The 144179-nt window shown below is 42.5% G+C and overlaps 1 protein-coding gene across 1 annotated transcript; it reads right to left on the reverse strand.

Annotated features, from left to right (window-relative positions):
• Positions 1-6130: 6130 nt before the first annotated feature.
• Positions 6131-67313, reverse strand: LOC139691039 (uncharacterized). The gene is made up of 6 exons (XM_071588759.1): positions 67203-67313; positions 61042-61113; positions 58253-59274; positions 37869-38614; positions 13999-14246; positions 6131-6764 (listed from the first exon to the last, which is right to left on the reverse strand). The coding sequence occupies exons 1-6, from the start codon at positions 67311-67313 to the stop codon at positions 6444-6446; spliced, it is 2520 nt and encodes an 839-aa protein (XP_071444860.1). The 3' UTR covers positions 6131-6443.
• Positions 67314-144179: the final 76866 nt, after the last annotated feature.

The raw sequence follows: 144179 nt of genomic DNA on the forward strand, positions 1-144179 counted from the left end.
TTCACTTGGGAGTGATTGTTGAGACTATTACTCGCTTTGTAAATCATAGTTAATAGGACTGAAGGGAACGTTATGCTCACATCATCATGCCGGACCATTTCGTCGTCTGGAGCCCACCCAGCGTTGATGCTGGCCAATTGAGATTTGCGGGAGCCGTTAAATATTCGGGTTTTAAATTTCCGAGTCCGTTACAGGATGCATCATTAAGGATTCACTCCAATGAATACTTCACAGCCCATCAACCAAAAGTCAAAATGAGTTTTACACAAGTATATTAATTGTAATAACTGATAACTGCTTCAATGTCATCCATGAAGAATGAATTTGAGTCATCTTATTAAAAAGTGCATTAATTTCTCAGCTCAAAATATTATTTACATATTTGTTATTCCCGAAGAAGTGCTAGGTATGATGGTGGGGGAGGAGAGAGGGCTGCAGGAAGAAATCGGAAATAAGCAGGATATATGGATGAAGGGCGTATTGATCGGCAGTGGGATGTTGAAGACGGTTATTTTGAGGGGAGAATGTTAGGCAAGCGAGAATGGGGGTTGGAATATGATCGGGATGCTGGTCGGAATCAAGGAAGGAAGAAAGTATACGGAAATTAAGAGGGACTTATTTTAATGTTGGATGTCAGATCGTGTTTTTTTAGGAGGGGTAATGGAATTGTTGCAGTCCCGCTTCGTATATTGCATCCATCCAAAACCTACATTAATCGGTAGAACACCAGTAAAAAAATGTTATTCTAACTCCACGAAGGATACCGATACCAAGATGGAGGAAAATGAACGTATCCATGAACGTTCCATTTTAGCTTCGCACCCTTATCTACCCGGTAAGTAATTCTATCTTGCGCTTCTCATATCCCGTGACTCCCTTATCGTTGTGGAAGAGTGCTGTGACTCCTGGAAATGAGCGTCATTCACCCTTCTATCATCAAAGAGACCCATTACATCCCCTATGTATCCCTCCCAACCAAATCTCCTGACACCCCTTTACCCCCTTACCACTTCCGTTTCCCGTCCAACACGCTGCTAACACTTTGTCAGTCCTTCAAATTATCGTCTCCAACCTTCTCCTGGCGCAAGCAATCCACGCTTCCAACGTACGCACGGTTACACGACCTCTCGGGTGATTGTTCTTGTCTGCCACTATTTACGACCCAAGTATGCATCGAATTTTACAATCACTTTTTCCTGTATCACCTTCCCATTCTATCTTCATTATTTTTTCATAATAATTAATTAAAAAGCATCAATCAATGCCTTTCAACAATTCCTGATTGCATGGTTTCATCAGAATTCTTGAAAATTTCACTCTTCAATTTCGTAATATTTATCTTCACCTCATACTCTTCATTTATCTCATCGTTGTCCTTAGGTCTTTGTTTTTTAAAGTAATCAGTCGAACGCCCTTTACTAGGCAACGCAACTTAAACCTGGTGTAAAATAATAAGTAAAGATATGATCATTTTCACCTTTTTACCCTCTAATTAACAACGAGGGTTTCAATGCCTACTTACAGGAGACATCATTTGCGCGCAATAACCTCACATTGCATGATAGACGTTATTATAAAATACGACTTCGGTTTCCACGGTTCAAAAAAATCTAATCCGAAGAACAAATAATGAATATTTCCGAATCAGTCTTGCACTCTTTCCATTGGATCTAGAATATATTACAGTGCGACACTTTCGGGAATATATCCCAATGTTTTTTTTCTTCCCAAGTTCAATTCATATCTAATGCCTGCTATGTCTTTGACAAATACCTTTGTGAATAATTATTGTTAAAAATAATTAGAAATGCGATAGTTGACGTCGGAATCCTTCAAGACGCGAAGCTGGAACCGATACCTTAACAAACTCCAGACAGAATTTTGCCTAATAATACGAGGCACACGAAAATGAAACCATTCCCTGCCTCTTATCCTTAGCACCTAATCAACCTGTGGGTATGCCGCAATTTAATTAATTTCCTTCTTGTTTCTTTCCGTAAGTGAAAATTGAAAAAAATTCATTCCGCATTCATTTGAAATAATTATGAGGTAATCTTGAAAAAAGAAAGGTCAACTCTATCATAAAAAATATTAAATACTCAAGTTTCACAGATTTTATAAATGAGGAATATTGAGTAATCCAAGAAACTCATTGTTGTAATTTCTCATACTTAAGAGAAGACATTTTAGAAATATAAAATACTTTAGTTCCAAAAGAAAATAAAAGATTTTATGTAGTTTTAACAATCAATGCGCAAGGAAGAATCAATTAATTTAGCGTTTCAACAGGATAGAATGACAAAAACCATTCTGATTCTTCCTTGTCCATTATAATGGAGTTAACTATCTCTCAAATTAATACTTGATGACAGCGTCAGTAATTAATTAATTTAGTCTTTGCAAACTCTTTCAATCGGTATCTTAAGTCCAAAATTGTTAAAATCATGAATATCTTACATTAGAACCTTCATGAAAAGATTTGTAGGAAGATTTACATCTTCCCACAAATTAGTAATCTGCCGTGGACCACATTTTTCATCTTTTCAATAATACATTATGTATCTTCATTGACCAAAATATTAAACATCAGTTCAGAAGGAGTGCTGACAAGGATTGAGGAATAGTATTGAGCTCATCACGCTGCTTTTTATAGATTTTCAGTGGCCTTTAAGTGAACTGGGAATGAATCTCAGCAACAAATCACTTCTGAACATAGTGATAATATTGAAGCTCAATGCGATTTCTAACTGTTGTCACCAACTAAGCTTGAACATTCTGTGAACACATGGAACACACCTTTTTGATCGTATCTTCGGTCCTTATCACTTCTTAAATCTTGTGTAACATCATTATCAAATCAATTAAATAAAGTTCATAATGAAATTAACATAATTAGAAATTGGCGTGGAATGGGTGAGAAAGATAGGTGAGCATTTGTGGTTATCCGGGGAGACGCTCTACAGCTGAGGCTATTCACACAATTCGTAAATACGTGGTGGTTATACGGTAGGGATATGATGTTCAGGGAATGGAGAAAGAGTGAAGAGAAACCCAGCTTCGGCATTATTAGCCTACTCTCCAATAATATGAGCATTTCTCCCATCACCAAAGACATTTTAAAAGACGATGATCACCGTGTCCTTCATGAATGATTTCTATTGAAGTACCACTAAACATAAAAATATACGCGTAGTCGCCTTAAACTCTATTCAATAAAACGATGATGTTTTGATGAATGTAGTGCAGAAATCAATTATCCCATTTACTTCTCTGTCGTTGGCCAATGTTGAAGGATTGCCATCATGAGCAGCTCTGTATCTTATTACTACGCCCTTCACTACTCATTTGCAACGTGTACTGACGGCATGCCTATCGTGTTCGTCCCATGTCTTCGCTTCCTCCTCCCGCTCTCACTCTTTGTTGACGAGTAGAGCACACAAGGCAAGTGGTAGGGCCAGTTCTAAGAGATAAGAGTGAGTCCAGCCTGATTATAGGACAAACAGCTTTTTTACGGCATGATTTTCTGTCTTTACATGCACGCGATACACCGTCAGGTTTACATCGAACGATAATACTAGAATTCCATCGATCTCCGGCAAGAAAAATAATATTATAACAAATAAAAAGAGGACAATACAATTTTCTTATATTGCCAAAAAGATTGTTGGAGCCTTGCCTTATTTAAAATACTGGAAAACAATCGACCATTGTGATGCTGAATTAATGCAGTGAGAGTTTATACTCGTTTCTTGTGTTGGATTAGTAATGAGGGGAGGCGATCGACAGCTAAGGTCATTAAGGGTAGATGGGTTACTTGGTATGGGTAGGATGTTCAGGGAATGGGGAAAGGGTAGAGAAAAACTCAGCTTCGGTGTTATTAGCCTACTATAATCGAAAAGCGCCAAGAGGTCTACTGTTTAATATTCCAACCACTCTTATCCCACTTGAGGTGCTCTCTCTCTTCATAGCACCACAAGTAGGGATCAGAATACCTCTGAAAAAAATCTGTCACTTCCAGGGCTTGAACCCATACTCAACACTCACCGGGACGGTTTATACTTGCCCGCTTGGGCAGTCAATTAACTTTTGTTTTTGGATTAGGGAAAAACGTCAGTTCAATCAGCAGGTCTCGATCCCACCGTCTTTTTCCCGCATGGCTAGCGATACCGAAAAACATTGCTGAATAGGTATTCAAGGGGCTAATTATAGTAGTAGAAAAGTATGTCTCACCTGTTTGCCCTGAATAACCCTCAATTCTTCTCCTTTACAAATGAAGGTAATGCCAGCTGTCTTTAAGCCTCATTGCATTTTTCGGTGACGGTCCGGTGTAATTTAGATGAATTTATTTACCATGTAGTTTAAGGTAATGAAATTGCTACCCGATATTTATTAAAGACGGTAGTAGGCAGTAAGAATTCACGCGTACTGGAATCCTTAATTATGATATTTATCTTCCAACATGAAAGATTAAATTGTTTGCATGCCAAATTTGCCATAATGACAGTGCGAACGCCCGCAGCTTAAAGGCTTAATGGCGTGTCTTGTGACCCCCCACCCCTCCCGTTACACGCCCTTGAGGTGGCTTGGGGGAAGTCATGTAGATATTATTGAATTTAGAATTACTTTGGAGGATATCGGATTGCCAGTCCGCGCAAGGTCTTGAAAACAATATTGGTACGATTTGTAAATATTCTACTCACCAAACGACCGAAGACTGCCTCCGTTACATAAATCCGCCAACGGTACCCCATTATTGTTTCTTGTTACCATCGAAAAACTTGAAGATCAATATATCTTTATTTTAATTATTCATCTTCTTCTGTCATTCCTCTACTTATCAAGGAATACATTAGAGCAACTAATGGATTCATGTGATGCGCTCAACTGGTAAACACCTAAGGTATAAAAAAAATGACGCTGATAAATACAGTGGAAATATATTTATACCATTTATTTTTAATACAAAAATAATAATCTGTGAACACTCGTGAATTAATTCCAAAGTGGTGCTTGTGTTGTGAAATTTTTTTTCAGCCCAGCCAGCTCAATGCATGGCGGGACTGTTCAGAACCAAGTAGTTATAAAATTATGCTAGTTCAGGAAATGTAAGCTGTAAGAGAACATTCAATGTTCAGTCCGGTATTGAAATAGGGATAATTGTTCATTTTTAAATTGAAAATTACGCAGTAAATACAAAGCGATACATCCCATCACTCTGGAATAACTTGGTAGACCTGCGGAAAATCCTGACTCTTTGTTGTCATTCTGGTCAATTACTACTAACTTATCCAATTGTGAACCTTCTGAAATATTGATTACAAGCCAAATGGTGGACTACATATGCTAGATGATGATATCACGCATATATCGCAGAAAATTCGAGCTTATATCCGTGAGAATCAAACATCGAAGTGTCAATTCTCGTCCTGAGGTGACATCGCACCGTGAAGGGAGGATCTGACACGTAACGACACAACTTTCAAATTTCAGGAAAGAATCTGAGTGAGTCCTTCTGACTGAAAGGCAATGTCGTATTATTTATCTAAACGTTCCTCCTCATGGGGTAAAATGGATTGAAACTTAAAATATGCCATAATTACTAAGAAATACACATATGGAGACGAATGTAGAACTCCTTAGGACTATCCATTTCATTCCTTTCCCAGATTACTCAGAGGATTAATATGCCAGGATTCAGCCTTCACTTCCAACAAATTCTGGATTCTCTCCAGAGGTGCCCGTTCACATCCAGTCAGGATAATGAGTGGAATTGGTGACCAATGAGACAAACGACAATACCTTCAGCAATTATTGACCAGCGCGATACCAAATAGCTGCCTCCATTTTGTTTCTCAAGGGGATTGATGAAAAGGGCTACGAAATGTATGAACCAATGAATCAATCACCGTCAAAGCCACGTAACGGAAAAAGAAAGCGGCGATCCTTGTCAGTTATTTCCAGCCATTGAAAATGGGCATTTGAGGTCACAGGCGGCCAGGCGGACGAAGCGATCAATGCGATGGGAAACCTTCTGGACCAACATCTCATCGCCAGCCTGCCAAGCAGGGAAGTGAGCGCGCGGCAAAGGAAACTCTCATTTTTTTGGCAAATGTTTTAATAAAAACACCGTCGTTATGGAACACATTATAATTACATGCGATGAGCATGTTGACACAACCTGTATACACTTCAAAGAGTCATTGCACCGCTGTCATCCCGCGCGACTCCGCCGATACATTGGGGTCCGTCACATGAACCGACTCCCCCCACACCGTGGGGGAGCGATCGGGAGAGCCGCGCCACTCGAAGGCGCCGGAGAGCCGCTTTTACGAAGAGATCTCGTGATGGCACCCCCTTCCCCATTACTCGGCGCCCCACCACTGCCCCATGGCGCCGCCGGCCGCAGGGTGGCCGAGGACGGGGGCCCCCGGCTGTGGCGAGGGTCAAGGGCAGTCCCCGGTCGACAGGAAGCGCTGCTGCCGCTGGTGCTCCTCGAGGTCGGGGCCGCCCGGGGCCAAGAGGGCGGAGGGGTCGGGGGGGGAGACGGAGGGTGGTGGCTGGAGGGGTCGGCCGCCCTGGGCGAATTGAGGCGGGGACGGTGGGGCGGAGTGCGGGTGTGGGTGCATGGAGGAGGGCGGGGCGAGGAGGAGGCCGGCGGAAGAGGGCCCCTTGTCCGAAGAGGCCTCGTGCGGCGAACACTTGGACGAGGCGTCCTGCTTGAGCATCATCCGCCGCCACTTGGCCCTCGCGTTCTGGAACCACACCTGAGGGGAGCGGGGGGGGAGGGATATCAGTAAGGGTCCTCGCATTCGTACTCAAACAAGCACAAAGACACACACAGACACAAGAAGCAAGCAGCGATCCCCAGAGAGCAGGCAGGCAGATCATGCAGCTAAGAAGCCCACTACTAATCCGGAAGTACCCGAAACGAGTGCCCCGACACACCGGGGGGGGGGGGGAAGAATCTTGCCACCTTACCCTATGGAGCAGACAACATGCAACAGAGAAATGTAGGCGAGAACCATCGATCGTGGATCTCTCATGCAGCGGAAACTCACGCCAAATGCGGACATAACTCTTAAACCATCATCGCATTGTAACATTTTGCAATCGAATACCTATAAGCGAATACCAATTAGGTCCCACTTATCTCCTTCCTTCAATAAGTTTAATTTTTCTCTAAACTGAAAGTTTTTGTAAGCGCATCAGCCAATGGTGAGAAAAATCTCCCTTGACCATTGAGCGAAAAGCGAATCCAATGATTGTGTTAGGCCTTGGGACATAGGTACACGTACGTACAGTGGATGAATCAGTCCATATTTAGCGACAATACACTTGTTCATCACTGGATCAACAAAATCTCTTAAGGAGGAGGGTTAAATAGTCCGTGCACATTTAGCTTTTCTTTCGTTGAAAATTATTTGCTTTGGATGTTACTCAGCACTCAGGTCTCATAAAATCCATGTATTTGAAACTGTCAAACATTCCGTCACCACAATAAGATTGAACATAATTTGTATATTATAAAGTGTTTTTACGTAATGAGTATGCCAGAGAACGCCCAACTATCCGGTCGTCCATTTTCTAGCTATTGCGATGAATGCTATAAAGTATGATTGTAACACATCGCATGCCATAATCATATAGTCGCACTTCATAAAGGTTGATTTTTTCACGAAATGAAATAATTATTATTAGGACAAAACACCTTCGAAATAAGCTGTTATCTGATTGGGAAAATATTCATTTCCCGTTTTATTATGATAGCTTGATGTTATCTTTGGTGACTCTGCTAATTGACTCCTAAAATATCATATAAAAACAAAAGTTTTACTCCGGCAGCAGAATTTTTTTCGGCGCATTTTAACGTGGACTTAGATATAGGAGCTTTAAAAAGAGAACAAATTCGTTTCGTAAAATGTATTTATGAAACCTTTTGGCAGCGTTGCAAACCATTAGATGCACAAAGAAAAGCAGCCAGAGTGGTGTACTCATGATTAAGAGTACTTACTGTACGCAACCGAATTTTACAGAAGAGAAACCTTATCTCAAACTGAGCACTCCATTCCGCTGTTCTTGATTTTTCGCGTGTATGCCTCGTATTAAAGCGGGAGAAAAATTATTGGTTGGCCGGCTGTCATATTTCTTTCACACGAACAAAGTTATTTGAGGGGCTAAATAGTACGGGTGAAGCACAGATTTATTGCATGAGTTATCCAATATTAATTTCCAACCATTCGATGGAGAGGAAAAAGACTTCTAAGGTCGTGTAGAAATATGAGGACAGGTTATCGGAGGAGTCTGACACAGCACAGGGGTCCTTCCACCTTTGAGGGCGGAGAGGTAACCGCCAAGGGGAAGCCTGCCTCCCTTCGGCGCTGTAAATAACCCTCCTTCCTACCCACACAGCGACCCCTCCCATCTCCCTAACCTCCCCGCCCCCCCTTCGGCGCCCCTCGTGCCAAATTCAATTATATCCCGCGTGCGCGCACGACGCGACCCGAGGCGTGTCGTCGCCACCTCCGTGCACACCCCTCCTCCTCCCTCGACCCACCCTCTCTCCCGCCCCTCACGCCGACGTTAAATAAATGAGCGTCGCGAGGCGTGAAGCAAGGCACTTCCCGCCCACGGCCCCCCCCCCTGACCCCTTTCCACCCCCCCCCCGCCCTCCTCCGTCTCTTCCGGCTCCACGACGAACCGATTAAGCACTGCCTCTACTTTTTTCCAACAGTTGCCCTCTCTTCCCCCCTCCCCCACCTCAGCCCGCGCCCACATTCGAAAAACGGACCGATATTTGGAGGTTGGAGTTCGCGGTGCGTGGCGCGCGATAAGAAAATGCCTCGCACCATTGTAATATGAGACCGTACACCTACCGTACCTACTCTATAGAGTGCCGGTGCAAATTATCTGACCGCTCGCAGCCTTCTTTATGCACGCTGATTAATTCTTGGCAATTTCAAGGTTATTATTTTCTGACGTGCATACAAAGGTTGACGAGAGACTTCCCAGTGCTAATTATTCTTTCCATTTATGCTTTACTGATCACTTTTTTCACTGTGGTGGTGATCCTCTTTTCAATTAGATTGAAAAAATTAAAAACGTATTCATTTTCCGAGCTGGTTTCCAAAAGCCACTTTGGCGTTTCTTCAAAGGTTACTTAATCTCGTGAATCGCAGTTTCACGGAACACAGATACCCTATTATAAGTAAAATGCAATTGAAGCCCAAGTACTTACTTTATTATTACGCTCATTTTTTATGGACCTATATTTTTACACGCCGATGAGAAACTGTGTAATACGGAATGTAAGTCAATATAATCTGGACATTAGTAAATATTGAGCAGCCGATGCATTAACTCGTACGTATTTTCTTGTTTGCTATAAGAGACTATTTAAATGCAAAATTGGCTGAGTAATCTCCGCGTTTTAGGGGAAGGAACGTCATGGAGAATTTAAAACAATTGCTGAACTTAACAATAGGACAATTCAATCGTTTGCCCTTAATTAACTAGAGTGCACCAGTCTAGAGAGACACAATGGAAAAATGATTCACTGCCTAGGTAATTACAAGACGATGACTTGAGGAGAAGATTGGGCGGATAGAAGTAAGTATTTTCGAGCGAGCGAAAGTGAAACATGCTTCGGAAGAGAATAGTGCTCATAAGGAATTAGGAGAGGTAAACCACATTATTAATAGTTAACAGTGAGAAAAATGTCAATAGCATAACTTCTCATATATGGCAAAGACAAGGTCATCAGAGAAAATGAACCCATGCACAGGTACTCTAAACAGGAAGTTGATAAATTTTATTATCATGCGGTTAACTCTTTTATCTTCAAAACTGAGAGTAATCAGAGTTCATCTACGATATTTTTTAGTCTTGTGAAGAATATTTACTGGATTAGTCGTTAATCACGGTATTTTTTTCCAAAATGTATGAAATAAATATTTACACGTATTTAAAACATTATGTCATTTTACTTATTTACTTCCTTTGTCATTTCCATCTTAAACACTCTAGGGGCAACACCGAGAACAGGCACGGCCTTGAACAACTCGAATATGAAGAAGTTTGGTGCTCTCATACGAATATCTACCTCTCTCTCCGTAGGCACTCGATATTTGATCAAATTCTGCTGGTTCACTCGGATTCCCACTTTCCTACCGTACTCTCTCCCCTGGGCGTGAGCACAGGTCCAGTGCCTCGAGACCTACGGCTCACCATTTCAACAACCGCCACATCATTGAAAAGAGGGGAACGCCCCAAAAGAAAGGGAAAGTGGCGGCGGAGTTGCGCCACTGTAAACGGCGCTTTAGTAAGTTAATAACAAAACAGGAATGTCGAATGCAAAACAATTGCATGAAAGTATTACTGGGAAGAAGATAACCGCACTTATTGTGGCAGTAAAATGCGGGATATCTTCAAAAGACATATTTTCTGGCAACGTACAATTAAAAAAAAAAGTATCGGTAACAATTTTTTCCTGTCGTGTACGTCAAGTGCTGAATTCCGACCGTCGATTAAGAGTGCGCATGATCGCAGATCGTATTGGTATTGATACGATGACAGTGCAGAGACCATTATCACTTAAAATTTGGTGATGCGATACATCAAAAACTCCGCTGAATTCGCTCCGAAGGTCTTGACGAATGACCAAGAGCAGAGTCGAGTGTCTGCTTGTGAAGACCTTCTGCAACGGCATCGCGATGATTCCCCGACCCCCTTACAGTCCCAACTTGGCATCAGCAGACTATTTCCTTTTCCCAAAAGTGAAACCACCCCTCAAAGGACCGTGCCTTGGGACCCTAAGCGCCGTCAAAGAACCTGGCACTCCTCTAAGGAACTACCACGCGCTCCTCTAAGGAACTTCCTGAATACGCCTGCCAGGGGGCCTTAGAGTCGTGAAAACGCCGCTAAAAAAGTGTATCGACGCTAAAGGAATGTACTTTGAAGACTTTTGAGGCATTGTAGCAACATCTGAAATAAATCTTTTTTTCCGAGACTTGTCCCGATACTTTTTATATAAACCATGTAAACGTCCACAAGGAGTACTACGAAAAAAAAAGGGCCGGATTGTCACCAATATCCCATTAAGTGGGAGCAGCTACTTAGAAGGACGATATTGATAATTGATGGAAACGTAGACTTAAGTCGTAAAACGAGTGAAATGAAGTAATTGTATGATACAAGTATTCATTATAACTTCAGTCCGACCGCATTTGAATAGGGCACTCGAGAGAAGGAGCAATTCAACTGAAGCCACGTGTCGTGCGAACTATTATGCGCAGGGAGATAGGTCTAGCGAGATATGCGGGGGAAGAGCAAAGCGATGGTTAAGTTGCAAATGCAAGACTTTTCGGGCACGGGAAACAGATTTGAGGCTCCAGGAGACATGCATTCAGCAATCGATACCATTTTAAAGAAGCCAACACATTTGAAGAATGAATGATACGGCGATTTTATTATTATTAGTTAATTACATACTACGTGCGCCTAAAAAATATTGGAACAAAATATTGAATGCCGTATTACGTGAAATACACATATACATTAAACGAACGTGAAATAGCAACCATCCATCACCCTGTAGACTGAAAGCAGATATAAGGCAAAGAAAGGAGACGACCTTGCAGCCACGTAGAAAACAGATGCAAATCAGTGAAAAATCCAAGCAACCAGCGTGCAATGACACATCAAATGTGATGGTAATTAAAGAATATATCAGAGGACAGAGTAAATATAGCCAAGCGCCCATGCAACTACAATTTTGGCATCCTAAATACATTTTTAGACGACCAGGATAGTATATAAAAGCTTATTTAAAATTAAGATGTTAAGCCTTTCTTAGGTGTATAACATGAACCTAAAAAGACAATGAATATTATAAATATTACGCACTAATTATCCACATGCATGCATTAACACAAGGATCATTAATGGTAGGAATGTTTCCAATATACTATTTAACTTAATTTTAATTGAAAGTTAATATTATACAATGTTTCCATATTTACAATCAATTATGGCACTCTAAAGCAACACAATTACTCATAAGGGAAACGTAATAATACTATTAGGCAATCTATCGTTTACGGTAGGTTTTAGATGGATACAAACGTAAAACCCCTGCATTACCTTTCCTCGCCTGACAAGACACGACCTGACACTTCGTACTACAATCAGCCCGTCTTCAATTCCGCGAATAATCTATCTCCATTCATTCTGCCCAACTTGCCAATCATATTACTTCCCCTTCCTCGCTCACTTTACATCATCCCCTCTTTATTTACAGTTTTCAGCATCACCACGACAATCAAAGTACTCTGCATCCATTTTTCTCGTCTCCTCATGATTTCTCCCAGAAATACACTCTCCTCCCCCACCACTCACAGCACTTCCTCGTTTGTTTTTCTTTCTGTCCACTTAACCTTTTCCATCCTTTTCCCCACCCACATTTCAAAAGCCTTCAACCTATGCCCATTATCCTGCTCCAATGACCATGTTTCCGCGCTATGCATTATTAAGCTCCATATAAAAATTTTGAAGAGCCCTTTCGTAAAACCCTCACTAAACGTCCCTGTCATCCATTCTCTCCTCCTTCAGAGAGCTTCTTCGCCCAACGCAATTCTTCTCCTTATATCCCTGGTACTTCGACCATCTAGGTCTTGTACACTTTCAATACAGTTAAACTCTTCCACCTGCTCTAGGTTTCACTTTCCAAATTTTACGTAGTTTAACTTAATATTCCTTCTTCTCAAACATCTAGCAATATATTTTTTTTACATTCTCCTCATTTATACCGATAGCACTGATCTCCTAATATGATCTTGTGATGCGCACTTAATATGACTTTGAACGATTTGGATTTATTAGTCAGATAATAAAACGTTTGAATAACAAATTATCATTAGTTTTATGCGGCAAGTAAGATCTCTAACACGGAAACCCTACCGTCCTGATATCTGGTCTTAATTCATACTCTGAAAAGTGACTTCTGCCACAGTGGCAGAGAAATTGTTCAATTATATCAATTAAAACTTAATGCAAATGCGTATGATCATTTAAAAAGTGCTTGATGAAATTATTTCCTAACATTCCGCCCCAAAACGCTTGCAGACCGTTTCTCTTTAGGAATGGCATGCTCCCGGATCGGCGGGCGACGCCTGATGAGTATGCAGCACGAACTTCAGGTTGCTCCTGCACGTCAAGCAACACTCACGGACTCTCCACGGAGAAGTGGCACTGCTGGGCGGCGGGAAGAGGAATACGTGACTCAATCGTGAAGCAAGCATCCGCATCACCCGGGGAATCTATAATCACCTACCACCAACGGAATCCGTGAGAACGTTCTTCCCTAAAACCCTTTTAACAATCCTGTATTTTTTAACTAATCCTCCGTCCTATCAGCTTAGTTTTTGCTATGGTTCTGGCTTTATTCGCCAAATATTCTTATGCCCCACTTCTCTCCGTTTTCTCACCATTCAGTATTCTCAATTATTTTACTTGTCAAACACTAATAATAGGCACGGGCCCTGCAGGTGTGCAAATATTTTGCGACAATGTTTTTATATCGCACTTAGGAATTCAGTCATTTGATAGAACTTTCGCTTAATCTCTTCAAATATGCATTTGAAATGTACTGTCGTTATGCAGAGAACAAATTCAGCATACCCATGTTGTCACTAATTAGGCTTCATATGCTTTAACTCCCACTATTCTAACTTTGCTGCCCTAAAAATATCGCCTGAAATAAGCAAAGAGAACAAACTGTGTCCTTAGCTTAATATACTGCCATTCAAACTAAACACTATCGGTTGAGTCACCTATTGATTTAACCCTCAAAATTGATCCCGCTGCAGATTCATTTATGATTTCTTCGCATTCCATCCGCAACGCGAACAACCAGAGTGACTTTCAAGCATCTCAAATAATTACCGGAGAAGTTCCGGAGCATATTGATTTTCAAACCCTTGAGTCAATCTGTGATGGACCCACCTGAAGGACGCGCTTGGGGAGACCCGTCTTCTGCGAGAGCTGCTTCAAGTCCTTGGCATCTGGGTTGTGGTTGATGGCGAAGTAGGACTTCATGGTCCTCAGCTGGTGGTGCTTGAACGACGTCCTCATCCGCTTCGTACGCTGCTGCTGAGGCCCTCCCACGTGCTGCCCCATCACGGGACCCGGGCTCAACGCCTCCGGGCCCCGACCCACGTAGCCCACGTCGAGGTACGGGTCCGTGTTGAGATCTGGTGGGGGAGGAGGAGAGAAAATATAGGTAAATGACGGCCAATGCCAAATTTTTCTTCGTTGAAATTTTTATAGTCTAGCTAAGGAATATGGTACAAATACGAGACCAAGAAAAATACAGTTCAGGTAAAATCAAGAAAATATTGACAAATACGAGACCAAGAAAAATACCCTTCAGGTAAAATCAAGAAAATATTAACTGTCATACACGCGATAAAAGAGAAAAATCACGAGTGCATTTTGAAAATTGTAAATGCAGTGGCAAGTGTGGTATAAAATTGAAAAAAAATATCTTTGAGGTTCGATGAATAATTCATTTTATTGTCGGCAGTAGTTATCGATTCGAATATGTTTATTACAGCTCTCCAATTCGTTCTCGTATCTCTCATATACCCTTATCTCTTTTCTGAAGTCCTATACAGATTCTACATCTACTTAATACCCCGCAAGCCGCCGCAAGGGCGTGTGGCGGGGGGTGCGTATTCGTATTGTCCGTATGATATTCGATACATAATTACCCTCTTGTGGTTAATTCCACCTAGTATTGTCTATAAAAGACCGCCATACCTTATAAAAATCGCCTGTAACCTACAATCCGTGGAAAATACCCGTCCCAATAAAGGATTTCACTCAATCCGAGTGCTAAACGAACTCCCCTAGGCATTATGATGCATCACGTGGCCAAATTTCTAATCGTGATAGATTAACCAGAAACGTTGGTGGCACACCAACACATCAAAACTGAAGTGGAGGCCGAGATATACTAGTAAAAGAATACCGCCACGTTAAGAACATGTTCAAGAAAATATTTATTCTTCCTCGTAGAGAATGTAACACTCGTATCTTTCCCCAACCTGATCGGGATTGTCACTAGGTATTTGTCCCATGTAATTATTATTTCGTGACAACACATCTACATCAATACCTTTGTTCTCTTCTATGTGCCTGCCATTGTTCATGCCTCAGCATCAATTACAACTATACAGCCACAGATATGTTGCTGGCTGTTCTATACTCGTCTTTTCTCTGATAAAATGCCATCAATAACTTGGCTATTATGCTCATTACGTGTTTACATCAAGCTTTCTCAACTCTGATGATCCCTTTCTTAAGTGGAAAAACTCTTACACTAAATTATTTGCACTACTACAAAGCCATAATAGTCCAATTTGTGCGTGGGATTCCATTTTCTTTGCCAAAGCTGTTCTATTGATTTCATAACATTTGAAAGACGTCCTAGACAATTTTGTAGTAGCAGAATTAGTAGTCATTTAATTTTTAAGTACATCACCAACTGAGGTCACCTAATATCGTTTATTATCCACAATTGCTTATAACATGAGTAAATGTCCATACTTAAGAGTCAACTTCTTTTATGTTGAAGTTGACCTGCCAGCAAACACTATATATTATACATTTTAACGTTTGGCGTACGCCTGCGATTACATATATTTATTGTTCGAATATACAACACTGTAGACCACCAGGGATTGGTTTCGATAGGCGAGGGTAATAGAGGTAATCTCACTAAAACTAAACCCTTTGGCGTATTACTTTGAGACGGAGGTGTCATCAATGCCATCACCCCTTTGATGTGAAACCGGGACGTTGTCCTGTCGAGTCCTACCATGCTACCTCGACAGTAACCAGTGCGGGCAAAAAGTTATTTACAGTCCACAATTCCACTCGGTGCTTTTACAATGAAGACAGAAAGACATTAATTTTGTATTGAGGAATGGGAATGATCAATGAGAAATAAGACAGAAATATGTGGAGACTGCAACGCGCGATATGAAGGTACACAAACTTAAAAGCGATATTTCAACGCAAAAATTTGAGCTGCGGCCTACAGTTTAGGTATTATATTTTCAATGCTTTCATGATTTTACTTTTCAATCCTATTATTTTTAATACTTAGCAACCATAGAAAACCATGCATTAGACATCTATCAAATATTGACATGGGACATGTGAAAATTATGAAAAGTGTGAACAGGGAATACTTCTTTCACACAAAATATCATGTGCGACAGTGCATCATTAATAATGCATCAAATTACAATATACGTGTCGTAAAAATTCTATCCGGGCCAATCATCGAACCAAACTACATAATTCTTGAGGTATGAGTCAAGTCTATTTACGTGTATATTAAAAGCAGGACGATCATTTCCTAAACGCAGCACAACGCGTGTCGAAAAATACATACGCATGCGTAGCCGAGGAGGGTGAGCCACGCTACTGGACATAAAAAAGAAAAGCAAATAATTTGTTTTTTTTTTATTTCTCGCGACGACTGACTGCTCCCGACGGAAAAACTTAGCTCTCCATTGAAGAGGGCGGACAGCGGAACATTTTGGCACAATTCCGGGATTTCCGCAGCGAGTGTGCACGAGCGAGAGAAAGAGAGAGAGAGAGGGCACGTGCACGCCACTTGTCCACCCTCCTTCCATAGAGAGACCTTTTTATAAGTCTCCTCTCCACCACGATCCCACGTCTCGTCAGCATAAAAGTCTCTCCGGCGCACACAAATGCGGAGAGAGAGGGAGAGAGGTGGGGCGGAGGCGGGGAAGGGCACACGCCCCCCGCCATTCATCGCTTTCAATCGGAGAGACGAGAGGGGGGGGCACGGCAGGGGCCCCGAGCATATGCCGATGAAGAGCTCACCCGCAAATCCACTCTCCCACGTGACGAATCAATCCACGCACGGCCCCCGAGGGGACTGGCTCCCGGGGGGGCGGGTGGCGGAGGCGGATTTGAAAGGAGGGGGGACCGAGGGGCTAGAGTGAGCGTTCACCCTTTAAACCCCCTCCCCACAAAAACCACCCGCAACGACGCCGCTCCCTCCTTTCGACTTCACCCCCCCTTCCTTGGTTCTCCGCACGCCCTCGTCTCCGGGCACACACCCGTGGGAATAGTGGTGAAGGGGGGAGAGGGATGGATTGCCGGTGTTTCCTCCCATTCAGGGGGTCCACGGGGGGGGACTCCTCGATCGCACAAGAGAGCGGCTGCGTGAGGTCGATTCAATCGCGAGATATATCCGCCCCCTCCCCCAATCAGATACGGTCACTTGATCCCTGTAGCGGGGCGACAGCAACCGGATCTTCTACCGAACCCCTCCCCCCCTCAATCCCTTTCAGATCTTCCCCGAAGTCACATGCACGTGACCCCTCTGCCCCTCACATCATGCGAGAGAATCCCAACCCCCCTTCCGTACCCAGGCGACACCCCGGTGGGTCTGCGGGGCACGACTCCTCGTCCGCCCCGGCGAACGACTGCGACGCTGAGCAGGGCTTACACCCTCCGTCCGCCCCCTTCCCCACCTCACCTCCACCGAATAACGGCCATAAAAGAGGGCCCTCCCCTCGGACAAAAGAGCCGGCCATCGCCCACTCCCCTCCGCCCCTGCACACCCACCACTCCCCCTCCTTCCGCAAATGAACCTCAAAAACACTTCCGCCCCCTTACTCCTCTCTCTCCCCCTCCAAGATACTCCCCCAACCTCACTCCGCATCAATGGCCCTCCAACAGCACTCCTACGCCTCGTTCGCAATTCCAATCTCCCCTCTTCAGGATGGGAAGAAATCTGGTACTAACCTTTACGCCTGCTCGCAGTCCGCTACTCTCTCTCTCTCTCTCCCGTCTCTAATCCCAAATGGCAATCCCCGCACGTGACATACGATGCGTTGGTTACCAAATTATCTAAGCACACATTAACCTATGCAGACAGCAGCATAAATCACGGCGGAAATGCCGAATGACCGTAATAAATTACAATTAAGTTATTTGTTTTTGTTACCCTGCTCGTCAAGTCATCGGGAATAAAGTTGTTTTCGTAGCGTATTTCATTTCCGTATGATCTGGCGAGGTAAAAGACCTGTTTTCTCGTTTGATAAATTTATTCTGTAAGTTATCTAAATCAGGCGTATGAAAATATCCCTCGTTGCCCAGAAAGTGGCTTGATAAGCCCGCGTAAAAATGAAAATTAGATAAATTTGCTGGCCCCGGTGGCGGCGGGGTAACGTCCTCGTTCGCCAACTCAAAGGTTACGGGTTCGATTCCTGGCTGGGTGGGTCTACCTCCACCTAGGGCTTGGGCGTGCGTAAATATGTACATAGTTATCTATAATATTGTTGATATCCCGATGTAAAAACCAAAAAGTGCTGTTTTCGGATTAATACTACAATATAAGTACTTAAATTTTCGGGATAAACCATTTTTAAATATTTTTCAATGTCGTCTCCTTTTGGGAGACCCAGCACAGTCTCCTTTTCCCGCCTTTCTTCCTAGTGTTTTGGTCAATTCAGGAGCAAAATCTGCAGAATAGGGAGTATGCAAAAGGAGTTGGAATCGAAACTCCAGTTTTTAGGCCAAAACTGCAGAGAAGTGAGCTGTTCTATCGGCATGAGGAAAATAGACTTTCTTTTGTGGGCTAATATCAAATAATTTTCTTGCAGTTTGGTTTTGACATAATCCAATAATGAAATAAAATGAAGTACACTCTTAAAAGTGTAACCCTTTTCCAAAGAGTTATTCCTTACGAATCCCGAAACAAGTCACCTAGCTCTCCCAATTTGAATCAACATTCTTCATCTTTTTCAGTGCAGACTCCTCAACTGAAGCCCATTGCTTGGACTGGTCCTTGGTTTCAGGTGTGTAGTGGTGTATCTACTGTAGTAATGGAACAATGCCAAAAGTCCTACAGAGTTCACTGAATCGGGGGCAAACTGGCCTTGGAACATATGATTTTATTTTGTTATTGGTCCATGGTGATCAATGGCAGTACCCATCTTACAAAAGCTTTTTCGTACCCAAGTTTTGATTTGAGATATTACCCACTGACTCTTCTATGACCCCATCAACGTGTCGTGTATTTTATCAGTGATTAATGGAGTACTGACCTCCATCGACATTTTTTCTCTAAAGGCCACCACACCGAAAATGTTGAATTCGGATTGAATGTTGACACCATTCATGATTAGTAGTATTTGGAGAGGTGACCGACAATTAAAATCAATTTGGCTAAAAGGGGTTGACTGGAATATCATACCTGATAATAAGTGGGTAATTCTTAAGTCTCCTGAAGCAATTTGATTCTCGTAAAATAATGTTCGATTGAAGGAAAATTTCTCTGTTGTACACTTTGTGGAAAGCGCTGGACTCACTTTATTCAACCGAATGCTAAACACAGAACAAAAGACCATTCCGGATGAAACGTTCACTTTGTGTTTTCCATGACACACGTCTAGTAACAGTGAACAACTTTGACGCGCATTTGTGGTGTCATCTATCTAAATTTTGTTGGATTTTTCCAACTACTATTGTATTTGATATGAAATGAAATTATTGATTTTGTAATTCCACACACTTCATTTAAAAAAACAATCCAGGTTTCGACGTGGAACGTCATCATCAGACCACCTGATGATGACGTTCAACGCCGAAACTTCGGTCGTGTTTTAAAATAAAGTATGTGGAATTACAAAGTCAATAATTTAATTTTATACCAATATGTCATGCAAATTCCATAAAGATACGCCGCGGACAAATTCTAAAATTACATTTTCCAGATACTTGTAAGAAAAACCAAAAATGCGGCCAGGTTTCTCCATTATGCGCGTGGTATATCGCTATGAAATTGGTGAGTGAAAACGCAACCAAAATCCTTATCCTTATAATATAATCCAAATTACTTATCCCTCCCAAGAATTCCACATAGAGCAGCGTTTCCTGGCGCAACTTCGTATCACCGGAGATGGGTCACGAGTTCCGAAATCGTATTAACTCTACTGCAAAAAAATGTCGCGTTAAGGGTACCGATAGTAAATTTTGCGCAAAAATCAATTATTTGTTCCATAGAGTTTTAGCTTTAGCGTAGCTGCAAACGTTATAACAGCATTTCGACAAAGGAATTCATGCTAATGAAATTACCCACTTGAGATGCCCAATTTTGGAGGTCATTTACCGCATGAGTGCAATTGCTGGGAAGCTGATGCAAACGGATAATATTTGGTGGCATGTGATAAATAGTAAAATGGTAGTCCTATTCAAATAGGCTTCATTCCAGCATCACTCCAGGAAGAGAATAAATTAATTAAAAATTCATGATTATTTATTACAACGGAGCAGCTGGGTTATTAATGATAAGATTATTTCACGGTGATAATTAGAGTTTATGGTTTTCACGCTTGATTGATTTTTTGAAAACATTTCATTAAATAGTTGTTATTTTGCGTTAGATGAGAAGTAGTGCTTGTTCGAGGGAACAGGAATGCAAAGATCCTTTTGCCGCAAACATTAGGCAGTGAATTTCTGATTTATATAATATGGAAGGATGATAGGAAATTGGGGAACCGCTTTAGTCTACTCATAAAGAAATCCAAGGAGTTAGATGCTTCATAGTTCCATCCGAGGGACGAAGCACTTCAATTCCCGCGCTCTCCTTACACGGCACTACATCAAGCAGGGAACGGGATGAAATTGAGAAATAGGTAACATTGGGAATTGAATCCAGGCCGCCGGTAAAAGGAGCTTAACGCTACCTACTCCACTACATTGATTCGCCCAGACATTTTGAATGTAAATAGATATATATATATATATATATATATATATATATATGAGATATGGGCAAATAGATAAGCCATTAAAGAACAGGATTTCCAAACGAACTACAGTTTACTCGCGTCGTTGTAAAAGAAACAAAAAATACAATTTCGGCGTGCTGATGACTCGTTTATTCAAAAGAGACTTGAAAAGAATGGCGAATTCAGATTCAATCAAAAATATTTTAAAATAATGAGGCTCTCTCAGGAGAGAAAATACGATGGTGAATTAACCCAGGAAGTGTTTTAATAATTAGTTTCCAGCATTTGCTTTAACTATCGCAAACGAAAAGAAAGAAAAAAATTACACGCCAAGAGTAGTCAATAGCCTAAACTTGTTTTTATAAACAATTATGTATGAACACTCAATTTCAGCCATCAAGCACGGGGAGAATACGTGTATCTACTAAAAAAAATGGTTGGAAAAAGTCTTTCATTATCTCAACTTGACTTTCTTTGATAAAATAAAGCCACCCATCGAGGTAGCCTTCTCGAGCTTAGCCTTTAGAACTTAGTTCATTTGGAATACTTGTGAGTTTTTAATAGATAAAATCATTGCTAACCACACTCTAAAGTCTTTTTTCACGCCGATGTGCAGAGGCAAACGAGTTCCAATCCGGCCGTCCACACTGATAATAATGCAACGGAAAATTAGTTGCTGGAAAAGGCGACGCAGGGCTAAGTGCTCAAGAGAACATCGGGAGTCCTTTGTCCACCCGCAAACAACTTAGTGCGTTCGCCTCGCAGGACTGCGAGAACCACTCGCCAGAGTCTGTTCGTAGATTAGCAATAATATTATCAAATCACTTGCAACGCGCTCTCCAAGGAGTTTTGCCCGTCCTGACCGAGTGCCAATTTGTGCGTGACAATGACGCAGCGCGTAACAAGGGGGGAGAGAGGAGGGGGGCGAGGAGGGGGGAGCGGAGGGGGGGGAGGCAACGGACGGATCAATCAGCGGAGGCGGAACGGGAAAAGGCCAAAAGCCCCCTCCGCCGCCCTCTGCCCTCCATGAACGAGCGGGGGCGTTTGCGTTCTCGCACCCGCCAGACCCTCCCTCCCAACCCCACCCTCCGCCTCATCCCCCTTCACCTGCCTGCCGACACTCACCCGCGCGTCAATCACCGACGATTGTTCCCCTCCACCGCCACCGATGGATTCTCTCGGGCGGGGCGGGGGATGTAAGCGGAAGGTTGCAGGCGGGAGAAGGGGGGAATTGGGAAGTCGGTTGACTTGGATCGGCACAGCGGATTCCCAGGGATAGGAGAGATCTCCTCCGTCGACGACGGCGCCTTGTTAGCGGCCCGCATCACAATCCCCCTGCCACCCCGACCCCCGTCAGCACCCCTCTACCCCCGGGGGAAAATGAGCGTCTCTCCCACGAACCCACACTCTCCTCTCTCCCCCTGTCTCCGTGCTTTGGCCGCGCGTGTGAAATTTCAGCGGTAGAGCTAATATACTCCCTCTCAACTTCCTCATCTTTCAATATGCTGACTTGATTCTTTCGAGTCAAATGATATGGTTCGTACAGGAATCGTTAACTACCTAGAGAACCAATATATACTTGTACACAGTATTCTAAGTACCGATACCGAGGAATTATGGTCTGCGCACTTCTACCGACGTATCCCTTATGTTTTAGTACCTATGTAATTACAAACAGGATTCCTATCTCAGGTACTATAGAACCTAAGTTTGTAATCAGCGTTAACTTGGGAACCAATTTTTGAAAAGCCTAATATTTATCAGGATTATAGCCTTAAAATACTATTATTTTTGTCGAAACACTTACTTTAAAAGAGTTTTCGTAAGACCGACGGCAGCCAGCGGCGTATTCTAACAAAACGCTTCAACAGCAAGAAACTAAGCTCTTTACAGTGGACTCTTTATTTATCTATGAAGTAGTATTAAGGGTAGTAGTGAAGGATATTAAGTAGTAGTCACGAAGGAAGTCCCTGGGAAGCGATAGGACACGAAATGGATTACACCGGGCACAATTCTTAGAGGATAACTCAACATCTCTGAAACTAAACACGATTTATTTCAGAACAATTGCGGTGGAAATTTCTGAGCCAATATGTGAAGAACAACCCTTTCTAATGCATTACGTTTGCTACCACAAACGTTACAGGTTTGATTTAATCTGTTGTGTGACAGGTTATCGCCACTTTATGCCATATTATTCTAATGTATCTTTTAAGTTTAAATTTGGCCTTTGGGCATAAAACATTTTGATTTTTTTTAATGCTGCCATTAGGAAATTAAAAATTGACAATTAAATAAAAAAGAATGAGAATTAATTCATAGCGCTCTAAATTCATATATTTTTGTTCAAATTTCATAACTCATGTCCATTCAAACAATGGAATACTACTGCACCGAGTGATATAAATTCACTGAAGATAAACATTTATGGCGTTAGCGAAAATTAAATACAATGGACTCTCTCAAGTACCAAAATAGTCTTTAGAGTTATTTGCATGGTTTTAAATATTCCAAACTACAAAGTAATTCCCTCTAAACTAGCATAATAGAGACAACAAATTCATGCTTATGAAATGATGGTGGCGCATTCAAAGAAGATTGAAGACAGCAACCATATACCCTTTCCATTAGGAGAGTTTTTAAGAAATGTGAAGAAAATGGGTCTAGTGAGTGAAACGTTATGTCATTATTATCATGCCATATAAGTTGAATGGCTATTTATTTTTTATGAATAAGAAAAATATTGCAAACTATGAAACTGAATTTTTAAATTTAATTGTTACGTAAGGCGTTGTGGGGTTGAAGGAAATCGACCTCCGTGTCTCCTAGGACCACCATCTCCCTCCGCGTTCGTCTAATACGTAAATCCGCTCAGGAAATAAAATATTATTGCCAGTATTTCTATCTGGAGATTGGCCTACCGCTAGCGACCATTCTTTCTACTTACTACTTACCTTCTACGCATTATTGCCTTAATAAATCTATTATTTGTCCAATAAGTTTGATTTTATTTTATTTTCCGTATTCCAAGTTGCATTTTACACCTCTACTATGCTTCGACATTCATTTCATCTGTCCATTTAATTATCCTCGGCATCCGTCTTCAAACCAAGCTTCGAGGGCTGCTCTGATCCGAAGGGTAGCACACCCTTCAGGATTGCTTTTACAGAGTGCTTTCTTGAGAGAAAAGTTAACTTTTGTGACCAAGGTATCTGTCTCCACGTTTTAATTGCCATCTTACTTGAGCTATTCCCCGCTTGATATCCCAAACGTAGTCCGCTGACAACAGTGGGGGGCCACATTTTCTACCTGGGACTGGGACAGGGGTGGGGACCAAAATTTGCATTGCCATGGATTAATAGTACTTCCCCCTTCTTGCTTTCCAGTTCTGCAAGACCTGTCTTGGTATGGTGGAGGTCAATTGTATTAGTGGTTGCGGTTCATTTTTATTTCAGCCTATATCGTACACCAAAGAGTTTTAATAGAGGGTAAAATTTATACTCGTTTGGAACTACGTTTCGCCAGCATGCATATGGATTAGCACTCCTTTTCGGGGTTGTTTGAACGAATGTTTGTTTTCGTTATCCTAACCATTTAAACACCCTTCTTCCTTTCCCTTAGTCCCATCACCCATCCCGTCTGGGACTTGAACCCCCTGCCACACACATTTTAGGTGGCTCCTGCCATCCTTTGCTTTACCAATGAACTTCAACTTCGGTGAAAGGTTTCACCTCTTCTTATTCTTTGCCTCTGATCGCAGCATCTACCTGTTTCCTTTCACTTACAAAGAATAGGATATGAGTTGTATATATTTTTCCTCTGTTAAGTAATCTTAGATATACACAATTTACAAAAAAAATAAGGAAAACATAAATCTTGAATTCCTCATCCTTGTTCTGAGGGTCACTTTCGTCACAAACCGCGTCGCCAAGCTCAACTGTCAAAACGCTGAAATGCAACCGCGATTGATGCATCGGATAAGGGAATGGTCCCGGCAGCGACACGAGGGCCAGACGGGTCACCGACGCTTCGCCACGACAACACTCACCCACGGCCCTCCCCTCCCCCCGGCGTGCCGAGGGCGTCGTCACGCCTATGTCGGGGGTCCGTGCGTCCCATTATTGAATAATTCAATCACAGCACCCGCACATCACTTGTTCTTTTTACTTATTCACGGATTAGGTGCTCCACACACAAAAAAATCGTCCATCCGCCGCGGGATGGACCATAATCGATGGTCCACGCGAGGAGGCGTGCGGGCCGTTTCGAGACGGGAGCAGACCCTCCGTGGTGGGGCGCCCCACCGCGTCAACGGAAACATATGCAGCAATACTATCGGTGGGAAAAAAACTAGGAAGGGTGAATGATGTTTGTTTTCGTATCCCTTTCGAAGAGCTTGTCACTAATAGCGAAGGCGCCCAAAATTCTCCGTGACGAGGACTCCCTGTTAAGTTGAGACGAACCTTGTGGACCATTTCACGGAAAATATCATTTAAGATTCCCGTGTACGCACACACGTGTGTTGAAGCGAGTGCTTCTATGGGACCTTTATTGAATTGTCAATTACACCACAGGCGGAAGGACTGCCTACCCTACGTCAATATTTCCTCTGATTGTTTCATTCTATATTTCAACTCACAGGTGTGGCGCAGACTGAAAAACATACGAACTCATTAAAAAAAGGACGCTAATTTTTTAAATATTTTGGTGGCTCAGACCTTTTCAATAAAAGAGAGTGGTCACCTCCTTTCCCAATTTTTGTCCCCTTGCTGCAGAAATATCGTAAAAATAAGTGGTTTTTACCTTTACTGGGCGGGTGCTACAGTGTTTCACACCTTTGAAGGAAATATTTCATATATCATGTTTGTGTGCATAATTTAAAATGCGATAGGATTAGTTGTTAGTGGTTTTTAGTTCACGTTTGTTTTTCTATAAATTGTTTTGATGATATTCGATGGCGATAAGAAAAACAATCGATCTTGAAATTGATTTTCAATCAAAATTTGGTTCACACCACACTCCTTTAAAAATCACCGTTGGATCATTCTGATACTTTCCATTTTTCACGAAACATTTCGAGAGGAATTTCCAACCAAGTCCGGAGCACACGTCGATCGACCCCCTGAAGAGGGCCCTTCCTCCGAGGCGATACCATCGCGATGCGTGCTCTATCGGTCACAAAGGCGTGAGAGGGAGGGAATGGAAAGAATGATTGGGAGGGGGGGGGTCCAACCTCTCCTCCGGATGGGGGTTGCGTGGAGAGGACCAATAATCAAACAGACTCCAGCCAAAGAGAGGGTCAGAGGGAGGGGGCAGAGGGAGCATCCCTCTCCTCGCACTCTGCCACGTATCATTCACATCTCTCCCCTCACACAACCCTCCCCCTCGCAAAACTCTCTCCCTCACACAACCCTCCGAGGGAGCTCCTCTTTTTAACAACTTGAGTGTCTCTTTCCAGGAAAGGCGGGTGGGCGGGGGCACCTTGCAGCGCGCGGAATAAGAGCGCCGGGGCACTTATCTCCGCAGCCCATCTCCCCCCTTCTTCTTCCACTCTCGCTCCCCCCTTTCGCAGCAGCCCTTAAAGGGCTCACCTTCAGAGAAGGGAGGGGGGTGGGGGGGTTGAGTTGAGGGAGTGGGGGAGGGGGCGGGGTTGGCTGCCCGGCTCGGGGGAGATGTTATCTCCAGCTTGCAGCTCCTCTCCCTCCCCGCCACTCGACTCCGGTGTACCCACTCGCCACGAAACGGGGGACAATAAACGAAGCGGGCAGTGTTCTAAGGGGGGGCCATGGGTAGGTACACCCCATACACCGGTCGTCGCAATATAACTCCCCCATCCCTCGTACCCTCATTCACACCCTCTTCTCCCCCACCAGCCTACGGTCCCTCTCCGAGACAGTGCGGAGGAACCGGCCCGCGGATTATTGCATGCGGCCGTAGAGCTCTGAGATGCGCCCCGCGCGCACTAGACAGCGAAAACCCCGATTGCTAAAAGCGGCACAGGTAACCGTGCTCGCTCCAGGCTTCATGCGATCCGTCTTTATTCCTTCGTATTCGAATGATGCTATGCATCGCCGGCTGCTTTCCATGTAGCCGCTCGCAAGCAGATGTCTGCCTTCAAACCTTCATACAGATACCACTTGATATGAATGGATAGTGCAGTTCCAAATAGGCAGTGAGCTATTCGTTTGTTGTTTTAATTCTTTGAGTGCAAAAATATTATTCATTCCTACAGTTTTCTACTCAGACTTGAAAATATTTTTCTAGATAACATTTCCATTTCTAAAATTTAATACATGCAGAAAATATAAGCAAAGTGTTGGTTCATTTCCCTTCTTACAAGGAGTTGATGTTGAACCAAGCTAAAGTGATGAAGAGACAAAAGGCATTTTTTTCAAACTTAATTCCGCGTCGAAATCATTGATTGGCTTTCTCAGTTCATGAAGTCTTGCAAACAATGCAAACTGTATTAATCCGGAATGGAATATCTATTAACAGGAAGAGCTCTAAAAAAAATAATAATTTCAATTGCAATGTTGTTTCGACAGGATTCAATTTCGAAAAAAGTTGGTATTCGTTAGAATAAAGGAATAAAGTACTTTAACACCATAACAACTCAAAAACCTATTAACAAGTACATTAGTTATTCCAAATGAATGCTTTCCTGTTTTAAGCTGATATCATGACGTGAAATGAATTTCAATGAGGGTACTGCAGGGAAATTGCATCAAAAAGCGACGGGTTAAATTAATATAGGATTTGCGCAGGCCGATTCAGGAGCAAGCCTGAGGGCATCTTGTCCTTCCCGTATAATTACCACACCACCCTCTCTCTCCTCCCTTCGCGGGGATGCCTCTACAGCAGTTATTTTCACGCCGGACCTTTGCAATCCTGGCGTTTTTCCCACATCCTAAAATTGTTTGTAACGGTACATTCTTCCATTGTTACACCACTTCATGCTTATTTTTTCTGCTTTCTAGTTTTTTCATATCAATATTTTTGAATGGTACATATGCGAGTTTTTTAAATGAGTCGAGCGTATACATAATTAGCTCAATCTCATAATAAACCTGGCTGTTATTCGCCTGCCTTTAACACACAATCTCTACGCCCACATGCCTGACTCATTCTCTGCCGACCCCCTCCACTTCCCCTGCCCTTTCAATGCTCCTTGGCGTATTCGGCCAATTTTCACAGTCTGAAGGTTATTTCATGCAATTAAGGTTAGCATTTGTGGTGGCTACGCAAATGCGAAAGTGAAGTGAGTGAAAAACAAGTAAGGTAATTTTGATATTGACCGCCAGGATGTTTTCTTTAGAATGCCGCCAGGAGTATCAAAACAAACAAACCGGATGAAAGAGTTGATCCTGTCTAATCTACATCATTCAATCTATATCTCTGTCATATCCTGGGCGTCGACGTGGAGACGTGTCGCATGAGTGTTTGGGCACAGGCTTCCATTATGTTGCCAATGGGTTCTCTGCAGGGATGGCATATCGCAGCTAGATATTTTGATCTCAATTGTTTGGGTTACACGTTACACGTTGGGACTCTTTCCTCCCCCGCCGGGGGAGGAAAGAGTCCCAACTCTCTCCTTGATAGGGTGCATTTATATTATTTTCCCCGGATGTTCTGACTTGCCGACGTAGTTTTGGGCACTAATTATTCCCTCGAAGTCATGAGTGAGCTCAAGTGTTGCATACGTTTGAGTAATTCCCTCTATCACGCCTACTGCATCTAAACTACCGATAAAGAAAATGAATACTCGATTCAATACTTAAAAGGGTTGCCTTTACGAATTCTCCCGGGTGAAAAATATATTCGGGGAATATGTGGATTAACAATTATGCCGTATTACTATATATTGGAAGAGTATCGGGGAAATGTGATGAGAAGGTTGAAGAGTAATGTTATACCTGTAGTTCGCTATTTAGGCCTCATTTACAGGGTTCGTCCGGAAAATAAGTGCACTGACTCCTGGGCTGGGCGCGCCGCTCCAGGCGCGCCCAGCACCGCTCTGACGGGCTGCGATTGGAGGGGGGGTATGTTGGCAAGCGACGCTGAAAAAGGCAGTTGGCTCTGAGCTGTGGTGTAGTGAGGAGCTCTGTTAACGCGAACCTCCACGCTCGACCCACGTCACGGAACGCGATGCCGAAGTTTTTGGAGCAGCGTTATTCCATCAAATTTGCGGTAAAGCTTGGGAAATCGTCTACCGAAACTGTCGGTATGATTAACCAGGCTTACGGGGAGTCAGCCATGTCCAGAAACATGATCTTAAGGTGGCACAAGATGTTCGTGGAGGGCAGAGAAGAGGTCGACGACGAGTCTTCGAGAGGTTCCCGATGATGCCTTCGCGGGAGCGTTCCAGGAATGGGAACGCCGCTGGAACAAGTGTATCGACTCACAAGGGTCCTATTTTGAGGAATATTAGCTTAAGATATGTAAAAGTGCAATAAATTTTTTTTCCTGAGCTCAGTACACTTATTTTCCGGACGAACCCTGTAAAATATGTTGCTAGTACATAGAGGGGATCCTCAGGAAGTTTAATTGATTGCCTAATTAGATACAGTGCAGCATAAAGGAGATAGATTTGTAACTTTCTGATGCATTTTTAGGTTGATGTCCAATATATATGCGGTAATAATTTCATTGCTTTGGCAGCAGTATTGCGTCAGCAGCTGTTGTCAGTTGAAACGTGTTTAGTTCGCCAGCGACAATGATGGTAAAAAACCGTGGCATTGCAATGAAACTTTGCCCTCGCGTAAATAGATCGTCATTCAAAGCATATATGAATAAAAAAAGTAGTCAAAAAAACCAATTAGGGCATGGTTTATATAGGCATACATACTTTCAAGCGATTTTTGAACTTGAGCAAATATATAAAAATATGCAGGCAATAACTCATTGTTTTACATTTATGGCAGACGTCATAACCCCTCCCGCCACACACCCTTTAGATAACTGGCGAGGTATTTAGAAAATGCGGATAAAACATGAACACTGCTTCAGCCTAAATGAAAGAGTATTCTATAATAGCATTAAAAACATTTTCCAAAAATTATGAATTTCATTCGTTGCCACTCAAGTTAATAATTGACACAATTGCTCAATAGACATGTTGGTACCCACTGGGTTCGGAGGTCACTCACCCCAAAAGAGTAGATACATTCGCAAGCAGGATTGTTCGCAGAAGCTGATGTTACAGGAAAAATGGGAATTTCTTTCGACTGCAGACGAAACTTCGCTACATCATTCTGATCCTGAGAGAAAACAGTAAAACTCTACGCAAATCTTCGGCATCACCAACGCCAAAAGAAAAGCCGAAGTAGTGGCTTCTCCTGAGAAATTTATGGTTTTATAATGTTTCAATAATGAGGGGATGGTGTGCCAGAATGTGGCACCAGCACACACTTAATAATAATGGAGCATACCACAGGGATACATTGAAAATTCTCAAAACTCTGAAGCATCATTCTCAAATAGTAACATGGCCAACAGGCTGGATGCTGTACCTGCTGGATAATACGCGGCTGCTAATCGCAAATGATTTTGATGATATCTTGCGGAGATAAATGCAAATAGAGTTCCTCATCCTCCCTGTAGTTCATGCCTGTGTATATCCTCCCCATGCGTCATTTCCTTCCATTCCTAAAAGGGGAGAAACACCGCGGTAAGGGTTTTTTACCATCAGGAGCAGTGGAAACGGTGGCTGAGGGCATATTAAAATGTGATTTCCAGCATGTTTTCAAAGACTGGAGAAAGGTTGGACCAGTATACCGCACCAATTGGGAATAACCCTGAGAAGGGCAAACAATTGGAGGATGTGCACAGATATGTTTTAAAAAAAAATATGAGCATACAATTTTAAACAGTCCTTGCACGTGAATGGCTTGCTCCGAGTTACCTAATTCATTAAAATTGTACATTAATTAGGTCATGTCCATTTTACGTATATATAGATTGGCGTTTTGATCCATTAGCTTTCTTTTGCTTTCATAACCATTGCATTACTGTAAAATCGTAAACATTTATTTTTAACTCCCATTTCTTATGTCAACCCGCGATATTTTCTAAACTCGGTGACAGAAACGCTGGAACATTATATACTTCCGATAATTGAGCTACATCTTGTAAAATATGATTGTATCTTTGAATACATTCTAAATTTCTACATTTAATTAACATGCTCCAAGAAAGACAAACACTGAAAAATTAGGCAAAATCACACGAGGTAAAATATTTTTAACGTACAATGTCATGCACGTTTCCTCCAAGAATAAGTGCTCATTCAGCTTCATCAACATCGCTGTTTTAACTGCATTCTATCAGCCATCGATTTGTGAAAGTATGTATAAAAGAATTGACAGAATATGGTAAAAACGTCTAATGCACATAACCGTGCAGAAAACAAGTGACCTTGGTCATTTTAGATTTCAAGCGAAATTCAGATCCTCGGTGAGCACGATACCAGCCCTAGGTTTGTTTACTGGACTTCAGGAGGTAACGCTCGTGGTTCAAAAATTATCTCAAAGCGAGGCGGATCCATTAAAGGAAATTCCAAGTTCGGACTCATTTTCACGCACGAGGTTTAAAGTTCAAATTAACGGCAGCTGTGTATTCAATAACCCCAAGATCTTCAGTAACTTCATTCGGATGCCATAGCGCCTCTGGCCTGAATGCCAGAACCAAAATGTCAAAACCCGATTGGAAACATTAAGCACAATCAGAGAATCAGCATTGATATTTGGCGCATTACCAAGTTTGCTTCTCCATAATTGAAGACTTCAGTGATGGAGAACAAGACTTAGTGATTGAAACGATCTCGGCCAACAGGAGCTCAAAAACATCCTACTTCGCAGCCATACACCGTGGATTTTACAATGATTACGTTATTGCAATGTCTTTCAGCGACGCAACGACAACTATGCCGCGAAATCAGTACTCCTGTACCCTTCCCTCTCAAATGCCCCCTCTCATTTCCTTCCTTGATGTATTTAACCCTAATTATTTGAATTTCTTTATTCCAGCGACAGAAGACTTAGTGAGTAGTACTGATACCACATCGAATCTTGAAAAACCTGAATAACATATCGCCTCATCTATCTATCAAAATAATGCATCGATTCTCTAAGCCTCCAAGATTCGGGGCGACATCCCTTAGAATATTCAGGAAACACAATGGAATTATAAGCGGCAACGCGTTGCACAGACTTTAATGAATCCCTTAAATACCTCCAAATTACAAAAATCTCGAACAAAATAGGTTTTTACTCAAATTCGGTTAGCTTTTGAGATTGTCAGTCTGCAGAACACTCGCCTGTGCCAAAGAGTGTGCCGTTGAAGTTTTATTTATCGTTTGGCCGAACGAAGACAAGATATTGAAAAATATAAGGAGATACGTTCATTTCTTATAGTTTGAAGAAAACAATGTCACAATAATTGATAAAAGAGGCATATCTTAAAAATGCCCTAAAATATAGACCTTTCAATCCCAGTATATTATTATATCGTTGCGGGTAGATATTTCCAGGTACTTTTCCACACATGGCATGGAATTCGCACAATAAGGACAGGGCAATCAGCTACCCCCGTGGCTAGGCAAGCACACTTCTTGGGCTTGGCTGGTGTTTAACGGGGGCATCACCCAAAATTTGAACCTTGGAATCTCCAACCAGAAGCCGAATGCTCCATATATCTCTTGACTACCAAGCCGAAGCTTTCGAGTTGCCATTTTAGGTCAGTAATTATTCACATGGATAGCAATGTTATGCACCTTGAAAGACGTTACTTTCACCAAAAAACATCATTGTGCTCATAGGCATCATTTATGCGTATTAATCGTTCAATACACGCACCATTTTGCACTCTTGCCTTGTGCTCTTGCCCTCCTTACGCTTTTCCACGAAACGAATGAATTGTCTCGTAGCACTTTTGAAAAAAATTAAAGAGACTCTTTTAAATGTCCCTCCAGGCTATCACATAACGTATTGTTTAACGATAATACACAACGCTATTTGGTCACGCGGCTTTTGCGCCTGAATCCAATGGATATATCAACTTGCAGAATGGATTGACTTGAGGTGACCCTCAAAGATCGTCAACGCCGCAGCCCAAACCAGGATGAGAAGCTTTTTACGTGGATATTATAACTTTCGGCTTACAATCGCATTTGATGATGGGACATCCTTTCATATTACATAAATAGTACAGAATGAATTCAGAAATCTGCTCTATAAAAAGATCTCTGTGTCTCCGGGACAACAAGAAAAGAAAAGGAGCATCAGGCGTGAGAACACGATGAAATAGGAGTGAAATCTTAAGACAGCGATTAGTCTTCGATACAAGCAGAGATTTTAAATGAGAAAACCCAGATATATGACTACATCTAATTTCACACTTTATCTCACCACTTTCAAGTTTTTATCGTAAAAATTCAGAAATGCCCTACCTTTGAAGCAATTCACAAAGAGTGGAAGAACAGGAAATTGCCTTAGAGTACAATAATTTTCTTTTCTCGTTTGAATACGAGGGAAAATAGTTTCACAAGTGAATCATGCACTGTAACCTTGTCAAAAAAATTAAAATATTCCGTTCCTCTCCTGAAATAGTTTAATAAGTGCATTCAAACACCAAGTTTGAGTCAATTTTATCAAGTCATTACGTATGGTCACAATGAAATGTGATTACTTAAGTGTTTTTCAGCGATTTCGTGACATCAATATCCTTAGCGTTTTTCTATTACTCTTTTAGTGACTGGCAGTTTATCCAAGTCAAGAGAATCCTGGTAGAGATCATAAGATGGCAATTGGGTGGCGCTTTACGACTAACCTTGCCGGTATTGTCATATTCTGCCATATATGTTTGAAATCGTAGGCATAAAGCCACCAATAAAATCCAGGTAAGTGTTGGCTCTAAAAGTTTTGAGCAAACAGAGAGAGTCGAAAACCCTCCAACAGCATTTAGCGGACGCATCTGCAATATAAAGTTGGTTTAACGTCCTTTGGGAGAGAGAGAGAGCGCGTCGCCGCGGTGAGGATCCAGCCGTAACATCCCGATCTCCTATCCCATTGCCGCCACTATAGAGCGGCATAAAATGGCCAACTGCCCACCTACACGCCACCCGCCGCCAACCACCACCCAACCCCCTCCTCACCGCCCCGGCCCCTTCATCCCGCACCTCCCATCTCACCCTCCGCCGAGGAACACCCCCTACTGGAGGAGTGACGGGGGTGAGGGGGAAGCGGATTGAAGGGGCAAGAGGAGAGAGAGGGTGGAACGGCCTCCCTTGCCGCAAAGCGGGCGATGATTCGAGAGTGAGATTGGGCTTTCCTTTGTCGCCACCCGCTCATTACTCCCTCCCCCCATCCACCCTCTCCGGTCTTCCGACCCCCGCCTTCTTCCCACCAGTGCCCCCTCTAGCCGCCGCCCTCTCTCCACTACCTTTGGACATCCCATGACGATGCCGCCGTGAGCCGAACGCTAAGTCGCCGAGTGAATGCGAACAATGGGGAGTGTTAGCCACCGCCGCGACAGGGAGAGGGGGGTGGGCGGGCTGGGGCAGCCTACCCCCCTGGCGTCCGAGAGGGGAAGCGATTTATCCCCCGGCCCTCCTCTTCACCCATTTCGATAACTACCGTACAGATACTGGACAGCCCGAAATGTGCAGATTCAATTCCAGAACGCCGAAGGCCTTCTGGTCGAAGACTGTGACTTGGACTTCCCAAGCCCTCAAGTTCCACACACCATCCTTTAATATCTCGTGGTGTGCCCCCCCCCCCTTTACTAAAAACATATGGCAGGATCAACAGTCTAGTTTTATGGGGAAGTGATGTTAGAACGCCATACGGTGCATGAAATTCGGGCACCGAACAGCAAGAGGGGGCTGGTGCCTTTCTCATGTGCGGTGGCCAAGAAAGGCTTAGCACGGAGAAATCAAACACCTTGGGTGAAGCAATAACCGGAAATCAAACCGGCGACTAATGTTGCACCAACTGTGCAGCCACAGTCCGTGTGATACTAAGAATATGTAAAAACATTTGACACCTATTTTGGAGAGCCTATCCCTATTTCTTCGGTAAAAACCAAACTGGACTTCAGTAAATCATCAATATTCCGGGAATTCACATGTTAATCATACAAAGTTGACGAAAAAATTTCGCTGGGCACGTTTGAAAAAATGTCAACATGGAGGAATTTTTTACGGAGAATTAGTTTCCATCATGCGTGGCATAATTGATGAGTCCGTCAAGGAGCGAATTAGGGAGACGAGTGCGCCTATTACTCTGCCCAAGACATGCTCAGTGAACTCCACTATGGCCTCGAACAATTACCGACCGAACTACCAATCGTGAATCAATCATTACCCCCCTCCTTTCCTCCTCTCAAGAAGATAAAATCCTAATTATCCATTATTTGTCTTGTTGACGGAAGTAAGTACTTCGGAGGTCTAAACTCTGTGTGTGCGTGTATATATGCATATATAATTATATATATATATATATATATATATATATATATATATATATATATATATATAATATGTATACATATATATGTATATATATATATATATGTGTTTATATATGTGTAAAAAAATATGCATATATATATATATACACACAAACATCGATAAAGATTTTTAAAACACAGAAACACACATATATATGTACACACACACACACACACACACACACACACACACATATATATATATATATATATCGAGGTTTTTGTAGGGATTCATAGTTCAAAGGGATGAACAATTAAGTCGTACTATTTATCTTCTCCTCTCCACTGAGCTCTCCCCTCCCCACCTACAGGTTCCAGCCACCGCCGTCCCGCACTCAGCCCTCGATGACTCGTTGCTTTCGTGTGACGACAAAATGATGAGGCGACCGTGAGGGCCACTGCAGGCAGAGAGGTACACCGCGTAAATCCCTCTCCCCTCCCTCTCTACTACACCCACCCATTCCTCCCGTCCTCGATCACGAAGCGGAGAAGGAGTTTGCCGACGAGGATGAGGGAACGCTGCCGCTACCCCCTCAGGGGGGGACAACATACAAGGGCGGTGACCAGCCTCTTCAACCATAATCGACAATAATAGTTGTTGATTGATGTTTCTTAGGCTTATTTATGATAACTGGATTGGAAAGTGAATCAGTGGTGCGGTTCAGAGAGCTCGTCTTTGATATCGCTATGAATTGCAGCCTTTAAGGATGTGGCCATGGAAAACAATGGATTAGATTTTGTTAGGATTTGAAGATTAATATGTAAATGGGGTCGTAGATCGTGCTTGGGTCCACAAATATTAAATAGCTAGAGAGATTGGGAGCTAAGGTAAATGAAGTCGACCTAGGAAGTAGGAATCGCTAAAATCCCTTCAAAATTAAAAAAATAATAACGGAAAAAATGGTAGGGAAGAATGTCTAAAAAATATATGCAGTATTAAAAAAGGAAATGCGGGAAAGAAGGTATTTCCTTTCAACCAATTTCCCTTGGTAATTGTCACGCTTAAGTAGAAGTTTTCTTGTAAAGCATCTAAAGCAACCATAATGGACTCGTTTCTAAACGCTTCCACTATACTATATTACCTTTGAGCTGCGTTTTTCTCTACTGAGTTTTCACTATGCGCAACATCTGAAAAGGTCAAAACATACTGAGTCCTGTTTTGAGGTGGTTCTTCAAATTTCCAGGAATGAACCAGCCGGTGCCGGAATATTTCCCCAAACAAAACTTCCAACGTCTTCAAGGAACTTTCTTGACAAGTTTCAGAGTTTACGTGAATATTCCGATGTCAAACATATTTATTTTTAACAACTTCACACTTTCCCTCCTGGCACTTTGTAGTTTCTCTCCACTCTCTCACCATTTCCTTATGCCCTATCTTGGTAAAACCACGCAAAAAATGGCGAAAGGAAGCCCGGAAGTCCTCGGACCTCTCCAAAGGATTCTACGAAGTGAATGAAACCGAAACACAGTCATCCAGGTTTGGTGCTTGGATCATTTTTTCAAGTTTTACACAGCAAAGTGGTGACACAACCATCACAGAACAGGGTCGTACCCCGAGGAATCGTATTTAACGAAGTGAACAAAATATTATGGAAATCCGTGGAACTTCCATTGAAATAATTCTTATTTGATCGTTTAATCCCGCTACAAAAATAAACTTGGCGTTCTCAGCGCACGATTACATGCCGCTATGTTTTTGCGCTTGAGAGAAAATCCATGAATTCAGGCCCTTGGAGTCCTTCACGTGGCATCAAGTAGGCCGGAGTTCAATTTTGTTCAGCAAATTTTCTTTTGCTTTAATGTCAAACATTTTACTTAAGGGAATATTTCAAAGTATAAAAGTTCACATAAATATATTGAGTAAAACAAATAATTAAATGAACAAATTACTAGACACCAACGTTCAATTAGTTCAGAACAAAATATTGAATCGTTTTAACCACCAGGCCAGCAATCCTAGTCATTATTTCCTAAACCAACCTTGACATGAGCATGGGGCTATGGACATTAGTCGCTAGCCGTTGATAATTTAACTTTGAGTAATGGGAATGTTCGTCAAAAAACAAGAAGGCGTCACCATAAAGTTTTTCTATCGTAGTAGCAGGGGGAAACAGTTTATTTCTCTTATTCAATATGAACAGTCTAATTCGAGCGGGTCCCCACGTTGCCAGGCACTGTTAGCCATATATTTCCCTGCAAGTGTTGATCTGGCAGCAATTATCGTCCTCCAACTCCTGGAAGCCTTTGGAGATCCCCAATTTCGTTTCTCATTTATTCTTAGATTCGAGTAAATGAATGAATGCCACTAATGAATGACAACCATTTTTACTTGACTCAAAAAAATGTTTCCTTTTTCCCAGGTGGCCCGGATGAACCCAACGGTCTAGTTTATTCAAATGCGCAGTCGTACTTCTTTTCTTCTCCGAACAATACACTACGACACCTTCCAGCGCGGAACTTACCCGGATTCTGACCTTACCGGTTGGGCAGGAGGGCGTGCAACTCAGAAGGAAGGAGCGCAGTACTCACCCAAGTTGGCCGTCATCGACTCCAGATCAGTCTTGGGCTTCCGCTTCCTCGGCCGGCCCTTCTGCCTGCTGACCGCACCCCCGTTGAACAGCTGCACCTCCGTGGGCGGCGGCGGTGGGACCCCTGAATCCCCCGGGTGGTGGTGCGGGTGCATGGGCGGAGGGGGACCGGGCGGGGGGATAACGGCGGGGACCATCGGGGGGGGCGGGGTGGACCCCCGGAACCGGAGGCGCCCATCCGGGCAGGGCCGGCCGGCGGCGGCGAAGTCCGCGGACTCCGGGGGCGTGGGGGAGGGATGGTGGTGATGGAGGTGCGGGGCGGCGTGGTGGTGGTGGTGGTGGGCGGGGGCGGCGGCCGCCGCGACGCCCCCGGTGGGACTGCTACCCCCGGGGGGCAGGATGGAGGGGGCGGAAGATGGCGGAGGGGGGGGAGGCGGGGGCGGCGGACCCTCCGACGGAGCGGGCCCCCCGTCGTCCGGCGAACCGTCCCCCCCGGGAGGCCGCCTGTTCGCCCCGGCGTGGTGCAGCAGGAGGTGGTGGTGCTCGTGCGGCGCGGTGGAGGCGAAGTGAAGCCGGCAGAAGACGGAGGAGTGGCGCATGGCGAAGTGGTCGCCCTTGGAGAGCGCCGTGCCGCAGGCGAAGCACGTGAAGCAGCGCAGGTGGAAGACTAGGTCGCGGGCGCGCATTACCAGCTCGGACGCCGTGATGGTGTCGTGGCAGCGCGCGCACCGCTTCACTCCGAACAACCTGCAGAAAGCACCAACAAGTACCACGTTGAAATCGCACCAAAATAGACGAGGAAGTCAATTTGATATATTTGAAAAATTCCAGTGAGACAAAAGCAGAGGCTACGTACAAATAATTGAATGCCTACGTTCTTGCAATGACTGAATGGGCTTTTAAAGTATTTTTTTGCATGAAAAAATGTGGGAAATATTTTTAGTCCACAGAAATAAGTATTCAAAGTAATCGAGCCAATTTGGTAAACATATAACTTATGATATACAAACATATTTAATATAGTATTCAATAATATTTTAACTTGCGGCTGAAGATATGGTATAATGTAATTTTTTTACGTTTAATGTTCCAAGCAATCAAACCTACTAAATTTTAGTGCAAAAATATCTACAATTTAAGGGGTGGAAGAACAATGAATGCTAACCATGTGGCATGTGGCGAGTAAGAATATTCATGGATTTTTACCAAAGGTATCATTGTATAAATATGAGCTTTGCCTTCGTGCGGCCCTAGCTAAATCGGAGCTCATATTCTGCCAGAAATCTGTCCTCGGACCTTCCAGAGAATTCGGATGCTCTCTAGAAAAACAATTTCACTCCTCTCTGTGGCATTCGAAATTTGAATACCCTAGGGATCGGTATGAGATTATCTATGACTAATTTCACTATTCGGGAAAATTATTACTCCACTTGACTAAACGCTTGTTTTGGTTGCTCGTTGATATCTACTGTTGAAATATAAGGCGTACTTGAGATTGATTCTGCTCTGGTATATGAGTCATCTGGACACCACGTACGGCTGCTTCTTACGCTAAAGAAATTTGTGAAAAAAAGCAGAGACGAAACTTGCAAATATTGCCATCTTGAGACCCACAACCTGTAATATCATGCATTTATATAACAATTGGCTTCATTTAGGTATTCAGTAATGCATTCATAAGTACGGTATAGCTATCGTATCTTTCAGGTGGATAAAGAGTAACATTATCATCTAAACTATAGAAAACAATTGATTATAAAAAGAACTTTCACTATGAAAGAGAATACAAAATACGTGTAGCAAGGATACATTATAAGAGGCAAAAAATTATATGCATACTTCAGCGCTCTAGGAACTGTGGTAAATATTAATGGAATAGAAAACATAAAATGGCTGCTCAAAACCAACAATTTGCTTATTTTTGACTAATAATTATTATTGAACTTAAAATTAAACCACTTGGCTCTTCCACATAGATAAAAATTTTATTTAAGACCTAGGTTTCGTTATGGTATAACATCATCAGGGGGATCGAGATGGTGCGGGGGCTAACGTACTGGCTTCCCACCCAGAAGGCCCGGGTTCAAATCCCGGCGATGTTGAATCCTCAGAAAAGTAAACTCCTTCATCCCTTTCCTTATGTCTATGCTGGTGCTATTTGCCATCAGGAGCCACTTCTTTTGACAGAAAGTCTTCGCCATTCCCATTCTGTTTACTATACTCGCTTCTCCCATCACCGGTAATTCTGACAAAATGGCAGCAATCTACATCTTAAGCATCTAAACGATTTTAACATCACTCATCCCCTTATCCATTAAGATAAGCTGCAAGCATATGACTATGATCAGTGAATATAGTATAGCAAAATATAGTTACCACTATAAATGTTGCCAGAATTAAATTCGGAAAATTACTGTGTAAATTCAAATTGCTACGTGTTTCCGTACTGTTAATGTATATTACAATGCAATACTATTTTATTAAACTTGTAAAATTGTTTGTCATTTGTCAATTAAGATCAATTTTCAACCAACATGCTATGAATAATATGTATTTGCAGTACCACTTCCAACAAACGATGCCTAGCAACTACCTCATGACATGGTTTGCGCGACTCACATGGCCGGGCTTAAATTAATTGAAACGCTTTAAATGCCAGCATTGCGATCATTTAGTGTATCAAGACCACAATGAGGGCAAAAAAGTAACATCGACAAGGCAAACAGGAGGCAAAATTTGAATGTCGGTAGGGGGTAGAATTATAGACAAACTATAATATCCAAAAAAATCGGTATAAGTCGAGGTATTCATTCATCCTTATATGGGTGAATGAGAGCATAGATCATTTGGAGGGCCTTGACAAGAAGGATAGAGGAATAATCGTTTACATTCGAAGGGAAGTTAACGTTTAAAATGAGATTGTAACATATGGTGAGAATAAAAACTGAAGAAAGCCAACGACATTGCTTATTAGCAGATGAAGCTAATTAAATTGAAGAATATTGTACATGCATTAGCTGGAAAAACTAAGTGTAGGACAAGGAACTGGATGAAGTGCGCCTGGAAGGGCGAAACGTCGCACACCAAACTGGAGTTGCGAATTTGCAAAGTGATATAAGTATGCTCATTACAAGGCCACTCATTCTGTCAATGTGGAATTGAACTCTGGGCCGGGTTGGGCTGGGGATGACCCGTAAATGCGAAAAACACTATTGAAATGACACGTCAGGGCGATTGCTTGAATCAAACATTTACAAAGTGGAAGGTTTCTTTTGTAAAAGAAACAAAAGTTATTGAAGAGGAATTAAAAATATATAATTCAGTGTAAAATACTATGCTTAGTTAAATTATTGATTTGAAACGCTAAGCACTGCCTCAGTCGCCACATCACCACAATTTAATGTACACCAAGAATTCAAGGCAGGCATTATTAGCTTGTTTATGGTGACCTCATGAGATGATAATAGAGAGGGAGCATCTCTTTTTCCTCAAAATATATACAAGGGTATTCATATATGCATATATAAATGAATATAACCATAAACACAGTAATCAACCCGAAGGTCGGTTTGGTAGGAGATGGTAGAGTTCACCCAGTACTAGGCCCGACGGCGTGTGAAATTCACACATCAGGGTAGGGGGGGGGCAGTTCCTTTCCCTGTGCCGGTTATGGTTTCCCAGGAAGATCTGGTACCCGAAAAATCACATAGCTTGGGTGGAGCTGCAGGGGCCCAGAGTGCCCGGGAATCGAACCCGGGACCCTCCGGACAGCAGTCCAACGCTCTACGCCCTGGACTACCGCGACCCACACACACACACACACACACATATATATATATATATATATATATATATATATATATATATATATATATATATATATATATATATATAATATTTGGACGGCAGAATATAGAACACAAATAAAACAGTAACACTTAAAAGGACACTCATATTGTAAATTGTTTAAGCTTTCGGCCTTCTCCGAGGCTTCCTTCAAGTAAGACTCTTAAGACTGAAAAAGGCCTCGGAGAAGGCCGAAAGCTTAAACAATTTACGATATGTGTTCTTTTAAGTGTTACTATTTTATTTGTGTTCTATTGTGCCATCCAAATATTATACTGCTTGTGTGAATGTTTCTATATCATGGATATGTGTGTGTGTATATATGTGTGTGTATATATATATATATATATATATATATATATATATATATATATATATATATATATATATATATATATATATATATATATATGTGTGTGTGTGTGTGTGTGTGTGTGTGTGTGTGTATGCACACACGTATTCAATGCATATACAATACACCGTGCTAGTCAAAGGATCCAAGGGTCGAGTGTGTCGCGAGGCCGCGGAGGCGTGGGCGTCAAACCGGCCGGCCGTCGCCCCACAGCTGCAAAGCGGGCGACGGGCGGGAGGGGGGCGGGAAGTGGTTGCAGAGGAGAGGGCGCTTCATTCTACCGGTTTGAGACTGCGTGGCTGGGGCTGGATGGGGCTAACTGGGGTCTGGATTTATATGCGTGTGCGTGAATGGAGGTAGGTGTCTTGCTGGGGCGATATAGTATGTTGGCTCCAGGGGGGAAGGCGGTGTGGTGGGGTGGGGGAGGTCCCCAGAGCCAGCAGCAACAGCCATTCTCACTCGTCCCCGACGAGACACGACAAGCATCTCGGCGGAAACCGTCAGCGGCGCACGCGGCGATAACATGCAAACTACAACAAAAGAAAGCGCAAATGGAAAGGAGCCCTGCGCGGACCGGTGGAGGCGGTTGGTTGTCCGGTAGCCGACTTCGCGGGTGACTCAATGGCTCGTCGCACGCGGTGGGATTTCTTTTGATGGGACGACCACCGAATGCCGGGCATACTCCGCCCGGCTCGCAATAAATACCCACCGATGGAAACGAAAAAGGGGAAAAACGAAAGGAAAAAACAAAAATCCAGCCACGAGCAGCGGCAAATTAATGAAGCAAGTCTTTTAGGTCCATAATTTAAGTTCAAATATTAATGACCACGTTTTTGAGTAACACATTTAAAATAGTATGGCGGTATGCAAGGCTTTTTGAAAGGGTACTTCTACACAAAGTGTATTCATCTTCCGGATGCTTTCATAAACGCTACACTCGGCCTAGAAATATATAGCAAAAGGGACACTGTCGTGCCTGCACTGGGACTGCAATTCCAGAAAAGTCAAGCGGACCCCAAGAGTGATCACGAACAACGAAAATGCAATAGTGATTCACTCTATGGATACTCTCTGAATACCCTAAGAGTGCCCTAAATAATGTTTACTTAAGCTGGACCTCTAAATTTTCAATTTAAAATACGTGTATACGTGCTGTGAGCTAGCAGAATGTAAAATTCTCCGAAATAAAAACGGGCCATTTTCAAAGCTACCGTTAAATTAGAATTAATATTAAACACCGACTGACTTGAACATTAACTTTTTAAATTAAAACGTCTTTATTTTATAAAATTGTCTCTCTAACGCTGCATGAGTTAGATGCGTATTGATTCAAAGATAAATGAAGATTAAAGCATTACTTATCTCTTACAACGGCCCCCCTGCCGTAAGTATTCCTACCGGAAAGCCTACCTTTCTCATGATGGCATCAGAGTAGGGAAATGATTACGCCTGATCGGAATTTCCTCTTAATTTTATAAAACAGTTTGTTGCCCTTAGTTGCTCTGATCGATCTACTTTTTAGCTTAGAGATCCATACTTTTTTGCAATAGCAATATTTTGTTTTATATGTAAACATTCGTATGCCTTTTTTCAACGAATATTTCCTGGAAAATTTCGTCGGTGAAAGTTATTGTACATTATTAATTTTTTAAATGAATATACCCAAATTGAAATTGCTGATACATTTCCTAACTTTCTTTTACACAAAATTTAACTATAAATATTTTTATTCAATTAATGTTTAGGGAAACAGCCAATGGTAGCATAGGTGCTTATTTTTATTTGAAATTGATTGAAATATTATCGGAATGGATCACTAACTTGAAATAGATTTTTTCGTTAATGAATTCCGTTCATTTTCATCTATTCATTCGTACTTCTATGGACAAATAAGGGAGCACGCCGTGCGGCATAATATAAGTATGTATGAGTGTTTGCATGAACACCAGTGTGCGACTTTGCTGAAGTAGCAGTAATGGGATTCCAGCATATTCTTTTAATTATAAAAAATGGTTTTCAAATAAAATTCAGTTATAAATAGCCAGATAGATTAATTTAATGGTTTCAGGTTCAACTTCATGAAAGTTTACGGTCACTAAATTAGCAAACTCTGTACATTTCCTAAACTTTATTAAAACACTACTGGTTTCATTGCATAGGCAATGTCATTAGGCATCATGACGATGTCACCAGTGCGTTGAAATCGGTAGTTTAGCGTAATAAATTATAGCGCGAAAAAATGAAAAGTTTACTTATTCAGTGAACCACATTTACCCCTAAAATTATGTCTTGCTTCTTTTGTTAATCACGCCCTGAAAATAACGGATAATGTTAATGAACAGAAGTTTTATTTTGCCTTCCAATAATATAAAGTCAATATTTCCATATTAAAATTAATTAATGATTGATTGCGATTATCAATGTAGCCATATTTAGCTTGCGACGAGATCAATGTTTGAAATTCAGATATGAATCGCTTCCGACCTAATCCCGACGGTGCTCTCAGTTGCTCACCGGGGTCATCCCACGCGTAACAGAAGTCATTCCTAGAAAATATTTGCTCCAGAAAGAAAGTGACACTGTTAGATTAAAAATTTAGTGAAATAATTGTTCTATACTGACTCCCAAATACTCTTCTGCCGGCCGCGAATCAGCAAATTAAGTGATCTTCACATTTTCTGAAACATTATAATTATATTCATTTAAAAACCCATTCAAATACATCGTAAATGGCCTTGACGTTGGTTTTAGAACAAATATGCAACAGAAAAATTTAAGGTGTGAGAAAGTTTAGTATGGATCTTTGAACAATTGTAATCATAGGAAAAACAATGCACATAATGAAGAATTAATATCAGAGCTAAATATAACAATCGCTTTCGGCCTTCATTCAATTTCCAGTGTGCCGATGAATACCTATATACTTGTGTAAATGATAGTGCATACTCCCCCGTTAGGAGGGTGGGATGCGACCACCCCCCCCCCCCCCCAACCGACCGGCACGCTCACTAACGTCGGTCGGCCGGCCCTTGTGGAGGTTAGGAGGTGGGCTGGCGGAGGGGGGGGGTTCAGGTGAAGGCGGGGAGAAACGGCGGGAGGGTTGAGATGCGGAGATGACTGGTGCGGAGGCAGGGGCCGGTCGCCGCGGTATTTTTTTCCAGTCCCGAGCACCGCCCGGCGAGTGGCGCTCTCCCGACCGTGGGAGGGGGATACAGGGAAGAGGCATCCCCCCTCCCAACTGCCCTCCGCTGCGGAAAGAGGCCGTATATTTCCCATCCCCTCCCCCGGACCCCATCCCCCCTTTGCTCGCGGGGCGGCGGAAGGAAGGGCAGACGGACAGGGGGTGGATTTACGGCGTGGCCCCGCGAGAGAGGACCTCGCTCCGTCCCCCACCAACTCTCCCCGTCCGCGACCCCGCCTCCCCGGCTTCCCCCGTCTCTCTCCGGAGATTAGCTTTTCGCGGCGTTTAATTAAACGCTTATATCTTGCGCCTTGACAGCGGACCGTAAATGATTTTTCCCTATGGTGTGCCAAGGGGGAGAGGAAGGAATTTCGTGTGCGCATCGCGCCTTCCCCCCCTCCCCGCTCCTCGGTCCCCCGGGGGTCCCCACGATGCCCACGTGGAGGGAGGGCGTGGAAGAGGGTAGTGGGGGGGCGCGCGACAGGTGAGCGGAAGGCGAGAGGCGGCGGGAGAAGGGTTCGAGGGTTTTGGCGGACGAGAGGGTGGATGGTTGCACGGAAGAGGGGGGCCTTCCCACGGGAAGATGAGGAACGGGGCGGGTGGTGTGCCGAATTCCGCCTTGTCCGTCCCTCTGATCGAGATCGCCGACCTCGAAAGGTAGCTTCCACTTTGCCGTGTTCGCTGCATAGGTTGCGGTGAATGAGGGCTCATGCGACGCCGCTAAATACGCACTAAGGAGCGTGTGAATGCCCCGGCGTATGCGAATGCCCCATGAGGCAAATTAAATCCTCTGTCCAGAAAAGTGTACTCTAGTGGAAATTCCTAATAGTGTTTGCTTATGTACATAAAAATCAAACATAAATTGCCAGCACTAAAACAATTATTGCCTTGAAACTTTTACGATCTTCCACTTGACGGAAAATGAGTGAACTTGTTTCTTAATTCCATTCGCACTAACTACCATCATTAGTTTGATTAGATTTCAGTTTGAAATGCAAATCTATTGCATTAACCGAGTTATTTCATTTTAACCAGCAGAGCGGGAGCTACTATTCTAAAACCATATTGCAAGGAGAATATAAATTTGAATTATCTCTTTATCATATGAGTGTACTTCAAGAAGCCTGAATAAATCTACATAAAATCGGTCATATATAAAGACATAAGGTTTAGGTAAAATGTTGACAAATTCATGGCGAAAAAAAGAGAAAATTTTAGGATTAGCGACATGAAAAAGATGGGAAAAAATCATAAAAATGAAGAGGATGAGTCTTTATGAACATTCATTCATTTGGGCCTGCTCAAGTTCCTGTCCACCATTGTCCAAATAAATTGAAAAGCTGCTATTTACAATCAACACCCTATTGCCTTAGAAATAATACTTATGTCCATAATATGAAAAATTACGTGTTTTATATTCCGTTTGCCCATGCATGCGATTAAAGTTTCTTTCATACGCTATTATGCAGCATCATTTCAGTTCATACTTTCATTAAGTCCTTTCTTAAAAGAAGCCATGATCTCATACAACGCCGGTTAGTAGTAGACTATCACAGTAAAAATTAATGAATTACTCTTCATGCAGATTGCAAGGTAATGCAATTCAATGTATATAAAAGCTGCATACCTGCACTTTGACATCACTCATCAAGTGGCTGGGGCAGAAAATGACCAGTAGATAGAAAATTCCGTTCTATCAACGCGCGAGCCTACATAAAGGTTCGAGTTTTCGTCTCATAGCTAAGAATGTTAAGCTGGAAATAGCCAGCCCAGTGTCTTGCCGAAGGTGGGCCCTCAAGAAAATAAAACCGAACGGGCTGTAAGTCACGAGTGGTTCCAAGAAAGATGGTGAGAAATATAACTAAGCACTTTGAAAGTTAAAATTACCATAAATAAACATAGGGGAGTTAAATTATCCACCGTGCTAGAGAAGTAATGGCCTTGTAACAATCAAAATAAGAAAAGTGGTCCGAATGAAAATGAATAGTTACGTGAATAAATTTAACTCGAGGCTTCATGAAAGTTTCACTGCGGAACACTTTCCCAGAACAGCGGTATCACCGCCAAAGTATTATGGTTCAGAAAAAATTGGCCTGGATTTAGTATAAGAGGGAAATGTCTATTACAACTAAATAAAAACACCTGTCATTATTACAAATTTTCTATTCATAATATTCACTCGGATTAAAAATTCATTCCTTGTTTTACCTAACAACCTGTCGGGACTTCAAATGAGAAATTCATGAATTCTTCCGTAGAATAGTCTTTTTGAATGGACTCTTGTCAGGATTCATGTAAGTTATTTTTGATTAAAAGTCATGTGTAAGTCAAAGATTCTCGCGAATTAAAGAAACTAGAATGCATTGACGGCGTCGAGGCGTTGGTTTGGCAAGTAGAATGAACGACACAGAGAGAAGATCTCGGACTTCTACGCAATGGTGATTTCCACGGACAAAGACGTCAACAGCTTCCGGGCGAACTCATTGAAAACGATACGGTGGCTCTCTCCTGAGTTTCGCTGCGCACGCGCGGCTCTACACACCTCTCGCGTGCCAACAGCCGTGTCTTTCTAAATAGGGAGAAGTGAAGAAGGAGGGAGGGTAGGGAAGCTGGACGAATGCAGCAGCAATAGCAACTGCTTTTAATGTATCAAGAGGTCAAAGAAAGGAAAAAAGCTATAATGGTTCAGAGAGGGCACTAAGAGTGCAAATCAAGCGGAATGAAGAGGAGGGGAGGGTCGTGCGAGGGCACATCGCCTACCGATTCGCCCATCCTCGCCTTTGGCCTTCTGGAGGCGGACACTCCCTCGTTTGCATGTGCCACCCCTGCGCCCAACGACCCCTTGTTGACTACGCGTTCGCCGCGGATAGTTCTGCTTGGGGCTGTAAATGAATATCCTCCCCCGGGAGATGAACCTCAAATAACTTCTTATCCTGAAGAATAGAAACCACAACCGCCGTTTGGGAACGCCGCCCGCGATGAATGACATTCCTCCTCTTCAGTCGCCGTGATCCGTAATAACAACACCCACACTCGAGCACGCACTTACATCGCGTTCCCAAGGGAAATCAATCATTGGGGAAAATCCCTCCTCCCTTCCCATAATCCACTCCGTCTGCTGCTTCCACCCCCCACCCACCCACGCTCCAGGGAGCCCACGGAGCTACGTATGAAAAAAAAGGAGGTGAGACCGAAAAACCGCCTTTTCCCACCCCATCCCCCTTTTACTCACCCTTTCCCGGGCACATTTCACTCCGTCCCACCCCTTCCCCTCCCGCAGAGGGGCACCGACGGAAACTAAGCCGTCCGCCAGTAAGTGCGTGCGTGAGTGTGTTTTTTCGTGGTTCGAAATTAAATCACAACCGAGCAAATAATATCCGATTAGTTCAAAGGCTCGCCACTGGTGGCGTTTCCCACGGGAATGTTATTAGCGGAAGCTTGAGCGAATGTAATCCGCTATCCGCCGCCTCTCGTCCCAGGGGCGGGCGGTCCCTCGGGCGGCATGCGGCGGGGTAGGGGCAGAGGACCGCCGATGTGAACGACACCCTTACGCCACCCCCCAATCGGCCTGCCCCCCCACCATCCGACGCTCAATAGCCCTCCGCTCCTTGTGACCCTCGCCCGCGGACCTGATAATATTCGAGCACGCCTGAATCAAGGGTACTCCAGTGGGGCTCACGTCGTGGTGGGAAGTACACAGTCGAGAGACCCCAGAGGATCCATCCCCCTCTCAATGCTCATCTTGATGGCATTCTACGCAGGCACCGCCTCGTCACTGGCACACAATACGACTTCGGATGAAGCACCGATTTTGTCGCTGCCCGGTTGGATTTCGCAGCGTAGTCAAGTAAAATGACTTTTATTCGAACGTATCTGCCCCTGGTCAGTTCATTTACGCTAATGATGTACAAGTAAACAATGTAAACATCCAACTATTGAGACCTATACGTCCCTTCCTACAATTATAAACGACTAATTATGTATAATACGCTCCTGCATCGCGTTCCCAAGTGAAATCAATCATTGGTGTCATTGGAGCAAAACCTCCAAATACGATGGTGATTGTCGCCGCGCCACCTTGAGCATAATCAATAACTCTTAATTATGAAATTTAAACCGTAGAAGTGCTGAATTCTAAAGAAACTATCGCGTAGAAAAGTAAATTAAGCGTTCTCTTTCTTTTGACCCAAAGAAATTTTATGGGCGTCCACAGGTGATCGCCCAGATTTTAACGTTCTGCGAAATTTACATTTGGCTAGAACCATGATGATTAAGAAGATTTAGTTGACTTAACCTCTTTAAAATAAGTTATTATTTCCTTCTTGACACCATTTGTTTCGGTTTAATTCCTCCTAAGTTCTTACTAGTGTTCTTATCATCACTATCACGCTGCTGTAATGGTGCATGGCAGAGGGATACGATCCATGAAAACAAGAAGAATAATATTAATGGGTGGTTTGTACATAATTTTAGTAAATCCATATGTTTGTATTCGATCATGCATTGTTTAGGGAAAAAATCTACGAAACATCATTCCGATTGAATATCTTACTAATGTGTAAATATAATCACCATTCCAGTTAAATCACGTTGGCAATAGGTTTGATCTAGCTCCGAGTCTTCGCATTTCCAGAGACTCATGCAGTTAGTAATTGAGGGACGCCTCGTTCCTCTTCCCCGTTTATCATGGACTCAGTAACTTACCTCTGCATTTCGATGAAAACTTGAATTATATTTTTTTCAGATTTTCCTCAGTGCCCGAATCATATCCATTCAATTTACATATATTCTGATAAAAGTGTTGATAACCTGTTTCCGTAGCTTTGTGTTTTCATTTCACAAAATAATTTCCATCAGAGTATTAGTTCTACCAGTTGAGGTAGCCAGTGTGGGTCTTTAAAGCCTTAAAATTTAGATATTAAAACTTAAATTCCACCAGCATTGACTATTTTGACTATACATGAAAAGAAAGTCTCCACCAACTGTTCCTTCCGCCATGCATTTTCTTAAACGCTTTCGTTTTGGAAGAAACGCTACACATCATGATGTGAGGACGTACTGAAGTTACCTGAGCTCACGTGTGTCAAGAATACTAACGATGCATGGAGGGAATAGAAAAAAAGAAGGCGCAGTCGGTACGGATGTAGTTGGCGCAGGAATTTGGGCAGAGCCATATGTAATAAAACTCAGTAGCAATTATTTATTATCGTAATTTATGTGCATTCCTAAATTGACTATGCAAACAACGGTTCAACGTGTCGGTGTAACATGCGATGAGCGAACACATTACCCCTAGGCACGCGATCCACTTGTTTCGTGGAGGAAAAGAGGAAGTCTGTAGTTACGAAATGCTTAACAAGTGTTAATGCCTAGCGAAGAATAATTGCAAATCACTCACAGATAATACGAGAGGCATGGAAAGAAAGGAAGAATTAACCAGTGAACTTTAATGTACTGATTACCCTAAAATTCAAAGAGAATAATTTTCATTTACGTGACAACACAAATAAAACCATCCTTTTCAATATCGTCAACCTCGAAGCACATCAAAGAAAATGCTAAATGCTCTTTTCTACTTTGAAAGTATTGATTGGAATATCATCATTTTCCATTCTAATTTCAAAAATTTGAAAGAGAGAATCCAACTCCCATTTAAAATCATTCTTACTTAAATCGGTACTACTTTGCCACGCATATAAACTTTCATCAAAGAAGTTTTCGTTCATAACATAGAAGCAGAGAAACTGCTGAGAACGAATAGGTAATGGTTATGAAGGCAGTTTTATTTCGGTGGAAAAAATTATATTTGAGTATTGATCATGATACACTTAATTAAATGAAATGCTCCTCGGATTGGATTAGATCGAACCCAAACACCTACTTCTCACGCAGCAGAAATCTTTACATAGAATAGTCATGCCCCGAGAAAAATCTTTGATCTCTCATGCCTTGGATGATTTAAGTCAATATTAGATTCAAATCACTCGTAAAGGAGAAGACAAGGAGAGTGGGTACCCTACGCAGCCACCAACGCTAAGCTCGAAGATTAGACCGCTACATATATCGAAGGAAAAACCTTGGATAAGCAAGGTGGAGGATGAAATAGAGTAGGCTTCCTAGGCAGCATGAATGCAGGCAGAAGTTACGAAGAAATGAAGACGGAAGCAATATAAGTCAGTAAGAAAATGTTTTCGTGATACGTAGACGAAAATACTCATTAGGTACTGCCCAAAATCTATCTTTAGAAGAATAACTAGAAGATCAATCAATCTTCTAATCTATTAGAAGAATACCTTGAATTGAATTCCATCCGTATCGACAGAAAAAGGTGTTTATAGGCTGCAGAATCTTAAATAAGAGGTACGATGCCAAAATGAGACAAGATTTTTCGAGATTGAAGAGATCGTTTATATTCTCAAACAATTTGAAATAATTAGGGGCTAACAATTAGCGAACTTAATCAAAGACGAATTTCCTCCGTCATTAGATGTTATTCCGCTGCGATGATGAAAGTATAGGGCAGAGACAGAATTTCCAAATACCATAAAGGATATCCAAGACATGGACAGGCAAAATGAAATGGCGAGTTTTCAGTTGGCTACTATCTGACATACACCATCCTCAATATGGCGATATATTTCTTTACTCCTAACATTTTATAATATTCTAGATGGACTATAGGTATGTTTGTGCCATGGCTCTTAAGAACATTTTTTGACTCTGTGGATCAATACAACACATACCGACTGTACTTATGCCTGGAATGTGTTATAAAGATGGAAAAACTCTTCATAGTGAAAATGCAATCAATATCCTGCTAGTTGGATTACGTCCTTTTCAATCCAATTGATCGCCATCCCCGAAGATAAAAGAGTGCATAATATTCCGTTCCCTCTGCGTTGTGAATGCGAATTCTTTTGCCGGGATACCTCACGAATCCATATCTTTCCAAAGATATTCCGTTGTGATTTTGTAAAAAATTCACTCTTGCAACTGATTCCCGAGCAATTATATCCACACTACTAATATGCAAGAAGTTTCAGAAAACTATTCTGGTTAATTTATAAACTAAATAATGAAAAGAACACTCATGTACTTTTCATGTAAATCTGGTATTCATTGGTTCATCAAATTCAATCACATGGGATAATGACAAATGGTCAGACTTAGCCGTTAACGGTTCGAGTAGTTCAGTAATTCACTTATAATTTTAACCTTCCATATCCACATTAGTTCTTTTTCAATGATAATCGAATAGGTACGGTGAGGTTTACCAAATAATGGGGTCATCAAGTATACTCAAGGAAATATTTCGAATCGGGTTATTTCACATTTGATAGAAGAGATGTGAAGGGCGTTTTCAGTAAGCACAGCATGACTCGCGCAAAAAGCCGCTGATAAGATGCAATAATCCATAATCTTACATATGGGATAACATCGGAGAAATGGAAAAGTAATTGTTATTCTAAAATGGCGTAATACTGAGAAATGACGTAATAATTTTCTACATACACAAGAGGGTTTACTATTAACTATTGTAATTTGAAAGTGGGGATACACGTTTAATTCCATTCCTTAAATTCCCAACTATTTCTGGCAAAATGTCTTTGTTTATTGGACTGGAAGTCATTGAAGTGAACAAGTCCACTCCCAATGTAAAATTCAAGCCGATTTCCGGGCGCCATCTTCCACCAGAGCCATTCAGAATACGAACGAAAGAATAGTGCACTCGCTCTTTCTCCCAGACGCTCGCGAACCCTGAGTTCTGCTCTGATCGGTGGACTAAACCCACCTCCCATTAGCCACTTTCCCTTGGATGCAAATTTTAGAAAACTCTAAGAACAGATCACAGATACGGATGATCCGGCCGGTTTGATTCCTGGAGACTTCAACGCTCGTGGAATAGTATCCTGCCTCGCGAACGTCGTGCAGCGCGAATGAAAATGTGAACGAGGCGGGATACAGCGCCAACCTTAGAAGCCCTCGTGCATCGCTATCCACATAGCATAGTTAACAATCTTTAATGTTGCCTTAGAACTGGAAATTTATAGCGACAAGATTTCGAAGTGCTAGTACTTTTCATGTTAATTCAATGCAAGAACACGAATCCATTCATCAATTTGAATGCAGGCAGAGGAAGTTACTTCTGCATTTTTACTATAACTCAGAAGTCGGGAAATTGTAAATGCCCAATTGAGGAATAAAGGCGGATCGTGCCAGAGAATTTGAAATAAATGATTATGCATGCATAGACTTCCAAGCAGAAAGCTTCCCCCGATACAATCGCGTCTCAGCGAGCGACAGCATCACGACGGCGCCGTAATTACGACAAAAAAACAAGTGAAGGAAGAGACCCGCCGCTGAATAGCGCTAGCTTTCCATCTCGTCCTCTCTCTCTCTCTCAGTCAGAGTGAGGAAGATGGGAGGGAGGAGGGCGGAGAAAGGCGGCGACCTGAGCTGAGCAAACAAAAGGCGCACGCGGGGCGACTTCCCATATTCCGCCCCGACTTGAGTCGAGGTGAAGGGGAGGAGACTCCAAGCAACAACAACAATCTCTCTAAGACGGGAGAAATTTCCAAAGTCCCATAATCGCACGGCGGAGAACGGAATGCGGCAATCAAAAGGCGCCGACAGAGTTCGAATGGGGCTCTCTCTCTAATAAAAATGAAGGGGTAGAACGGCCGAGTCACCGTCCTTTCAAGAAACCGAACGAGCAAAGATGCTCAGCGCGCCCATATTGTGAAGTCACGGCGCAATTAATCACTCTCCATCACGTACCCCGACCCTCCCCCACACCCTCGCGCCCACCCCACCCCGCTCCCCTCGTCCCTATCCATCCTCTGCACTACTCCATTCCCAATAAGCCACCAGAGGGAGAGTCAGAGAGTCAAACCGATATATATTCCAGTCGCACTCGCTTTGATGCCTATTATAAACAAGATCCCAGCATCTCAAAGAGTTCCTTATTGATCCAAGGAGTAAACTGCGCTGAAAATTAGAAGAGTGAAAAGAAATGACCGAATAAATAGAATGGATCATCGTTCAGGTGCTAAAAATATTTCAAACAGCAGGATATAATATTATATACATTAAAATATCAGGAAATTATTTCTTTATAACAAACAAAAAGCTGATAGTCTCACAGAATCTTCATACATTAAGAAAATGCAATTGAAATAAAACCAGAAGGCTTAAAACAAGAAAATATTGCGATGTTACGCGCTTTACTATCTTGCTTCCCAAGTAAAGAAATAGAGTAACTTTCTTGAAATAACCATAATCTAAGGGAATAGTGAATGCTTCTCAATCAATCAATAACCAACCTGGTTTTATACGAAGACTGTCTACAAAAATGTAGCCACCCGAAAATATTAATTGAGGAAGTATTCACATTGACACCTGTTTTCGAATATAAATAAGAAAAATACTAAAAGAGACTAATGAATTAATTTAGAAATATAAATGCATCTGTTTAATTAATCATGGAATTGTAACTTAATTTGATTTGGAAACCGTTTGAAGACTCAGCAAGAAAATACGTACGAAATCGTTAGTGACAATTCAAAGTGTAGTCCTCAAACCCTATTGAATCAACAAACTCCACGAGTTTTACGGCCACAGCCTAGCCAAGAGAAAATAAATCAAGGATTTTAATTTTCAAGTTTTTATACTTGATAACGACAATCAATTTGAATGTCTACTTTCAATCCAAATTTTTACAATTCATCTGCCGTACCAATTGTATTATACTAGAGATGACAAATCGAGTCTCGAATGCGATTAAAACAAATTGTTTCTAATTCCGCAAACTTCCTACGCGACATTCCTCTTACCATATTTGCCATTGAACTACGTAAGTGTAGCCTTTGCTCGTAATATCACCATCAGATATTTGTGCGTACTTGGATATGTAGAGAATCTTTCAACTTATTATGCACAGAAGCAAATCTACTTTCAACACGTGAAAAATGGCTACAATTTCATGGAGAGCGGATTCCTAAACTTCGAGGAGATAACTTCTTGAGCGTTCTTACGAGTTAATGCTAAAAAAATTTTTTTCGACCCAAAATCGTGATGAGAACTCGTACATGATGGAATGTCATAGTGAATTCACTTGATAATCCGCTTAAATATTTGTCTCTAATGCCAGAATGTGCACTACCGTCGCTGTAAAAGCATATTCCTACAATGTATATCCAGTTAACTCACCATGCATGCCGGTTGGGCAGTTTGCACCATGACCGTGGGTTCCCATTTGAACATAAGTGATATGCTACTAAGCTATACATTTTTGGAATAAATCTTGATTTAATATGACTTGAGCCGGAAATAACCTACAAAACACATTAAATACGCGGTTTAAATGCAAAACTACGATTGAAGAATGATGTAGATGTAATAAGTCATCATATTCATTCTCATTAATGCGGCAGTTATTTCTTTGGGTTTTGCTTCAAATTTTTGGCAAAAGTTAGGAAAATTTTACTGCAGAACAGAAATAATCACACGATATTTCTTAACCTGATGGACAGGTAAGGTAAAACATTGGAGCCTCTGGAAAAGGTTTTAATATTTTTGAGAAATATGACAAGCTTTACAATAATAACTAGTCAAAAAGCATTTTACATTAATCACGTGCGTAATCGAAGGAAAAAATGAGCGAGTGGGCGCCTTAGATCAGCCGAACGTATAACGAATGTCTCTCAAATCTATTGCCCTATGTTAATATTCTAAGAGACAATTTGGAAATCAACTTCGCGGGAAACAACCATCAAACACATTATTCCTGTCAGTTTTACGTGATTGAATTACACTGTCTGCCACTTATCTAGCCACAGTCGTAAAACTGGCGAAGTGCAGTAAGAAAAAAAAGACCTGGAGATCACAATTCGTCAACAGTCTCGTGAAAATACCTCGATGCACCTTAAATTTTCCAAGGCAACTGTCGTCGCAGTTTCATTAGCCTTAGACGATATTGAAAGGTCGTAAACATACCAATCCCCAAACAGTGTAATTAGCGTGGAGGTTGAACTTTATAGTCAAGAGTAGAGGTCTCTTCGAACTTGGCATTAAGGCGAGGAGAATTCTGGGTGGGAGGGGAATGCTCCACTCCCTGTGCTTAAATTTGATTTTTAAATAAGTTCTGGTGCCAATAATACCGCAGCGCTCAATTTATTATAAGGATATCCAAATTCATCACCCTGTATTCGAGTTCGGGACCCACCAGTCCATACATATCTACTCTAGCCGAACACACCGTCTAATAGGCTACCTAACAGACTAGGCTACGCAATTTTTCCAGAAACATAAAAACAGAAAACATTTCTTAATAATTAGTGCGACAATTATGTTCACAAGATGCCGGTAAACAGTTAAACTGGAGAGGAAAATATACCATTCATCACTGAAATCAGGTAAAATAATAGAGGTAAAAAATAATTGACACTTGCAGCACTTTCAAGGTGCATTAATTTACATTGATAATTATGGCAGAGGTAGCATATTTGTCTTTTGAAGTCACAACTCAACATCACAATGTTTGGATTGAGTTGGGTGTGCTCGGAGGGGTTTGTCTTGATTTCTAAAACTGGGGCCACGGCCAGCACTCTATCTATTCCTACTAACAAACACGCTGCCGCATATATATTATTCTAGGAACTTACCCCCAAAACAAACCATGTGCCAATCAATCGATTGGCTATTTCGTTTTCCCATTGTTTCACGGCCGTAGGTACGTTTGTTTTACGTTCACAATCTAACTTAATTCTTCTCTCAATTACTAAACATAATAATTTGATCTCCTTGTAAAAATTTTCAAATGTAAGACCTTTTTTTGCTTAAAATTTAAATTAAACTTAACAGTTTCAGGCGCTAAACATTCCAATTATTCAAACATAACAGCACTACAGTTTTTAGAAAATCCCTGATCCTTAACAACCATAAACAAAAAATACATTTTAAACTAGTAGATCTCTGCTTGAGGTAAGAATAATTACGTTAATTGCAAATATCTCCCAAATTTTGTAAGTGGCTCTCAGTAAAGATGTTTTATAATATTCATGAAATCAGATACGAAAAATTCGAGAGTTAGTTAGAGTGGAGGCCGGGAGCCTGGAAAACTGAGTGACCTCGCCCTCTCCTTTGACTTTGGTGCGATCTCTAACAATCACTGCGACGATTAAAAAGGCCGGCGATTCCGGAATGATAAGTACATTGAGGCTTCAGTCATGTTTAAGTGTCGTTTTGTGTTATTAATCATTAATCATCAGCAGTTTGAATAACATTGTTTTTAAATTTTAAATAATTTGTTTCGAAAAAAACCGTCGAGATTTCCCTTATTCTTAGTTGAGGGGGTTTATGTATTTCCAGTCACACTAAAAACGACATTCAACCTACCCTTCCTTTAATTACATTCGAAAAATTGGGAAAATATTAGTTTTGGTAAGCAGCTTTGCTCATTTAAATAGTACACTAACTCTAGAGTATTTGACATTAAATTAATTAACTAAGATCTAATACTCGTAAATGAAAAGTCACCATTTAGTGCATATACCTCGAGCGCAGTAAACACCTATTTATTTAGACACCTCTGTAAGATACAATGTCTTATTATGTTCAGAACGTTTTACCCGAATACCCTGCTCGTGGTTACAATTATATTACATAAAAACACTAATTTTTGTGTTTCAATCCAATGCGAATACGTTTTACGCACGCCTGAGGCAACGCAGTTTGGGAAACAGCTGCACGACTAAAGTGCTCCTTTAGCGCATGAGGTCATTCAATCAGGTCTACACTGAATGTCCTACCACGACAGGGTGATGGCCCACCTCTTCTCTAGCTACGCGAAGTTTCGACGGCTGACTGTCTTTGAAGCCGGGAGGGAAGCCGGGAAGAGCGCTTTCGAAGACTTCACCCACAGTTTGCACGAGAGCGCAGTGACTGCAAAGGCCTTGGGTGAGGAAGAGGGGGTGGGCAGGTGGAAGGGTCGTGGGTGCCCACTCACATGTAGTAGTCCCTCTTGCAGTAGATCCGCCCGTCCTTGGAGTAGCACGTCACGTCCCCGTCCAAGTTCCTCCAGCAGAGGCTGCACTGGAGGCACGAGGCATGCCACCGCCTCTCCACAGCCATCAGGTAGAACCGATCCAGAATCCGGCGACCGCACCCCGCGCACGCTCCCGCGTCCTCCTCCGCTTTCGCCCCGCGCCACTCCCGGCCCCCCCGGGGGCTCGGGCCCTCCTGCTTCACGCACGGTTGCGCGTGCCCCCCGCCCCCGCGGGCCCCGTCCTCGGGTGTCCCCTGGGGGGGCGAGCACGTGGGAGGGGCTGCAGAGGCGTTCCTCGCGAGGGGTTGTGCGGCGGGCGGTAGGGCCCCGCACGGGGACCCCATGGGACCCCCGCCAGCACCCCGGGCCCCGTAATGCTGCTGATGTCCAGGGGAAGCACCGCCCTGGCGGTGCTGCTTCGCCCCGTGGATGGCGTCGGGGGAGTGGAGAGTTGCGTTGGAGGGTAGGAGAGGGGCCGAGTCCGCTGGGGGGCAGGGGTCGTAGGGCCCCTGGTGGTGCGCGGTGATGCCGTGGGGGTGGTGATGATGGTGGTGCCTAGGGTGGTGGTGGTGGTGATGGTGTTGGTGCATGGGCGAGGGGGAGGATTGGTGCTGGATGGATGGGGAGGGGTTCCGGGAGGCGAATCGAGAGAAGGGATTGGCGGCGTGGGGCGCGACACTCTGGGTTTGGTGCTGGAGGTGGTGGTGGTGGTCGTGCTGTCCGAAGGCTACGATGTTGCCGCCGTCGTCCTGGTCAGATGGTGGGGTGCTCGGGGGGTCGCTGGTTCCACCCCCAAAGTCTCCCGCCCCTCCGCCCCCAAGGTCCGAGTCGCCCATGGAGGACGAGGCGGGGGAGAGGGGGGGCAGGGAGGGCGATAGGGGGCGGTGGGAGGGATGGAACGAGGGGGGCGGCGGCCCCAGGTGGCACTCTTCGTCCTCCTCCTCCTGCTGCCCAGGGTTCCTGTTGCCACGATGATGGTGCTGCTGCAAATCAAAAAGAGGACGGAGATATAGGTATACATGTATATTTATCATATATTACTCGTATATATTAATAGATGCAACGGACTCTGCAGAGATGAAACCAGGCACTTCAGCGAAAACACTTCTGAATCTCAATAATAGTAATATATACTGCGCACAGGGCTGACTTACAATTATAGGTGAATGTAATTTTCATGACAGAAATATTACCATAAAGATATCTAGAATCTGAGCGGGAAGAAGTTGGACAGAGGACAAGCTTAGAAAGCCCCAATCTACCGTCCTCTTATGCGCAAATCACCCCAAGCATTGAAGGCGTTCGTTAACTCATTCAGATTCTGTAAGTATGGAATAAGAGTTCTTCTAAAACTGATACATATGCATAAAAAGCAATGTGTGCGTGTGTTATCCTTGGACTGTTACGAATACTTTGAAAATACAAGTTAAGCGATATTTTCAAATCATTAAAAAAACTTGGCTGAAGGCAACGAAGTACCATCGGTTCTTTGGAAACCAGATTATTGAAGACGCTAGGCCAATATGAAAATATTTCACCAGCTTTGTTCAATTTACATTGCTTAGAAGCAAAGCAATCAAGAAATGGATATCTAAAGGATTTAGATGAAATTGGGAAAAAAGCAAAACGCTTCGTTGTTACGATGGCATCGCTATGATAGATGATAGAAATGACCTGACGAGACTCTTGATCGCAGCAGATCAAATATATATCCAGTATTGATTTCAGCGGATTCGAAAATTGAATCCTATCAGTAAAAGACAAAAGCCGAGAGCAGATGTCGCACTGGAGGAAGAGAAATCAGAAAAAGTGGATTCTTTGGACATCTCGGATGCAGCATGATAAGTTGCTAACTTCACAATTAGGGACGATTAGGTTACAACAACAAGTAAGCAGGTGAAAACGTAGAATCAATCGTATGAAGGATAGTGTTTTTAAGGTCATAGACCACTAAAAAAGCGAAAATATTAAGGATAAGTCGTTGACACATACTACTGGAGACAGCTAATGAAGATAAAAAATATACTAACAAAGACTGATTCTAATAGCAGAACAAGCAACAAATGCAGGAAGGAGCGGGAATGACCCCTACGGATATCTCATACAGATTATAAGATCCAGATATTAGGAACTATTGCTTGTCTAGGAACATTTTATGAGGGACAATTAAGATAAATTAAATTAAGATGGAGATAAGAATAAAGACGCATCAGACTTAAAAGGAAATCGCCACTAAACAGCAAGTACAAACGGACGCATTTAACCAGTAATCCATTTTAAAAAGATAAGTAATGCCCCGAATATTATTCACCAGTCATTGAGTTCACCAGAGCTCTGAGATGCGTTCTGGAGAAGGCCAACACTCCTGCTTTTTATGAACTTCCATTCGAAGTTAATTACTATAATCTAAATTTCAAATGCGAATATTTTCTTTTAGTCGGAGCATGTGAATTAGAAGGGCTCTATAGTGGTTCAAAGCAAAAATTGGGTCACTAAGGTGGCTGTATTCCCCTTAAAAGCATCTACCCTCCTGCTGAGGTCTGATCAAGTGCTAGAATCTACTGGTACACAAAATTCTGGGGCGTACTTAAGAGACCACGCGAATTCCAACGTATTTATTCTTGCGATCTTAATTTATTTTTCAGCTTGCCTAAATTATTAATAGTTGGCATTATATATAACAAAATGCCGATGGGAAATCAAAAATTTCAATACTTGAAAACAATCAGTCTCATTCCAATTCGTCTTACTGCAGCCTCAGGCTGTGCAGGCTCAGTCACGCCATAATTAAATGCATTACCATATATTAAATCATTGGTGCTCTGAATTAAGAAAATTAATTTAATTAATGTGATGTAATGAAAATTAATGTAAATTGTATCCTGGCAATTTACAGATAACATATCATCTGTTTTGCAATCTTTTGAAGAGAAGATATCTCGAATATGCACACTTTGTAGGTATCCGAATATCTAATAAATTGACAAAATATATATACTATTTTACTGTTTCAGGCTTCACTTCGTGGAAGTAATTATTATCCATAGTAAAAGGCTCTGTACTTTTACACAGATGTTGATAAAATCTGTGGAAGAGTACAAAGTCTTTTTGGTATGGATTTCAAAATGAAAGCTACACCAAAACATCAAGCATGACTATTTTTCAGTGCATTTTTGCACTCGCTCTCTCACTTATAGCAATTTTTTAACGAATATCTGAGGTAGTCAAAAATAAAATAATTAAACTAAAATCTATGATTTTTTTAATACTACACCCTGCACTGGCCATTGAAATCGTGCCACATAAACATATTAAGCCTATAAATCATGTCAATATATTTGAAGCTCGTGGGCCACATACATTTATATCTACGTTCACTCAGCAAAATGACGTGGGAGTATGGCGGTTAGTGGGGCGAATATTTGTATTTGCTAAATTTCCATGTGATCGTGCAGGTGATAAAACAAATTAGTTTAGTTATTGAGAATAGTAAATAGATTTTCTCCATACCATTTACTTAAGTGCTCTCGAATCCAAAAAAGGAGTTTTTTGACTGAAAAGTTTAGTCCATCACGCAAACTGATTGGCGAGGGTCTATAACCACGTGCCACTGGAAAAGACTGAAGAAGTGAAAATAGCCCCAGGGAGCAATCTATGCTATCATAGACAGCTCTGCCCCGTCGGTCACTGTCTCTACATTTGTAGCTGTCTGAGCGCGGGTCACCAAGAAGGAAACAGAACACTTCATTATGCTTGGGCATGGCCGTTATGCATGCTGCATTACTTCTCCCTCGGACGTTGCGGTTCTCATTAGAAAACATGGAAGTCAAGCTCGTTAGACGATGCAAGAAAATGCCGAGGAGGGAGATTGAGGGACGAAGAGCGTACGGCAGGGCAAGGAGGGGGTGGGGGTGGGGTGGGGCGGGGAAGTGGGGGTGAGAGGCAAGGGAATGAAGATAAATACATCCCCGGCCACGGGTGACATGCAAGCATGTGCGCATAGATGTGTACAAGCGAAATGAAAACAAGAAAATTCTGTATCACTGCGCTATCGTGCCCCACGCAGATAGAGATTAATCACTTTGAAGATAAGCATAAAATAAAAACCATAACACAATTCGCATAGGTAAATGTTTGTCTGAAAAATAACGACATCTATACTAGGTACACCATTATACACAGAAACTCGGCGAATGAAAAAACCATCAACAATCAACGAGAAACGTTAGTAATATTTAATACTTTCATGTGGTTTCTCTGGTTTTTTTCTCGTTTTTACAGATTCAACAGACTTTTTCAGGGCATGTGCGTAAATTTTTATTTTAAATTTCATCGGAACGCCATAAAAAAGGATAGGAAAAACTTCAGGAAGTAATAAAACCAGTCAAGTGAATCTAAAATTATTTATATTATATGGCCTATAAAATTATTTCAGTCTAGAATTCGAATTATCTTGCGTGCATCGTTCTTGTTTCAATGATCTTCGGCACAAACTCCACTTCTTAACTTGAAATCCCGCTACAATTTGGTGACGCACACACTTCAAGAGACAGTCGAACAGGAAGAGCTAATGGCGTTTTACACGGTGTGTTACAATCAACACGTGGTTTTTCATGTAATGCTCGGCAAATGAACTTTAACCCAATTCGTTAATTATTATATTCCCTCAAATTAATTAAACATGGCATCATTTCAGCCCCATACGCAAATTTTAATAGAAAAATGTAATCGCGTTCGGTATACGATTGAAATTGCGGTGGAATTATCCGAACCAATGCGATGTTTCATCAAAAGGATGTATCGAATAATTAATTCCTCACTCTCCTTTTTTAAGTGAGACAAGGGTATTACATATGAACATTTCAAAACAGAGAAATGACCAGCATGCAAAATTGCCAGCATATGACCAAGATTCGATTTACTAACATCTACCAGCATATCTGTGAAAACCATACAGCATTACCGTCATCCTCCGCTCAAGTACCGGGAGACATAAGAAAAACAAATGGTGCGTGATTAACAAATTGAGTAGCTTCATGCGTGATGTGGCGGAAGTTGAACATAATGAATAACCGATCGAAGCACTTTTCCATTTGATAAATTTTTTTACGACCGGGTTTCGATGTGTTTGAATAAGATTTCGGGAATATAATAGAGTAGGCTACAGATGCTCAAATGTGCCTGCGATAACTCTGTTCTAAAGGTATAATCCTTGCGTCACACACCCGTGCATTCCCCAGACCGAGAATGCAAGGACGGGGGACCTCAACCGTGCGACTGAGGAAACGGGAGTTCCACGAACATAGAAGCGTCCACCGGTAACAGACGCATGCACTGAGCAGGTCTGCTAAAATGAACGCGTGGGCAAATGCCGACGCCGGGTATACCCTCCACCCTTCCTTTCCCATCCATCCCTAATGGCGCAAATGACCTTAGCTGTCGGTCGCCTCCCCTAAAACTATAACTAACATGATCCTTGTGGCTAGCCTGATTGATGCAGAAAACTTTCCTGCTCAGTAATTCGTTTTTAATAGCAAAATAAAATTCTATAGCATCCCGAAAGGATATATCTATACCAAAACAAGAAACGTTATGAGTTATGAGAATTTTTTCGCAAACATAGTTCTGAAAGGAATCTCTTAGAGAAAAATGGTAGAAAAAATAGAATAATCCATTAATGAAGACCAATTTGGCGATATAAAACAGAGGAACGAGAGAAGTCATTTTAGTCCCAGAAGTTCTCATCAGGAAGAAAATTCAAAAACAATAGTTAACTTTATTGTCTAAGCGAATTTGTTGATAATAGTATATCACAGCACCGAGAAGAGCAGAATGCTGGCTATCCTACGGGCAATACGAATGACCAGAGAGAGAGCTTCGCGTTGTCAATGAAGAATAGACAGCCGTGATTGAGCACTGTCATATTTGTAAAAAAACACAAATTTTGAATAAGGAAGCAAGACAAAAAGTGTGCATGACAATCCATGATCGCCTTCAAAATACGTTTAAAAAAATAATAAATGAAATTCAAGGAAAATCAAAGCGAGGGAATCAATAATACGCCGTAGTTGGCGATACGAAAAGTGGAAGACATTTGTTATGCTGATATTTATAAGTTGCGTTTGATTGAAGAATCTACTGTAGATTCCACCCATTGATGGAATAATCAAAAAATATGAAATGGGCATAATAGAACTAAAAAGAGAGGTCAATCTATAAGAAGGTTTTTCCAGAGAAAATCCAGATCAAACCGAATTATATTTACATAGTGAACTTCTCGCATTTTGGAGCTCAATACGGATAAATCCATGAAAAGTTGCCAAGAATGAAAGGTTACATTTTCATAGCGCTGTAGGAATTCACCTCGATGGCGATAGCTTCCCTGATTAAAGCCCTCGGTCGAACATTTTGGAACCCGGGTCCATATCCCAACAAGGACGAATGATTTTAACACTATGTATTTCTCGCTTTTCCGTTAAGGAGAGAATATTTAACAACGGCTGAGAACAATATCTTTTAGGGAAAGTAGCGTTAATTCAACACACTCTTATCTGATTCAAGATAAAATGTGCTTGAACTATACTCTCCTGTCGTATTTAGGCATTCGCGATAACAGTATGAAATTGAGGACGAAGGAATATAAAGAAGGTGCAAAGATGGCTTATAGATATTGAATGGGAAGAGTTAAACGATAATGGAGAATTTCTACATATGAAAGGGGGACAATAGAATTTTATTGTGAACTCTACGAGGTATTGCACCGTATGGGTATTGGTTTCATGCGTCATAAAAACAAGCAGAGTAACACCATGAATGTAGCAGATTGTAGAAAAGGAAACAGAGAATGAGAGATTATTAGAGTCAAAGCTGTAACGGAAACGCCAATTAAAATGAAACTCGAACAGAAGTGGATTTCATCAATGAAGGAAATTACACCCTTAAATTATGAAATAAAAAATCATCAGAATGAGGCTTACCTAAAACTTTAGAGGAGTTACTTTAAAACGAATCTTACAAAATGAATATTTGGAATTCTATTTAGTTAGAAGATGAAGAATATTTTAGCGAATAATCTCATATTTCGGGGATGTTAAACATTTCATAAAATATCTGAAATACTTCCAAATCAAAATCACAACAGACTATGGAAGGTATTCAGGGGATTTTGCTGGAATTCTACATGAAATGAATTTCAGGAGTGTCATTCCATACTTCCCCTTTTTACATCCAAAACCTTAATATCGGAGGTAACCGTTCGCCTTGTTTTCAGTCTCTGTGTTAAATAGAATATAATGTGATTGGCCACTGCATGAAAATTCTTTCCTACACTCTTTTTCTATTTTAGCCTCCTAAATTGTACATTTGACCACTGAAGGTGAATCTGGTGATTTAAAGATTCACATACGGTGACGATGTCTTCTCTCATACCTTTTAATAAATGCGTCCGTGGTTCCATTTGACTAATCAATATAATAGTCATTCATTTTTGGTCATCATAAAACCAAACGAGGGATTAAAAATATTTTTGGACGGGACTCATATGAAATGTCAAGTTTTTCGATCAATATTTTTTTAATTGAAGAGACGTCCGTGGCAGTTATTTTTCAAAATTAATAACTTTGGCCTCCAGAATTAGATTCAGCTTTTCAAGTGGCCTCGGTGGGCAGGAATTAACGGACGCAATTCAAATCGAAACGTATGAGTCGTAGGGTCATCCAAGACCGCCCAGGTCTTCCACACGGGAGATGAGGAAAGTGACGGACGCCTCCAGAACCGTTCGCTCGTCTTCTCCGTCCTCTCTCTTTGTGTCCAACTCCCCTTCCGCCCTCACGCGAGCCGCGTTGGGGGGGCGCGGCAAGTCGGAAGGACCAGAGAAGAGAGCCTGGAAATCCAAACAAGCCCGACTGTTCCAGGCCACACAAAGAATCCGGGAATGCAAACCGGCCGGCGGAATACGTAATATGGATGGGGATAATGGAGTCCCGTACGATTGAACCGTTTCGCGGTTCCATTCAAATAGAGAATTGCGGTCCCGGCCAAAGGGGGGATTGAACGGGTGGGATGGGGTTATGGAGAGGGTGGAGAGGGGGGAGGAAAGGGGATGAAAGAGGAGAAGAACAGATGAAAAAAAATCGCACGGGGGTTCTCCCTCTCTCTCTCTCTCTTGGGGATCGCTCGAAGGGATCGGCCAATTAAGGGGATTCCTCAATACATGCCGATGCATGACAAGGATAATAATGAATGGAAATCTCTCCCTCCCTTGTGTGCTCGGAACCCTTTGGGCCGACCAAATCCTAACCGCCCAAATCCCCCGCTCCCCCTCGGCCACCCTCCAACCCGCCCTGGAACCCCAACAAACGGCGGGGCAAACAAAGGGAAGTGTAGCGACCCGAAGAGAGAGACCGCCTCTTCACCCCCCCCCCCCCCCGGTGAATAATTACAATAAAAATGAAGGTTCGTGCATTGGATGAGCCCCTGGACCGCGCGCAGGGGCGGGTCGAGAAGGGGGGGAGGAGAAGGAGAGGGACAGGGTGAGACATTCAACGCCAACCCACCCCCTACCCACTGGCAGGGGTCCCCCCACCCCGCATCCCATTGCCCCCGCATCTCTATCCCTCCCCCCTCGAACGATCGAAGGGAGGGTGTCCGCCGCGTGCGCCCCTCCGACGCTTCCCATTGGTCGCCCCTCCAGGCCACGCCCCCCGCCGCGCCCCCCTCCGCTGGCGCAGCATCCATTCCCCCACCCCTTCACGCACGCACACACACACGCACCCCTCCCTCCGCCCCCCGGGGTGGGCCCCCGCGGTCGATGAGCGGCGCCAGCGCGGGGAGGGAGCGGTGCGACGTGATGCGGCTCTCGCGCACCCACGTACACACTCCGTCCCAGTGTTCTACCACGGATGCGGTTTACCCGTCCCTCTCTCAGCCTGCGTGCCACATTCCACTTCCTTATGGGGGCTGTACCATATGGCGCCATATCCAAGCCATGCTGATGATGCCAATCGCATGTGTCCTGTGGCATCTTTGAATTAAGAGGAAAGCGATTGCATGCGAAGTACATGGATTTCTTTCTCTCTTGAAGTGTAACTTCGCATGTCGCAGAAATATCAACATAACAAAGCCGTACACTTATTAGATCTATGGGAAACCCACGAGCAGAAACTGAAAACGATTACCCTCCCTGGTCTTCCGACAATAATTTTGCAATTTTCCAAATCAAGCAATTCTTGGTTCATTGTTTAATTAAATTCAAGGTATTGTGTATCGATGGTAGGCGGTTTTGGGCGGACCTCAATAACTGTACATCATGCGCCTGGTACCGCGTGGGTTTCCTCTCCCTTGTCCCATTCTAGTCATCACTCCCTTGAGCTGTTCATGCATACAACCTGCCTTCATTTCGCCTAGCCTCTTCATTCCTGAGCCCCGACCACCCAACTTTCAGCCCGCTGATAGCGGCTCTTGGCTTCCCAACCCATCTCAATATTTCCTCTCAACACACTTTCCCCTTCCTTCTTCCAATTTCCCCCTGTAGTTTCCTCTCTTTTCCCACCCTATTGATTACTTCGTCGCTGGTCTCCCCCACTTTCCAACGCGCTTTTCATCCATCTCCATATCCATATTTCAAAACCAAAGAACTATTCTATTTCATGCTTCAAAGTCCAGGTTTCCGATCCATCTAACGCTACACTTCATATTTGCAGCCTTCATCATTCTTTTCCTTTCAATTAATGGACCCTGTCACCACGTTCCTTCTCTTTGCAAATAATTCGCTGAGAAACGCAATCCCCCATAAATCTAAACTACTACAGCCATTGTTCTCCTAAACAAGGTTGGTGTTAATTATTTTAAGCAACAGAGACACCTTGGGCAGATAGTTTTCGTGCACATGATCACACAATGGATAGATGATATCAACATTACTGCCATTACGAATACATGGTTTATGTCGACAATTTGGGCAATGTACCTGATATTCTTGCATTTTAAAGAGAGAGTTATGAAAATAAATGCATGGTCAATACTATTGAAGCCTATTTACTCAATTTATGACATGTTTGATATTGATATTACTCGATGTACACGATTTGCTCATTATAAGTGATAATTATCACCTCGTCGATATCCATCCATCTCGATTTTTTTATGATGACCGTCATTCTTGGAAGCCGAATATAAGTTGTAAGATTCGCTTACCAAGCGTCTAAATTGTAACTTTAAAAAAATTATATTGTTTTCCAATTCAATGGTTTGCCCATATCGCCTTTTTATTTCAACGAACAGGCCGATTTGTATCGTACAAATCATTGGCAACTATGGGTACCAAATAAACTCGATTTTGTTTCAATCAAAACGTTTCCTGATGAGTATGCGGAAAAAATATTTATTTATTTGACTATAAGAAAAGAGGTTCATGACACGCCAAGATGCGAGCAACGAAATTCTATAGTTAAAGCAAAGGACGATTTCATTTAATAGTAACGTGCACTAATAGACGTAATGTTTTAATATGTGAAGAATTGCAATGAATCCTATATCGCAAAATAATTACGCACGAATTCTTCATAGATATTTATCATCGTAGGTAATCCACCGGTTAAGGTAGCTTTTGGATGGAAATAAGCTGTCATATAAATATCTTTCCTCTTCCAACAAAACACAACCCAGGATCCTACTCTATAATAAACCCCTCTTCATCTCCGCATACTTCCTTCCTCCCTATATCCCGTCCATTATCCCTATTCTATTCCTGTCTCATCCACGTTTGCCTAATATTCTCCCCTCAATCACAGTCTCCAACATCCCATTGCCAATCAACATGCTCTCCATTCACTTTTCCTACCTCTTAATTATTTCTCCCAACAACCCCCTCTCCTCCCCCACCATATCTACCACTTCCTCATTTGTTTTCCTCTTTGCCCACTTCATCTTCTCCATCCTTCTCCACACCCACATTTCAAAAGCCTTCAACTATTTACCCGGTTGGGAAAGGGCTCAAATAGTTTGGAGGTAAACTGTTAATTTTTTATTAAGAAATGAATTTCGTTTAAATATGTTCCTTGTGCCCGGCATTTTACCCTGCATTTGTGATCATTCCCCCCTATAAAATGTGGAATTCCCACCCTTTTCTTTAGTTCTGCCTAGACTTTTACTCCCTTCAGAATGACGAACAGTCCACGAAGTCTGCTTATTTTTCTTCTACTTTGCAAAGGTTCACAGCCCAGCGCTTTTAACATTTCAGTTACACTCTCCACCCTCCTATGCTTCCCCTGTACATATCTGTCAGCCTTTCTTTAGGCCTTCTCCAGGTTTGTAATATGCCCTTCTTCGTGAAGGTCCCACACAAGTGATGAGTACTCTAAAATTGGTCTGACCAGGGTCTTATACGTCTTTTTCTTAGTTGCTCGTATGCTTCCTTTGAGGTTTCTCATCACCCAATGCAGAGTTTTGAAAGCTTTCTCAACAATTTATTCCATGTTCAGCCCCCTCCCTAAATCCTTAGTTAAATATACACCTAAGTATTTAAAGCTATCACACCTAGGAATGATATTTTCCGATAATTTGTAGTCCCAATTGGTTCCATTTACTTTGTTACTAAAAGTGATAGATTTGCATTTGCTAATATTTATTTCCATCCCAATATTTGTCACCCAATCCGCCATTTCATTATTAGTCATATTATCCTCCATAAGTATTTCGAGGTCGCTGTCATTCTCGGCTTTCTTGTACATAATGCAGTCGTCCGCAAAAAGTCTTATCTGAGATTTAATTTTACCGGGAGATCATTTATATAGATTAAAAACAATATAAATATATATATATATATATTTACATTGTTTTTAATCTATATAAATTATCTATATATATATATATATATATATATATATATATATATATATATATATATATATATATATTGTGTGTGTGTACATGCATGGAATACAAAACCACTCTTTAATGTCAGATTAAATTAAATGGAACAAAATGAAATTTTTCCAACTTGTGGACTTAAGAAATGGATAAATTAACTCCAGAACACCTAATGACTGGACATGAATTCGAGTTATTCCTGAAGGAACGAAAAATCTGGGATTGATCTTTGACTGCTGTTTGTCAAATCGGGGAATAGCCGGCAAATTTCAACGCGGCGTTTGTGGTTGTCTCATATCATCGCTGGCCGCAATATCCGGTCGCCAATTCCTCAGAAGCTGAATCGCAAAAATTGTTCATATGATTAGTGTATTTTACATATTTCATTCTAAGTATACCGTCCTTATGAGCATAAAGATCTAGGGGGGAGCATTAATGCACATCGGCTGAGAAGGCAGGCCGACAGGTAAACAAGTTGTATGTCTACTTGCTTGGGTTCCGAGTTCTCAAGTTGAAATTAACTCTGGTCATGTTATGAAAGATATACTTTGACTGCCCAAATGATAATATCCGTCAGGTTTAAGCAAAATGCTGAAAAAATATTACAAATTATGCGGAAATATTGCCTTTGATTTGCGTTCCCTTTTCCTATACATGCGTTACTGTTTTCTTCCGCACCACACTACCATGGCAAAATTCTTTCGCCCCTTTTGACATCCATCAACAGTTTCGTACATGCTCTTCCGCCCCTTCGACTTCTAATATTCCTTGCCGTGAAGTATCTTACGCTAAATGCAAGTAATTATTGCTCACCAAAAAAATACTGCTGTCTAATGAATTTGCCTAATATGAACAAAAAATATATTTCTCAATCATTGCATACTTTTCATTGAATTTTCAGCTAGGGAATTCTTTTAACGCCTATTGAGATTCAGGTCTAACCCTCCCGTCCTGCCACATCTCTATGGCGTACTATCAAGTGGGATTACTACCGTAATTCAACCTAATTTAAACAAGAATCTGAGCATTCTTCACCTTGCACACACCATGGTGAGCTGTAATTATTCCAACACATTCGCAAAAGGATGTTTTTTAAAATTGCCTCGGTCGTGTATGATAACACTCAGGCAAGCCACCGACGCGCCTGAAGGGAGGGAAGGTTCGGGAGGACTGTGGGACCTTTGACAGTCTTTGACAGCTTATGCTTGGGCGAATATTTGAATCAGGTCATGGAGGGAGGGATATAATGTCTCGAGGAAAACAAGCAAATTGACATTAGCCTTCGGGGATCACAGGAAACAAAAGCGAGTCTGTTCGTCGCGTTTATCTCTCCCCGCTCACCACCCCCCCCCATCCTTCCCCCTGCCTTCCCTCTCCAGCCCCCTCACCCCCATTTTGGCTGCGGACATCCCACAGTCGCCGTCGCCGCGGCGGAAGCGTCCCCGCCGGGGGCGGCGCTCCGGCCGCGTCGCCATCCGAGACACTACCCTCCACACGCTTTGACGCCAGTGCAGCTCTCTCCTGACATTGGCGCCACTTCCGAAGCCGAGGGCGGCAAAAGTGACCGACGACGCCGCCTACCCCCCTTACATCCCCCCCTCCCAGGGTGAACTCGAGACCGCGGCGCGATAACGCGACCCCCCTGCCCCTCTCTCTCACCCTTTCCGTTCCCTCTCGTGTGCCACGCAACGAGCTACAAGGATCCCGCGTTTCCGTAGGTGAACATGTTGCTCAAAAACACTTTATCGAGTTTAAATCTTCATTTCGTCAATAAATTTCGACGCACAATTAAGTCTGAACTTTTTCCGCAAAACTGCGGCGGAGAAGCATGAACTTGTGCACTCTGTCACCCGCTCTACACCACTCAACACCTCCAGCGCACCCTTACAACAATTACTGCACCCCTCGAAAGAATTTGGCCGAAGTCGACGATGACAAGCGCAAGAAGGTACCGATCATTGGTGACATCTAGCGTTAAATGGAATGCAGAACCTACTAAAGTCCGTTTATAAGATTAATTTCGCACAATATAAACCAACTACTGACGCTGGATGGATTTCGCACTGTGGGCAGAATATAATTCAAAACAATCAAATCATAAACTTTCAAAGTAGTGATAACCTGATTAGCAGGTACGCCGAATCGTTTAAATAAAACTACAACAGTATTTTAACTATGAATATTCCACTAACGAAAGCAATCTATGGCAAACAAATTTTATGCAACAACCAACATTAGCAAAGCATTAGGCTTACTCCAGTTTCTACATAAAATGATGGGGCCAAATATATAAATGGCATCGGAATCATTCGCTCCTTCCTCTGACTAAAGCACAATAACAAGTTTTTCACCGCAATTTCCATAATTCGATAATTTTTAATGGTCCAAGGCGACAATCAGCATTGATGTGTGGTCAAATTGAAAAATTACACACAACTGAAGGCCTTTTATTTGTGTTACAAATCTTTATTCCTGTTCTCATCTCATTGTGCATTAAATAAGGTTTTCGATATTCCCATCATGGAGACAAGGATTCTACGCGAAAGAAATCTATAGTCGTTAATTTCTTCGTTCATTCAATGAAACGTTTTTTGAATGGATGAAAGGATATTCCCATACAAATTGTTAGATTTGAGATGAGTGGCTCTGAGCATGGAGTGGAGCCGAGATCGCAAATGAGAGACAATACGCAACTGACGCCAGAAAAAAACACACGGTTTGTAGCATAATTCTCAATGAACTATCCAACATAATATTATCAAATATTGTGAAAATTCGGAAGAAAAATTAAAGAGAAGTCGTCGCGATGTGTACTTAACGGACAGATAACTTTGATTCGAGGATTGAACAAAAACAGGTTGCCCAAATCGTAAATGGAATCCTGACCTATATCCAGAAATGCAATTCAGATGTTATAAAATACTGCATAAGACTCTTTTCAATCATAATCATCATTTATACATCATTTCAAATGATCCATACAGTATCATATCGATACTGAATGTACGCATTCGTAGTCTATAATGTGGGAGCGATTATGTAGTAGCAGCAAACAGATCACACTCAATGCTATTCGTTGAACATATTCTACTGTCGTAAAATATGTGGAAAAGTACCATGTCTTTTTAATATGAAATTCGTTGAACATTTACTTGAGCATGGACATTCATCGAAAGAGCTGACTCACCGAGATATATGATCAACGAAAGAAGAATTTCGATCTTCCTCTCAAATTCCAGTCCCAAGTTCAGCTATAAGTTCGTTTTATTTCAATTTAAAAAGGGTGCAATGAAACTTACCACCTTCTGCTCCCCAGAGATTCTCATGCTTTTCAGATTTTTTACATTTTTACATTAAAGTATCCTGCAAGCCACCTCTTGGGTGTGTGGCGGGGGGTGATTCCACGCTAGACTACCTTTCAATCAAAATACTTCCCACCGCCTCCCTAGCGCGGTCGGACAACATTCTGATCCCTATAGTTCGTGGGAAAAATGACATCTTACATTTATCTGTCCTACACCCAATCTCTAATTTTATAAGCATGATCTCTCCTCCCGTAGTAATTTGGGACTAATCATATATTTCCAACGTCATTGTTAAAGGCACAAGCTTCCAATTTATGCAAGGTATGTACTCTTGCATAATTTAACCTTCACTCTATGAGTAACTCCTAACCTAGCTCCTCTGATAATATTGATACGCTACTCAGTTTGTCATGACAATGTTAACAAATCTAGCTCCTCTACGCTGTACGCGATGCAATTTGTTTTTACCATAAGGAACCAGAATAATGTTTGCCAGAACGCGCTAGGGGGTGATTGTGTTTTATGTGAAAATTAGTCTGGAGTGCAATCACCTCGTGTCACATACCACAGCGCTAACTTGCAGGGTATTGGTAATAATAATAATAATGAAAGCGAATTTCAAACTCGTTTAAAATACAACCTGGAAGTGGCCGAGCACTACGGTGCTCGTATGCGTGCGTGTGCTAGGGCGAGCTTTTGGAAACAGGCGGAGTTGGTAGATGGCGCCGCACTCTCCGAGGGCCAACGCGAGCCTTTCGCCGCCTCGTGCCGGCGCCGAAGGGGCGCGGGAGGCGTACTGGAGGGCCCTCGGGAGGGCGAAGGGGAAGGACTTTCTAGTGGAGGAGTGGAGAGGGAGAGGGCGACCGCGTGTGGCCGAAGGAGGGGGGGGGGTTGCTCGGGGGCGAGCGGGAAAGGGGAAGAGGTGGACGGGATTGCGGCTTACCAGACCGAAAGAGGGGTCGTGGAGAGGGACGCACGACGTCTGTCCGCCCCCTCCCCTCGCCAAGTGGGGGTGAGGGCGTGGATAGCGCTTGACCCTATTCGAAGAGAGGGGGAGGGGGGAAGGGATGTAGCCCTCCCCTCCCGAGTCGTGACTTCTGAGGGAGAGTGAGGAAAAATAATTCCCGATTTTCAGCCGAGCTAGAAAAAACCTTTGTCGCGTGCTTCACGAAGTAACTTGGGGAAGCGAGCGTAATTGACGTCACGCCGTTTCTCCCCCTCTTCCCACGTTGTCACCCCCTGCCGCGCCGTAGAGGAAAAGACGTTCCAGCCCGCCCGCAAGTCGAGCACCCTACTACTTGCCTGGAGAGAGAGAGGGAGTTCCGGGAGTTCAAAATCCCAGGTGATGCCTCCAGGCGATCCAAGGAATGCTGTCTGTCACCCACTCGCGGGAAAAAGTTGGCACATTAGACGATTTAATCCAGTCCGAGGCAGTTTTCGGAATCTTAATTCAAACCTTAGATATTACCGAAAATGTCGTACGAGGCATGAAGCCAAAGTGTAGAAGATGTATGAATAGCATGAACTACTTTTAAACTGTCTCTTCATTGGTACATATTTCTTCACGGTACGTACGTACATAGAAAGAGATACTTGGAGCATTATTATTTTAAATCAATACGTACTTAAAATCACTTGAACGTCATTCATATCTCAAGACACGGACTACTTATATAATTAACTTTCTAAGGACAAAGCACGATGAACAGCGTTTTATTTTACTCGTATTAAGAAAATTTGTTACGGCCTGACTGTTTGGAGGGTATATGTGGTTAGGGTACCGAGTAGATGGTTCCGGGTTCAAATGTCGAGTAATATCTTTTATGACAGTGAATAGAACGAGCCTTTGGGATTAGTCATGGGTGATCTACACCAACAGTAAATGTCCATTGAATTGACTTCGGTCCTGAATGCATAATCTGACATATCATTTTGACTATTATTTATCAACATATATATGCTGGAGGAGTAACATTTTCATTTTCAACAAACCGCTGGAGAATGGCAATTGGTGCCCATCGAGAGTACAGAGGCGAGAGCAAACAATGCTTTGTGTTGTTCTATATTTCTTATTCCATTAATTTAATTTCAAGGAAACTTTCGGGAAGAGAAAAAGTCACGCAAAAAATAATTATTGCACTTAGAAGTTGGAAAAAACGTCGGCAGGGTGTAAAGGTAGAATATCCAGGAATTTAAGACGTAGGCGTTGGTTGCGATAGAGGAAAGAGCATTGTAAGTAACAGAAATGTGACTTTTGCAGTAAAATATGTCACAAAATAATAAATTTTCGCAGCAAAAAGTTTTACGTTGGGATCAATCTCAACTAGAATTTGTTCTTGTGGGGAACAATGACCGAAAAAGAATTCTTGCAATTAAATTGCTCGGAAACAATGCATACTAGTATGGACATCGCGAGTACAAATGACAAGACGGAGCTCGATTGACTCGAGGAGATGGCCACTATGCCGCTGCAAAGGTTCATGAGAGTATTATGAACAGGGTGGGTCCGTTTGCGTCAATGGAAAATAAAGGCCAGGTGAGAGAGGAGGCGAGGAAATGAATAAATAGGGCGATGAAGAGAGAGGTTACCGCATATTCGAGGAGGATAGAGAGGAGCCGGCGGCGGAAAACCAGACGGATGACGCGGGTGATGCGGTCAACATCCGATTAGCCGTGAGCGGATTTAGCCGCCTCCCGGTTGACCACGCAATGAATGTAACGGAAAAACCTTTTCACAGTTAATATTTCACAATTTGTAGATTCTGATAACTTTTGGTGTAGCTGAAATCAAAGATATTACAGAATGTAGATTCTTGGCTGATGAATAAGAATTGTACAGAGAATGATACTAATACTTTTATGAGCGAGGAATGATAACGAAAGAGTGTCAGCCTTCGCAGCTCCCGCTCCGCGATTAGCATTCCATTCTAACGGCTACTGACGTTGTCGAAATGCGGGCGAAGAGATCCTTTTGACGAGGAAGAGCGAGAATTAAGGGGAAGAAATAGCACGTTCGAGGTAATGTTATGGGTGAGGCGGAAGTGAAAGAGCTTTGAGGACAGGACGATATGGAAGGATTTAGGAGAGGGAGTAGGCCCCAGAAATAATTTAAAATAAGACTTTTCTCGTTCCGTCAACACCGGAAGGATACGGCATGGGAATGATAATCGTACGTGCGCGAATTAAAATTTTTAATTCCTCCCACACCTGCATCATTTGTAAATGATATCATCTGCGGTATTTGAGAACTCGGCACTCATTACCACAGACCTACTGACCTCAACGCGAAGCTAATAAATTTCATCAGAAATTCCATTCGCCTTTTACTCATACTTTTCATCATTTTCAATAGACCATAACTCCACCGACTCCTTATTAACTCATGATTCACACCGCGCCGAGTTCGAAAATCCGTCCGGCCAAAGTAAACCGCTCTGTAACTTCAAGGCGGGACGTGGTTGTCGTGAGCGGCCACACCCTCCCCTGCGGTCAATAAGTCCCCTTTACGCCCTCATACCCCAGTCACCGAACACCACCCTTCCCTACCTTCCGCCGCACCCCGGGCCGTCTCCTCTCCGACGGAAGGACAAACGTCGACGGGAAGATCGAGAGGTTCCCGCCCCTCCCACCTGCCTGCGCCGACCAAATGGGCGGGGAGGCAGAGGAGAGAGGATCGAGGGCTTGTGGTGCGGGGGGGCCAACCCTCAACAACTGCCCCTCCCCGAGAGAGAGGGCGGGAGGGAGAGAGACGGAGGAGCAACCTCCTCCGGGTGCAGAGGATTGAATGACATGATGCATGGAGAGGCAGGGGGGAGGGACGATGAAATAAATAAAAGCGAGAGTCCGGGGCGAAGTGGCCGGTCACCCGAAACTCCAACACGCCCCGAAACACACACACACACAAACGACCGAAGTTCTCTCTCTTTCTCGGGGGCGCGCGGCGCGGCGGTCAAAGGAAGCACCCCCATTCCACCAACACCACGGCCGCCGCCCCGGTTATGCCATGCTCACGACTGCTCGCCCTTGCCCCCCCGCCCTCGCCTTCCCAACCTCTCGACCCCGCAAAAAGGCCGTGCCGACAACGGCGCTGCTCTCCGACCCGCTAATACGCACCCCTCGTGATACTAGGGAAAGATGAAAATGTTACTGCGGTCAATATACGCCCTATTCAACAAAAATTGTTTCGAGCAAAAGTGGATACGTTATAGTACGGTAATACGTTGTAGTAAAATACAGGAAGGGGTCCGTACGAGGCACCAAGATTACACTTGCGACTTCCGTCGATGGGAAACTAGTTCACCAAACGTTTGGTTGAAAGATACAATACATTGTTTTTGTTCTTCAGTGAAAATGGATTTCCACAAAATTAAACCTGAAAACATTGAACAGAGTTCCCTAAATTTAATGCTAATCAACCACAGAAATTACCCCAGAAATCGGTTTGACGGACGATTGGGTAGAACTCGCTCGCTAACATCTTTCAATAATCTATGGAGTGTAGAGACGCTTTTTATGGGAATAATAAGAGTTCTATACAATCCATGCACAACAGTGCGTGGAATCAGTAGACCAGGATATGGGGTCCAGACGCTTCCCCTGTGCCGTCTGTGATTCCCCACCAAGTTATGGCACAAGGAAAACACACTGCTTGGGTACGAGTGTGGTACGACCAGCTGCAGGATTCAATTTCAGGATCAAGGGTCCAAATCCGGCCTACGCTGCTGGGCAGCCTCAGCTGCCAAGAGGCATACGCCGGATTTGATCCCAGGACCCCCCGGTCGGCAGTCAAACGCTCTACCCACTAGGATACCGTAGAGTTAAATAATTGTCACACAGGAAATAATCTTAACGCCATATTGAGACCACATTTGAAACCACGACGAGGATAATACACATCGAGACTTTCTAAATACACGATACAACAACTTGTGTTAGTGAGTAAATTCTGCCGCCAAATTTCAGCCCTTGGAGACTAGAGCAATGTGCATTATTAATCGAAAAAAATAAGACCTAATTGGCATCTTACATCCGGAATACACTTCCTAAGTCGCCGAAACCTAACACTTTTGCACCGGTTTGCGGAGTGTGTGTAGAGTGGACGTAGATGCACAACAGGTGCTACTAAGACTGCTGAAAATTCTGAAAGGAGGAAAAATCACTAGCTTTTGAAGAGAGTCAAAAAACGAGAAACAAAAAACATGCAACGCGGAACATGAAAGAACAACTCTCGTCTTCAGAAACCAAATCGGAGATTTCGTCAATGAAGACGAAAGAAGCCTCACGCTCGACTAAGCTTCAAGAGGCCTTCCTTTTCGGTTGCCTGTGTCGGGAAATCGTTACTTTTGACCCACTCTACTAATGTGGGAATGTCACCCACAGTTGACCACAGCAAGAGGCAAATAATGCCCTTTTTTATTGCATAGTACCCTGCAAGCCACGGCCAGGGTTTGTGGCAGGGAGTGATTAAACACCAGCCTAACTTTGACCCCAATAATTTCCCCCTAGTTCGATCGGACAACGTTATTCTGATGCCTTATCGTTGGTGAGGAAAATGAAATCTTAACTCTATCTGTTCTATGCTTAATCTCTCGAAGTTTATTGACATGATCTCTCCTAACGTAGTACAATGGGACTAATGCGTAATAAATTTTCGACATTATCGCGGATTTGACATCCTTCCAATTTATATTAGAGATTTTATCTGTAATTAAGGCATCGCTCCTAGAGTGATTCCTAAAAAAATCCCTTAATAATTTTGATACACTGCTCAGTTTATCATAACAACGCTTTACGTACAAATCTAGCTCCTCAACGTTGCAAGGAATTCAATTCGGCAATCAATCCAACGTCACGAGGATCCCAGATACTAGCGGCACATTCTAAATGAGGCCTTTCATAACTCTGAGTTGGTTGTACCAGATGGAGAATAAAATCAATTATGCTCGATCTTGAAATCACAAAGTAACGTCAGCGGTGTTTTTCAGCTGGTACATTTTTTAGAGGACATACTATGCCTATATTTACATGAAAATAGGCTATTTTCATTTTGAATTCTTTAATTCTTGGCGTTCAATTATGTTTCTGAATTTTTTTCCGTATTTAATGATTTGTCGTGATAGAAGAGCGGTTGGTAATGGGGATGAAGGGTTGGTTGGGCCTTCGGCGCCCCAGTTTAGCAGCAAATTGTGTTCGCCGGCTGCGGTAATAACTGTGGGGACACGTACGACGAGCTAACTGACACTCTTCTCCGTTGACCGCTTCTTCACCCCCCGCCCCACTGCCACCCACACATCCATCCACGACTAAAACCTCGGACACTATCTCTTCCTAGTTATCTCCGTACACAAACACACACGCAGTGCCCGAGGAGTTAATTCTCTCCATCCGACCCCACTTCCTGAACTTGTGGAGTCCGGCTCGCATTTATTCCCTCCATCACCCTCAAGCGTTATGCTCACTTCTTGGGGCAACACGCTCCCCGTTGAGCTCCCTCAATGTATCGCGCAGATATTGCGAAGGGGTCCTGCGATGCGCCTCCATAAGAGGAGAGTGGGGCTGGGGGCGTGGCTGTGGCCACCGATTCAGCAAGAACGGGAGCAGGGGAACATATGGACAGACTGCCGAGGGCAATTTACAGGGAGTGCTCGAGGGGGGGAGGAGAAAGAACCCTAGAATATCAAAGAAGAAGTTATTGGTTCAATAACACTCTGGGTAATTCGGGATAGATTTAGACCATCGGGCTAAAATTCGTGACGGATGGCTCATAATTTTATTGATCGGTCCTGTCGCGATCACGGTTTTTCGTTCCCAAAAACTGGAATCGAAAAAACTTTTCGTTGCATGCTCTTTACTTTTCCAACAAGCACACAATTAGAGTAGTTTCACGGACGAAGAATAATGGAAGACTTAATCCAACAGCTAAAGAAATACATATACTGTGAGTTTAATTCTGACACAGTGGGAACAATGCCAGGCATGCATAACTTTGACGGACGAGACCACGAGAGGTTTCATGGGAAACTGATAGCCAGAAGAACGCCAGGGAATGAACCATTTCCTCGCCCAGTTCGTAAACTCAACAGTAGAATAGCAACCTGCGCAAAAGTTCGAAATATCTGAAAGTAAAACATTACCTATTGTTAAAACTGTAATTTCCTTTTGAGAAAGACAAACTTTTAATGAAGGCGGGTCAAAGTCCTATTGTCTGCAATTGGAATAACGTAGATAAAATTTCATTTTTCAATATGACATGCTAGTGTATGAAGATTTGCTTTAATTTTGTTACAATTTAGAAGAAAATGCAATAGCACAAATATTGAATGTGTGGCAGAGGCAATTACCAGAGTAATTGGTAAGTAGCCTTATTTATTAAAACTCAGTACCCTGCAAGCCACCGCTGGAGTGTGTGTTAGAGGGTTATTACGCCCTAGAATACTTGGGACAAAATATTTTTCCCCCCTCGCGCGGTCGGGCAGCGTAATTCCTTATCGTTCTGGGGAAAAATAGATAATAACTAGATGTTAAGTAATAAATGTTATTTGATGTTATCTAAATCCACTCCGTTATAACTGGATAAAATACACACACACTTTTAACGGTTTAATAAAAGACTGAATGGAGATGAAGAATGTATATTTAGTCTAAGAAATAAGCATTCGCAATTCAAACACGCACACCTTTTTCCGTCACTGCACCACATTTTGCATATCCCGTGACGCTCTCTGAGGGGACGCCTTGCGAGAAAATCCGCGCACCACAGGTTGGGGTGGGGGAGGGAGGGTGCTGATATAAACAATCCTCCCCCCCTTTCCCTCGGAGCGAACCCCAGCCCCTCCAGCCACTCCCCACGCCTTCCGCCCCTCCCTCAACCTTATCTACGCCTCGACAGGGCCACGACCAGTGGTCGCCGGAAGTGAGAATCAAGAGGGTACAACCTGCAACGCCCTCTCGAGACTAGGCTCTTCCTTCCTCCCTCCCTTCCCCCTCCCCTCCACCCTCCCATCGCCACTTCCTCCCCCGGTCCTCCGCGCGCCGAGATTACTTCTGCTCGCCCCGTCTCCCTCCGCATCGCGCGTCGCTCGCCCCACCCCGGGCGTCCACGTGTGGCCTTCCCCCCCCCCATTACAACCCCTTTGCCGCCCCCCCTCTCCTGCTCGAACACACGCAACCAGCAACGCGTTCCCCGCTCCCCCCCTCCCCTTCTCCCTGGTCTTAGGACCTCCCTCTCGCACGACTCCCTGCCTCCGGGTGTCGAAGTTGAGGGGAGTTGTACCACCATTCGCTACCTTTCCGTCTCGGAGAACTCTTCGGCGGAGACTCGGCAGCAGTGAGCTCCTCGTCACCAAGTCTCGGCACCCTTACGTACAAACATCTCCAGTCGCCACGGCTGAGACGACAAAATTTTCGCCGTCATCTCATAAACTCGGCATTTATCTTTACCTGTTGCCCGATCTGTAAACTGACTATAAGATGAACAATTCAGAATCGTTTAATAAAATATCCAACAAAAGTGGGGAAAATTTTAATTCATCCCCAGTAATCCCCCGAGAGTTGGCCTTGATAGGTGAGAGAGTAGAGCTCATTCCGAAACTATGATTGTATTTTACGCGGTGAAAAGGTAATAAGGGGACGAAAGTTTCTTTCCCTGTGCCACCCGTTTGGTTTTCCTTGAGGTTCTAGTGACCGCAAAATCTTTCCCCTTCGATTTTATTTAGACGGGGTTGCCCACCAAATGGCCACACACCCCAGCGTTGGATTGTAGGGTATCATGTAATGCAAGTAAAACATGATTTTATGAATTGTTTACCAAATTTTATTTCCATCTACTGTTCTTCCCAGGTCTCTTTTAGCATTTCCTCTACACAAATTTGGAAAATCACGGATAACAACGGACGCTCCTGTCGTACTCCACTTCCTAACACTACTCATTTCACCCGACTCTGCCACTTCTGAGCAGTCTGAGACGTACATGTTGCGGATGGGTTTTCTAGTCCCAAATCCAGTCCTGTTTTCATCAATGCGTCATTTCTATCCAATTTAATCACTGGGGATTTCAACCCGAAAAATTCCTCCAAGCAGTCGTGCGCCTTACCTGCTCATCAACCGCGTCGCCCCGGTGCCACTCACGCCCTCAACACAGGAGTTGGTCTGTTCCACATTTCGTAATCGCCAATGATGCACTCGCGCGAGGAATATATGTAGGAGGAACTTAAGTGATGTTTATCAAAGAGTTTAAGTCATCTCGGTGAGATGATCTTGCTCAAATAGCTCCCAGAAAACCACACTTCCGTTTAAAAACAATTTTAGGCTTTTTGAAACTCTTAACCATTTCCTCTTTGGAAATTTGGCGACGGAGAATCGCTGATGCGTTGCAAATTCCAGATAATAATCAGTGAGGAGCATCCCCTAGCCCCATGCCTCATCCGCAGGACGACTATTTTTCCCTTGAACAAAGTGATTGATTAACCTTCCTCTTCAAGGAGAAGGGAATGATATTTCAAATGAGGATATTGTACACATTAGACCCCTGGACGGAACTCGCATACCCTAAGGAAGAACTCGGTATCTCCAAGGACTCGCGAAAAATTGAGAGATTGGCGAAAAAATATGTTTAAAAGTGGGAAAAGTCAGAACCCTATTGCATTACAATGTCTGCAGAACCTCCTTTGGCATATACGAGAATCAATTGGTCAAATTGATAATGAACGATGGAAGGATATTAAAAACTGAAACAACATGAAAAAGGTTGCATTGGAAGGGTGTAAAATCCCCACCTGTAGCTTCTCGTGGGTATTCGGTTAGAAATATGTGGTATGAATAATAAACAACGATTAGATTTTCCGCAATCGATATCATCAAGAGAAAAAACTTTTTTATTTGATGTTTTCCTGTCTTCATATGATAATTCCACCTAGCCTTATCAGCAACTTCGACTATGCACTTGTCGAGTGAGCGTAAAAGAACATTGGTCAAATAACCGACCGTTTTAGGAAATACAAATGGGCCAATAACGTCATTTTGGACCCGAGTATATAAAAGCCTGAATAGGAGCCAAAATCTTTGGGTGTTTTCATGGAATAGGTTGTGGAATAAGTTATGGAATAAGTTGTTTTCATTAAGCTGATGCACTGATGAAATCCCGATTTGAAATATATATATATATATATATATATATATATATATATATAAATATAAAACACAGATGTAGATTTTTAGAATATAGAGACACAAAGAAAGGACACTCACAATTTGTTATTTTACGTTTCGACAGCACGGCTGTCGTCTTCAGAATGGCGTTCTCGGGGAAGAGCGGAGAGGATGTGCGGGGGAGAGGTGGGGGAAGGAGAGGTAAAGGGACCAATAGGAAATGAACAAGGGGGTGGGGGGGATATGTAGGCAGCCAATTAATGCATTCAGTGGGCTTGGTTCAGCCCGGGCGGTTTGAATGATTGGGCCACCCAGATATGCGCCATCTCGCGGGTTCTCACTTCTATTATACTCGCAGATTTGGGAAGGATTTCAATAACCAAAACAGAGAAGCAGTCGTCAAAAGATTGGTTGTGGGAAGCGGTGTGAGTAGGGATGGGGTAATTAAGAAAGGTGGGAGATTTGGTGGAATATCGGTGGTTATTCATGCGGAGGGAAAGTGCGGTCGTGCATTCGCCCACGTAGAAGGCAGGGCAGAAGTTACAGGAGAGGCGATATATAATATTTTTGATCTACATCTGTGTTTTTTATATATTTGTGTGTCGCCGAAGAGCGTTCCATTTCGAAGATATTTTATATATATATATATATATATATATATATATATATATATATATATATATATATATATATATATATATATATGTATATATATATATATATATATATATATAATATTATATATCGATTATTATACGGAAACACTTACACGAGCAGCACAATAATGGGACGGCACAATAGAACACAAATAGAATAGCAATATTTAAAAGGACACTCACACGGTAAATTATTCGAGCTTTCGGCATTCTTCAAGTAAGTATATATATATATATATATATATATATATATATATATATATATTATTCAGATTTCACGCATTTGAAATACTAAGAACGAGCCATGTGCTTTTCAATTTTTTTACTTTTTTGATAATTTTTTTGGCAATTAATCAAGTGTTTCGGGTAGTATACTGGAAAGATTAAAGAAACATCAGACTTCAAGATCACCCCACACCCTGAGCTTCCAGCCCGGCACGAGGTAGTATAATTGTTTCGCGTCGAAAACCTTGCCACGACCTTGTTCGCTCCCTCAATAATTCATTCGCTGCCAACAAGCCGGCGCCTATAGAATTACTAAGATGCAAATCTGATATATCCACGCCATGGCTTTGAATACGTCTCGTTGTTATCTCTGAGAGGTCAGAGCGTGAGCGAACAAAAGGCAGAGAAAGGTCCTCCGACCTCCACATAACATTTAAACATGCCCCGCGGCCTTTGAGCGGGGGAACGGGGTGTCGAGAATGGATAGGTGTGTACCCGAGGTGCGCCAGAGAGTTAATTGCATGATGGTGATCGTATCTCCGGCCCAGACAATTAGCCCGCGTTGACGGCGCGCACACGCACGCACTCCCATGTCAATGGAGCCGAAGGGTGTCAGCACGGAAGCGGCGTCGGGGAGGACAAGGAGTGAGTGGGGAGGATGGACAAACAGCGGTGGGCTACAAGCCGCGAGCGGATGCCTTCGTGGAGCCCCCGCTGCCACTTCCCAACCGGCAGGAGCGCCCGGCAGCAAGAGAGAGAGAGACCCTAATCCAAACAGCAACTTCTTCAATTCGGAGAAGTGTGCCGAGCGAAACTGAGGGATGACAAGGGGAGGGAAGACAAAGGGTTTTGCAGGTATAACCTGGATGTGGGCGTGCGGAGACCTTGGCACGACTGCCGAGAGGCGCCCCCTGGCCCAACACCACGCCTCATCCCGTGTCTCTATTTTCCTCTCTGAAAGGAATATTTTTGATGGCCCTTAGATCGAAGGGTGAAAAATCATTTAATTGAAAGAAAAAAAATACGCAAGCCGCTAAAAATCTCAAAAAAAGAATTAATAAGCTACTCTGTAATCTATGACAGAGGGCTCCATATTAATGGACGAGCCACACACAGAAGACAGCTGAGAAGTTGCTTCGTGAAAGATCTCACGTCTACACATGCTCACCCTTTGTACTGTTTGCGAAAAAACTGAACGAACTTTGTACACAAGTTGTTTAAGTATCTTATTAATTTAACGATACACTGCACACACACATATGTGTGCATATATAAATATATAAAATACATGTGCATATATAATACATATATGTACAAGTATATATTTTCAATTTATACTAGAATATTTATTCTCTTTTTTCACCAAAATGTAACTTTTTTAAGGAAATCCTTTACAGATTCATTTAAGCGATTCCTGGCCGCCGGGAATCCTTCATGACGAAAGAAGGCTCTTTGCTTTTCCACATTAAAAATGTTTTGTTCACAACCTAGGTTTCGTTAAAGCGTCACGTCTTCAGGTGAACCATTATCTCCTTTCATCGATTCCTTACATATTATTTGTTTCCAAGCTACCCCTCACCCCACCTCCCGGTTTACTCCCGAGTATCACTTTTCCCTAACACATAAACCACGCTTCCCGAGGAATCACGTCCAAGGGGAGGGAGGAAATGCGCACACGTATGCTATCGACTTGAACTTGTCCTTGGCGGACCCTGATATCCGCGAAGATCGTTCGCTCTGGACCGCAAATGAGTTAATCGGCGAAGGTGATTCGGATCCGCCCGAGGCGATCGGGGAAAGCGGGGGATCGAGTAGCGGAGGGCGGAAGGGGGCGGGGGGGGGGTGATGGGGCGGAGAAGCGACCGCCCCTCTCAATGTGGGTCATCAGCGCCTGTCTGTAGCGTGCGCGTGCCTGGGAGGCCGGGGACATCCCCTCAACGGTTCATTTACAGGAGCCGCGGCCGGAAGGGGGAAAGAGGAGGGAGGGGTAGGGTGGCGTGGAAAGGCCACGCCACGTTGATTCCTTTGACTCGTGCGATATCCATATTCCAATATCGAACGTTGTCACCAAATATATAAGAAACCATAAACAATTATGAAAGATGGAAGAGTTCACCTAATACTAAGTTCAACGACGTGTGAAATTCATTCATCAACAGAGTAATAAGGGATCCAGAACTTATTCCTGTGCCATCCGTAATTTCTCAGTCCTGGTACCCGAAAAAATCACACAGCTCGGGTGTATCTGAGGGCGCCCAGAGAGGTGTCCGCAGGAATCTAACTCGGGCCTTCCGGTTCAACGCTCTACCCCTGGACCACCACGTCCCCATATCTAGGTTATGGTAACGCGGCATTAATTATCGAGCATTATCGAAATTATCGCTCAAAGCGTCAATATCGAAAATATCGTACATCGTACTTATAGCCATGCAAATATCTATTATATCTATCATATTGACTAATATCAAATCAATCGCCGTATTTAATTTATCAAAGGTCAGGAAAATCACTGATAGAGGGGGGAAAGCTCACTTCTGTGATCTTAAGATGACGTAAATCTTAGCAGTGTCCACCCGAACAGGAGACAGGTTGAGATTGCGCGCATGTATTTACCCCTGCGCATGTATGGCCCCTAGCACATCGTATCTCGAAGTTTTGACCCTCCACTTCCCATAATAATAGAATGCAAATTGTCGTTGCATGGATGGCCGAGGTATACTTTGTGTAAGACTAGAATATCATCCAAATGTTTCACTTAGATTCAAACGACAAGATCGAGTGCCCAAGATAATTATCGGCATTTGTTATACCGGTGCTTGAAAAATATCCATACCCTGCCGATTTAAAAAGCAGAGGCATGGGTTTCGTATGCAGTCATATCGCAAGTCCCAACTCTTCTAAGAAGCGAGGCGGAGGAGGGGCGAGGGGCGGAGGAGGGGTGAGGGGCGGAGGGAAAGGGGAGGGCCCGCCGGCTCTGCTCTTAATTGGAGGCGCCGGGCGTTCGTTAGAAGGGCGGCCGTGGAGCGGAGGAGGAAGAACGGGAACCCAGAAGGCGATGGCGAAGCAATTAAATCAGGAGTCATAACAATAAGCGCGCGGTGGAGTGACTATCGCGGGCACGCATCGCCTTCCTCTCCTCCATTCCCCTTCCGCCCCTCCCCCTCACCCGGTCCCCCAACCCCCGTCCGGCAAGGATGCGTGTCCGACGTGACACGTGCTCGGGTCGGCGCGGCGGGACTTTTGGACCAATGGACGCGGAAACGGTAATTACGATATTCGCGTCCCATTATCTCCTACCGACATTCGCCTGTGTCGACACTCCACCCCTATCGCCCCTCCCACCCCCCCTCGGCAGGGAAAACATTAATCACCCAAATTTGGACTTTTGTTTTTGAGCACATACGCACGTGAACAAATGTGTACAAATCACCCGTTCGTTCGACACTTGTCGAGGAACGAGAATGTTTGACACTCCACGACGCTCTCCGGAAATCAGTTTCTCAACTCGGCGGAAGGACGACAAGAGAAACATTAGACTATTACGATTTCAGGACTTTCGCTGCCGAAACATTCTTCCTGGAAGCAGACAACAAAATCTTAGCAGTCCTCAATTAAGTAATGATCACTGGAAATATGTCCTACGAGTATAAATAAAATTTGACATCACAGGACAATGCATGCGCGTGCATTCTCGAAATTTTTATCCATATTTACGGCCAGATTTCGTTTCCACATATGTATTTTGCTGCATGCCATTTATACGATGCCTCGTACTTTACAGCCGGATTGAATTTAAATTAAACGATATTTTAAACTCACAACCATAGCTAAGCTGTAGAAGGAATACGTAATAAACACATTAATGTTTGTTAAACAGTTTATCATTATACACCTATTCATCGGGGAAAATTAAACGTCATTTTAAGGAAGAACTGATGGAGACATAACAAATATAGTACATTTTAATTTGTCATGAAAAATGAATTGGGAAGTGTTAGTGTTTGGATTTTAAAGGTAGTACTGTAAAGCAACAAGGTGCAAGTAGAAATGAAACGGGTCGACAGGCGTGTGACGTCGTTTGCCAAGGACCTCCTTCATATAAAACTCAAGTGTGAAACCTGACAGCACACAATTCAGAGCCCAAGCACACGAGACAATGGAAAAAATCTATTGTCTCCAATCACGCTTTGAAGATAATTCAACTTTCGATGAATAAATTGTAGCGTACTAATTGATTCTTTTTACCTAGAATTGATCTTTTGTGGGAATAAATACTTTTTACAAATTTTGACGAAAAAATTGCACCCTATTTTCATTCGCGGTAAATCAATTTAGTCCAAAAAAATGTCGATTCCATACGGCACCTCATTATTATGAGGACACCTCGCCCTTTATATGCATATCTAAATAGTTTCTCCTATCACACCAAGCCAGAAAATACTGGATATAAAGGCAGCTCCACCACGCACTTGAGATGCAGTATCTGGTGACCCTTTGCTAAACATGGGCTATTTTGTTTAACATAATAAAGGAAGACTATTTCCCCATTGGGCTCTATGAACCGGAAGTGGCTTGCATACCGAGGGGAAAGAGAAAATTGAGGTTTCGAGTTCTGAGGTGAGATCAAAGCACGTGCCAATTGGAAGTGCCGCAGGGAGATGCTCTTCCTACCCGAACCTCCCCCCTCCCCATCCCTCTGCTACAAATAGACGAGAGCAAACCTCTCGCCTTTATTTGAAAGAATCAATGGCGCCTGGTGGAAGTGGAAACAATCGCAAAATCTCGGGTGCTGGAGTGGAATCGGCTATCGATCAATTATACACTCCATTTGAAATTTCACGCCCTACAAATGCCTGCAACGTAGCGGAAATGTAGAAGATTAAAGAGCCGAATTTTCCAAGGATTCGATTATTTTTCCATTGCCTTCCGAAAGTAATTCCTCAGGAGAAATCGTTTCCACTGAGTGTAGAGAACTTTTTCCTCTCCAATTTTCGTTGAGGGTGGCGATAACATACGACAGATTTAGTATTACATGGCCTCATGCCTTGCTCAAAATTACTTAACAGCACAAGAAATAATTGTAAATAAATCGCTGATTTCATAGAAAGAGTAAGTTTTGAGGAGGTAGAATAGTGCACATATTTAGGAAGTCTTTATAGAAGCAAGAGAGCGAAGTTGAAAGGAGCTTAGAATTGCGTTATAGAAGGTTTTTCAAAGAAGAGAGAATTTGTGAGGGGATCCTTCAATGATGATGTAAATGAAAGACCAGTGAGAGCCTCAATATGGACCATACTAGGGTTTAACTGGGAAGCTTGGTGTTTGAGGCATGCGAATAAGCTTGCATTTGAGAATTTCATACTATGTCCATGCGGAGGAGCACGGAAGAAATAAAATAATCGGCTATATATATATATATATATATATATATATATATATATATATATATATATATATATATATATATATATATATATATATATATAAAATATATATTTATTATTTCATATTATATTTATAATACACATATATATATATATATATTTATTTATCACAGCAATCAACCCGAAGGTCGGTTTGGTAGGTGATGGTAGAGGTCTCCCAGTACTAGGCCCTAAACGGCGTGTGAAATTCACACATCAGGGTAGTGGGGCCAGTTCCTTTCCCTATGCCGGTTATGGTTTCCCAGGAAGATCTGCTACCAGAACATCACACAGCTTGGGTGGAGCTACAGGTACCCAGAGACTTGCCCGGGAATCGAACCCGGGACCCTCCGGTCAGTAGTCCAACGCTCTACCCCCTGGACAACCGCGACCCACATAAATATTCTCCACTCCTTTAGTACTATCCAATAATTCCAATGGAAGACAGTAAGCAGATAGGCATGTGTTTCATACAAGCGTAATTTTGAAGTTTTCCGATCATCATCTACAAGTTGAACGTTTTCAATTCACCCTTCAAATTCACCACCACTGCATTGGCGGTGTTAGAATAATCCAATTCATGATTTAATTCGGCTACGTATTATTTCATTATGATTTTTAAGCATATTAATTAAATTGTTTGCTTCAAGTTAATTCGTGAATGGAGTTTAGGGAATGCATTTTTTCGTAATATTTTCATGGATTAGAAGCATAAAATACGGCAGCGTGGAAGAAATAAAGGGTCGCCTCGGTGCTCACGGAAAACCAAATTCCAAAAAATAAACACAATTTAATCAAGGCAAGGACAGAAGAAATGCATCATATGAGCTTCCATTCCTCAAAGCCATAGCGAATATTAAGCTGCGTTTGTCCTGTTAAATCTAAACTACGCTTCATATACCGTCGAGGTTAATTTATTTAATTATTTAAAGATAATTAAGATAATTCACATTCAGCCATTCATCAATCCGGAGTCCTAATTTTATAGAGCACCTACTCAACCGACTGCACAACTCGTAATGATACCCTTACACCAACGTGTAAGACGAAAGTTAATTGGTGCCTTAAGTCCATTGATTCGCACTTGAAATTATCTCGACTCTCATATTTAACATGTAATTTATGCGTCACGTGTTCCAACAGCTTTATCAAATTTCGAGAAATAAGCGACATATCTCCCGCTGAAGTTATCTACCTAATTGCATTCGTCGTCCTCGCCATTCTTTTGATTAAAGGTTTCTCGGAGATATCTTTCTCTCCGATTGTGTTTGACTTCCAGAGAATATCGTAACCGCACGCACCTTCCTGGGATATTTTTCTCGTTTTTCTTGAGGTTGAGTCTTAAGCTACATGATTGCCGCCAACGACGTAACTGCCTTAATGAAAATGATTTTCTCCTTAAGTGAACTTTCTACTTTATCAACGGAGAAACTTGAAATGCCAACATGATAAATTAAGGATACTAATGAAGGGAAAGATAATAGCAGCCCTGAAAATTTTCTTTAAAAATACATTCAAATGATAAAAGTATCGACAAAATATGCGTGTATTGGAAGTAAATCTCAGGGAGTTAACACAAAAACCATAAAAATGTAGTATTTTGATAATATTTGGATAAAACCATATTCTACTGGGAAAAATTATATATGTTTATTGCATTATATATAACATAACCATAAACACAGTAATTAACCTGAAGGTCGGTTTGGTAGGTGATGGTAGAGTTCACCCAGTACTAAGCCCTAATTCACACATCAGGTAATCACATAGCTTGGGTGGAGCTGCAGGTACCCAGAGTGCCTTGCCCAGGAATCAAACAGGAGCCCCTCGGGTCAGCAGTCTAACCCATGGACTACCGCGACCCACAGCATTATATTTATACACAGACACACACACACACACACACACATATATATATATATATATATATATATATATATATATATATATATATATATACAATCTTTCCCAGAAGAATATGGTATACATATAAAAATATATATACACACACACACACTCACACACAAATATTAGGTAATCTTCCGGTTAAGGTAGATTTTCGGAAGGACACAGCTACTAAATAAATATTTTGTGACTCCTAGCAAAACACAAAATCCAGCATCCCACTCTACATCAGGTCCCTCTTCATCTCTGAGTACTTTCTTCCTCCCTTCATCCCGTCCAACATCCCTATCCTGTTCCTTCCCCTTCCTCGCTCGCCTAACATTCTCCCCTCTATCACAGTCTTCAACATCCCACTGCCGGTCAATTCCCCCTTCATCCACTTTCCCTGCCTCCATAGGATTTCTCCCAACAAATCCCTCTCTTCGCCCAACATACCAAGAACTTCCTCATTTGTTTTCTTCTCTTTCCATTTCACCTTCTCCATTCTTCTCCACACCCACATTTCAAAAGCCTCCAGTCAACGTCTATCCTCCTGCTTCAATGACCACGTTTCCGCGCCGCACATAGCTACGCTCCGTACACAAGTGTAAATAAATGAATGGGAGATGAAAACCAGACCACTTAGTTACAAACCGGAAGACCCGGGTTCGATTCCAAGGGACGCCTCTGTGCACCCTCGGATTCACACAATCTCTGTGATTGTTCAGGTTGCACCATATCATCCTGGGAAACCGCTGGCGGGAGAGAAAAAGGATCTGACCTCTTTTATTATACCCTGATGCGTGAATTTCACTCGCCGTCGGACGTAGTACTAGGTGAATCTCTACCCTTACCTATCAAACCATTTTTCGTGTTGTCAGCTGGTTTTGGCTTTTTATGGTTGTATAATTGTTAGTATGCAACATAAATATAAGTTTTTAAAAAACGTTTTGTCAGGCAGGCCGCTTCATTATTAGAAAAGAATACTCTGCCATCAGCATGGACGTATTTAATACTACCGAAATTGGCCCGGATATACGAGTACATTTTACGTATCGCCATTGAACAGCGTTCATCCGCAAGGCATGAAAAACACTATACCCATGTATGCGCGCAATAAAAAGACTCTCATAGATGTTCCACAAAGTGTCTTAGATCCCAGTAAGAGTGGCCATCGTTAGAATGTAAATCGCAAAGGTAGCTTTCGGAGGTCCCGAAACAAAATTCTCACCTTTATTGATATTCTGACCACTAAGGAGACCAATTTTGAAATTGTTTTTGAGGTAAGCACTTAATGATAGGGTACAAACCTTCGTCAATCAGAGCATCTCCCGGCTGAATGCCACTGCTAGCCACATGGCTTTCCCTTCGCTCAGAAGCAATACCCATCCATGGAGCACATTAAATTTGTTCGGTTTTGCTATTGCGAATGTCGGCATTCTTCCAGTGCCTTGTTTATTTATCGTTAGCCTCGTTCATTCCAGGATGTCTGTCATTCAAAAGAATTCTAACGGACCAGCACACCGAGCCTAATTACTCGCTGTGCCGAATCACTGAGCAGATAGCTACCCTAAACGGCAGGAAGGGGGAGGGGCGAAAGCTATAAGGGCCGCCATTAAACCACTGGCCTCCGAGGTCCCCCTCTCAACAGTGACCGAATATCGAGCCACTTACCCAAACCACTTTACTTCCGGTACACTTAAAAACCAGATTAATCCACTCGGGGCTAAGCCATGTGGGTATAAATGTAAATCGAAAAGGTAAGCTACCTGAAAGAGGTCGACGCCCTGGAGCGCTCTTTTATCGCTGGTGCGTTATCACCCCCCGCCACACACCCTGACGACGGCTTTGCAAGGGACTACTCGTATGTGAGTGAATGAATAAAAATATCCTGGACCCTCATACCATGATGCATATCCAGCTTATAAAGTTATACCATTGGGATGATAAATGCATACATGTAACTTCCAAAACTAAAATAATGACTGGGATGTACGTGTATATCCAAATCAAAAGATTTTGTACTTTTCAACAGACTTAGTCAGTGAAAAGCCAAAAAATCTATTAATATGGATACCAAATGCTTCCAAGAAATGAAGCCTGAAACTGGAAAGTATATGGGGGATATACACACAAGTACATGCACCTGTACATACGTTGACGTTATCTACGACACGGATTCCTCAAGCCCGCCTCCTTAAACAGTAATTGGATATTTTTTCATTTTAAAGCAAAAAATACAGTTATCAACCCAAATGTCGGTTTGGAAGAATGGTAGGGTAGAGTTCACCTAAAACCCCTCCGGCGTGTAAAATCAACTCATTAGCAGGGTGTTTAGGGGGACCAGTTCCTTTCCATGTGCCGCCAGCGGTTTCCCAAAAAGATCTACTCCCTAAAAAATCATCAGATTAGGTGTGGAGCTGATGGTACTCAGAGACATCCCCGGGAATCGAACTAGGGCCCTCCGGTCGGTAGCCCAACGCCCCGGAATACCAAGTTCCTAGTTTCGCGTATAGCTATGACGAAATAGCTCAGATGTAATGTTCTAGAAATGTTCAATTAGCTACAACAAAATAAAGTCGTCTAAATATTTCCCGCTTGCTATAGAATCCCGATCACTACTTCGATAGTTTCCTGTTATTTTAAAAGGCCTCTTAAACCAGGGCAAACTCTAGAAACCATGTTTAACATTAACAATCAGGATGAAAAAATATTACCACTAGTTTATTTAAATCCAATCTTGAGTGCATAGTAAGCTTTATATATGGCCAGTTTGCCTGGGAAATTAATTTTTCCGTCTGTAAGGGAAAGAATAGGAACATAAACACGCGCCTATCAAATTTCCAGAACTTGTTGAGCAGGAAAGAAGAAAGATTTCAATTTCAAACGACGTCAATTTATGTGTAACCAGTTTCGATACAGAGCATGATTGCTACTGGTATTTATAATAAATAAATTGATATTGTATGGAATAGCACGGTATTTTCATTCCTACAACTCATGAAGTAGTTTCATAATATAAGGGATTTCACCATTGCATATATTACAGGATTGTAATTAGCCTGGACACTCTGAGGCGCGCAAAAGTACTTCGACGATGTCCATGCCTGCAGTGCTATTGAGCTTCTTCTCATTTGCTTTCCAGAGGCGAAGAAAGAAGAAGCTCACACAGAATCCTCGAAAACGATATCTTGAACTTTTCCTCGGAGGTCCCCGATTAATTGAGGAGAAACTCGACACTCACGGCGGTCGTGACACGTGCTAAGGAGACACTGAACTGACATTTGGCTCCAAGCGGTGAGAGGGCAGCACTCACGCGAACGAGAACAGCTTTGGAATGTCAAGATGATCGTCCTTACACGAGACACGCAATTGCCAAGAAACCCGAGCACGCCTCGAAACAAAAGTCTTTTAACGAGGCTGTCAAACGCATCCATTCCTCTCGTTTGATCGCTTCTGAAAACGCTCCTTCCATTGGCTTCCTTCGAATCAAAAGTGACCATTTCATTATGGTGACAAGTTATAGACGACGCTCACGGCTGGCGTCACAATGGAAAGCGGAGCAACAAGTTGACTCCCGTATAGCATGGGTCACGCTCACAGTGTTCGAATGGAAGACGCAAATGTCACGCATTTTCATTCTTCCAGCGATACTGACGATTGATTGAGATATAAATGACGCGCGGTCGTAGGGGACCCATCTCGTGAAAAGTACGATAAGAATGGACGCTTCCTCTTGACAATGTAAGAATATAGATGGACCTAAAATCCTGAAAATTGACTATTCTAACAGTAGAATCTTATTTATTAACTTAATACAGTCTGAAAATCTTAATACAATAAGCTCTTTTAAGAGACGTGGATAAGAAATTAAGTTCTAAAACGTCAAAATTAGAAGTCAAGTAGCAATAATTACAATCATATAATTAATATTTTGTTTTCCTCGGGATAAAAATCATGCTGAAAATGAGGAAACAGAAGTTACTGGCACCCACAAAGTTATCGCCCGTTTTGGGGTTACCGGTTTGCGTTTCATCGTTTAAATTGAGTTGGTATCATGTCGGCCGTATTTCCGAATTCCAAAAGCAAGGTTTTCGAAATTTTACTCAAATACCGTGAATTCCTTGGCTAACATTTACGGAGATTAACGGCCGATTTCCCTCAACTGAGTTCTAAATCTTTTAACCATTATGAAGAAGAAGAAAAGAATACCCATGCCATGATAACATTGGATGACAACCACAAAGTCAGCAGGTGGAGCGCTCTTGGAATTTCGCATCACTGTAGTTGGGGCGCAATTAAGTACGCGCTCTCGGGGTGCTCCTGCACGGCGGCGGCAGGTGTGAAGGCGGACGGAGGTCGAACCAGCAGAGGAGGGACGGACGCCTCGACGTAGGGCGGCTCAACGACACGAAACACTCCGCTTCACTTCGGGGCAAAATAAAATACTGAAATAAACTGTTTTCAGCCATTCTAATCAAAGGGACAACATACGAGAGTTTAAAGCGCCTATACACGATTGGCCGCCTAAGTTTACTATTTACTTATTTAGGTAATCACTCACGGAGCGAAGGCTAAATTACAAGTTAAATCTCTTGCATAAATTGGAAGGACGTCTCTTTAGTAGTGAAATTAAAAACATATTATTACCCCCATAGCACTAGTTAAGTGAGATCATGCCCATAAAATGAGAGAGATCAAGTGTAGAAAAAATAGATTTAAGATGTAATTTTTTTCCACGAACGAAAAGGGATCAGAATAAGGTCGTCCGACCTCGCTATGAGGGCGTTGAGAAGAATTTCGGTCGAAAAGTAGGCTGGTGTCATCCCCCACCACACAACCAATCATTTGCTTGCAGGGTACCATGTATATTACATATATATATTCGTGAACAAGAGTGTTCGTCCCGCTTTCTTCATCTCATTTGTCTCCGGAGTACTGCTTCGATTGGAGAAGGGGTTCTTTGCACAGGAGACGTGGAGCAACAGTCGCGGGGTCTACGATTCTGCGATTAGTGACATCTCGCTCTCGATCGCCGCAGAGCAATTATAATTCAACACCCAGGCATGTAAAGAGGTCGCTCGATATGGTCACCGCCGCACTATATTGTTTCCTCAGGCCGTCTCGCATTCCGCTCTTGGGAGTTAATCGATAATTTCCCACGGAAAAACCTCTTACTTCGAGACCGAAGTGGAAAAAACCAAGAATTTCGCTCCAGACGTCTTTAGCTCCAAATCAATTTGCCGAACACTGCCTTTTGTCGCGGGAGCGTCAAAATCGTTCTCCATTTCCCATTTAGCTTCACTTGCTTCTGGAAGCACAAGTGGCAAGCCTTAATCAAGCGCGTCCTATACTCCCTACAGGGATACCACTCCTTTTATTATACCGCCTGCCGCTTCCAAAGAATACCTTTTACACCGACTATTACGCAGTTGGTGCGATGCCTGGAGTGTGCGGAGACATCTCCGGGACGTGTCGAACCAGAGGCTCTGTAGCCGAGCGCTCTCTGCCGAAATCGACTACCAGACCGCCCGCAAACCACTTGACTCCTTGTTTCTCACGCGTCGAGAGAATAAATCAAAATTTACACAGTTTCCAAATGAATATGAATTCCGTCATGGACAACCTCTCTCTTTGCAAGGATGATGCCCCACACTATTCGTGGAATTCCACCTCCGCCACCACGTCGTAGGCGAGTTCCGATAGACTTAAAACATTCAAGCCCAATTGACAGACATATGGGAATTGGATCGCGGCTGAACGGTTTTCAACAAATCGGATGTCAAAGCCACATAACTAGGAAGACAAATAGTGTCTAAACAATCAAATCCATTGTTTGAATTGCTGCTTACTTAGAAAAGTTGGTCGTCAAATAAATGAACAAATAACTAAAATGGTAATAATGAAATTCATTTATACTGTAATCAATGACTGAAACAAACAATCGATATCTTGTATGCCCTTTACGAAATTTACTACTTAGATCCAAATAATTCGGTCGAAACAATCGAAATAATTCGATTAGGCGACTTTGGGACGGCGGTAACTACATGTAGAACTCTACTCCACATAGAAATCTACTATACCAACTGTGGTCGATAGGGAACTAAATTTGTAGCAGAAATATTACGTTCTCAGTGTAATAACTTCCTCATACATAAGGTTAAAATTCCGAGGTACCACACAAAAAGTTTGAGGTGGACCTGCGATTTGAGCCCAACTATACCAACTCTTTGAGGTTAATCGGGCCAAAGGATTTCAGCTTTTACGCGCCAGTGGATGACATCCGCACCAAACGGTCGATTTGGCATGCATATCGAGAGGGGTGATGGGTGATGAAGCGGCCGTTTTAGAGCAAATGTATGTATAGATTACTCCAAGGAACTCACATGTTGGGGAGATTCAGATTTGGTACAATTAGACGTAAACTTGTGGAATATTACTTATTTGCATTAATTTGTCTTTTTCTCTCGTTACGAAGAGGCAAATGCGGTTGGGCCGATTCATGATTGTCTTCTCAAGTGGTTCGAGACTTTCCGCGCGCGCACGCCAGGAAGCAAGGAAATTCAGTCTCTTCTCGCCACCTCCTGGGATGGCTGTGTGAGCATGGCGTCGAAGAGTGCCTTACATTTTAAAGAGGATGCCATTTGCCACCCCCCCCCCTACCGCCCCCCCCACAACACCCCGCCTTACTCGCCCCCGAGCAGTCATGTCGGATGGCGCGCCGCGTGCGAGACCAGTGCGCTCAAGGGAGGGATGAAGACGGCCGGGGGGAGGAGGGGTTGCGAGGGGGCGGAGATTGAGCTTCCAGGAATGATGAGGAGGGATGGGAAGAATGCGGGAATGGCCGGAGAGGGGTTGGGGGCAGCGGTAGTGGAGGGGGAACGGCGATTGGAGTGGGGGGAAAAGGAAATCTCGAGGCGCGGCGATGGAAACAACCACCGAAGCACCTCCATTGTTACTCCTTCGTGCATAGAGGCATTTATCGCGACAATTTGTGGAACTTATAGGTTTGCAAATAAATTCCAACAGTTCAATGAAATTTAATGAATCGATAATTTTTTCGAGCTTAAAAAGTTAAAAATCAACTGTTTTTATACCTTCATCCTTCATTTATAACGCTACTGATCCCTTGATACAGGGACTCACCCTATTTTAAAATTAAAGGAAACATTTAAAGTGTAAATATAAATTAATTAATAGCTGCTTCCATATATTGCGTCGCCACAAGTTTGAACTAGTGGTTCCACACTGAAAGGTCGAGTTATGCTGGTTGCAATTGGCTCACTGGAATGACTATAAGGACGAAAGATTCACTCCGCAAACTCTAGTGGTCATGCAAGCAGCCAATGGATAGTGAGAGAATACCATTCGCCCTTCGATCGCAACGGAGCGTGGAGCATCGAATATGGACGAAGAGAGGGAAGATGCACGATTCGAATTCCCTCGGATTACGTGCTCATATTGTACTTCGACGAATGTGTCGAGAATGGAAAGAGTTCATCTTTGGGGGACCGAAGTTATATAGTTTTGTCTGGTTTTTGAAAATACGTAGAAACAGAAACACCGTTATTTCATTGAGATATTGGTTAAACCTAGTCGGTTAGTGTGAGTTAGATGAGTAAAGTACTCGTGGCAAAATTAAAATTGGCGCCGTTTAAGAAAAATGGAAAATATATCCTCCATATTTCATGGCCGCGTCATACGACTTGAGTCATGATCAAATATCAGACTCAATATTTTCGCATTGCTTAAAAAAACCTGCAGCTTGTCTGTTTGGGGTGAAACAACTTCCAAGCAGGATCACCGAGGGAATGTTGGAATCAACGAGGCTTAATCACAGAGAGTTTGTTTCTCCTTGTTTTCCATTTACCCACAAGGTAAGTAGTGTTCAAATGCACGCTATGCGTAACAAGGTAACCAGGATTACAATTTTCCCGCTCAAGGTGTACAAGCGACCACAAACGTAAGGGAAAATGACAAGAAAATGTGATTGTCTATAATAAATGCACGTTATGGCTGGAACCGTAGGCAAAGTTGAGAAGGTGACAACACCACGCAAGTATAAATAGCAGCTGGAATGTCGACGTCACATAAAAATTAATCGCAGGGAAGGAAGGGGAAGAATTTTCTTGCAACAAAAAACATGCGAAGGGTTAAAACAAGGCCTTAGAAATCGTCATATGAGAATTTCTCCGGGTGCATCACGGGAGAGGGCGTAGCGAGGGAAGATGCATTCGAGTAAGATGAAATGACCGTAAATTGTGAGGAAAGGGAGAAGTGGCAGCCCGGCCCCAAGAATATTGCACGTGGCGAATTCCTCATGAAACGAATTTCCTAACAAATAATCCCTCTGGCATAGCAGTGGGTTCGTCTTCAAAGAATTACGGACGGCGAAAATCACAGAAGGGAGTGGGAACAGGATTTTTCAACTGAATAGCTCTCCCTCCATGCTATTCACTCCATCACTCAGCAAAGAAATCTCGATGGAGACAAGTGGAAGTCAAAATGATAATGGCCATTAAAACATATATTTCGCGTTAAAAATGAACATGTTTAAACAAATTTATCGGTGTAGTAATCATTGCTAACGCATTTTCTGTGTTTTATGCATAAAACAGATATATTACCAATTCATAAAAAGTGTCAATTTATACCAAAACTATTCTATCATAATAAAATACATACACCTGTTTAAAAAAATACATACGTCTGTTTGCGAGAAAACTGCGATAGTCAAGTACACCCCGATAAACTTCCACTGACATTATGCTCATATTTGTGAGTAATATCTTTGGATCCGTTTGTTAGACTGTATCGAAAGGCATAGATCATAGAGCATGATCATTTTCGGTTTCTGTTCATAAGCTTGATAATTATTTTTTACAGCACTTATGATTACATGATGCCTAGGGTGAATATCCAGAAGGAGTTTCGGAAATCGTTAAGCAAATTCAAAAGGAAAATATTAGCAGAATATCTGAAAAAGATTCCGAAAGTATTTTGGTCGTACGTCGAAGAGGTTAAGGGAAATAAGTCAACAATTGGTTCACTCAAAAATGATAAAGGTGAAAGAGTAACCGGCATTTTGGAAAACATTAATTTATTAAATTCCTTCTTTCAAAGCGTCTTCACCAATATTTATCCAAATTCCTCCGATTCCTTACCAAATCGTGCCGGTCAACCGATGCCCAAATTGAAATCTCATATGATAGAATAGAACGGTTGCTGAAAAATATGAAGCCTAATAAGTCCACCGGAAGCTACCAAATACCCACTCATATATTTAAGCATTCAGTGTCGAAAATTAAACAGCATCTAGAAATCATATTTAAGGAGTCGCTAGTAGATCACAAAGTTCCCGGGGATAAAAAAACGGCAAACACCTACATTTAAACACGGAGACAATAAGGATCAGATCAATTACATACCTTTTTCCCTCGTATCCATATCAAGCAAGGTCATAGAACAATATACCTGCTAGATCAATAGTGGGACACCTCGACGAATGAATAACCAGCACGGTTTCCGAAAGAGTAAATCCTTCGAGACACTGCTTGCAATTTTTGTTCATAATATCTTTATTTCGGGAGAGAGCAATGTTCCTTTGGACGTGGTTTTTTCTGGATTTTAAAAAGGCTCACGACCAAGTACTTCAAGGATATCTCATTAGAAATAATGTTGAAAATGTGTTATAAGCCCCATAGGAGAGATCAAGTCAATAAAATTTAAAAGATTAAGTTCAGAGCAGGTTGATTAAAGACGTCATTTTTCCCTCAAACGATAAGGGATGAGAATAAAATAACATTTTTCCGACCGTATTAGGAGGGAAAGGTGTTTTGGATGAAGGGTAGTCTGGCGTGCTATCACCCCCTGCCACTCACCCATGTGGTTGCTTGAATGGAAATCGACTACAGAGCAGACCGATTAGAGGAATCCTTTTCCGACACACACAATTCCAGATCACAGCAGTAGCAAATTTCGCGTACGACAATTACAACTTCCAAATAAAAAAATGAGCGGATCACCAACAATCACCAGTAATTCTAATTAATATTGGTATCCTAGCATTCCCTGCCATACTCCCGCGTCTTGGCTTGCAGGGTAAGTTTTAAATGTATACCGTCGGATGTGGCTCGATTCCCACGGATGTCGAGCACCCTTTCTGTGCTTGAACCTAAGAATTATTGAGAGATTAAAAAATATGAAAAGGATTTCCTTTTCCCTCTTTAACTGCTATGGCAAAGAGGAGATTTCCATAATTGAGAGGGGTGTCTTTTAATATCAGTCAGTGGTTAGCCGCTCAGTCAAAAATCACTATGGATGAGTGGAAAACGTCACACGATTATAGGATAATGCATGATAGGAGCGGCTGTAAGAAAAAAAAATAAATATGCAAAACTTGGAAGAACAAGAAAAAACCTACTCATTTCCGAGGTTTGAGGCTGCGCGAAGGAATAATTATGGCCATGCTGACTTCCTAATTAATGTCGAGACCACTGTGAGAGACTTGAAAAAACCTGATTTCTAAGCTGATTGATGTATAAGGCATCTTTTCTCCCTCGAGCACAATTCTTAACCACGAAGTCACGAACGAAAATTCAAACTACCTTACATTAAGCTGTTGCCAAGAATAAAAAATCACCAATTGCAATGGCTGAAGAACCAGCACCATCCCCTGCCACACGTAATCGTGGCTTCAGGGTAAGATGTAATCTATCCACTAGAAGATGTTTCCATGGAAAACAATTTCAGAAAAATTACAACAGAGAGTCGTGGTCTGTTAGGAACTATGCATCGATACACATTTAAGATCTGTCTAACACTATACAAAACGCCTTACCACAATTTACATTAATAATATATGTACAAATTTGAAACAGTATTCCTTCAATTTCAATGATAGCAAACATCCCTCTAAATATAAATGCACGTTTTTCCAATTAATCGAAGACTACTAAGTTCATACATTTGCAACGGGGTGAATAAATTTGTAAAATATAATGACATTTCTGTAAAATTTACAGTTTTGAATGAGTTTTCCTAGCTTCCCTCTTCTCAATTCTTCTTCGAAGTTTCCTTACAGAATTAGATCGTAGCGACCTATTATTTTTTATGTTTCAAGGTTTCAAGTTCTTCCAAGTGGCATTTCCAATAAATTTATTTAATGATAATTCCTCTAGCTTGATATTGATTATTCGTTAAAACTCACTGATCAATGATATTTACTTAGCATAATAGAATGATAAACGTTTTTAAAATCTCCTCTAATTGCTTGTAAGCTTAAAACAATTAACCATAAACAATCCAAATCAATAAGCCTGTCACCACAAGAGGAAGTGAGCGGTGAATATAAACGCTAACGGATATTATGGGAAAATGGAGCATTCATCGCTCAATCAGAAGTTAGGCACAGCATTTCCTGGTTGAATGATGGATTTAATTCAAAAGTAAAAATTTCTTCTATCAAATGAAACTTGACTAGCATCAATACGGGATGAACTTACATAAATATTTTATGTACAGAGTGAATGTGCTTGCCGGTTTTCTGCTTGTCCCAATCATTTAATGGAATTAATACTTAATTTTATACTGTCCACAATTTCGAGTTGGGTCTCATTTAACTTATGGCCATATTTTAATCGAGCATCAAATTGATTAAATAGGAGTATCACGGAGTAAAATTTAAAAAAATCATAAGGATTAATGCGGAAGGTGCATAGTGCGGTGACTTGCAACGAACATTGAATGGCTTTGGCAATCGGAAATGGATGGTTTACTCGGCGGCATTTCTGTCAGCATGCGAGAGCTGCGCTGAGTCCGCGATTCTAAATACGAGGTGGTTAAATCCACCCCGGATATTGCCTTATCTGATATCGGCGCCTTCTAATAGCATTGCACATTTTAACGTCAACCTAAATTTTCCTACCACTTTCTCTTCCTCTTTCCTTATCCGTCACTCGGGTTCTGCGTTTACTATTCTACACTAGCACCAGTTAGTGTAGAGAATACATCAAAATAGAATAACAAAATTCATAGATAGAAAGCCTACTGAAGCAATGTTTAGGCGGAAGGGTATACCTAAGTGGCTTATGTGTTTTTAGATTTCAAGAAAACCTTCGACAAGGTCACTCAGCAGAAATTAATCCTCAAAACCAAGATATTGAGGTATTAACGAGAAGGTAACTCACTGAATTAGAGTTTCCTTATCTAGCCGTTAACAAAAGTTAGCCGTCGACGGATTGAGTTCATTAAGGGTAGACAATTTCAGGAGTGCCTCAGGGAAGTGTTATAAAGCCCTCAAATCATATACGCTAATGACCTAAATGACCGCAATCTGAGATTATTTACACACGATAACGCGATTTACAGAGAAATAATGGAAAGCGGCAGATTAAGTACCACTCTCAAACGACTTAGAGCATATAATGGAGTGATGTAGAGAATGGGGATTGTAATTAAATATCAGAAAATATACAGTGCTGAAGTTTCGAATAAAGCAAAATATAAACAAGAAATATATTATAAAATAGTTGGGATCGATTTGAGAAGTTCAGAGCTTATCAAATACCAAGCCATTACACTGAATTCTTCCTTAGAACTTTTTATTGAGTACATACATTTGAACAATAAGCAGATTAGCCTTAGAGAAGCTAAGTTCCATTACACTTGTTGCATGAAAATGTATTGAAAAATTATGAGAGTTAGTTGGCACTTCGCTTTAGTTTAGCCTCATTTGGAGTGTGCGTCAAGCACCTGAGATCCATGAGAGAAAACGATAATTAAAGAATTAGAAAAAGTTCAGAGTAAATCCACTAGGTCTGTTTAAAAAAAATGGCTACAAGAAGCAAAGAAACGTCACAGGCAAACTGGAGGAATCAGGCTAGGAGTCTCTTGATTCTCAAAGATGGAACCTGAGTTATCTTGCGAAACGGAAAGAATTTTTATGGTTCCACATTTTATCGGTAGATTCTACTAACGGGATAAAACAAAGAAAGGTAGACACTGTCACAGACTAAAGTATTTGTTCTTCCCTCGCATAATACAAAAAAAACAAAATCTAACCAAAAGAGCCCGAAAAAATTAAATTAACTTAAATTTCGGAATTTGAATGATTGCCCAAACACAATTATTATTGCATTTAAGTGCATGAGAGTGTTTTTACATTAGTAACTTGTATTAAAATCAGTAGATAAACTAATATTTCTCATTTTATGGGTGGTGGTTTGAAGTGGCCCCCTCGCTACACGCCTTCGCAGTGGTTTGCATAATATTGTGTTGATGTAGGTATCTGTACCTAACTGTGTAAGTACCTAATACGCTACACTTCAATATTTCAGGAAGTAGTATCACCTCTTCAAAATTATACGAACGGAATAACTCATTTCTTATCTTCCCTTAAGGTATCTAATGTCATATAAATAATCTTTCTTTCTTTGCCGCAATTTCCACAATTTGTGTCAAAATTAGTTTTCTGTGTATTCACCCCCTGCCATACACCTTAGCGGTGACTTGAGGAGTGCAAAAAATACAAAAAATATTCGATCACCTCCCAGTGAAATTCCACAGCACCAAAAAAAAAACGCCACTATCTCCTCAAATACCATCGCGGCTTAATTTGAAATTGTGTCTACAGCCATTATCTCCATCAATCTTCCTAGCACATCATATCCTCCCCTCGCGGCATTTAGTTTTCTCTCTACCCATCTTAATTAAAACCAACCTATCTAAAACTTGCAAGCGATTCTAAATTTTAACCCGGTCGTAGATTGACTTTCTGCTTTCTGGTAGAAAGTACTTTTCCATTTATTTGTAACCCTCGCTGCGTTATGAGAGAAGTATCTAGGGGGGGGGGCTGACAACAGGAGCTCTTAACTGATGGTTGAGGGAACCAGAGGTTAAGAAAAGACTTTGATAAGGCACTAATGAAAGCTTAGATTGGAGTTTTTTGGGGTGCAGTTATGAAGCATGATAAAGAAAATATGAATGCTGAATGGAGCGAAAAGAAAAAGTGTCAGGTATGGCAGGGAAGGAAGAGAGCCTTATGAGGAATATTGGAGCAAGGATGAAACAATGAATGCAGGAGAACACTTGAGAGGCAGGGAAATAGATTTCGTAGCCCATGATGAAAGCGAGGACGCCGGATTAGCGCGGAAGAAAGAGGAAAATATTGAGCATTTCAAAATGGATGCAGGAGTGCAGAAGATTTGTGGAGTGGAATAAACAAATGCTCAAAAATAAAAGCATTCTATCATGTGAGATGAAAAGCTGTTCTTAGAAGGAGCCCCGGAGTTGTATTCAGAATACCTTCAGGGTCAGTCGAAAAGCTATCTCAAATCCGTTTATTTACACCCATAATGCATGCAGCTAGTATATGAGATCCTCACGAAGTTGGATTGATTTTCGAATTGGATTGCGTGCAGCGTAGAGGAGCTAGATTTGTAAAGCGTTGTTATGATAAGCTTAGCCGCATATCCAAAATATTACAGCAGCTGGGCTGGGAATCACTCACGGAGCGAAGGTTAAATTATAGATTAAATATCTTGCATAAACTGTAAGGAGGTCTCTTTAGCAGTGATGTTCAAATTGTGTTAATACATCCATCGTAGTACAGTAGAAGACATCATATCAATAAAATTAGAGAGATTAAGTAAAGAAGAGGTAGTTTTAAGATGCCATTTTTGCCACGAACGATAGGGGATCATAATAACATTGTCCGACCACAGTAGGGTCATATTCGGGTCAAAATTAGATTGGTGTGTATTCATTCCCAGCAGCACACCCTAACGGTGGCTTGCAGGGCGCTAAATATCTAAAATAATGCTACGCAAGATAAATGCCACTGTAAGCGGCTGTTCAAATGATAAAGTTAAGTGGAGGGGTTATTTAATTCAGGCTAGACCCCACCATGTACGCGCTTCGAGTATTTAAGACCCTGACATGTGCTCGATAACACACAGGATACGCAATGAGAAAAGGTACACCTCTCTTTAAGAATCATTAAAATCGAACAAAGAACGTCAGATTAATGATGGATAGACTGAATTTGGAATCACCAGGAGCACCAAGCACCAATGCACGAAAGGAGCCTTTAGATAAAAACAACTCACGCCGAGTTTAACGCCGACGCGGAGGGAATAATTTATGCCTTCCCATAACATTGGTAGGGTAGCCCACACCGGAGGCATACTCACAGTTGCTGATGACAACATTTAAAAAAACTACGAACAACCATCCGCACTACACGTAAGTAAAATTGACCGGAGTTGCGCTAAATCATTAATTTCTGCAATTACTATTGACTGGTGACCTAACACCCCTTTCGCACGCCTTAGAGGTGGCTTTCAGGGTGGAACGTATATTTAATATTGATGGAGTACATGACTTGCTTAACTGATGAATGCACAGTGGAACCCTAACCTTCGAGTGTGGAAGTAATGCTGCCGGCGACTTTGCGAAAAAGGTTCCGCATAATGGCGAAGCGGAGCGTCGCTACATCCACACCGAGGGGCAGGAGCACTCCCTTCCCCCCATCGCTGGGTTGAAAACCCGGATCCGACAAGGGCGCAACGGGTGGGGGGAACGGGGCCCGCCGTCCCGACACCCTTCCACGCGACGCCTCGTGTTTTCGGGGCGGACGTTAAACGTTATCCTGCAAATGACCCACAGGGTTGCGGCGGGGGGAGGGGGGTTAGAGGAAAGGGATTGCTCTCTTCCAACGCTCAGCAGAACGGAAAACCACAGTTTTTCTTAAAATATACCGCCATGTCTCGGTTTATTTCCCGAGGCGCTGCGGTTTCCACGCATTTTTTTGTTTCTCCCTAATCGTGGGAATACTGCTGTAATTACTCATTATGCCAACGGCGAGAGAGCGCACATGTCACGAAATCTTAACTCATGCGTACGTTTAATACACACTGTGATAAAGGGGAAAAGTGTCTCAAATCACTGCTGTTAAACAGGCACGGTCTATTTGTACGATAGTCGGGTGTTAGAAAAATGGACGCGCTCTAATAATGGAGATAAGCCGGACTGTGGCTAAAAATAATTTCTTGAACACTCTGGATCCGATGTAATTTCCATGCATTGTACACTTGAGCGTTTCGGTTCCTAAGTGACGAGATGATCAGCCCCGAGTAGCCGAGTGAAAGCACTTTGATTGTACTAGACGAATTCCCACAGTCAAGGGTAAAAATTCCGATGGATGGATGCGAATTTGCATAGTGAAGGGCATTTTGTTGGAAAATAGTAATATCTTCGATGATTCATGGATCAAGAGGAGACAATAACATAAGAAGTGTCGGCGATTTTTCTTTCCAATATTTTGTTTGCATGCATCGCTATAATCCTACCCTAACAAGGCCGAACAATTGTAATAATGAAGGCTGTAAAAACCTTTTGGAAGCTGAATTTATTTCGCAAATAGAAATGAAAACAGAATTCCTACACTCAAATTCTACAAATTTATATTTATACACAGTTTTTTTATTTACAGTGCATTCGATTTAGGTTGATTTGCCAATAAAATGATATGTTATTAACGGTCCCTAAGAGCTATGCATCATGTGGTAAGTGTTGCGTGGACTTACTCTACTTTTCCCTTCGGCCACGTGTATCCTATTATCGTATTTCCTATTTTTCAGTCCACATTTCTAACCAACCTTTTCGGCCTTCTTCGAATTTCCTTCAGAAACGTGCTCTCCGATCAAATTTCAAAGACCAGTCTACCTATTGTCATGCATAAAATTTAATGTTGCTCGAAAAAAGTGTGGAATGAGGATGAATAATAAAGTTGTCCTTATTGAAGTAAGAAAATATGCAGTCAATCTTTGTCATCATCCATGCGTCATATCCAATTACCTAGTTCTGAGTGGAATTGGACACTGAGAGGTCCCTGGAAACTATTACAAATCCCTTGTTGACATCCACAATGTTTCCTCCCTACACTAACTCCCTTCCCCTACCAATGCATGTCCTTCTTCAGCTCCTTGCTATGTCCTCAACCCCTTCATCCCGTTTTAAATAGCTCAGCCCTTTTTTGGTCTCAGTCTATCTTTTCATTCCGATTCTTCGCCCGCTTTTCGGTGCGGAGCATTTTTATCCATACACAGCCTTCAGATTAATAATATCCCTCTGAGTACTCCAACGTGCTCCCATGTGATTCAAAACATCGAACCAATCAATATGTAGCCGAGCTAACAGAAAATAAGGTTTGATTAGAAGAGAACAGGGTAAATGTGATTAAAAGGTCAAAGAGAAATGTTTTCATTCGCTGGTCAGGCCTCATTTAGAATATGCCGCTTGTATTTGAGATCCTCACGAATTTGGATTAATTTCCGAATTGGGTCGCGTGCAGCGTAGAGGAGCCAGCTGTGTAAAATATTGTTATGATAAACTGAGTAGCGTATCCAAAATATCAGAGCAAGGCTGGGAATCACTCTCGGAGTGAAGGTTAAATTACAGATTGAAGCTCTTGCATAAATTGGAAGGACGTTTGTCTAGCATTGACGTTGAAAATGCGCATTACCCCCATCACACTACGGTAGGAGAGATCATGTCAATTAAATTATAGAGATTAATCGTAGGATAAATAGATTTAAGATGTAATTTTTCCCCACGAACGATAAGGGATCAGAATAACATTGCCCGACCGCGGTAGGGTCATATTCAGGTCAAAATAGTTTGGTGTGCATTCACCATGCCACATACCCTAGCAGTAGCCTGCAGGGTACTAAAATATCTATCTATCTAAGCATGACCTTCACTCCCGTAGTCCTGCGTCCTACTCCGAAATTCTTCGCATGGCCATTTCCGCATCCTTTAATCCTTGAGTAATGCGCCAACATATCATCCATTCCAACAGGTGTATTGGCCGTGCATTCCCGCCTTGATTTTTTTTAATATCGCCATTAATTAATCCCTGAACTCTAGGCATCCACACTTAAGTCACAATCCCTTTCTATATCTGAACTCAGTGCCATACGGTTCTTTAAGTTATTTTTTCTATCTACCCTCAATCTCTTTCGGTGCGATTTGATAACTTTCCTGCCTTATCTCTTAAAGTGGATATTGTGTTTTTTTTCTCCCAGTCTCCTGGCAATTCTTCCACCTTCTTGTACAACGCGTCCACTTTTTCCTATCTCTGTAATTTCCCCATATCACCGCGAATATGGTTCCACAATGTTTGCTCCACCCTACTGGTTTCCCAACCGAGTTTGTTATTTTATTTTCATCGCCATCTTATCCCCAACTCTCCCTGTTTCGATTCCTGCATTTCCTTTTCTTCGATCTTCCCAGTCACCACCTCTATTTAGATTCGTAATTATTTCTGTGATTGCCGTCCCAGTATTTTTCCCGGCAGTTCTCTTTATTATCTCACCACCTTCAGTCCACACAACGATTCGCTTACACTCGCTCATGGGTTTATGAAAGATTCCTTGGAACTCTTTCCTTTTCACGCAAATTAAAACTCCCTCTTTAGCATCCCGTTTTAGCAGTCTCCTCCTCTTTTTAATTCTTTATATTTTATGTTGCCATTCATAACAACGTGATTATCCATCCAAACTGCAACTGTCTTAGAAAAGATGTGAGAAATATTTACTACTACAAGTGTGTCTAATCATATTAAAATCTAATTAGAAAGTGAAATTAACTCCAGGCACTCTCCTTCTGGATTAACGTCCGTCATCACGTTTAATCGGTGCGTTATTTCCAATTAAATCACACCTTTTGCAAAATTATATACTGTCGCGCACTACAGTTACTTTTTGTCCAAACCACCACTCCATTGAGGAGGAGCCTTTGAGGCTACTATGCTGTGAAAAGAGGCGCGGTGGGCAAACCTAATGACGGAAGCAACCACTCTAGTTCCTCTAAGCTCTGATTTACAAGTCATCCGAATAGTCAGGTTTTCTGCCACGACAAGTGTCGTAGCGATGGGGATGGAATATGAATAAATATGATTTCAGAATAAAAAGAATCAGTGGACATTGAGATTCAGATATACCTGTACTGTAAACGATATCGCGTTAAAAAAATTATCCCCTGCCACACACTCTAGCGGTGGCATGTAGGATACCATGCATAAATGAATGAAAAAAAAATTAAAATACCAAATTGCAAATACTTCTGCCAGTTCTAATACGAATTTCTCCCTGATCATATATTCAAAAATTTTCTTGGTCTCGATTTTATCAGAGATAAAAACGAATCACGGATCGCAGACCAACCCGCACGAACTAATTTTCTCGAGAATCTTTTAGATTGCCCGCGAAAATGCGGCCAGGGAAGTTTCGCTGTGCAGCCTTCCCCTTCCTTGCGTCGAAGCAGACTTCTCACGACCCTTGACTTACCCAGCGACACGCATCAAGAGAGAGAGAGACCCATTCTCATGTTTAGATCACGAGGCCGTAACCACAACGTCTTCCATGGAACAGGATTATCACTTGATAACTTACTGTTACTTGGCTGACGCAAGTCGAACCGCTCTGTGGCAAATCCGTCGCCATCATGCAAGGGGAGAAAAACGTGTGTGAAATTCTGGATAAAAATTATTCGGTTGGCCATGACCCCGTCAATTTTCACAACCAAATGGCGAGCGTAGTCTTCTTTCTTTAGGACGTGAAACGGATAAGTGATTTGATAAGGACTCGAGAGCTCCGATGTGGAACTAAAACTTTCGTAGAGCACCCAAAAATGTGCTTAGGGCACGGAAAGGTCGATAGAAGAATCCTTAGCACTCGCGGGGATAGAGTGACGCAAGTGGAGGTCGGAAATCATTCCCGCCTTCATCTGATAAACCTTCACGAGGATGTGTGGTTGGTAGCGTGCAGAAATCGTGTACCATATATATATGAAGGTGATAGAAATCTTACAAAGTGAAGAGTAAACGTAAATCTGAAAATCGCATTTTTTAGAAAACCAAATGGAATCCTCGGAGAGATTTATTCCAACACTTGCGGAGCAGCCATCGAAATGAGTCTTGAGAATTTTTTGTGCCAAATATTATACCCAATTTATCAGTAATATAATATCAAGCATTAGATATTGACGGATACTGGTAATCGGTGAAGTCCAAGAGAGCCAATAAAAATTATGATTAAAAGAGGTTTAGAAGACACTGTCTTAGGCGTTACTTTGTGAAAGTCTTTCATAGTAAATGAATGAAGACTAACTGTGCATGTACAGTGGAAATTGCAAAGTTAATCTTCATTGATTTACTACAAAAGAGGCTTGGTGAAGTTGTGCATTGAAGTCAATAGTTAAATAATTTTGGATGTTCATTAATTGAATATTTTAGCACCCTACAAGCCACCGCTAGGGTTTGTGGTAGGAGGTGAATACAACCAGAATAATTTGGACCCGAATATGGCCCTACCGCCGTCGGGCAGGGTCATTCTAGTCCCTTATCGTTCGTGGAAAAATGTACATCTTAAATCTATCTGTTCCAAAATTTATTTCTCTAATTTTATTTACATGATCTCTCCTACCGTAGTACCATGAGAGCGATTCGGTACAAAATGATAAATAATGACAGTATTCGATCCGAGGGTTAGTTCCATTCTGAGAGTATTCGAAATTCACACTCGCTAGCGGACAAGGCCCAGTTTCTTCCTCCGCACTGTTTGCGGTTTCCCACGACTACGGCACTCGGAAAATGGCACCGTTCGGATTACTCAGCACATCCCGCGTTCTTCTTCAAGGATGGAACCCTAGGCAGGCTGCAGAGGAATCTATGTATTTACCAGGCTACCAAATTAATGCCTTAAGAAAGGAGAAAAAAAGCGAATCTGGAATAGTTTTCCTGTTCTCGTACTCGTCATACTATTGTTACTCAAAACCTACTTAATCCACTTCTCTTATCTTCTTTCAATATCTCCCATCACCCTAGTCAGTAACACCACCCTGCTTTGTAAAGTGCTTCTGACCAAACGCAATTCTCTCTTAATAGCATCACCGATCTTTCCACTCTCGTATAAAACACTTCCCAAAGAGGTGTGCTCTGCTTCCATTAATTTATGCCCACCAACTTCAATTCATAATTTAGCGACATATGTTGGAGCAATAAACATTCGTTCGTTCATTTTGTCTCCGCTTATCAGAACAAATCTCCTTCCTTTCGATGCAAGTTCCACGTTCCCCGACGCTCCCACGTTTCATTGTCCCATTCCTAGACCACGCCCTACGTCGAATCCGCAAGCCCGCGAGCGTTTTGCCCGCCAGGCTTCAACGACGCCTCGATCACCGGGTCGCGCCGGCGACCGAGGACCGGATCGCTCTCGATCCGAGCGCCACTCCACCCGCCGCCCCATCGCCTTGGCCCGCCCCATTCGCCGGAGGGCGGGCGGGGCGTTCCTCCCTCCTCCTCACTTCTCCCTCTCGCAACACGGCGGCGGCGGTGGACCGACCGCCGATCGCCCGGCAATCCAGAGACGCCAATCGCGGCCGACGACGAGCTCCAGGGTCCAGTTTCTTCGAAGCGCGACGCGACTTTCGACCTCATGGCTATAACGAAGTCCGTCCAAATTTTTTCACGTATAGGCTCAAGCTGCGATTACGGGGCCTAATTCCTAATAGGAATGCTCCTAGGCGGCCGACTATCATGCGCGCCATCCACGCGTGCAAGTTCACAATCGACAGCGGCCGGGTTTACACTCTCTGTTGATGCAGGCTAATCCATCCATTCAAAGACCGAATTCGATTATTTTGACCAAATATTTTGGATCGGTCTATTCCACGGCATATTTCAACAATGAACTCTTCAAATATTTTCTTATTTTTCTTATTAAGTACACTACTCGCCACCGCTAGGGTGTGTGGCAGGAGGTGAATACACACCCGACTAATTTGGACCCTAAACCGACCTTACCGCGATCGGAAAATGTTATTCCGATCCCTTATCATTCGTGGAAAGAATGACATCTTAAATCTATCGATATACACACACACATCTGGCTTACACTGAATATCTCTAATTTCTTACGTTGAAGGGTTCAGCCTTGCGTATTTTCATTTAATGAGTGAATCATTTGTTCAATTATTGAAGATCTTCAATATTGTCAATGATTGCCTGAGTTGATTTTAACTTTTCTAATAGTAGCAATGACTGACGATAGTTTGGAACGCTTATTCACGATAGCCTCTCCAGTTGAGCCAGTAACTGATAGTGCTGAAATCGAACAGCTCGTAGTCCGTGAATCTGGAGCTTCGCAATTTTACCTCAGTACTACGGTGATGATTTCAATATTTTCAATCTAGACATAGTGACCTACGACTCAGAACTCGGACAATTATGCGCTCAAGAACTCCCTTTAGGCCCCAAATACACGTAGCTGTAGCCTCATAGCTTATATTCTGTGGAAATGAGAACGCGATCGATTGAACTTGGAAAGCGAATCGTTTCACACACACAATACTACAGTTAGTATTTCTGTGGTAGTACCAACACTCAACTCGACTGGGGCAATGAAGACAAAGCAAGCTACTAATTACTGTAATCCAAACTGTTTAGTTGGAATGAGAGAAATCATCCTTTTTTTGGTACCCTACAAGTCACCGCTAAGGTGTGTGGCAGGGGGTGAATACGTGTACACACCAGACTATAGTTTTGACCCGAATATGACCCTACCGCGGTCGGACAGTGTTATTCTGATCCCTGATCGTTTGAGCACGCTATCGTTATTGGATGGATGGATCAATGTCAAATCGGATCTTCCAAGTGGTCTCATACATCAAACAGTGGACTCCAGTACCCAACTACGGTTATATATCGAAAGTGCAAGATAGATTTTGTTGCTTAGCACAGCGCTCAATCGACGCTTCGTCACCAGGAGGCGTAATCCCATTAGAATGTTTCCCAAACCGTTGCATATGAATAATAGGATGAATGTTGAATGTTTGGAATGATTCCCGAGCGACCGACGGCTTTTGTGACTCAACCGTCACGACCGAAAAGAAGAGCTGTATTCAAGCGATAAGAGAGGAGGGTGAGAGGAGAGAGAAAGAGAGAGCTGGGGGTCCAAAAACCAGAAACCGGAAGCAGATTCGTGGACCAGAATGGAGTTCACTTTCGTGGTGAGTTAATGAGTGCGAGTTGATTTATAAGCAAAACACTGATGATACAAAACACATGGGCACCACCACCAAAGGCTTCATGAAAACAGAAAGATTTCCGGATTACCTCACCTTGATGGGAAAAAGTGAGAACTAGAGCCAAAATTTACGTCCAAATTGGAGCATTAAATGTATCACAACCAATAAAAGTTGACTTTTACCATTTTTCTGTTCTTTATCAAAATTCATAACAGCGCAGCAAATACAAAGCAAAGCAGCAAAAGCACTCTTACTTACGCTAACAAGCTCCGGTATCCCTGGGTGATATTCATGGATTTTTTTTCAATCATGCCCAATATAGGAAGTACACAGGAAACGACAGCGAAACCATCGCAAATATTGCTGGGGGCACTCTAAATAAATCTAAAAATCTCCATGGAATTATTTATGGTCGGCCTTCGTTTATTTGCAGACAGATTGCAGGCTCCAGGCAGGCAGTTTATGCCCTGACAGATCGCAGGCTCCTCTGTAGCGACTTAGACTACGCATTGGGGTGGTGCAAGGAATGGGCTTTGGAATTGAATATCAGAAAATATGCAGCGATGAAGTTTGGGAATAAAAATAAAAGAGGAATAAGACGCGAAATATAAATCAGATGGGATTAAATTAAGCAACTCAGAACTGGTCAAAGACTTGGGTGTTATGCTGGCAGTAAACCTATTATTGGGAACGTAGATTTGAAAAACACGCGGGTCAACCTTAAAGAAGCTAAGTTTCATCAGACGAGTTCAATGCAGCGCCGCAGGTTACCTCCATCGTTGCCGCGGATGCGAACGCAGAACGCCTTGCACCCGAATTACACCTTCGGCTGAGCATGTCTCATATATCCAAGACTGCCGCGGACACTAAGGTCAAGTCGATGAAACCTGCCCCGCATATTTATTGCAAATTACGCTAACAAAGCAATGTTAAAAACCACATGAATTTATTATAAGAATAAAAAAATTATGACCATAACTTATTTAACATCCCTCGTATATTTCTATGTATGCCAGTATAAGAGCATATTAATACAAAAATGTCTAAAGGCCACCCGCACTTGCAGGGTATTGTGTAGGAAACCCTTGACAGAATGCCTGCATAACTAATCGACGCCGCATTCCTTACCAATTCAATCATTCAGTTTCTATGTGATGTCCCGAGTAACATAATTTGGTATTTTTATTTTCAGGTGCAAAGCATCTGCGATGGGGTCACAAGTTTGTGTACATGAAGAGATTTGATGGTAACAGTGCATCATCGAGGGTATTCTACCAATTAGACATACTTCTAGGAGACCAACTATCACATCTAGGACTGACCCCCTCGAGTCCACAAAACAACTCCAGTAAACCGTCCTTCTTCGGTTCTTCGTGCCCTCTACTCCTCTTCAATCCCCTTCCCCAAGTGTCCCCTTTTTTTGCCCAAGTTGCTCTCTTCTCCTTTGCGACTTATAGCATCCCATTCATGGAGGATACATAGGAGAAAGAGGGTGTTGATTTTTAGGACACCAGCATTCTATTATATCACTTGTAGGTTCATTTAATGTCTCGGAAATTGATCGGAAGATGAGAAGATAATTTATGTAGCGACAACTTTGTTTTTTTTTCATTACCAGCCGGTTTCTACCATCCACGCTTCGTGGTTCCTACATTGGTCCTGCCATAAACACGAACTGCGACGGATTAATCGCAGTGATTAACCTGGAGGTTGGTTAAATGAAGATGTGGGGCTTGCTATTCACGTAGTAGCATACCCGACGGCGTGTAAAATTCACGCATTAGAGTGGGGGAGCCAGTTACTTTCCGCCAATAGTTTCCCAGGAAGATCTTGTACTGGAAAAATTACTCAGCTTTGTTGATGTTTAGGGTGCCCAGAGGCAACTCTTGGAATTTGAACCCTTGGCCCCAGTCAGTAGTCCAACTCTCTACTCTCGGCACTTCAATTGATCAGTGCCGGAATCTCTTTCTTTTACTAATCCCGGTTCTTCTAAATTTAGAGGGATTTATAATTGTCTTTGATGCCGGGAGGAAACTTGGGTGGCCTCTGCACTTATAAAAGTCATGAATTAACCTCTCCCTTGTTTTCACATATCTGAAGAGGTTCCGAATGACATCGTTCGCTTAGTAACACCTCGTCAGTTCTTAAAATGGTATATTGTCCGGGTTTGGAACAGAAGGGTCCCGGGTTCAAATCCAGGAGATGCCACTGGACTTTCCCAGCTCCAGTGTGTTCTCTGGGAAAGACCTTGACAGACATTCTTCCTGGAGAAACCGCAAGTCTCACACGGAGAGTAACTCCGTCCTCCCCCTCTGCTAGGAATGTGCGAAATTCACACGCCGCGCCGCAGGGCTTCGCGCGAGGTGAGATCTCCGCTCACCTGTCTAACCGACCTTCGGCTTCATTGATTGCCGTGGGGCGGCGGAGGTACAATGCTGTCTCGAATACAGCGGATCTACTCGGAAACCAAAGGTAACATACATATCCTCTGATGGTTCTAAAACATAGATCGCATATTCCGAGTGGTGAGATGATACCTCTCCTTCACGCTATAGTCGCATATTACCACATCCCGTCAGATTAACCCAAGCTTCTTAAGGTGAGCTCGCATTTTCTTCGGTTCGAATCCGGTTCAAGGTGGCAGATGTAAATGACTGAATGTGAGCTTCACTCGCATTTAATACTGTCTATTTTGCGTGCAGTGTCGTTTTGCTATTTATTTAACTTTAGCGATGTACGTACTGCAGCTCAGTTCTTCAAGTCCTCGTTTCTCATGGCCATTCGAAAAAAATTCTAATAAAGTGCATGCACATTTTGGAAAACCACATTGCTCCGAAATCCTGCGCCCGGTACGTCTACATTATCCTGATCAACCTGATCCTCATCTTTCGTCGTCCTTTTACGATGCGCCAAATATGATTTTCAGGCGCACTTACTATATATTTGTAGTAAGAAATGCAGTAAAATACTATATTTTCATCTTCTAGACCTGATTTTACAGAACGAAGTGTACCTATATCTGAAACGAGTTTTTACAGATGTGCCAAAATTGAATTTAGAAGTACTTGATTGCCTACAGTGCTCCGCAGACGAGGTCCTCTGAAGCGCAGTGTTATAGGTAACAACATAGTAAAATAAGTACCGAAATTAAATGGAAACGCAATGCCACAGGTTACACAGGTGATTGAGGCCAGGCAATTACAACACGACACGTAAGAATGTGGAAATTGACCCCGCACCATCGTCGTAAATGTCAGGTGCCACGGCAGAAATCGTGTGAATATTGTTGGCATCATTTGGTGCACTCGTCAAATTTTGTGCACTCACCGCACGGAAAATATTCTTAAAAATACGCAAAAGAATACAGCAACGCCATTAAAATCATACTACCACATTCATTGCAGAGCATTTCGTGCAAGAGCTACTTGGTGCTTGTCCCCGGAATTGGTTCACAGTCACTGCTTGTTGACCCAAGGATCGTGAGGTCATAGTTCAGTCCGGGGCATAGTTTACGCACTACCTGCTAGTGTCCTTCTTTATATTAATAATAAATAACCAAAACTCTTAAAGGAATTCGAGGTAATCTAATCAATGCGAACTGCCATTTATTGCAACCATGTGCTCAAACTTTTGAAACAATGCGTAATTTTTGAAAATGAAAAGAATGATAAAAATCAGTTTACAATGCTAAAAAAATGTACCGACATACATCATATGCAACTGGAATTTTGATAAAAATATTTCTGCGATCAATAAGTGATACAATGGTAGAGAGACATGAAACGTGCTCTGCAACTTCTGGATTTAGGCAACACCGTCACTTTCGATCGATGCTTAAATTTAGCACGAGAGGCATTGTTTAGTGCTTCCGTCACAATTTCTGAGCTGTCACGGTCGAGTGCTTAGCAATAAGTCTGAGGGATATATTCAATAAGAGAGAGATTGTGAACACCAAATTGCCGAGAGCCGTGCTGTTTGGTGATGAGAATCAGGTCGGCCTTTTCTGAAGGAACGCACAAAGGCAGCAGGAGAGAGAGAGTCTATCCGAAGGAGACAGCGCTGAATCCACCGAATCGCTTAGCTACGATTGACCGAGAAAATATGGACAAGTTCCACAGCAGGGGAAAGAACGGTCACGGTGAAAAGCAATGCTGCTGAATTACATTCGACTGATGACGATGAAATGAATCGATCGAGTGCCTTAGGAAGATGTCCTTCTAAGGGTGCGTTAAGGGTGAGAGCCCAATAAAAGACCCTGCCAAAGAGTAAAATAATTTGTACGTATTCTATGGCAATGCATTTTTCAGGAAACTGGAGGGAAGGGAAAAACTGAACGTATAGGAAGGGAAGGACATGATTGAACAGTGGAATATGAAATGCTGTAAGACGTCAGCGCAAGGAACGAAGGAGGAATGTAGAGATTGGCCAGATAATAAGATAACTGGAAGGACTGCTGCTTACTGACCACTGGATTGATGACCTTCAACGAACAAATAAAATGCATTAGCGATACAATGAACTGCGATAGTGCAATTGTGATACCACGACAATATATTTAGCACACTAGAAACGTTGGCAATATGAAGCTTTAATCTACTTAAAATTCCATTACTGCTTGTCAAGCGATTAATAATAATCTCTTTAATTCATTTCTTTAACCGTAAATGCATAGCAATTACTTAAGTAGCAATTCCAATGACGTCATATACGACGTAAAGTAGCTCATGAATAATACATGCTTAAAAAAAATTTCGAAATCTTCCCACGAAATCTGGAAGCGAGTACATAAAATAATGTTGTATTAAACCCAGGTTCTTCATTCCACGAAAGAACGGAAAATTCCGTTTATCTCAAATAAATCGGGCCGGGGTTTTAAATTGCTCCAGTTAAAATTGTTTTATTGGTATCAATCTAGGAATGCGGACGATATAAATTTTAATGGACTATAACTCAGGTATCTGATAAACGGAAATCCTAACTGCACTTCGAATAAAATAAGGAGAGGCCATCTTTGTAAACATGAAAGGTACGTAAAGATACTTGTACCGACAGTTTATGCTAATCCAAGAAATTAATGGCGAGGACTTTAATTATTACATTCAGCTAGTACGGGCTTACCGCAATCAACTTAAACCGTAAGAAATAATTACATTGGTTTTATCTAAAAAGACACTTTCATTATTGCCCCCCTTATTTCCTCACTAGTCCAATTTTCAGAAAAGGACTAGTGAGAAAAGATGTGGGGAATTAATCAAGTACGAATTAACTCTTCTCTTGTGATTAAAAATTTAGAAAAAAATCACTATTCTTTATTGGAAAATATAGTATTTTGATTAGTGTATTCTAAATAAAAACAAACCCTCTCTCTTATTATAATCAAGTTTTGAAATATAATTTAGCATAATTTAACCATGACATTTGAAAAAGACTTTGGACGAGTTTAACTTAAATCGTGCGGGGTAATTCTTTCAGCTGCAAATATCATTCACTGCCGACTCAATGCGCCTTATTTGCACTCATACTTAGGATCACGTCATACTCTGCAGGTAGATGGCGGTGCTAGGTACCAGAAGTAACCTTTATTATGTGATCGTGGGTGAATGCGATATGTTCGTGATACTAATCACAGATGTCGACAGTGCCTTCTGATTAACATTTTAATGAGTTTAACTACGCTTTTACTCTATTTTTTACTTTAATAAATACACTTTAGCGTAACAGCACCGACAATCAAACCCTATTTACTGAATCACAAAAATAAATTTATCTGAAAAAAAATTTGAAGAGATATTCTCTAATTTCTTCATCCATTCATTTCTCCCTAAGTACATCGCGGGGACTTTTAAGAACCAAAGAACAAGGTGAACGAAGGCACCGGCTTAAGGAACTCTACGTCTAGTCTTAGAATACAAAACAAGACAAATTTTGCAATTCCACACGTTCCATGAAGGAAAATATACGTATTCAAGTACTACAGCACACACTCCTTCACCGACGACCAGAAGCGTCCGGGGTAGCAGCGAATCGCCCTTCGTCGGTTTTCCGTTCCCAGGGATCGAACCCGGGTCCTCCACGATTGGTGGAGCAAAGGCGGCGGCCGCTAGCCGAGAGGACGGGCATTTTGACACAGGAAGGAGCGACGACGCGCGGGACCCTCTGGTGCCCGCAGAGATAAGGCCCCGTCGACCCAGAGATACTTCCATCTTCGACGGGCGAACAATGGCGGTGACTCGTTCGGCGAGGAGCGGTGAAAATGCTCTCTTGGCCATCGAGATGCCGGGAAAGGCATGATGGGGAAATGAAAAACACGTCTCGAGGGGCCATTGACGAGGGGCAGTGCCGAGGGGGGCTTTTCAGGCGACGCACGGGGCGTGGCGCCGCCGGCGGGTGCGGGCGGGAGTCACCGCCGGAGCAAGGGATCGCCCTTCGACGTCCGCGGCGGTCACCCAGGGAATACCGGGTGGTGTTTCGCGGCAATTATCTGCACTAAGGCGATACCCTGCAAGCCACCGCTGGAGTGCGTGGCAGGGGGTGATTCGGAAGCAAACATACACTTCGCTTCGCAAACCGTTAGATATATAGTAACTATTTCACCGATAAGAAGCTTTAAAAAAGTATACAATTTCCAAATTGTAAAAAAACATGGGCTGTTTCGATACTAAATCATCATAATCAAGTGATTGTAACCGTGGGGTGCATGCCATTAAATAGTGTGAAACGCTACGCAACGCTTTTAAAGCTTTCTCATCACGCGACTTCACTAAGTTACCGCGCCTAGCATCAATTTCACAAGTTCACTGTTTTTTTTAAACAAGGGTGATAAGAGTATCTTGGTTCACAAAGAGAATCTACACACAAATTGATTTCGATTTCCAAATATGATTCTAATGTATTCATGCGGGCAAAACATTGTAATGTTACAGTGCTTCATCTAAGTTGGCAAATATTTCAATATCTATGTTTACCATACATTACATGCAAACATGATTCGAATTTATATTAGTTGTCCTCTAAAATATCACTAATTTTGTGTGTGAACACTAATCAGTCGATAAATCCACAAGAACTCCAACGGCTCAATCACGTAAACTTAGAAAATTACACTGTAGCCATATGGCACTGGGAAAAAACAGACGTGCTTTAGGTAAGATCTCTTTGGGAAATGTTCCGAACTAAATTATTTATTTTTAGTGTCCAATAATGTAGCTCAGTCTCAATAACAAATGAATACGTAGAAACGTTATGTGCGAGATAGGGGAAGAGAGAACGGAATTTTTTGGGAGTAATTCGAATACAGAAAATTTGGAAGCATAATACACTAAGAGGTACTTTGAGCGTTGAAGACTGTAACAGAGGAGGGGATGTTGGGCAGAAGGGGCCGATGGAGGGAGGAAAATAATAGTCATCAATTTAGAAAGATAGAAATCATCCGAAGCTAAAAATGGTCGATGGTAATGCGGAGGAGTGTTGTCCTTTGGTTTCGTGTTAGGCGAGGTATCGAAGTGCAGCAATACTTCGGCCTCTAGGTCCATCCAGAATACACGTTGACCGCTAGACTACTACCAATAATAAGAGTAGTAGAATCCATTTGAGATGGATAGTGAATGAGCTAACGGAGCTACATTGATAGGGTGGAGGGAAATAATTTCACAATCCACATTTCCTTGTAGCCCTCGCTTCGCCGTCGCCACTGCCAACACCATATGTAGCAGTAAATCGTAAATGGAGGTACAAAATCGAAGCCGCAACCTACTCAATTAGAGTCAGAGTGAATTACAGAAATATCTTGCAGTTTTCATTGAACTGATCAGAAAGAGGATCAATTGCGTTCACCATCACTCCAAGTATTCACGAAGAGCCCAATAATAATAACGTGAGGCATTCCCGGTGAAGCGACATTTTCCATTTAATTTTATTTCAAATACATCGAGGCCAGGTTTTAATAAGTCTCGTTTAAACTTAAACTCTAACCACCGGTCATGGCTAAAATTTAGTTTAATGACCACTTGTTAAGCTAAAAACGAACCGTTAAACATGCTCATTAAAAGACAGACGATGTTGCTATGATTAAAATGTCCGCACTCACCAATGAGCAATCATATTATTTAATTTAATCGGATTTGTCGGCAATTTCCAAGTAAAGCTAAGGTCCACATAAAAAAAAATGGATTCAACGAGACATTATAAAAGCCAAGCTCGAGTGACGTAACTCACGACTGATTTAGATCACTATTCACATCACATTTTACACTTCCTCCTCATATCTGAAATGCATGTCTCCGAACTTGAAAATCGTGGAGATATTACATTATTTTTAAAGAGGATTACTTTATCCATCCAATGACGAAGACTAAATTCATGAGTTAGCAGGAAATTCAAATGTTTGTTTCTGCATTTTGAGTCAGCGAATCTCTGATTTTCAGCTTCTTGGCGCTGTACTGTTTTATATGCATAGCTGAGTCCAGGACTTATTTTATTTCACAGACATTTCTTTTGATTTTATTTGATATTCATATTACCTTTCACAGTCCATTTGATTACTTTTTATTGATATGAGGTTGTATTAGGACATGTCTATGTACCTAGTCCAATGGGTTTAATAATAAAAGGCACAGAGCAAATAATTTCACCACTAGAGCTTTGATTGAAAAGTAAACATTTTTATGTTGTTCACAGAGTGACGCTTATATGGGACATGCACCGTTAATTTTCAATTTGGCTTGTGGGAAACAAGCGTTGAAAACAGGAGAAATTTTGAAACAAATAAATACCTGCACCATAAAACTAGATAAGATAAGATCACTTGCCAAAATGACGTCCGCAGTATGGAAATGAGACTTTTTAAAACGCAAATCGAATGCGTCATGGATGTTGAGTACTTTGGATTAAATTATGCATAATTTGCGCGGAAATCGATTTGTTCCCTCAGACGCATGAACATCCTCATACTTAGTTCGGTTACGGCGAGTCGAACACACAACAAGTATAAAATGAAGGCATAAACCTTCCGAGGCGAGCGGGCTTATCGTCATCATGAACATAAAAAAGGGCTGTATGTCCGTTTATCTGTGGCAGCCGTAAATCATCACCAACTTAAGATAACGCCTTCAAAAATTGAGTACCAGCCTCGGATTAATATCGTTTGGGTTCTAGGACCGACAAATAATTCATACACGGTCCAAGGAGTTTCACTCCAGGGAATAATCTTCATTTTCCAGATGATACCGCGTAAAAAAAACCACGCACTTTTCAAAACACGAATATCGACGATGAGTGAGTGAGCTCTCTTCTGTCGGATGTTAAAATTAGAAAGATTTGACCTTCGCCCTTCGAACTCCCTCCTCCACCGAAGAAAGAAACAATGTGAGTCCACTTTCTCATTCTGGCTCTGGTTTCCCTCATATGTTGAGCGCAATCGCTCATATTTAAATAATAGTGTTTTATTCACATTTTGGCATCGTAAAGAGAATATGCTTATTAAAATCCACAGAAGGGCGATTCAAACCAGACCTATGGAACTATCAATAAAAACACCGTCAGCAATGTTACTCCACGCATCGCATTCACCTGCATGATGAAGGAAGGTACCGAACACCCCCTGCCAGACGCCGGGGGGTCGCAAGGTATATAACAGTATAGACGCAGGCTAGACGAACAGACTTTGCCCGTCTCGGGGATTTCTTCATTTCACACGCCCGATGGATCTGTACGATGTGGTTCGCACCTCACGTATTTTCTATTTCCTCCAGATCCCATTACAAATATTTCCTTTGCTTGAACCTCATATGCCATTCTTCAATAGTACTTATGCCATTAAAGTTGTAAATGTAACTTGGAATTCATCTCAATAAAAATGCATTATTATTGGCACCCTGCGTGTCGAGCAGTTTTATTTTTTAAGTTTGTTCTACCTTGACGCTGAATAACAACAAATCCTACATAGATACCAGAAATACACAGCATTTTGGCGATCCATATCCTGATGATGCCACATAGTGGCGAAACCATGCTCGTCAATAAATATTACCTGTGGAATTGCTGTTTCTACTATCTGCAAAATGGAGATATTCCACCGAGTAACGACTAAAACAGTATCATAGACCAGATATTACGTAAATTGGACCAGAGCATCCTTAAAACTTTATCCATATATTTTTTTAATTACTGAGCATTCCACGGTATTTTTCCTGCAATTCTTGCATAATAGATGCAGTCTGTATGGAATTATACGGATGTACCCATCCTACGGTTAGATGGATAGACAACGATGTATCTTTAGTTTAAACATTTCTTAACACATGAACGAAAACCAAAATTTTTATTAAAAACTATGATCTTATAGATTAATATAATCGCTTTCATCGAAAATAGTCATATCTCTTACCATGAAACCTGGTGAGATGACAGTCCTGCAAGTCCCGGCAATATCAAATTTCAAAATAGAGGATGTGGAGCTATTGGCTGTTAAAGAAATAATCACGAGGATGAAAATCCTATAGCCAATAAATTTATTGGCTATAGGATTTTCTCCCTCGTGATTATTTCAATATCGAATTTCTTATCGTGAAGGGGACAATGACAACCAAAGAAATACTCGTACTTGATTTTGTAATAGCTGATACGTTTAAATGCCAAATAGCCAAACAACCATTGTAAACTTACGTAGTTAAATAAGTCCGACGGTATATGCTAATGGAATAACCTTTTGGTTGAATGAGAAAAAATTTATAAGAAGGGCATAGAAATGTTCAATTAATGAATATTTCCTTCGCAGAAACTTCCATAACATTATTGAGTCAAGTTTAATAATTAGTAATTAACAGCGCTCTATATTATTAATGAAACTGCATATGATGTTAAACTACAAAATCCCATTGAAAACAGCATTTACACTCCTCTAACTCACGCGGCCGTTACGAAAGCATCTGAGGAGTCTGAGTCGCAAAAATCTAGCCCTTGGAAGTAGGTGGGGGGGGGGACGAGTTACAGAATTTTGTTATTGAAATGAAGCTGTTACTCCCGGAATATAAGTTAACTCTACTGAATTTTTCAGCTGCTGATGCAGCTGCAACCCCAAACAGAACGTTGCCGATCGTGCCGACAGGACACTGGAACACTTCGCTCACTTCCGTCAAAAGTTGAGTAGTAGCGCCTCCGTCTATTTTATCGGACTAATTAAGCACGATTTGCCATCGATGAATGAACACCCACGCAAAGCACGTCGATCGTAAAGGTAAAATAAAGCTAATATTGATCCTGGCGGTGGACGGCGGCGGTGAAACGGAGTGAAAGGCGAACGTACTCCCCACCTAATGGAAGCAGTGCAAATTCAACTTCAACCACCAGTTAATCCAACAGAAGTGTGAACTAACTGAGGATGAGTCTGAGAAGAAAACGCTCCCCATCAAGGCGTGAATCAACGCGAATAGGAATAGGAGAGAACTTTTGATCGCCCGGAAGCAGCCTCTGATATTTGCGCTCCAATCGTATTCGATGCTGCATAGGAGAGGGCAAAATGAATCACAGTTTCAGGGAGGGATTTTAGAAAGCAAACGACGTGCGAAAATCGGATATACCAAATACGTACAAAATAAAGAATGAATTTGGAGACATTAATCGCCAATTGCTATTAAAATTGAGCAACAATACGCAACGCGATACCAACCCTAGCGAGCAATAATTATATAAGCGCCCGCGTATCCTTAATGCAAAATTTGGCATTCTAGCCAATGTATGTAAACAGCAAATAGGAAAATAAGTATCCCAGCAATAGAATCCAGTGCACTTAAAATACCTATGGCAATCACCTGCCTAAACCAATGGCCATGCGCTCCTTCTGATGGCCCTAATGTAGTCATTGAGTTATTTCAAACAAAATGAGAATCGCTCACAGGGGAGCGTGTTTTGCGATGCATATGCGGAAGTTTTTCAGTTCTCAGTTTAACAAGACACCAAATAGTTGCCCATTTCATTGCAAAGTCTTTGAAACGAGTAGAAATCATCACACTATCAACGGAAAGCCTGCGTTGGGAGACCCTGGAAGCACAAAGATTACTTGATCGACTAAAACTTTTACAAAAGTACAAATCATTCAAGTTTCATTTATTTATTTAGCATTCATCCGATAACAGCACTTTTTGGCCTTTACATTATACTGATAGCAATGATATATAATATATATATAAATATATATATTGATATATATATATATGTATATATATATATATATATATATATATTTATATATAGATTGATATATAACAATATATATAACAATAGACACAGTTACAAACACCCAAGCCCTTGGTGAAGGAAAATCCACCTCGGCGGGAATCGAATCGCGCCCCCCACAGCCGCCACCGGAGCCGGCGTCTGCAATAAACGCAGACAAGTGGGGAGTGATTTTTAGTCTCGCATCGGATTTGTGAAAGAAGGAGACCACAACCAAAAGATGTTAAAGAAGTAAAGACCACCGAACAGGTTGACACGTGAAAACCTTTTCTCTCGTGACGACAATGTGCAGAGACCAACTCTAAGAATAAATCAAACTTTCCGAAAAAAATGCCAATAATCATCGACTGCACTAATGACCACCGCACGACGCCTGGAGTCTGTATTCGCCTCAGATTGACCTCGCAACGACTCATCTTAAATATGGGAACTTATAAAAATACATATTTACTTAAAAAATTAAGTATTTTTCTTTGGATTCGTTGCGTCTAATATTGAAAAAAACTCCAAATAAACGATTCGAGCACTCGGACCAACCAACCAACAAACGTTCGTCTTCTCCTTGTGGCGCCCGTTGGTCGCCATTTTCGTTTTCCAAAGATCACGTGCGCACCATCTCGGATTGAAAGACGTGAGAAATGAGCCGGCGACGTTCGAAGCCCTCGCTCCTCCCGCCGTGCAATCCACGAACAATTCCAACAATACACGTGCCGAGTGCCGGCACTAAGAAACGTGTCCTCGCAAATGAAATCCGCACATTCACTGCATGTGCCACCGCGTAGAGTATTTAAAACCACTTTTCTGAATTAGATGATAAAAAAAAGAACTATTATCTGCTTAAATGTTTACGATTCCAGTTCACCAAGGAATGGACTAGTAATTTTTTCCCTGGCCGAACAGGTGGCGAAGGATAATGGCTTAAACGAAAACCAGTCTCCGAGACCTTATGATGCAAGAGTTTTTTTTAATTGCATTTTGATGAATCCGTTCAAGAAATGATTAGATACAGAGCATAAAGACCGCTGGTTGGAAAGCAATAAAAATGAAAATGCTATACGATAAAAGAGCGAAATTACCTGGTCCTGAATACACTTCATATCTCGGGTAATGAAGAGTTCTCCCGTGAGACACATTAGTTTTCTCTCCAACTAAATATGGAAGCTCGTGACTTACGCGAACTTTTCATGGCTGCCCTTCGGTGGACTACATCTAATAAGGAACTTGATGAAGATTTTCGCATATAAGGCCAAATTTAATGCAAAAACCTAATTATTCAACTAATTCATGACGGAAGTTCACAATTATATACACGCACCAATTTAATCCAATATATTACGTTTCTCTTCCTATATGCTGACCAATAGACCTTCAATTGCTTGCTCGAATATTTGTTTTGAAGCCATCGTGTTTCCGGTAGTTAAATTTAATATAGATTTTTTCATTAATTACCGTTAATCATTCAACATCAGTTTGGCTTCCACTTGAACTGTTTACGAGGGTACATTTTTTGGCCACTCGTGGCACTATAGTATGAGTCACTATATTCCGACATGATTGAAAAACTTACGAATTCATTCTCGCTCGCGATTGATCAACTTAACGACTAAGATTCCAAAGATGAACATGGCCCATTTTTTACTTCATTCCCTAAAGACTCAAGGAGAACGAGGCCGTTACCAAAAATGCGTCCATCTCCAATTTAAGTTGCATTTCGTAAATTAATTTTTTCACGCAGAGCTCTTAGTTTTTGCGTAAACTAGCCTTGACGCCCTTCCATAAGTCGCTCCATTCTGCAACCTGGAGGAAGGTGGAGGAGGTGAAGGTCAAGTTCACCATTTCCTAAATGTAATGACCGCGGCGAGTGAAATCCAAACTTCGAGGAAGGGGGGATCCTTTTCTCTCCAAGAAAGACCTGACACCCGGAAAATAGAGCATCATAGCTTTGGTGTCATCAGGTTTAGCCAGTGGGTAGCACAGATTAAACACCTAGATTTGAACCCGGATCCTCAGGCCAGTGATGTAACCGTCTAAATGACGTCGCACTGGCTATCCTACCCGACCGCCGTTCCAGATAGCATCAATATATATTGTTAAAATCAATCAAAGAATTTCAGATACGTATTTTCACAAAACATTCTAAGTAAGGATAACAATATTAATATCATCCAGAAATACGGATAACTTCCGAGTCAAATGAAACCGTAAATAGAGCTCTATAGTCAGTTCAGGTCGTGAATTCAAAGACATTTTCTCGTCACTAAAGAGACACGGCCTCATTTGCCCACATTATTTCATGCTTAACGCTGATTGTGACAAGGAATTAGTTTGAACTAGCGTCCTAGGTAGTCCGGCATGAAATGCCATTAAGCATTGGCTTACTTCCAAAAGGTCTTTTGATCTAAGAGTACAATATTGGGATTTTTATGAAAAATACAATTAATGAAACGCTTTCGGAAAAGTGGGCACCTCGATTGCTTTGTGGGAAACCAACCTTTTTATCGAAACTGCTCGAGTCGACCAGTGGGTGCAGACAGGAGGAAAAGGGAGAAGAGAAGCCATCTCCTTCGATTCAAACGGCAAGCGGAGTTGTGAAGAAAGTCGAAGGAAACCAAACAAGAGGTTTTTATCCTTGGCTACAAATAATGAGGCCTTACATCCTTCTACCCAAACACAGAGCACCTCAGGTAAATTCATCTGTCTTCAATACCGAGCGATCAGATGATGTACAAGAGGAGGGGATAAAAATAATTTATCTTCAGTTATCTGAACTCCCAGAGGCAACATGGTATGTACATGGACTCGAACTACTTTCCCTAAAACAAAATTATTGATCCATAATCACTTTGTTAGTGACCTAAATTTAATGGCCGACACCACGCTCCGGTCTAATCATTCGTTATCTGTGCGACTATATTTCTCCAGCTTCGTATTCGAATAAAACGTTTTAAAACAGTCTCAGAAAAATTAATTGCAGGGATACACAAAATTTTATTTAAAAAAGTACGTACAACAAGAGAGCTTGGTTGATTTATGCAGGTATTTAGTTTGAGTTTTCATCTTCTGGTTGATTTGGGAATTTTGTTTATGTTTTAATCTATTTGATAATACTCGGGCAGATAAATCAAAGCGAGTATTAAGTATTGTAAGTCACAAGTTCAAAACGCTCCTAGATCGAACAAGAAAATAAAAAGAACCTTATTGAGAATAGGCGCTCGGTGATTCTCCGAGGGAGAGGGGCACGGCGCAATCGCGGGGGCAATGAGGTCAATATTCTACCCGGAGATCAAAAACTCACGCAGTGTAAGCAAGAAAACTTTTCTCAAAAGCTCTCTATAACCTTGAACTCCAACAAAAAACCTTCGATTTGAATCCGTAGGTTCTTGTTGTCCAGTATTGATCATTACGAACATTCTGTATGAGTAAATTCCTAATTGCGACTACTTGCTTGCTTGTTTACCCATCCCGATTGAGCTAAGGAGCATTTCAGAGAATCTAACCATTGCCTGCCGAGGATGGATAAGCGTCGATCAAACTCTGTAAATCTGTCCAAGATTCTCCGGTTAATATTTTGATACGAGTAGAAGAGCGCATTTTCGAGACGAGATGAAATCTTGACTCAGCAAAGCGTTTGGGCAAACACGATCAAAGTGGTATCGACGGAACGAACGCCGCTTCCCTATTCGGAAATCAACAGATACCCTGCTAGCCGCAACGAGGGTAAATGGCATGGGGTGTTTGGTCACTAGCCATCATGGTAATTGCTGATTGGTGATGGTGCTGGGTGCCGCTTTATTTTCCTCCTATTGAGCCCATGGACTGCCTGAATAAAAATCGATTTATTACATACGTCCGTTCGGCAATCAGCTGCCCAAAATTCTCGTGGTCTCGCCAAACAATTGATGCGCAATAAATGTTCCTTCTGTGTAATCTTAAAATCCGATTTGTATTTATCTAACAGCTCAGAGTCGAACATGTGAATATCGTTCTTTCAAAGTCCGCCATCAAAGGCAACTCAATAACTAATAATGCTCCGTTTTCTTCAACGTTAACAATGATCATTCACGAATCGGACACCTTTTTTTATTCCGTTCATCTCCGACATTATGTCCTTCAGCGTGGGATCCCAAAAGCTAGACGGAAATTCAAGATCGGGTAGCACCGAAAATGCGAAGCAATGCCTCTCCTTAACTTTTCCACTCGAACACCTCTTCAGCAGTCTTGAATAACCCCTTGTTCGCGGATAGATTAAACATGTCATTTTCCCACGAACGACAAGGGATCAGAATCACATTGTCCGACCGCGGTAGGGTCATATTCGGATCAAAATTAGTCTGGTGAGTATTTTCCCCCTGGCACACACCCTAGCGGTGGCTTGCAGGGTACTTAAATAAGAAATAAGAGTTTCTTGAATTAATTCCCACGGATGTTCCTGTCGAACCCCCGTGGATCGAAATCTAAGCACATGAGACCACGACGCTTGGAGTCGACCGCTTCCCACCGAGAACTCGATTATGATCGGCACGCTGTGGCCTGACACCTTTCGTAGCCGACGCCTGAATAATAATACCCCGGGGTGGGCGAGCGTCGGCCGCGAGGGTGGCGTGGCCGCGGGCGAGCACCGGCGCGCGGTGCGGGGTGAGTCGGGGCGCGCCGGGCGAAGTGGCTCCGCGCGGCCGCCTCGCCTCCCCGCGACTCCCGGCGGCGGGAGGAGCGTCCGCCGGCGCCGCGGCAGAGGTCCAGCCCGCACGCTGCCCTCCCCGTCGACCGATTTCGAGGGAAGCCTCCGTCAACGTTTGGCCTCAGGGGTAGTCGTCATAAGAGGGGAGAGCGACGCGGCGGTGGATTGTGTGTGCGATGAGAACTTCATTACGCCCATGCGCGAGGCGGGAAGAGAGGCACAAAGCATTCTCATTATTAATTCATTAGATGTGTCAGGAGTTTGAAAGTATGAAGAGCAGACGAAAATTCAATCCTGGCCGGACCGAGCCGAGGTGAGGAAGGAGGCCTCTCGAGCATCAAAAGCATTCGTGTACAATCATGCTGATGTTAAGCATTTAAAAGTATATGGGAGGGAAAATTTATATTTAAAAAGATAAGCCAATTTTAAGTCCAAATGGCAACAGCAGAATATAGAATTTTATATCAAAGTATTTTTTTCTTTTAAGGCCACGATGGCGTAACCCCACAAAGTGAGATTCCAATATCTTGAATTTAACTTAAGAAGTAGTTAAAAATCGATCTCACCGAGATCTATTTATTTGATAACACATCCTACGCCTCAGGCATTGGTTGCGATTGATTTGCAGAAATATCTACCGATTCCATCACAAAATCTGGAGCCCATTAGTTAATGCTAATCTGGAGGCTTAGGAACAGCACCACCAGCGCACGTAACCGAAATACACTCCCTTCCGAACGCTCGCATCCCTTTCAGTCCTTCCTGTACATTGCCCTCGGCCAGGGATTGGCAAATCCCAAAAAAATAAAAATCAAATCGCTAACTGTTTCCACAATTTCACCGCCAATTCACTTTCTGGCCGCTTCCCAAGGTCATCTTTGTGTCATTGGAACCCAGATGGTTGCAAGTTTTCCAAGGCTCAACATTACATTAATAATCAGAGGACGTTGGGACATTTTCGGAATGGGGCACCCCCTCCCCCCCCCCCCCCCGAATCATCAGTTTAATTCAGAAAGAGTAATGCCCTGTGCAAACCTTAGGTTGCGCTTGAAGAACTTAAATAATAGGTGAAACGTTGTTTTCATAGTTGGTTCTCCTATCAGATATAACTTTGATGATGCAGGAAAAACTTTTTGGAGAAGTAATTTAAAATAGATCGTATTTAGGTTTACGAATTTTACTGGTAAATTTAGGAAAATTGTTACACGAGCATCGCCAATCGTAAATCGCCCATCATGCTCCGATTCTCATATTCGTTACCATGAGGTGAAGAATAAATGTATTTTAACGCATATTCATTCACACTTCATCTCACTGGATGATACCGCGATACAGCCCGTTTACCCTCTGCAACTGGAGTCGTGCGGTGCCGGGCACGAGAACCATCCCATTAGTCTCCATGAAATTCAAAGCCTCACAATTTCAGGGTCGGATCCTGCAGATCCCGCGGTGGTCAGTGAGTTGGTGGGAGGGGGGGCAAGGACATTTTTTTAAGAGAGGGAGGGAAGAAGTAGGGTATGAGAGAGACGGCAAGCCGCGCAGTGCTTTTAACTTCTCTTCAGGAGAGATTTCCGTTGGCACCGCGTCGCATCCACTCACATAAAAGACACCCGTTTTCCATAAAACGGGTTGAGAAATTAGTGGCGATCTCAAATTTCTCAAACTCCGATGCGGAAAACCAGGGAGCGAAAATAGAATCCCGAAGATGACAAGTTTGATCGCGGCAATAGATCTAAAGAAACAAATAACTGGGAAATATCGCGCATTTTTTTTACTTCCCATAAAACCGCTCGCCGATTTGGTCGATGATCCTACGACAATCACGCGATTAATGTGTACGCACGATAAAAGATGTCAAGAAAAAATGATACGCCTTGATGCTGTAAAGAATGCGGCGGTCCCACACGCAGCGTGTCCCGATGTGCGAGCAGCCGCAGTAACTCACTCCCCCGAGAAGCATGGAGCACCGGCACATTTGACACTGGGGCTTACGGAAAGGTTTTCGTCGCGTAATATCTCGAGGCGTCCCTATTACTGCTGTGTTTCGACCCCTTTCCCACACTGTATCAGAATCCAGATCCTATCATATACCATCCTAAGCTTTGTATTCCTTAACAACAAAACATGTCCATAGAGTTAAATCTCGTACGGTTTAAACCATGCGGAGAAAGAACTAGAAGTGTACTTATGATCACATTTTCGGGTTTAAAGTGGAAGAGGAGATACTACATACGAGTCCGCCAGTGAAATTCACAAATCCGCCATAATTATCTAAATCTAATCTACTTTCTATCCAGCGGCGAGAATTGGTCCCGGTGAAGACAAATGTTTGCGGATAAAAGATTTCCCGTCATTAATGACAGCATAATCAAGAGCAAGTAATCAAAAATTTTAAAGCATTCGTAATCGATCAAGATGATTATTTTGAGAAATCCAGAAAATATCCAGCATTAAGAAGGTTTTTTCCGTGATGAAATCTCATGGTAATAAATAAAGGAATATACTTTGTTGTTCGTTCCGAGATCCTTTTTTCCACCGTCACAATTTATCATCCATCTTCCCCTCCATCTCGCACGTCACAACTCAATAAGGGGTTTAAATATGGATCGCCGACCTGCGAAAACTTAATAATGGCTCTTCCTGATTTCCATTTCGCTGCAATAACGGTGTTATAACTCTGAATAGATTCCTAGTAATGGTTCTAAAATTCTTAATAAATAATATTTATTGCACAGTGTTTTGTTAAATCGAACATGTCGAGTGAGCATATTTTAATTATTCGCTTGTGTAACTCATCTTATGCTGATTCATTCACGAACAAAGCATAACTCTACCTTGTGCTGTTTCATTCATTAGAGTAAACAAAATTCATACGGATGTACAATAACAACAAATGAAGAAAAATGGTGAAACTGTTCTAACGAATGCCCTAAGTCACTGGAAAGGTAGGCTTTCGCTCGGAGAAACCGCACTTGGCGTTTCTTTTGCCATCGTTTCTCCGTTATCTATACTATCTCTCCCGGGTTTAACTTTAAAATAATAAATTATTGATCTTCACGACGGAATACGACGCGAAAGGGCAAAGAGAGGACTGACCGCGTCTCGGCCGGTGAGGTTTTGCCGCTCCTCATCGACCGCAGTTCGCAGCCAGGTGACCTGAACTGGAGAGCTACATGCATATGAGCCTTGGAAAGAGGATTATTGTTCTTCTTTATTGCCGTAGGTTTATGATAACCCATATACTCGTGAGGTCTCGATAAACTATCTGCTAGCATGGTTTCTATGGGTCGAATAACCGCCACACAAGCAGTGCAAGACACGAACCTTCGCCAAAAAATTATCTAATTTCACTCCATTGCCATAATTCACAAACCTAAAGCTTTCGCATGAAGAAAATTGAAATTCATTCTATTCCTAAAAATTGAGCTCCAATTGGGATAATTCCTGCTGGCAAAACTTTCAATGCTGCAGAAATGTAATCGATGACCATCACCCCGCGGTGTTCTTCGCCACCCAGCCAACGGCCGCCCGAATAAATTTTGCCGCGGCTGAAAGTCGACTGTGGCGGAGTTTATTCCCTGGCAAGACCGGTGCCCATCATGGATGCACCGCCACGCCAGGTGCCTCAAGGGTACAGCATCGTAAATGGGAGGGAGGGCAGGGTATCCGTGGCATTGCGAGGAGCCGATGGGCAGGCGAAACTAAGCCCGATAGCCCGAAGTATCATCGATATGTTGGTAGGCGAAAACAGTGGCACCCGACCATGGGTGCCACTGGGTGCCACTGTTTAACACCATCATTAATCAACCTCAAACTAAATTAATGCCACCATAATTTCAAATTTACTGTCTAGTGACTAGAAGCATTTAGTAACTCCCAGTAACTCGGAGAAAAAGCAAAAGGATTCGATGCCTCTATAGCATGGGGCCGATATCACGACGGAAAATGGTAATAATCGTTTGGCTGAAAGACAATTAGTGGGGCTGATTGGGACTGGATATGAATGCTGAGAGGGGTGTAATTATGGGTAGAAGACCACGAGCTGGTATTAGCCTCAAGTTAAATCCGGCGAATTCCGTTATTGAGAGGGAAGCCAATGCCAACGTCAGGTTTCTCTCTAGCCTCCTTCCCCATTCCATGAACGTGATTCCTACCAAATTACCCCCCTATCCCTAATGGCACACACGGCCTCAGTTGCCGCTCGCCTCCCGCCTGATAATTACTGCAGCAAAGACATTACAACGGGGAGCAAATAGTGGCAGGGCAAGCAAGAATGACGACGTTTCGGTCGCTTTTAGAGGTGGCCGTGGAAGTGGAGGGGACGACCAAATCTTTCACTCCACAGAATCGAACCTCGCCAGTTGCACCAAATCGATTTCAGGCAGTTCAAGGCCGACATGTGAGTTTCCATGCAAACACTCAATTTATGGTAATATTACAACAACCATGACATTGAGGATGAAAAATTACACAAAATTTAATTAGATATGTAATAAAAAACGACTACTGATAGGGTATAGGATGACTTGCATAACCTTATTTAAGGTTCAAAATTTCTTTTTGCATTAATGAGGTCAAATATTTGTATCGCAATAGTTAATATAAACGAAACATGCATTCGACAATGTCATTTTAGACAATGACAAACATATATGTCACTTTGTACACACGATGCTGAAAACAGAGTAAGTTTACGTTAAATGTAAGAGTGAAAACAAACGGGTGTCTAGATTAACTGCAGTCTGTCATGAAGAAGGCCTGAAGCTCAAACTATCTTAAATGTGTCTCTTAACGTGTTTTCTATGTACAGGTATACATGCATTTTGTGTTCTATTCCAAGGGTTACATATGCACATATATATATATATATATATATATATATATATATATATATATATATATATATATATATATATATATATATATATATATATATATATATATATATACATATATATACACACACATATGTATATACAATATATATATATATGTATGTGTGTTTTTTTCTATATATGTAATTTAGCACTGGTGGACACAGACAAAAACACATAAAAAAGAAAAGAAACTCACTAAGTCGAATTTTCGGCGGTCAGAGCCACCACAAATCCTGATTTCTATCCCTCTCATCCTTGAGGAAGGTGGCTTCAACCTCCGAAAATTCGAAACTTAGCGAGTTTCTTTTCTTTTTTGTGTGTTTCTGCGTTTTTGTCTGTGTCCACTAGAGCTAAATTTTATATATGATTTTTTACGACTTTCAAACAGTGTTTTATATATAAACACTGTTTGAAACCTGTTATAATCATATATAACCCTGTTATAAGCACTGTTATAACCGTAAACACAGTAATCAACCCGAAGGTCGGTTTAGTAGGTGATGGTAGAGTTCACCCAGTACTAAGCCCTATACGGCGTGTGAAATTCACACAACAGGGTAGTTCCTTTCCCTGTGCCAGTTATGGTTTCCCAGGAAGACCTGGTACCCGAAAAACCGCTTAAGCTTGGGTGCCCAGGTGCCTTGCCCGGGAATCGAACCCGGGACCCTCCGGTCAGCAATCCAACGCTCTACCCACTGGACTACCGTGATCCTATATATTTATATATAACACTGTTTATATAAACAGTGTTATATACATGTCCATACATATATATGAATATATATAAACATATATATATTCATTTTTTCATACATATATATGAATATATATAAACATATATACATTCATATATATGTATGTACATTTTATACATGTCTCAAAAATATATCAATCAATCTTATCGACACAGACTTTTCATTCAAACTGAAATTACCTCTGGTATGAGTCTTAGGTTTGATAAATGTTGGGCATTTTTGGATCTGAAGGTTTATACAAATTTGCGTGAGTGCTCATTTGAATCTGCAAAGAGGGGATTTGAACTTTTCTAACTCATCGAGGAGGCAACCGAACAGATTTTGATGCTTTAATGAATGAGTACAGGTGAACAAAGATGCATTACATTGGCGTATTACTCCATCCCAGCTACAGGTTTGCTAAAATGAAAAAAATTCTAATTTGCAGCTTCACTTAATTCGCCGATGTGGGGAACACAATCGACGGTTATTCAACACGCCGCGGGTTCGATTCGTAATTATTTTTTCTCGGTTCACCCACAGTCAATTAACCTCAATTATGAACATGAGTAATGCCATTTAGGACTTGCAGTTTTTCTCTAACGGGCGACTTGATCGACAATCATCAATTATTGCTACACGACTATCATTGACAATGAATCACAACAGTCAATTATTCTAATCACTTCTTGGCTCAATAGGAATTTTTGTAATGATAAATTTGACAAATTGGTCTCGGATTGATATGCATTCCTGAAAAGCAAAACAATCTTGAAATCGCATAATTTCAGGCAATTCAGCCGTGACAGTGAAAGAATTGATACGTTTCCTCATTATCTCCTTCGGATTCAAAGATAAAGTTTTCTCCTCGCAACCTTTCTCCCCAAGCACATTTCGCGACCATAAAAACTTTTAACACACGAATAATTACAAAAGAAAAACTTTGCTGCCGTCAGCTTCACTTGTCCACACACTTCATGCTTAAGGCTACAGCCCACCCCGTAGCAGAGCCTGCGCTTCAAGCAATGTGTACTCTCGGGGATCGGCGGCTAATTCCTTGCTCACTGTCACCTGACGTTTCCCCGAAAGATCCAATTCCCGAGAAATCACGAAACGTGTGAAATAAAAGAGTTAACAGTATCACCCGGATTCGATTCCGAGTCCTCAGGTCAGTAGTCAGATCGCTCTAGACACCACGCTTCCAAGAGCCCTAATCATCAGTGGTACCTTCACACTTGTCACCATTGAACATCTGAGGGCGGGTCTTCAGGCCACCTGCCGGGAGTCCTTGTCATCGGTCGAATAATTTGAAGGAATCGTAAACACAATTTAACATTGTTTTTGGTGGAACGGGGACTGATGGCGACAGAGACTACATTACGAGTGTATGTGCTTCTGGCAGTGTTACGCGTGTGTGCTTGTTCGCGCGACTAAACACGGCTAGCAGCGCATGTTAAGTACCCACACGAGCATTTTTCGGACTGGCAAAATCGAGAAACTCCCTTATCAGCTGATTCTCTTCCGTTTGGACGCCCGTAGGTTCGTAGCCTGTAGGGGAAAATACTCGTGCCTGGAGTGTTCTTTCCATCATGAAGTGGAAGCGCGTTCTAGCGACAAGCGCTGTTTAAGGTACGAGGCCGCATTTACAACAAGACAGATGACGGATGCAATGGCGAGGGTTAATTTGCCAAGAGCAAAACCCCGACAGCAAAATTAGGACGAACATGGGAACTTTGAGACCTGAAGTAATGGTCGTCTCCCAGTCCTTTAAGTTTCTCAAAGAGCCCATCGTCATCATCTCTAACCCTCACAATAATCAGGATGATTTCAAAGCTTTAGGCTGCAGCCCGTTCCGTAACAGACCCTGCGCTTCAAGCAATTTGCACTTTCGGTATCAGGAGCTAATTCCTTGCTCACTGTCACCTGACGTTTTCCAGACAGATCCGATAACCGAGAGATCACGAAACGTATGAAATAAAAGAGTAACCGGTATCATCCGGAGTCGAATCCGGGTCCTCAGATCAGTAGTCAGAGCGCTCTAGACACCAGGCTTCCAAGAGCCCTCACCATCAGTGGACCCTAATCTTAAGATTGGAGGATTGGTTTGACTATACAATATAGTCACCAATTCACAAACCATTTCATTCACGCCTATGCATTTCTTCTCTCAATCTCGGTTCAAACCAAAAGGGAATTTCGACGCGGGGAGCCCTTAAGAGAGACCCCCGCAATCGGAAGGAGGGGGAGGAGGCCGTAAACTCAGACTGCAAGAGCGGCCGAACGCTGACTTTTCTCGCATTTGCGTCAACTCTCCTCGAGGGGCAGAATATTTAAGAGGTACCAGAGTGGGGTCAGGGTTGCGCGCTTCCAGGGTTCTTCCGGCACACGTATCACTTGTGGGGGGAGAGGAGAGAGGGATGGGGGAGGGGTTTGGGCGATGGGAGTGGGGGAGGGACTCACCCAATGCATCCCGCGGTGGCGGAGCGGAGCCTCCTGTTCGGCGCACACGCCCATCAGACACGCGCGGGGCCCCTCAGGGGGCACGGCGGCCCCCCCCGCGCCAAACTCCACAACACTCGGCCAGCCCCGCCCTCCCGCCCCCGGCCCCAGGGGTCGCTCCCCCGCCGCTGGCAGCCGCTTCTCCGCCTCCTCCCGTCCGACGCCGCCGCCCCCTTCTCGCCGCCGCCGCTTGGAAGAGGCGTCCACCGCCGGCGCCCGGGCGATCGCGCTGGCGGCCGTCCGTTTCACCACTCACTCGAATCACTCTCACCACCTCGGCGACTCGATCGGATCGCGGCCCGCCCAGCACTCCTCCCTCTCAGCGGCGACCCTTCGTTGCCGGCGGCGCGAAATTGGGGAGGGATACAGAAGTCCTCGGACCACGACGGAGAGAGCCGGCGGGCAATCCTCGGGGTTACCGGACGAGTTCTCCGCTCTTTCCTTCGGTGTTGACCCTTTGGTCCCCTCTATGGTGGTCGACGCCTTGGTGGGTCGGCCCACCGGCGGACGGGTCGTCGGTAGGGATCGAAGCGATGAACAGCGATAGAGAGAGAGAGTTCCGACTACCGCGAGGGGCTAGAGGAGGTACGAACCGGGCGCGAGGCCAGAGGGACACTGAGCGACCGAGAGACAGAGAGAGAGAGTGAGAGGGCGGGAGGGGGGAGGGTGTTGGAGGGGAGGCTCGCGGAGATGGAAGGGGCGGAGGGAGGGGGAGACAGTGGCGCGGCCAGCGGTGATTACCCGAAACACGTCTGGCCGGCCCTCGTCGCCGCCCCGGGGGCGTTGAGAGGGACAGGACTCAAGTGCGCATGCGCCGAGTCTAGTCGACTGACGCGCGGCACGTTTATACTTGGTTCCCTCCACGCATCAACATCTACTTGGTACCTGATGATCCACCGCTATGATGCGTGGCAGGGGGTGATTAAACGCCAGGCATGCTGCTTAAAAAAATCTATCTTAATATGTTGAATATGACGTCACAGGGAGCTTCTGTTGCTAAAATTTCCTGGGATACGTTCTTCGGTTTTTTAACAAATGAATCCAGGGCAACCGGGAACGTTTAATAAAGTTCATTTATTGAGTTTCCCTCGTCGAAGAAAAACGATGATTTCGCTATAAATATCCAGAAAGATATAAAAAAACCAACAACACAGTGCTCAATCCGAAGGTCGGCTCGGTTTTTGATTGCAGAGCTCACCCAGTACAAAGCTCGATGGCTTGTGAAATCCACACATAAGTAGGGCGATAAGGGTGGCCAGTTCCTTTCCCTGTGGTTTCGGTTATACTTTCCTCGGGAGAACTAAGATCCGTAAAATACTCGTAGTTTGTATGGGAGGCCACATACAGCTAAGGTCATTTGCGCCATTAGGGATGGATGGGAAAATAGGAAGGGTGGAGAGAAACCCGGCGTCGACATAAGCCTACTCTTAACGAAAGGCGCCAAGGGATCCGCAGTTTTAAGTCGCATCCGACGAACGTCGCACTCAGTCAAAGTGCTCTCCACAAAGCACCTCAAGTAGGGATTGGGATACCACTGAAATATATTTGTTGTCTCCAGGATTTGAACCCGAGCCCTCTCTCTGGAAAGCCTGTGCGTTAGCCATTGCACCATCCCGATCCACTCCGAAAAATGACACAGTTTTCGCGGAGCTGGGGCGGCCTAGAGAGTCTGGCCCACGAACCGAACCCGGGCCCTGGACTACCGTGAGCCGGGAACAGAATATAACAACCGCGTTTATTTACCTTCATACGAATATATCGGGTATATGAAGGGAAGGGTTAGGGATATAGGGATCCTCGGCAATCGTATATTTTGGAATATAAGATTACAGAGACTTTATTTTCAAAAATTGTTTTCAGCCTGTTCGAGAGTGGGCGGGATATTTTGGACTTTGGAGTAGAGATGTGGATAAAATGTTTCAAAAAACAATTGTAGATACTATTTGCTTTTAATTCCCCTCAAAGTCGACAACGGATTCGAAAAAAATATGCGTAACTAATTTCAAAAAGAAAATAATTCGAGTAGATGTTATTCCATCTCAAGACGAAAAGATATACCTTAAGCAAAGGCATACTTTTTATTATGTTTGTTTGATTATAATGACTCAGGCCTTGATTTTTATATATCGAGCTGAATTGAAAACAAAAAATTTTGTAGTTTTCCATTATAAAAGTTATTTAATTAAGTTTCAGTTTCAATCAACTTCAGGATGCTACGCTGAATACTTTGTTGAAATTAGAAAAACTATTAATCAAATAAATAAAATATTACATCTTTATAAATGACATTTACCGCATTTACACGCTGATTTTCCACATACTTTATGGCAGAGTGTAATCTTAAATAATTTCTATGCAGGCGATCAGATCGCATTCTTCGAAGAACCCCTGTGAGTTCTTTTATCCTCAAAACATAACCTTCTTAACATAACCATAAAACATAACTTCTAACATAACATGCCTGGTGAGTGATTTTTGTCATGTGCTATGGATGCCTGGCCTGAATGCGACCCCTGCCACACACTTCCCCGGTGAATTGTTGTCTATTACGTAGATGTAGATAATAATACAGTATTGCTGGATTAAATGAGGTTATTACGACATTAGCGCACCTGACGCTATTACAAAAGTCCTCGGTTCGATCACCCACCTAGGAGAACGAAGGTTCACTTCCTTTGATAGCAGTGCTCCGCAATCGAAATACAAAAAACAATACACTGCTAGAGCCGTTGAATTTGATCGGCGGTAGTATTTTTTAAGCTAATACAAAGCATTCGCTGTTCTAAATTCAACAAGCATGCAAGAAACTAACGCGAAAGGATAGGTAGAGTTTCTGTTTTTTAACTGAGTGCATATACAACGCTAAAATAAGTTGCTTACTTTGTGTGAAAACGAATTCAGTATTTTTTTACTTTAATGATAGGTAAATGCTTACATAGCGTACACCCATCCTTATTTTTAGCGAAAATAATGCGGGAGTAGCGCTGCTTGTAATAGGCAGTCAATTGTTTACGTGACTCGATGAGAATATCACGTTGCATTCACATTAAGAGAACGAGATTTCGCATTTCCTTTTTGAACGAATAAAACTCATTCTAAAAAGCAACTCTTTTGTATCCAACAATAGCCATTATATTTAAATTAAAGGCACGTGCGGCGCCGATGGAAATAGGTTCATCCCTTCTAATGTCAGAGTCTACATCGACCTCGTCGAACAAAACTTTCTACCAGCACACCGTGAAACCCTTACTTTAGCTAGGGTATACAAATGAAATTTTTCTCGTTATCCAACATTGCATAGAATGCCTCCTCTCTTCCCTCAGTAAAATATCCTCAGCTTACTTGACCTCCAGCATTTCCTCCCCTTTAATCACTTTTCTAGATGTCAAAATCTCCTTCCTTAACAATAAATTCCACCCCGCAGTCATGTTAAAACTAAAGACAAATAACTTGATCTTCACTTTCACAGTTGCCAATATTTTCACACTAAACAATCAATCTCTAGTTCTCTTCCAGGAGGCCACCACATCCGCAAAAAGTCCGATTCCCTAAACAAATTCCTTTTGGAGCTTCATACCTCCCTTTTATCTGACAAGATTTTCAGGACGCCCTCCTGCACAAATATATATTCAAACATAAATACGAGTACACCCAAGAAATATCTCATAAATGGAAATTCGACACTCTCCACTTGGACCACCTACTTTCGATACCCCTTTGTCACATTTAAAGGTCCCGAAAATTTTCCTTATACTCTGAAGACCACTAGGCTCCTTTCTAAAAATCCACTCCTATTCCAAAAATCCCTCCGACTCCGTGCAACTACGCCAGATGCAAAACCTGATCCGTTCTCGTCGCAACACAGCACCCTCTCAATTATCTCCAATCCCTCCCGACTTCTTCCAGTGCCTCCAAAATGTCAATTATCCCCAACGATGTGTACCCTGTCCCTCTTTTTATTTCGGCCGATGAAACACTCCCATCGACAATAGAATTAACAATCACCGAGCATCCTGCAACTCAATCTCACCGTCCGCCTCCCTTCCTGTTCCCCAACACGCCGCTGCCCACAAAAAACTATCCATTTTTTGCAATAAAACCATTATTTTCTCCCACTTGTCTATCCTTAAAGACAATAGAATGGGTTTGCCTTTGGCTATTTTAATCCTTCCAATCTACCGGTCTAAACATATCCCATTACCTAACATCTCCCTCTCCTGTTCCCTCAATGACAAATTATCTATAACGCAATCCCCTTTGTTTATCCTTACCCT

Source organism: Hetaerina americana, unplaced genomic scaffold, assembly GCF_022747635.1.
Source record: "Hetaerina americana unplaced genomic scaffold, ioHetAmer1.1.p SCAF_3, whole genome shotgun sequence".
NCBI classification, from domain to species: domain Eukaryota; kingdom Metazoa; phylum Arthropoda; class Insecta; order Odonata; family Calopterygidae; genus Hetaerina; species Hetaerina americana.

What these genes read in the sequence shown, in the direction of transcription:
- LOC139691039 (XM_071588759.1), bottom strand. Translation starts at nt 67,313, where the DNA reads ATGCCACAGGACACATGCGATTGGCATCATCAGCATGGCTTGGATATG. An exon ending in GCAGGCTGAGAGAGGGACGG is followed by an intron (nt 61,114 to 67,202) that starts GTAAACCGCATC and finishes TTCTTAATTCAG; the next exon opens with AGCACCAATGATTTAATATA. An exon ending in TGCAAGAGGGACTACTACAT is followed by an intron (nt 38,615 to 58,252) that starts GTGAGTGGGCAC and finishes TGCTTTCTGCAG; the next exon opens with GTTGTTCGGAGTGAAGCGGT.